This window comes from Hydra viridissima, unplaced genomic scaffold (assembly GCF_058129835.1).
Source record: "Hydra viridissima isolate aposymbiotic clone 2 unplaced genomic scaffold, HvirCarnegie_v1 scaffold_3, whole genome shotgun sequence".
Taxonomy (NCBI): Eukaryota; Metazoa; Cnidaria; class Hydrozoa; order Anthoathecata; family Hydridae; genus Hydra; species Hydra viridissima.
The window spans coordinates 20,361,341-20,463,074 of record NW_028324302.1 but is presented as its reverse complement, the minus strand read 5'-3'; the positions used below and the strand labels follow the sequence as shown (position 1 = coordinate 20,463,074).

The 101,734-nt window shown below is 30.2% G+C and overlaps 9 protein-coding genes, 2 long non-coding RNA genes and 1 pseudogene across 28 annotated transcripts; 3 read left to right on the top strand and 9 right to left on the bottom strand.

Moving 5' to 3' along the window:
* Positions 1–2,341: 2,341 nt before the first annotated feature.
* LOC149891381 (uncharacterized) lies at positions 2,342–9,868 on the bottom strand. Its single transcript, XM_090081706.1, has 8 exons — positions 6,402–9,868; positions 6,229–6,278; positions 6,099–6,129; positions 5,763–6,003; positions 5,270–5,678; positions 5,056–5,190; positions 3,119–3,150; positions 2,342–2,993 (listed from the first exon to the last, which is right to left on the bottom strand). The coding sequence occupies exons 1-8, from the start codon at positions 6,423–6,425 to the stop codon at positions 2,497–2,499; spliced, it is 1,419 nt and encodes a 472-aa protein (XP_089937832.1). The 5' UTR covers positions 6,426–9,868; the 3' UTR covers positions 2,342–2,496.
* On the bottom strand, positions 9,780–12,605 carry LOC145180678 (membrane-bound transcription factor site-2 protease-like). 3 transcript variants are annotated; one of them, XM_080055610.2, is made up of 6 exons: positions 12,145–12,605; positions 11,946–12,043; positions 11,492–11,761; positions 11,160–11,263; positions 10,759–11,005; positions 9,780–10,643 (listed from the first exon to the last, which is right to left on the bottom strand). In XM_080055610.2, the coding sequence occupies exons 2-6, from the start codon at positions 12,012–12,014 to the stop codon at positions 9,822–9,824; spliced, it is 1,512 nt and encodes a 503-aa protein (XP_079911736.2). In that variant the 5' UTR covers positions 12,015–12,043; positions 12,145–12,605; the 3' UTR covers positions 9,780–9,821. The 3 variants fall into 3 exon arrangements, with proteins under 3 accessions (XP_079911736.2, XP_089937830.1, XP_089937831.1); XM_090081704.1 differs by having other exon boundaries at positions 11,946–12,053; positions 12,145–12,273; XM_090081705.1 differs by lacking the exons at positions 11,946–12,043; positions 12,145–12,605 and having other exon boundaries at positions 11,160–11,350; positions 11,492–11,618.
* Positions 12,606–17,629: 5,024 nt separating this feature from the next.
* On the bottom strand, positions 17,630–19,215 carry LOC145180437 (uncharacterized). Its single transcript, XM_080055323.2, has one exon. It carries the CDS (start codon positions 18,908–18,910, stop codon positions 17,954–17,956), a length of 957 nt encoding a protein of 318 aa, XP_079911449.2. The 5' UTR covers positions 18,911–19,215; the 3' UTR covers positions 17,630–17,953.
* A 3,574-nt stretch (positions 19,216–22,789) lies between these two features.
* On the bottom strand, positions 22,790–23,981 carry LOC149891380 (histone-lysine N-methyltransferase SETMAR-like). Its single transcript, XM_090082087.1, has 2 exons — positions 23,033–23,981; positions 22,790–22,896 (listed from the first exon to the last, which is right to left on the bottom strand). The coding sequence occupies exons 1-2, from the start codon at positions 23,979–23,981 to the stop codon at positions 22,790–22,792; spliced, it is 1,056 nt and encodes a 351-aa protein (XP_089938213.1).
* Positions 23,982–25,110: 1,129 nt separating this feature from the next.
* Positions 25,111–27,160, bottom strand: LOC149891379 (uncharacterized). The gene has a single exon (XM_090081514.1). It carries the CDS (start codon positions 26,383–26,385, stop codon positions 25,150–25,152), a length of 1,236 nt encoding a protein of 411 aa, XP_089937640.1. The 5' UTR covers positions 26,386–27,160; the 3' UTR covers positions 25,111–25,149.
* Positions 27,161–28,510: 1,350 nt separating this feature from the next.
* LOC149891378 (low density lipoprotein receptor adapter protein 1-like) lies at positions 28,511–40,489 on the bottom strand. 5 transcript variants are annotated; one of them, XM_090081508.1, is made up of 11 exons: positions 40,263–40,489; positions 37,326–37,448; positions 35,582–35,646; positions 31,603–31,689; positions 31,405–31,485; positions 30,900–30,928; positions 29,813–29,927; positions 29,636–29,695; positions 29,384–29,560; positions 29,230–29,282; positions 28,511–29,086 (listed from the first exon to the last, which is right to left on the bottom strand). In XM_090081508.1, the coding sequence occupies exons 2-11, from the start codon at positions 37,411–37,413 to the stop codon at positions 28,855–28,857; spliced, it is 987 nt and encodes a 328-aa protein (XP_089937634.1). In that variant the 5' UTR covers positions 37,414–37,448; positions 40,263–40,489; the 3' UTR covers positions 28,511–28,854. The 5 variants fall into 5 exon arrangements, with proteins under 5 accessions (XP_089937634.1, XP_089937636.1, XP_089937635.1 ...); XM_090081510.1 differs by lacking the exon at positions 40,263–40,489 and adding an exon at positions 38,853–39,003; XM_090081509.1 differs by lacking the exon at positions 40,263–40,489 and adding an exon at positions 37,694–37,972.
* A 62-nt stretch (positions 40,490–40,551) lies between these two features.
* Positions 40,552–45,876, top strand: LOC149891377 (uncharacterized). Its single transcript, XR_016450645.1, has 2 exons — positions 40,552–40,663; positions 45,756–45,876. It is a non-coding gene; the product is annotated as an uncharacterized LOC149891377 (long non-coding RNA).
* An 852-nt stretch (positions 45,877–46,728) lies between these two features.
* Positions 46,729–69,953, top strand: LOC145202251 (uncharacterized). 8 transcript variants are annotated; one of them, XM_090082951.1, is made up of 19 exons: positions 47,452–47,542; positions 49,765–49,891; positions 51,462–51,503; positions 56,775–58,549; positions 60,096–60,173; positions 60,921–60,985; positions 63,792–63,921; positions 64,062–64,126; positions 64,248–64,397; positions 64,493–64,534; positions 64,620–64,713; positions 64,822–64,899; positions 65,020–65,083; positions 65,682–65,825; positions 66,011–66,131; positions 66,268–66,331; positions 66,617–66,722; positions 67,217–67,382; positions 67,489–69,953. In XM_090082951.1, the coding sequence occupies exons 4-19, from the start codon at positions 57,578–57,580 to the stop codon at positions 69,743–69,745; spliced, it is 4,596 nt and encodes a 1,531-aa protein (XP_089939077.1). In that variant the 5' UTR covers positions 47,452–47,542; positions 49,765–49,891; positions 51,462–51,503; positions 56,775–57,577; the 3' UTR covers positions 69,746–69,953. The 8 variants fall into 8 exon arrangements, with proteins under 8 accessions (XP_089939081.1, XP_089939082.1, XP_089939080.1 ...); XM_090082955.1 differs by lacking the exons at positions 47,452–47,542; positions 56,775–58,549 and adding an exon at positions 46,729–46,921; XM_090082956.1 differs by lacking the exons at positions 47,452–47,542; positions 56,775–58,549 and adding an exon at positions 46,953–47,006.
* On the bottom strand, positions 50,709–59,049 carry LOC149891376 (uncharacterized). The gene is made up of 3 exons (XR_016451075.1): positions 58,960–59,049; positions 50,963–51,090; positions 50,709–50,833 (listed from the first exon to the last, which is right to left on the bottom strand). It is a non-coding gene; the product is annotated as an uncharacterized LOC149891376 (long non-coding RNA).
* Positions 69,954–71,009: 1,056 nt separating the features above from the next.
* LOC145202381 (uncharacterized) lies at positions 71,010–79,522 on the bottom strand. The gene is made up of 8 exons (XM_090082959.1): positions 79,379–79,522; positions 78,294–78,401; positions 77,815–77,928; positions 74,404–74,552; positions 71,721–74,087; positions 71,453–71,578; positions 71,271–71,333; positions 71,010–71,180 (listed from the first exon to the last, which is right to left on the bottom strand). Exons 2-8 carry the CDS (start codon positions 78,317–78,319, stop codon positions 71,143–71,145), a joined length of 2,883 nt encoding a protein of 960 aa, XP_089939085.1. The 5' UTR covers positions 78,320–78,401; positions 79,379–79,522; the 3' UTR covers positions 71,010–71,142.
* Positions 79,523–89,742: 10,220 nt separating this feature from the next.
* On the bottom strand, positions 89,743–91,704 carry LOC149891375 (uncharacterized; annotated as a pseudogene). Its single transcript, XR_016450998.1, has 3 exons — positions 91,134–91,704; positions 90,656–90,940; positions 89,743–90,546 (listed from the first exon to the last, which is right to left on the bottom strand). The product of XR_016450998.1 is annotated as an uncharacterized LOC149891375 (transcript).
* Positions 91,705–92,544: 840 nt separating this feature from the next.
* On the top strand, positions 92,545–101,069 carry LOC145202250 (mitochondrial coenzyme A transporter SLC25A42-like). Of its 4 annotated transcripts, none has more exons than XM_090081763.1 (2): positions 92,545–92,615; positions 95,107–97,280. In XM_090081763.1, exon 2 carries the CDS (start codon positions 95,114–95,116, stop codon positions 96,548–96,550), a length of 1,437 nt encoding a protein of 478 aa, XP_089937889.1. In that variant the 5' UTR covers positions 92,545–92,615; positions 95,107–95,113; the 3' UTR covers positions 96,551–97,280. The 4 variants fall into 4 exon arrangements, with proteins under 4 accessions (XP_089937889.1, XP_089937888.1, XP_089937890.1 ...); XM_090081762.1 differs by having other exon boundaries at positions 92,574–92,684; XM_090081764.1 differs by having other exon boundaries at positions 92,577–92,631.
* The last annotated feature ends 665 nt before the right edge of the window (positions 101,070–101,734 follow it).

Here is a 101,734-nt window from a genome sequence, read left to right as displayed (position 1 = left end):
TATTAGTATCTGCCTTTTTCATTTTCTATAATCGTTATTTGCTTCTTTTGAAATAAAATATATTAACAATAACAGTTCAATTGAAAACTTAATTACAATTTCTTTAATTTGTTACGTAAATAATTTTGACGCTAAGGCCTTCCCTATTTCAGTTCTTGAGTAGAAGACAACATGTCGTTCAAGAAGAACTCTTCTAATACGGAGAAGAACAAGGAAGCCTGGACAAAGAACTTAGTCCAGTTTCAAGCCCAAACTAGAAGAGGCAACGTGGCAATTTATGAAGCACCCTTGAACGAACGAAGTTGTATGCCCCTGAAAAACCACGTCATTGGACGCTTCAAATTTCTTGAATCCACTGCCTAAGAACGGGGAGAGAGGATCGGTTTAATTGCTGTAGAGCTTAAAGACCTATGGAGCAAAACGTTGAACTTCCCGCATGTATCTGATCATACACTTTGATGGCAAACAAATTGAGGGCTTTAAATATCAGGCCGTGGTCCTCAAGAATGAATATAAAGAAATTAAGTTGACTGCGCTAGAATTGAAAGATGGGAAAGCTCAAACAATTGCAGAATTTGTTAGAGGAGTTCAAACTGTGGGGACTCCAGGATTTGTTAGAGGAGTTCAAACTGTGGGGATCAGTTGTGATGATTGTTGCCGACACAACAAACGTGAATACCGGCAAGAAGACAGGCGTTGTTGTTCGGCTGCAGCAAATGTTCGAAGAGAAAGCTCACCCCAAACCCAATTTCATCAGTTGCCAGCACCATGTGCTAGACCGCGTTGTCATGGACGATCGTTGTCATGGACGATGAGCTCTATGGGTTAACTAAATCACCAAACATCGAGTATTTCTTTGTGCAGGATTTGATGAGCAATTACGATAAATTGAAAGCAGCTTTCAGCAACGGTAAAGCTAAGACTAAAGAAACAGGCGGCTGGAGAGATGACATGAAGTTTCTCTACCACCTCACTCGTGTCTTCCGTCACTTAACTGAGAGGAATGAGATCCCCTTAGTGAATTTCAAACAGATCCCAAACATCAGCAATGCACGCTGGAACTCTCGTGCCATTCTAGCCCTTCTTGCGTTTGTTCTGATGCCAGAAACCGGATCAGGTTGCGTAAAATTTGTTCATTCATTTCTTACTCATGGGCTGACCTTTGGTTCAGCAATCAATTGTTCCACGTTGCAGATTTTGATTAACTATCTGAAGCTCAGAATAACTACCCAAAAGCTCTCAATTGCTTGAAAACCCAATGGAAAGCAGATGACTCTCCAATCAAAATTGTCTGAAGCAACCAGTGCTGCGAGCGCGCCATCAAAGTTATTCAAGAATTGCACAACTCCTGCCGCAATAAGGAAAACCTCCCACTGAGATTCATCCTCTCTAATGACATTATCGTGAATATTTGACTTCCTTGTGCATTTGATGATCCTATATGATGTTGTATGCATGTGACTCTACAGCTTGCGTTCAATTTTGTATCTGCTTACAGTGACTTCTAAAATTTGGCCAAAAAGCTAATAAATAAAGTTCTTAAAATCATTTTGTGCGTTAGGTTTTTTTTATCAAATTGCCTTGAATGTAATATTTTATTTAATCTTAAATGAAAGCTCATCAAACTATGATACAGGGAATCGAGTTTGTATAAAAGTCATCACCCTTATATATATATATATATATATATATATATATATATATATATATATATATATATACATATATATATATATATATATATATATATATATATATATATATATATATATATATATATATATATATATATATATATATATATGTATATATATATATATTCTTACTTGCCACAATACAGAAAATATTGTGGCAAGTAAGAAAAGTATAGTCTGATTACTCTTCCACCAATGCTTGTAGCTTTAAGCTACAACTGACAATGAGTGCATCTTTTCTCAGTTAAATAAAAGTGGGGAATTGTTGCAAGTTTGAAAGATTTACCTTCTTTTTCTTTTCTTTTTTTTTTTTACAATAGGCGATTTTTTATTAAAAGTTAAAAGCTTATTCTTTTCAATTTGGCAATTGAGACAATCACATGCATTGGATGTCTGTGCCTAAAACTTAACAAGAATTTTGATTTTGAGAAGTTTGTTTATTTTTAAAATTTAAATTGAAAGATTTCAAGAAACCAGTGTGTCCTTTAAAATCCTTTATCATGCCCCCTCTCATTCCAAAAAAGGGTTACTTCAGTGCACGCAGTTGATGTTAGCTGTGAATATTTACAGAGTATGCTGCGTAGGCACTTTCACTTTAGAGTATTTTAAATTTGATTGGTCAGATTTAACTCATTTCATAACCTAGGTTTTTATATATATATATGTCAGATTCAATTTAGGTTTCAATAAAATTTTACAAATTTTTGTAATATTCATTATCAGATTGAAGTTTTTGATCGAACATAAAAGTTATTCAAATTTTCTAAAGGTTCGAGAATTAACAAACGAGCTGCATCTCATGTTACACACATTCTTTAAGACATTCATTGGTGTGATCAAGAAAAATGGCCATCGTCGTAAAAGTTTCTTTACATTTACAACACCTCAATTCGTTTACGTCATTCTGACTATCATCAAAATTTCTTCGAGATGCGTTTTTATAACTTCCTGTGGTTTTTTTCTTCGATAGTACGCGTGTGTCGTCATGCAACGACGAGTTTTCTAACTGAGCAAAAAAATTTTCATTAGGAGATTTCAAGTCCTTTAACTTGATAGAAGACATCGTTGCTTTGGCGTCTTCTTTAGGGAAAACTTTTTCTTCAATCGAGATCTCTTTTGATGGTAAAACTGCGATCCCATTGGTAAATTTTTTAGGCTTTTTATGCTTACTATTGTCTTTCCATACATTTTCAGAGAGACATTTTCGCAAAACTTCATCTGGAATGGCGTTTACTTCTGGAACTCTAGGATCTAAGTCTGCGCAGGCCTTTATCCAATCATCTTGATTATAAGTACTATCTATAAACAAAAACTATTTTTATTTACTGAGATTGTTAATTGTATATTTTTTTGATTTAAAATTGGTACAAAAAAAAAATAAATGCAAAAATGAAACGTTTCGTTTCATGGTCTAGTATACTCACTTTGATTTGCTGTTTGAAACGAGGCTCGAGAACTGTAAACAGAAAATGAAAGTTTTCTTAGAGCATTGGGCACTAGTGCGCTAGATAATAACCAATGATATATTAACTATGTCTAACTTCACAAAAATTCCGTAAGAAAAAGTGAAGCAAGTTTTTAAAGTTTTTAAAGTTTTTAATGCCGGTAGCCGTTTTATTTAAACTAACAATAATACATTTTTGCTTTGCTTTGATTTATCATTGCGTCATTTCAGGCTGGCAAAACAAACCTGGGCTGGCAAAAAATTTGCTTCACTGTGGAAGTGCGAGTTAGTTAATATGTATCAATGATAATAACATTTAAAATCCATTCTACCGATGCATAGCATTTGGTACATTTGGTATGTTACTTGCAGACAAAAATTGTAAAAGTAAAAAGACACATGGTAACAAACCCCCGTCCTAAATTCTCTAGCTTAAAGTCGTATCGAATGAAACAAGAAAATCTATTTAATTTTAAAGAAGTTAGGCTTTCAGATCAAATTTTTAAAACTTGACAATTTATAACACTGGTCTGCGTTTCAAAACAATTTTTAAAAGGTCAATGTTTTATTTTTTAACAACATTTGGAGGAAAATACTGATAAAAATCCAAATCGTTTTAATCAAGCAGCGGTCGCATTCACATCCCAGCGTTAAGGCCTACGATAAGCTATCGATAAAGGAGATAAGTAAACAACAAGTTTTATCGCCACAAACAAAAAATTTTGTGATATTTCTCTGAAATTTCATCGAAAAAAAAAAACTCTTAAAGGTGACGACAAAAATTTAAGCCAGTGACTCAGTGCAAGCATCTTGACGAAGGATTCCTTTTTTTTTTTTTGATATCGAAATTAAATATTTCTTTGGCTCATCTACGAGTTTTCTTAAACTAAGGACATTGAAGTTAATTACATTAATTGGCATTTTTATTGCTAATTAAAAATATCCCATCTGATTTTGAGTTTAGGAACTTTAATTTTCCCCGCCATGCATTTGTCATGTTTTTTCTGTATTTTTTTCTGTAATTCTGCAACAAAAGATGATTCTTTGATATCGAAGAACTGGATTGATAAATTGTACTCATGCTTGCATAAAGAAACCATTAGAACACAAATGTGCAGGACTTTCAAGAGAATCTCAACTTTTAAGGGTTTAATGATTTGGGATTCAACACAAATTTTTTCATGAGTCATCTCCCAAGGAAATAATTTAAGCTTTAGTTGTCTTTTTAGTTCAGGTGTTGTTTTATAAATGTTGAGATAAATTTTTTTAAACCAAATTTTCGAATGTTTAAATTGGAGTTACATAAATTCAGTTTCGATGTCAAAAACACCACGAAAATAATCTTAAGCAAACGTTCACTTTCCGATCAAAATTATTGTTGTAGTGATATGGAGTATGAATAACCTTACAAAATTCAATTTTTAGCTATACGTCAGTTAACCAATTGTCGATGAAATTTTCGTTAGCGGTGCTCTCACAGTCAGTTAAAATTTTGCAGAGATGTGAATACGGCTACAAGACAACTTTTTATGCAAACTCTAGTTTCACATAGTCAGTTGAAGCGGCTATAAGTGAGTCTAAAATATCTGAGTATCTGAGTTAGTAAATAAAGGCCCACTTATTTATTAGCATTCTGTACCAATTGTCATTTTATAAACATGGTTACAAAAAATTGAGTTTCATTTTTAGAGTCGGCACCCCGAAATAATATAAAAACAGCTCGTAAACCATCGATTTTGAACTGAGACCAGTGTCATTTAGTGCTATTCAATGTTATTTATAGAATTTGACTGTTTCTTAAACTTGACCTTTTTATTTTTCCCGGTTTCAAAAGAAGTGGAGTTTAAGTCTTGGGAAGTCTAAGCTTTTTAATTTTTTTTGTTTTAGTTTAATCACGTATTTTTTCAATAATTGTACCTTTTTCTTGTGAGGACTGGACCCTGGCAGTTGAAAGCATGCCCATTGATGCTATTTTCGTCGAATAACATACGACACATGGGACATTCGATTTTTGGTGTAGACACAACTGGCTCTTCGTCATCTTCTATCTCTCTAAAAAAACATGCCTCGAACGGTAACACCGAAATATCAGTGTTAGCGTTAGAAAAAAAAGAAATAGAAATTTACTCACATGCTGTTGTTATGCGCAACTTTAGTTTTTTTCCCGGCCATGCAACTTGATATCGCTTTCACAAATCTCTTTCCCGTTTCAACTATTCCGTTAGTGCTTGATGTCAACGCATTATCCATCTTTCTCTTTTTTTCGAGGAGAGCACTACCTGTATCATCTAAACCGCGTTTATTTCCTTCGCAACTCCTCAAATCATTGTTTAGACTAAAATCAGTTTTCTTCGTGGTCAACGGAGCCGTATCGATGATACTTAACTTATTTTTCTTAATCTCAACATCTAATAAAGAGTTCTTGGTTTTGATGCCCCCCGCAGATTTTTCAGTCAAGAAAACTTCTTTTATTTTTCGTTGAATTCTTCTAAGATTTGGTCCGGATCCATTTGATGAGCTCTCCTTAAAAGCCCGGTTATCTAAACGAAATAAAAAATGATTTATTATTTTACACACTATTTTAAAAACCAATTCGAATGAGGATCAACACAAAGCGTTTTTACCGGTGTTGAATTCATCAAGATTTCCCTTTAGGTTTCTTTTTATTGTACCCTTGGTGAACAAATAAGAGACATCGTCAAATATTGTTATTGTAGGATCTTCAGGAATCGATTTGCTCCACTCGGAGGATGACCATAATGAAGATTCCTTCTGAAGCCGCACAGTCAGCTCGTCAGCTATTTGTTTAGCAGACTTGCGCAAAGGAACCTCGTTCTTATGCGGATGGTTCACAGTTAAGTTCTCCTGGAAAACAAAATTTCAAAAATAAGAAGAATAAAAGAAAAATAAACTATTATTCTTGTTGTTCTTGTTGTTGCTGCTGTAATATAATAGATTACCTTGCTACAAAACAACCAATCCACCGATCGCCTATAAAAGTTGTAATTGATCTTGAAATGACGCAGTAAATATAAAAAATTTGAATGATAGAAAACAGCGTAGATAAGAAATGATGTATTAGACACTTACTGTTCTTGCCGAATATGAATTGTTTTCTCGTTTTCATTAGAAGTTTCATTCTAATCAAAATATAATTTTAGAACTTTATTCATCTGTTGCGAATTTAAACTTTCTCAAGACTTTCATACTTTAGATTCGTTTTTTAAGTTCGAATAACCAATGAAAAAAATTCCAATAAATACCTTAAAATCACGAGAGTGTTCCATTCATTATTTTCTTTCGAGCTTGATAAATTGTCAATAAAACCTTTCTTTATGAGTGCTATCCAAATTTACAACCATAATGACAAAAAACAATTTTTCACATAGAAAATTATAAACTTTCTTTGTTTCTTCGCTTGATAAAGAAAAAATTACGTTAACTCATTGGGACAAAAACTAAAAGTAAATGTCAACTTCTGCTGATAAGGAAGATTAAAAGAAAGTAACATTTAATTCAGCACTAGATAATCGGTATCGTGTAGGTCTATACCAGAGAGGGATAGTTTCGTATGGTGTGGTATCGCTTAAGTACTAATGTCGATACCATCAGTATTGATTCAATATCACACGACACCGATAATAAAAAGAATCATAAGGATCAATGGTCTTGTTTGATATTGATAAGAAAAAAAAAAAAGAAAATATGAAATTGTAAATTTATTGTAAACAATATACAAGTAAGAGTTTCTCCTAATAATGTCGTTTTCACTTTCACTTTTTGGCTCCATGGGACCTTTTTTGACACAAATCTCAAGAGTGGAATAGTTTTACAGTATAAAAATATGTTTACCTATCTTTTCACTATCAAGATTGCATCTATGATCAGTGATAACAAGGCTAGTAGTAGATAATGCCCTTTCAGATGATGCAGAGATCGGTGGAGTTGCAAACTAGGATTTTGCAACAACTGCAATTAGGCAGCTCATTTGCATGCTGCTCCCGCCATACAGCCTTTGTCTAAGAATCTCTTATCTAAATCTGATAAGAAATCCTCCAAGAATTTCTCTACTGATTGGTTGCTTCCTTGAGTGAATTTTTTTTTTTCTTGATAAAATTGATAAGCGCGGTTTCCACATGTCGTGTCAATTTGGATCTCTGTGTCTGACAATGAAAAAAATGATAATTTTAAGAGCAGGAACTGTTCATCTGTATGTATAGTGTTCTTTCAAAGATTAACTTAATCACATAAGTAAATGAGTGCGATCTTCAGCTAAAGTATGGTGTTCAGCATGTCATAATGACTGTTCTATCTCATGGATACTGTGTAGGGTGTTATGAGTTAATCCACATTTAAGGTGGAACAAGTATTTTTCAACTGAAGATTTTCGATTTATGAAGCTTGGTGGTGAATGAGATGGCTTTATGAAAAGCCTCTTTCAGTTCCTGGATACCCAACTATCTTTTGCAGTGCAGTATTGAGTTTGTGATCACTGCATGTGACAGAGTCTTCTTCATTAAAAAAAAACTGTTGTCTAGAGCACATGCCATTTTTGATGCCTGATCAATAACACACAGGTTATTAGGCATTTTTCTTAACTATTCAGGGTTTGAGAGTGTGTTGTCAAGTGCTTTTGCAATGATGACACTAATGTGTTGATTTTTGAACAGGCACGCTTCTAAATTTTTTTAGGACAAAGTCTAACAAGATATGTCACAGACATGCATGATTCATTTGATCTTGTTGTCCAGTGGTTGGTGGCTAATGCAACCTGATTAAGATTCATCAGCTCTTTTTCCATAGTTTGGAGCATAGCTCCTTTTAATGTATTGTAGAGTAGAGGGAGCTTATTTTCAAGAAAGTTGTTGAATGTTTTTATTGTGGCGTTTGGTAATATTTTATTCAAAAACTCTTAAGATTTTTAGAACTTTTAGCAAAACTTAATGACACACACTCAGTAGCAATCAAAGCAATGATCCATTATAAAATATTAGCTGATACTGATGTTGAAGTGGTCACTTTTTTTAACTGCCTTCTTCCGGAGAGTAAGAGTTTCGAAGGTTACCTTCCTTGTGGATCCTAAAGAAACTTTCTTGATTAGGTCTAGGCTTCCTCTGCCTGTGATTTCTTTTTTGTTTTTAAGTTAAGAGTTGTTTCCAAAGTTAACTTTTAAACAACATAAATTTCCACTGCACCCTAAAGTATTTTTTAATCACTTAGACCTTTCTTGCAACTTAAAGTTATTTGAAAAGATAGACAGAAACAGGAACATCAACTCCTTTCTCATTTAAAATGCTAAACAAATAGAGTATTGCACTATTGCTGAGTTTATAAAGCAAACAGAAATATAACAGCTTTGTATGAAGGGATGAAAAATGACAATTAGATTCTTCTCTTCTTTCATGATATCCTCCTAAAGGAAATTCACCTGAAAAAAAAACAAAATTTTTTTTTTGCTTCTTTCTTTTAAAGCTTAATGAATATTTTCCTGTTGCATTGTAATGTACTTTCCCAGTAGTATTTGATTGCTTTGTGGCAAGTTTATTTTCAAATCTGTTTTTACAAGGAGAAGATTCTCCTGAAAATAAAATATACAATTTAATAAGAAATAAAAACAGTTATTACACGGTATTAATCAAGAGATAAGGTATTGGCGATTAATCAAGAGATAAGGTATTAGCTTGAGTTATAGAGGCAAATTAAGTTATTACATTTTAAAGGTTTGCTAATAACACAGGCTTTACAACACATTTTCAGTTATGAATACAAAAAAAAAATGCACCATACAACTCAACTGCACACAATTGCATGCCACAAGGAACTAAATGGATGAACAAGCAAATCAAATTATTATCAAGCTATTATTTCAATATATAAATGATACTTAGTAAGCAGTACTTATACTTTTGTTAAAATAATCCCAGATTAATGTTGTAAGAGGCATGATAAATGATGATTAGTTTAATTTAGTTGTTGAATGTTGAACACAGAATGAAAGACAATATCAGATGAGAATTACAATACCATGCAAGATTTAATAAAATGGTTATTTTTAACAAAATACTTACTAGATGAGAGATTAAATTACGGAAGCGATACCATATGAAACATTAAATGATATGATTCATATGATACCACATGAATAGTATGATTTCATATGATACCAACCGCTTCTTGAGAATTTCAGTTATATTATATGAGTAATTATATAACTCTTAGTTAACATATAAATTTACTATTTCAAATTTCCAATTATTTATAAAAATAAGTTACAAATCTTGTGAATAACCCAGTTGTGATATCAAATGATACCATTGATACCAAAACAATTCCGATATAACTGATACCAGTATGGTGTGATCTCGATATCAGTACAGTAAGGTATCATACTGATACCAGATGATAGCCAAGATTTGATACCAATTATTTAGTGCCTGCATTTGATGGCTATCACCAGCCTCGAATGTAATTTCAATTAATGTAAAGAATTTTCATCAAAAGCAAAAGTGTAAAAAAAACACAACAAAAGTTTCAAAATCTTGCAGCAAATAAAAGGATTTCTTGATAAGATTTGATCAGTTTTTGTTTCTGTTTCTTTGTGTGTGTAAGTCTTTATAAAAGGAATAGAGAAATACAAAATATTTACCATGAAAATGTTTAAATAAAATAAAATCACTTACAACCTACCTTTTTAAAAGAGTATAAAATCCCAATATTATATTTAAAAATAGTAAAATGCTACCAAACAATAAAAATACTGTTGTTAAGCAAGTCCGAACTGCCACATTAATTGGAAAAACTATTTCCATCAATGCACAAAGAGCTTGGTGGCCATCCAATAAATAACAAGGAACCATATTTAAAATAGCTAATGCGGATGAAACTGACACGATATACATGCATAATAAGTGAATGTGTTCTGGTAAGTTAATGAACGAGAATAAATATTTTGGAACATGGTCAGAAACTGTAACTGTTGATAGCAGCTCAGAAGGATTGCCTACAAAAAGAATGTCTTGCCCTCTTTCATAGTTGATGCGAACAAGTTTTGTTGAATTGTTTACTAGAGGCTTTAAACAAAAAGCATCCTGTTGTAACAAACTTCCACAAAATAAACTGTCTTGGCAAACTTGTTTTTGCTCTATTGTTAAACGAGCTGGTAAACATGCATACTCTTGATAACTCATTACAGACTCTCCTGCAACCAAAGATAATTCTCCAGATATTTTTAAGTCTTGCAACTTTTTATTATCAACTACTTTATCATAAAAAAAACAAAATCGATAAGAGCTTTCATCATTACAGCAGTCTCCATTGAGTGAATTCAATAAATTGGTTGTTGTGCTATGCATTGTAACAAAGGATTTTGAGTTACAAAATCCATCTGATGGAGAAACTTGAATTTTCTGAAGGCATTCCTGCCAATGTATTAAGGAATAGGCAGGGCAGTTGTTTAATGAACGAACTACATCACCCGGTTGAAGTTGAGATGCAATAGAGGAAGCCTGCATTTTAAAAATTTAAACTCTTATAATACTATAATTAAAATATTCTTTAACAAAGTAAATGAATTGTCTGAATGGAAATATAATCAGTAGTAAAAGAAAGAAATAAACCTACCTTATGGATCCAAGTTACAACTACACCATTGCCTACTATGTAAAAAAATGTTACTATATGTGGAAGTAATAATGAAAGAATCAACATAAACATAGCCAAAAGAAAATTATGCCACACTCCAGCACAGAAAATTCGTAGTTTGCGAAAAGGAGAAATTTCTTCCAGTTGCTCAGTATGCAATTCAACAAATGCACCAGGGTATACAAGAAATAAAAATAATCCAAAATTCTTTACACTGACATGTTCTCTAAAAAAAAAATAATAACCTGCAAAAATATTTCTGCATTATTAGTTCTTTTAATTCCAGAACATTTATAGAACATTTTTTTCAAATTGAAAAGCTTCTGTAAGTTACTAAATGTATCTAGTAACATTTAAACAACCTTAAATTTTTAACAAACCTTATAGCAGCAACAGCATGCCCCAATTCATGAAAAATTCCTGCAATGATGAGTGTTAGTATGTAATAGAGCATCTCATTCCAAGGTAAATTCATGCCAGGCATCTAAGTTGGGAACAACCATTTGTGAGTTTTTAAAAAAGAAAATTCATCTTGTTTCTTTTTCTGCGTGCTGATGATATTTTCATACACCTCATTTAGGGACATTATGATAGTATAAATACAATATAAAACTAAATTTAATCTACCACATTATGCAACTAGTGGATTGAAAAACCATATATAAAACCATAAATGTAACCTTAAGTTATTATACATTTTTTATAGATTTACCATTGGCTGCAATAGTTGGTCATGCTTTTTTTCTGAACGAAACGCAGCTAAAATCATCATTGTAAGTAGGGTTACAGATCCAAGCATACTGATTACCCCAAATAGAACACCGCAATCAAACCACATTTTTAAAAACATAGGCTGCATGCGTCCAATCTTCAATATAGCACGATTAAAGGCTGCAGTCTGCCACCGTAACTGACACATTGATAAATAGAGGCCATTTTTGTTCAAAAAATCAGTGTATTGAAGCCTGAATGTTTGTGAACTCTATAAATGATATATATATATATATATATATATATATATATATATATATATATATATATATATATATATATATATATATATATATATATATATATATATATATATATATATATATATATATATATATATATATATATATATATATATATATATAGCTAAATATATAGAACTCAAAATCTCTTACCTTTAAGAAACAATCTGAAACATAAACTATTGTCCAAAATAAAGCAAATAAACCAAAATATGCCAACATTCAAGCAACTAATATCATTACTGCACATCCTAAAAAAAGCTTTTAAATAAGGAATTTAAGAAACTAAAACATTTAAAAACAATCAAAAACAGGTATATATTTTAAACGTAACTATTAATTGTTGGCATACCTTTGTACGATAATATTCCGCTATAAAATTATTCCTTGGCAAGATAAGTACTCAGAACGTAGATAGATTTAGAGTACAAACAGCACTAATAAAAAGTAGGATATGTTTAAAAATATATTTCGATCAGAAAAGTTGTAGATTTATGTAATTTATCCAGTGAATGTGTGACGATTTCCTTTTTTTTTTAGTTCATTTCTTTTTTTTAGCTCATTCAATTCCCATTTTTTCCCGCATTAAATCAAAGCATGAATTTTTGTAAGCACCAGCATTTGGTTTTTCGGTTTTTAACAAATAGTATTACAAATAGTAACCAAATTTCTGAAGTTTTTTATAATAGAACTCATGCGTTTATAAAAGTTAAGTATTTAGTATGAGCAATTTGTTAAACTTGTTATTTAAAATTAGTTATACAAAAAAATTAATAGAATTTCGAACACCAATTCTGTCTTGAAGGGTTAAAACAAAATAACTTGAGGTACGCGAGGTATGGCTTCTTTTTTTTTTCTGGGATCTTTCAGATTTGTGTATCTTAGTATATAAATTATTTTAACTCGATTTGTTTCATATGACTTATATAAAAGTTTGTAAAAAGTGACTTTACTTATTTCGGCAACACACCCCGATGTTAGTGAACCACAGCTATTTTTTGATTTGCCGTGGTGTTTTTATTGTTTTGTTTTGGAATTGGGAAAGTTCAAATACCAAGTTCCAAGAAGTGAAGACCTAAATATTTTTTGAAAAGTTCTGTTTTTGAAAAAGGTGGACTTTTTCCAGGTTTTTATGTAAAGAGTGGTTCCAGTTACATTTTGTCCTTTTCAATAAGCAGAATTAAATATTAAAGACGGAAAAAGTATCATTAGTATCTCTAATTATAATCACATAACGTCGGCTTACTATCAAAACCTCTTAAGTCCGATTTTTTCATTTTTGAGGTTTTGACTTAAATTGGTTAGTTTTCTTAATGCGCAGCGCTATGCAAAATTTGTGTATTAATTATTAGTAATTACACTTATTAATGAAACTCAATTTAAAAAAATCATTTTGGTGGGTCTATTGTATTTATTATTAGTTTTTGTCTCCTGTAAGATTTGTAAAAAAGGACATAGAAGGTAAGCCGAGAATATATTTTTGTATTTTTCCGCTGCCTCCAAAATATAATTTGCTTCTTACGACGCGCAGCAGGAAAAACGTTTAATTTAACTCAAAAAAAGTCATCACTCGAATTTGAAAGGATGTAGAAATCTGAAATTTTATACGGGGGTTTTGAATTGACCCAAGACTAACTTGCCTATAACAATGCCTCTCCAAACATTATAAAGTTCTCTTTTTAGTTTTGACATGCTATTAAAAAATTAGAAATATTAAAAAATAAGTCAAAGTGGCAGGTCATTATTTACCAGTTTGTCAGTAAACTAGCTCCTCTAAATAACGCATTGAGGAATTTAAGGAAATTCTGCGGAACTCTCTTTTAAAAGTTTAAACTAAAGATTTAAAAAGTTTAACTAAAGATTTTAAAAGTTTAACTAAAGATTTTAAAAGTTTAACTAAAGATTTTAAAAGTTTAACTAAAGATTTTAAAAGTTTAACTAAAGATAAAAGTAATAATAATATACTGCACAAAAAAAGCAAAATGTAAGAGGAACAAGAAGAAGTTCGAAGAACTTAACAAACAAACAAATTTGTGGGTTTGATGATGTTTTTTTATATCCTAAGTTAAATGGCGACAAACAAGAAGGCCCAAGTTGCTCCAAAATAAACTGACTTTCTGACCCATTTTTGAGGAAAAGTTTGAGGGCGAGACATTCCGAAGTTGCTTCTCATGTTGATGCTAACAACAGTAAAAAAGCTGTGTTAGCAACGCAAGTTAGCTTATACAAAAAAAAGAGAGAAGCAAGATGCTTTAAAAATGTTAGCTGAGTTTGATTTAACTCTTTCCAGAGCGAATCAAATAAAAAAGCTCTTTTTTTATCTACCGAATGACCCGATTTCATACACGCTGAACGAAGCTTCGGCTTTATATGAGGATGGAAGATTTACAAAGGAATTTTATACTCTGATGCAGTTTGGTGTTAAGGTGTATCGTGCTAATATTTATCCGCTATATCCTTTCACAACAGTTATTTTTACAGAATTTAATCAATCATACTGTTTCAAGGTTGTTGGAAGTTTAAAAGGAGATACTGAATTAAACTAAACCTCACGAGTTAGTTATGATGTATTAGTGTGTATGTGATGGTAACAATGGTCATTCCACATATAAGCAAAAATCCAAAGAAAGTGAATTTAATACATCAGATGAAAATCTTTACGTGGTTTCTACTGTACCCTTGTTGCTCATAGGACGCAATAACATAATTTGGTTAAAATCCGCGACCTTTGTCAACCCGATTTTGTAGACCAACTGAAGGTTGTATTTAAAAAAGAATCTCAAGCTTTAATCAATGAAGAAGTTAGAAAAATTAGAGATCAGATCTCATCAGTTACACCAACTTAAGTTTGCTTGGAAAGAAATGTGATCAATGTACAACCCTAAACGAATACGGATTGTTTTTATTTCATGCTAGGATACAATGTTTCGAGTCTATTTTTGCGCCATGTAGTATTTAAATTAAAAAATGGCAGGTTTGCACTTTCACCGAGAAAACTATGTAACAAGCAAACAGAAAATATAATGGATATAAAATCAAAAACGGGCTTACTTGCTGACATTCCAAGGCCAATTAGCGGAACAACAAAAAATGGAAATACTGCAAGGCGATATTTTCAAAATTCAGCCTTAGCTTTATCGGTTACTGAAAATAAAAAATAAATGAAGATAAATGGAAGGTAAATGAAGATTTAATTAAAAGTTTTAGATTTACTTTGCGAACACTGGACCTGTGTTTGCGCTATTAATGTTGAAGTTTTTATAAGTAATGCATTAAACACAACAAAAATTTATATAGAGCTATACCCTTGGTACTATATATTGTCCAGTGTTGACAAGTAGTTAATTCAATTGTATGTATGTATGTATGTATGTATGTATGTATGTATGTATGTATGTATGTATGTATGTATGTATGTATGTATGTATGTATGTATGTATGTATGTATGTATGTATGTATGTATGTATGTATGTATGTATGTATGTATGTATGTATGAATTTAGAAAATCTTCAGAACACACCTTAAAAGAGGTTGTATCCATTTTATTAATATTGTAGATATATATTGGATCTTGGTACTTCCCTATAATCTCAAATATATGGCTTTATTAGCTAAATTAAACACCATCGATTTGGCTAGAGATGTTACCTTAGTTTATTGAAAAGAGAAACTACTAGCCATGCCACACTTTTCGCGTGCCGTTGAGTTTGACAACATCTCGATTTTTAAGATAATGTCGTAAAAGAAATGTTGAATTTCTAAAAAAACTTTTTGATGAACAAAACCTTGTGATAAGGAAATTTAAATATTTATTAAAATATTTTTTTAATGAAACTGGGAAAAAAAGTTGCACTTTTACAACATCGTATATTGCAGGATAAAAGCATTTTGAATTAGATTTTTCGGCGGTTTATGCTAACAATTTTATATCAATATTATACAGAGCTTTGCAAAAGTTTAGACCACCCAATCAAATAACTGCTTGTGTTGTTTGTTGACTTCCGATTTGGCGGGAATCAGTATTTTTGAAAAATTATCAATTAAGAAATTATTGCAGAGTAAGTTGAACTAAATTTATGCACTACAACAATATTCTATTGCCGCACCTTATTATTGCATACTTGCGATGTGTAAACCGCAAACGATGTACGGAACAATGGTCGTTTGCTTGTGTATTGGTTTAGCATGTGCTGTTTAGAACATTTTTATTATGCGTTTGTTACACACGTCAAACGATGAGTTTCCAACATTTTGAGCATTCTTTTTCTATAGCCGCACAGGAAGTGTTTGTTTAGTCAGCTAGATTTAAATGGCTAAATTCAATTAAATTTCTTCATTATGCCAAAATGAAGTATATTGGATGTAAAGGAGATAAGCGAAGTTTTGTAAAACTTGCTTCAAGCTCCCTTACATCACTGTCGATGATCAAGTCTGCACTGAACCTATTGCTTGGTAAGGAAACAGTTCGTAAGGCTTTACACACTAGTCCCAAAATTATTCGATCTAAAATGGCGAAGTCTCTAAATTTAACTCCAATGCACTAGGAGAGACCTTTGGAATTCGCAAAACTGAAAATGGCAATGGGATGCGATAAAATCTTGATCATTTTTTAAATATTGAGCAAATAGAATTGGTTGTGTTTTATTCAACACCTAACGAAATGTTTCTTTTCATCACTTCAATTAGTGGACGCTCACACAGTGGAGGCCCAGGGTGAAACCTCCCATTCCCTCTTTCTCCAAGGGTCTTTATCTAATAATAGTGATTAATAATTTACCGAAAATGATCATTTGGACATGATCAGGATTGATAGTTTTAAGAAGACAACTGAAGTTCATAAAAAAAGTAGGTTGACGTTTTTTGATTGGCACGTTCTATTATCAATGTGAGTCATATGAATACTTTCAAAGGGCTATGGCCCAGTAGAGACTCGGCCGAACATTTTGGTATAGTGATTAGAAGAAAAGTAATTAAGGGCACTTGGAAACGATGTTTTGAAGGAAACATTTGATAAGTAAATGAAAGAAAAAAAAATCCTTTCTGTGGTTTTTTGTTAAGAAACTAATAGAATAGCGTAAACCGTTTTCTAAGCAAATGTATATACGATAAGTTGTTGTGAGTAACTTTACCAGAAAAGGCGGAAACCTTTTGTTTTACTTTAGATGAGTGTAATGCGTCGTTTACACTTTGTTTTTTTCTTCTTGACATAATCATTTTATTTCATCATTTTTTTCAATCAAGGTTTTTCGTTTGAAACAATCAGTTTATTTATCAGTATCAGTGTCTCGCCTGGTTTTTCGTTTGAAACAATCAAATTCCTGTCACAAAGAAAAATGAAATGATTACTTAAATAGGAAAACACTGTTTCTACTTTTAAGCAACTCTAATCAAGTTTTGTAAACTTTTAAACGTCATTTTCTCCATTAGATGTCGAACCTGTTAACTAAAGGTGTTTTTCAAATACTTAGCGTAATACAAAAATTAGTTTCAAACCTAAATAAATCTCTCCTGAGATTTAAATTTGAAGCTTAGGAGACTGGAAGGGACACATAAACGTATTGTTTGATAGTATTCAATCCAATACTGATGAGGGTTATTTTGAAAAGGTGACTTGGAGATTCAACCAATCAAAGTGTCAGTGGATAACTTGGAGATTAACCAATCAATATGAGTACATGACATGAATAATAAGGTGTAAGAAAACATCTAACACGTTTTGACTTGTGTCTTTTTTGGTACTTAAGTGCATCCCAAATTAAAATCTTGTATCTTACGATGTTTTTAGAATAAAATATTGAAAATAACTTTACACACAGTGAGCTGTAAAAAGAAATCTTTTTATTTTGTTAGGAGGAAAATTTTTTAGCACTTGATAAAATTTAAGTCAACAACTTCAAAAAACAATAAATTAAAGCTAATTTACACTGATGCTGTTAAGTATCTACAACTAATATCTAATTGTGATACGATTGCTCAATTTTAATCATTTTGAACTACAAACACTTTATCAATTTCACACAACTCTTTTGTTTTCTTAGCTCCATTCCTTTCTTTTAAAGTTCAATAGTTTTTTAGATTTTTATACCAATAATACCATAGTTTTTCAGCAACAAACTAAAGTCATTTTAAATTCAAATTGTTTTATCAACTGAGTTTTTCTCAAAATCCAGATGAGGACATGCTATTAGATAACATGTTAACTCCAGAGGAATAATTACTGCCTTCATGAGATGCTCTAGCAATTTGCTGTTGCATTAGCATGTTTTGAATCATATCAGGAGTGGTTCCATTTGACATTCCATTTGTCATAATAAATAGTGGAGAAGAAGATTGCATATTACTCATAGAATGCATATTTAAGGTATTAGGCAAAAGTGAGTAACCTGAAAGAGATCTAGTATTATTCTTTTCGCTCATATTGGTGTTGGTATTTCCTGGTTGATTTATATGAGAGAAATTCTGAGGCAGACTAGAGGAAACAACTGGTGTAGATCGACCACTTGAGGTGATATCAGTCTTATTTGTTTCGATATTTGGGTTTGTTATAGAACTAACATTAGGACTAGTTGAAGATGGAGGATTAGAACTATTTTTAATTTGAGTGATCTGTCCATTAGTGGAGTTATTGTTTACTTGATTGTTTAATGCATTGTTCCGCAGTAGCTGTTGGTGCTGCATGTGTTGCTGCATTTGTTGATGCTGTTGTTGTTGCATTTGTTGCTGCTGAAAAGCATGCTGCTGGTAATGCTGCATTTGCTGGTGTTGATGGGCTTGTTGTTGTTGCTGCTGTTGTTGTTGTTGAGAAGACATTGATCCAGCAGGTTGTTGCAAATGCTGAGTTTGTTGGGGTTGTTGTACCTGTTGAGAATGCTGCAACAGTGGCGGTGGTTGCTGTTGCTGTTGTTGATTTATTGTAGAATCAGCAAGTGTTGCCAAAAATATTAGATTTCGATGAAGTATTTGTTGATATTGAACACACTCATGAGCATTACCTTGATTTTGAGATTCTATGATTGCATGAATAAGAGCTGTATTTTCATCTAACATTTTTTGAACAGAAGCTTGAGTGATTGGTTCTCTTCTATTACCATTTGAAGCAAATGCAGTTGATGACATTTTTATATATAGCTTCTGTATAGAAAGTAAGATTAACGTATATACATAAAACCAACAGATATATAAATATAACTGTACATATCCATTCCAACTACCATATAGTTGTTGGATTCAAAAACAAAAATTTAAAAACAATTTTTTTTTTTTTTTTCTTTTTTTTTTTTTGTAGAATACCAATTTAGTAACTAATTTTAGATAGTCTTATATAAGTTAGAAAATTTGTACTAAATTTATTTGAATGAATTACAAGCGCCATATTTCTTTAGTATGGATACTAAACCATATTTCCTAACATCTGCGGAGGAGCTTTTCAATTCGGATATTTGCGGAAGGTTGTGATTTTTTTATAACACAAATCATTCAATTATCCTTTGGACAAAATCGCTTAAAAAAATCATTAAAATATCTTTATTTCATATCTCTAACAGCTTTATATAATGTCAGATTTATGAGCAGAGGAATATATTATAAACATATGGCTTTTTTTTAAAATAAAAATCCGCATCAGGGGATTCCGCAACTTATCCTACTTGAATTTTAGCTTATGAATTTTCGTAGTTTGTAATTCAATTTACCCTTTGTAATGTGTAATAAGAATCGGCTCTATTTTTGCAGATGTTCATTGTTTTCTATGCAAATTGTAGATCGTGTTACGCTAGTCGTTTAACTACCGGTTGAGCAAGATGAAATTCAGCACCCTTTAATCGTTAATTTCACAAAAACTACTTAACACATTTTTCTAATTTTTTTTTTTCAGAAGGAAGCTAATGTGTTGTTGTTTGATTGGTGTTAAGTATTGCTTAAGATTGTTATAGCGTTAAAATGAGTAAATAAATATTAAATCGAGAAAAAGTTTTAGAAACCTTTGTTTAAAATCCTTTGTTGTCACAAGTTGATATTTCAAAATTGACTGGTATTGCTTGATCTGCAGTTGGATTTATTTTGCGGCGATATAAAGATAAAAAGCATGAAGACGATATAAGAAAAGATTTAAAAATAGATATAAAGCAAAATGAATCATTTGCTCTATAAAGCAAAATCCAAGTCATTCGCAGAGAGATCTTGCGAGAAAATTTAAATGCAGCCAAACTTTGATTTGAAAATTACTTAAACATTAAGTGTATAAAGCAAATCATAAAAAGAAAACTAAAGCAGTTCGTCGTTCAAAAAAGCTGTATAAACTTTTTAAGCCGAGAAAACACGTGCAAAATTGAAGACGATAAAATCTACTGGAAAAAGAGCTTTTCACAATTGCCAAGTCAGCGATATTTTTATCAATCGAAAGGTGGATATTTCGCCAAAAAAGTTCAAGTATATTCAAATTGAAAAATTTGCTTCCAAGTTCGTTGCATGGCAAGCAATCTGCTCCTGTGGTTTGAAAAGTGCATTATACATCACTCGTAAGATATTTGGCCTGATTTGGCTACGAATCGGTACCTAAGGAACTGTTCTGAGCAGCGAGTTATTGAAAGTTATTGGTCAATTGTAAAAAGAATCCAGTTGAAAAGCAAGGAATTAGCTTCAGATGAAGAAGATTTTAAGAAAAAGTGGATAGCAGCTTCAAAAAAAGTAGCTCAAAGCAAGATCCAGGAGATGATGTCAGGAGATGAGTACTCGCAAAAATATTTGGTTTCTATCTAAGCGTCTAGTAAAAAATCTAAAAATCATTGAAATAAATAAATAATTTAGTTAAATAAAATATTAGAAAAATGTGTTATGTTGTTTTTGAGTAACTAACGATTAAAGGTTGCTAAATTTCATCATGTTCAACCCAATGGTGACACGTTTAAAATTGTGGCTAAAGTAGCGTTTCAAATGTTTGAAGTTTTATTGTTTTCAAAAATAAAAGACTTTGGACAAATTTTGACAATTGGAATAAAACATAATTAAGTAACGGAAAATTTGTGGGTTCTTCGTGTTTGAGAATGTTAATTATTAAAACAAAAAACCCTTTATCTAAACTGCGATTAAGAAATAATTTAATCGCACAGCTGCTTTGATAAAAAGTCTTCTAGTGTTCAACAAAGTAAAACAAGAACGATCCTCAAATCTCCAAGATTTGTTAAAAAGCGCTATAATTTAATAAGTTAAAGTTCACCCAACTTCTGCAACAAAAATTGCAGCAAACGTCAAATGATAGGCCGGGTGAATAAAAAAGAGCAACTGCTTTTACTCAGTAATTGGTTAGCTTTACTTGAATAAAAACTTCAGCAGTTTTCTTCATATTTTTATTCGCGTAAAAGTAAGCAATTAACTCAGTAATTGTTCAATTTTACGTGAATAAAAACTTACGAAAAGTTTTTCAAGTTTTTATTCACGTAAAGTTGACCAATTACTGAGTAAATGCAATTGCTCCTTTTTATTCACCCTGCCTAATATCTCTGATCAAATATCAATTAAAAATTGAAAATAAATAATCATTACACGCAATCTCAGTAAGATCATTAAAGTTAAACGATATTTATGCTGAAAGTCATGCTATGGAAAAACGGAACAACGAGTTTTCAACAATTATATATTATATATACTAGATGTCTAACTTCGATCCGAAAAGTGAAGCCGTGGAAGCCATTTCTAATTCGGGCAAAAAGCTTATTTAACTATATGACATTTTAAAAGTTAACATTAATATAGTGAATTCATGAGCTGCGTATGGTTGTTCTAATAGATACATGAAAGGAAGTGACATTTTTTCACAGATTTCCAGTTCTTAACTAAGAATTTTGCAAAAAGTGGACAATCGAATTAAAATGTGAGAAGTTTACTACATTAAAGCACTCGGTTTTTTTGCAGCAATTATTTTTTACTTATTTAAGTCATTATTAAAACGAGTTTTCGAAGTATCTTTAATTTATTGAGAAATTTAGATGCTCTTAACATTCATTTTTACTTTTATTTCGCACGTCGGATACAGCTCTTGCCCTTATTAAAAATGGCGGATTAAATTTGTAAACAAAGAAAGCGGCTTCACTTTTGGTCCAATTAAAATCCCGCAAGTAAGACATCTAGTATATATAATATATCATTGGTCTTCAAAAATATCTTCGAAAAATATGCCCTGTGAAGTGCTGAAGTGAAAAAATTTAAAACGTAAATAAACTCAATCCTCAGCCATCGAAAGAGAATGGAATAATATCTTGACTGGAGTTACTAAGAAATTTGTCAATTTTGTTTTACAGCAACTGCTGACAGTTTGAGAAATTAACGGCGTCCAACAAAGAATTGAATATTTTTGTTGTTTTTAAGTGTATTTTTGATACTAAATTGAGCGCAAATCGCACACAAAGTTACGGTTTCCGATTATCTAATTTGCATGATATTGGCAACTTGCGAATGTCGTTGTGATGAACTATGATAACAAATTACAGTTGCCAGCTGGCAACTGTTAGACGTATTTTAAAGTAGATATTCAAATACTTAGAGTTTAATAGATAAATGAAAAACGCTAACATAATTGAAAAACAAAAACGTTTTTTTATTGTTCGTCAACAAAAATGAAAACAGAACAAAAAATTTCACATTAAAATCCTCAGTTTCTACTGAAACAAAGTGCTTTCTCAAAATGCACAATAAAAATATCGAATTAGTTTCAAACTTATTAATTTGAAATAAATTTTTTTCAACGGTAAGCACCAAAAGTAAAAATACTGTGTTCAAAAAAAACCTTGATTTTTTAAAAAACTCGATGGCTCAAAATTTTGTTGAAAAAAGCTCGATGGCTCAAAATTTTGTTGAAAAAAGCTTGAAGACAACATTTATTGAATTAAAACAAATAATGCTCGCGATCAATTTTAATAGTAAAACTTCTTATATTGTAAAAGATAATTTGACGTTTTTTGATTTTTTTTCATTTATTTTTTGGTTTTGATTTCATCTTTTCTAACGATAAGTTTTATTATCAAAAGCAAAAATCATTTCTAAAGTTATATAAAGTGTGATATAAAGTGTAATACTTAGGTCGTTAGAAAAGTTCGTAGAACTCCCCTCTAAAAAAAAAAAAGAAGAGTTTTTTTTAATTTTGTTTTATCAAATGTTCAAAATAATGTCCATCGTTATCTATACAAAGTTGCATCCTTTCAAGCCATTTGTCAAACGTTTTTTTATACTCTTCTTTGGGTATACTTTGAAGTAGCTTCGTTATGCGAGTTTTTTGACTTTCGACGTCAGTATCGTCATCAAGATTTTTTTTTATCAAGTCGAATAGCCAATAATCGGATGGAGCTAAGTCTGGTGAGTATGGTGGGTGACGAAGTATTGTGATTCCAGCTTGGTTTAGACAATTTGTGACGGTTTCAGTCACATGGGGTCGAGCGTTATCATGGAGAAATTTGAAATTTTGAGTGCCTGTTTTAGGTCTTTGCTTATTTATTTCGCATATAAGAGGTTTCAAACAATTTTTTATATAATATTCGCTAGTAATGGTGTCTCCCTTTTCAACATAACCCAAATGAACAACACCTGTTGTTTTGAAGAAGATGTAGAACATGTTTTTCGGCTGAAACCTGTCGCATCTTACTATAGTTCTTGGACTTTCACCTTCACCGACCCAACTAGCGTTAGCCGACTTGTGTCCAACTTGTCTCAAATAAAACCACGACTCATCCCCTGTAATAATATCACATAGTCTCCATGGACCGTATCTGAAAAGAGCTAAATTTTCCTTACATGCCTCAACTCTATTCTTGCGATTTTGATCGGTTAACTCGTGGGGTATCCAACGTGATGTTAATTTTCTTTTTTTAAGTGTGTTGTGAATGATTTCGTTGATTGTAAAGCGATTAATCGATGTCAGGGCTTCAATTATACCATGTGTTGCATGAGGATTTTCTTCAATAATGGCTCGCACACGTTCAATATTCTCAGCTGTATACGTGGTTTGAGGGTGCCCTGAGCGAGGATCATCTTCGAGACTCTCTCTACCATCTTTAAATAAAGTAGCCCACTTGGCAACTGTACTATATTTTGGAGCTTGGTCACCATGAACTAAAACCAACTCATCGGTTATGGCTTGTGCTGAAACTCCAAGTAGAGCACGGGTTTTAATATATGCTCGATATTCAAATTTATCCATTTTTAAATTTTTTCTTGAAAACGTTTATAGTAAAATTTAAATAACTTTTTTAATAGACATTCAAAATACTTCAACAAGTACTTAAAATGTTCATAATTAAACGCAGTTTAAAATGATATATAAATATTTAATTATTTCCTGTACGAACTTTCCTAACGACCTAAGTAGTATTGAATGAAACGTTGTAGAGATGAACATAAAATTAAAAATGAAAAAAATAGTTATAGAATATTGAAACTTTGTCTTTAAGGTTAAAGGTAGGCCACCGTTCAGATCTATGGAATCAAATAATATAAACGAACACTAGTAATATATCCCTAATTGAATGTTGTAAAATTAATTGACCAAAATATTAAAACAAAATATTAGCTAGAAACTTTACAAGATTGTTGAACTGTTTGAAAATTTGACTATATATATATATATACTAGATATCTAACAAGCCTGAAATGACGCAATTATAATTAAAAGCAAAACAAAAATGAAGTATTGTTAGTTTAAATAAAATGGCTACCGGCATTAAAAGCCTTAAAAACTTGCTTCACTTTCTCTTACAGAATTTTTGTGAAGTTAGACATCTAGTTAATATATATCATTGATATATATATATATATATATATGGCCACCGAGAAGGGGGTGGGGGGTGGACGGGGAAGATTCCCGGAGCCCTGTGTGTGTACAAATAATTTTTTAAAGATTTAAACAGTTTTGACTTTTAAAAGATTTAATTAACTTTCATTTTTAATTTTCATTGACCAGAGCACACTTTTATTGGTCCTGGGTATACACTTGATCGTAATGAGGGCCCCTTATGAAAACTTCCCCAGGGCCCGAAATTTCTCTCGGTGGTTATGTGTGTGTGTGTGTATATATATATATATATATATATATATATATATATATATATATATATATATATATATACATATATATATACATATATATATATATTTACATATATATTTATATATATATTTATAAATATATACATGTTATAATATGGTATGATATGAATTTAAAAAAACGAAAACTATAAACTTTTAATTCTGGATTCACGAAGTATGAGGAATAAAATTTTGAATGTTACTGGTGGGGGAGGAGTGGGAGAGTTTCATGTAAAAACGAGTTCTTGTTAGAATAAAAAAATTTAAGTGTTAAAATTTCATATTCAGATAAGTTCAGTTGTACTTTCAGTTCTTCTAACGGCTTCTTTTTTTGATATTTCAAGCTCTCCTATATCGTCATTCTTGCTAATCTTGAGGAATTTTGCGGTCATTTTCCGAACTTGAAGCCACCATACTTTATGATATATAAAATGTATAATCGGATTTACTGAAATATAGAATCCATATGGTATCATTGCAGAATATCCTAATACGTTGTATGCTTTACTCATTTGCTCTACATCTGAGTACAACCTATTAAAACGTTCTCCATCCAAGTACAACCTTATAAAACGTTCAGGTCCGACACACAAAACATAAACACTTAGCATCACAAGTAAGTGGTAAACTGATTTTTTATTATCGGGAGTTTGATTGGTGAAGCGGACTATGTTTGCCTGCCTTTTTATGACATATGCGACGTTAACGAGTATACACAGGGTAAACAGCAACGGTAAAACAAAGTAACCTATCAGCAAGAACCACGAGTATATTGGGTCACCATGAGGCAATTTCGTGTTGCACATGTTAGATGTCTTGTCAACGTGAGAAAATATGATTGTAGGAAAAGAAGAGGCTAGAGCTATTACTAAATTTCCAAATACAACCCACCACTGACTCACCAGATTTTTTTTCAACGGGTATTTTAAATGGGCATAGATATAGATAGTCAGATGTATTATGAAGTTCATTGTTACTAAAGAGCCCATATCTGACAACCAGCTAAGAAGTTTACACATAAAGCCTCCGTAAATCGATTGATTTGTCCAGAAGTACGGGATTATTTTTATCGATTGAATAATCGCCAAAAAAGCGTGGATCATGGACTGGTAATATAAAATAATGAACTTTTCACGATAACAGGATTTTATTTTGTTCTTAATCATAACAACAGCCATATTGCCAGCGAAACCAGTGATGGCAGAAAACATTAAAATAGTTGCATAAGCCTTCGAAAGACCAGAAAAGTAAAGTGTTTCTGGATCAGTTTTGTTATGTATCGAACACAAATCAGAAGAAGTCCCGTTAATTGTAAACAAGCTACAAGTGCAATTTTCAGGAGTTATGTGAAGGAAGTTACAGAACTCCTTTAATGATGTAAACACAGGGGGTTGTATTTCAGCTGTCATCAAACTGGTTCTGAAGTACTCATTTTCAGTTGCTTTTGTGGATCCTTGAATTTCTTGAGAGCAGTTAAACAAAATCAGTAAGAACAGTATAATCGAAGAGTATGAAATCATCTAAAAAATCGAAGAGTACGAAATCATCTAAAATATTTTAAGTCCAAAAACTATAAAGCCTCCGTAAAGTCAAATATTTCTGAACAAAAAATAAATTTATAAAAAAAATTGTTTAAAATAGTAGACTAAAATTAATATTTTTGCAGAAAAAACTTTTCCAAAACAAAAAAAAAAACCGTTCAAAGAATCTTTTGTAACTGATGTTTTTTTATTACACTTTTCGTTTGCAATCGGATATATATTTAACTAATTTTTTGATCAAATATTGTCAAAGCTTTCCACTCAATATTTTTTAAAAACGTCATTAAACGCTATTTACTACTTTCTCATTCCATTTCAGGATATTTTTTATTATTTCAGTAGAATTTCGTAATAAGTACATAAATGCGTAAGACGATTCTTAAAATTAAAATAAGATTTTTCACCTAACCATCGTTTTTCACTTGAACTTTACTAATCACCTATCGCCTTTTACATAACCATCACTTTTCACCTGACCACCGTTTTTCACATAACAATCTTTTTTCACTCTGTTGTTTTTCACTCAACCAAATCTTGTAATAAACGTTTATCCCGCTGCACATCTCTAAACAAGCTGCACCCAAAAACAAATTTTTTGATAAATTACGTATTTGTTTAAAACTTTAAAATTTACGTTTTCATGAAATGAAATATATTCATCGAGCATAAAAATACAAGAAAGAAAACGAGCTCAAATGTCTTAACGACGTCATTCAGGGGTCTGTACTTGCTGATTTTGGCAAACTCGTCAATGAATTTGAAAAAGATGGGCATAAAAATAAACATTTCACTTTAGGCTAAAATTTCTCTCTTGTTTGCATAAACAAAGCTAGTCAACGGGGGTAAAACTAAAAGAAAAAAAAAAGTGAATGATTTAGCAATTTTATTTCTTTTGAATTTAACGCTAAAACAAACAAAAAATCTTTAAAAAGTGTGGCGCCTTGTGGCATTCAAGAAAATTTTCTGCTCTATCTAAAAAATTATTTTAAAGAATTTATTTATTCCTTGGCAAAATTTAAAATTCTCATCCTAATAAAAAAAAATAAATTATTTTTAGAAAAAATCAACTTGAACTATCGAGACTAAATCAACTTGAACTATCGAGACTAAATCTAAATTTTTCTAAACTAAAATGGCAGTTTTATAGAAAAAATTATGATGGTGAAGATTCTCTATTCAGAATTAAATTTACTTGTTCCGAAAAAAAGAAACAAGTTTTCATCTTTTATAATTTCTTCTCAAAAATTTTGGTTTATACCATTGAGATGTTACGGTCATTTTATATAAATAAAAATTCATAAGGGAGGCATGTTGCTCAACAAACATCTTCCTGCATCAGATTCATTGGATGTAACTTAAAACTAAACATGCAACTAAAATTGAAAAAGTGAACATAAAGTGGGAATAACATTTCTCATCAAAAATAATTTTCATGTTGTACAAAGCGCACATGAAAATAACGAAAATCTTGAAAAGAAATTCCTTGATAAAAAAAAATTTCTTGAAGAAATAACGAAAATCTTCTAATTGAACGCATTCTTTTTAAAAATTCTACGTTTTTCTTTTTAACATTCATCAACAGTGAGTAAGATCTCAACTTAATATTCGTAATTATTTGAAACTAATAAGTTATGAAATAAAAGTCAACGAACTTTGACACCCAATTTCGGAAATAATTACAAAATTGGATTCTTCGTCTCCATTAGCACCACTAAATTGGTTTTAATTAGAAAAAGTCTATGAGAAAGATAACGAGGAAAAATAGTGACGATGACCTTGTAGAGATCACACATTTCTTAAGACTTTTTAAAATCTTTTAAGTTTTTTGTTGAAAATGTAATTTTGAGTATAAAATAAATCTTCATTCCATTTGTAGGCTGCTGTTCTGATTCTATCTCAGTGATGTACGAAGATAATTCGAATTTCATTTTTCGATTGCTAACTTTAAACATGTTACAAAACAAGAGCGAAACTAGATATAACGTGTTTTTTGTATAGCGTACAATAGAACAAAGTGGGACTTAATATTTAAACGTTGCCCAAAACAGAATCTATGTTGACAGTTGTTTCAATTTGAAGTGATGATAATCTAAAAAAATTTTCATAAACAAGCACAACAACCGTTCAACTTTTATTTAAACCTCAAAACCCAAATTCTGGAAGGTTTTTACAAAACTTCAACGCTTTTTATGTACAAATAAAAAGTTCGTGCTAACAGCGATGTTTTAGTGGATACTTTTATCTCATGACTTCAAAGTGACCAATTTCCATAAAACAAAGATGTTTACAAACTTGTTTTAAAACTAAGAAGTTAAATTTTTAAGTTTTTTTCACTTTTTGGCGAGATTTCCCAACTTTCTCTCCACATTTTAAAATTATCGCAAATGAAAAGACAACCTGTGAAAGATGTTGGCTATTATAAATGTCTAAGATATATATATGCTCGTTTCAAAATGTTATCAAGTCACCAACGTTAGATTTTGGCTCAGAAGCTGGGTGAGCTTTGGGAGAACCAAAAAAATCTTCATCTGTAGATATTGAAAAAAGGTCTTCTGTCGATGCTGCACGAGCAAGATCATGATACGTGTTGTTTACAGCAAGAAAATCTTTTAAGTCACCCTTGAACAGATCTTTTCGAACAAAGCCGGTGTCCAACTCTTTAGTTCTTGACTTGGCTAGCCTACACAAACCAACAAATAAAAGTTCTTGACTTGCCTACACAAGCCAACAAACAAAAGTTCTTGACTTGCCTACACAAGCCGACAAACAAAAGGAATTACATTTAAAACATTTGTTTTGAAAAAGTCCAAAAGAAATACTTACAATAGAAAGCCATCTTCTACATCGAAACAATCTTCTTGAACAGAATCAACAGTCTACAAGGAAACAGCAAGAGATTAAAATTGTGAACTCTAAAAAATGGATGACAATCTAAAATGAATTTCAGTGTTATATAAAAAAAGTATATTAAACTTGCCACTTCTGTACTCGAAAAACGAAAACTGTTACTGGTGTTTGAAGAATTTTTTTCTGTTTCTTCTGATATTTTGCTCTCATCATCAAACTCCTGTGTTTGACCAAGACTCTTATATATTTCATGAGCCTCTATATCCTGAGCTGTTTCAATCTCATTTTTACGCAATTTCATTTTTTCCTAAATTATTTAGGATAGTTGTAATACAGAAAATATTTAGGATTTTTAATTTGAAAAGAAAAGTAAAAAAATTACTTCCCACTCTTCAAATGCCATTGTGAAGCCTTGAGCCACAGTCAAAGAGATCGCTTCTGCCTGAAAAATAATTTTTTTTCATCTGACTTTGTACCTTTTACATTCCTAACACGCTTATTACACTTAATGCACAGACACACACACATACATATGTAAATGTAGACATGTATAACTTACCATAGACTTTCGATTAGTGAGAAAAGCATAGATGAGAAGTTCTTTCGAGGCTTTTTGTCTTGCAACCATAGCAAAAACTTTATGATATTTTGGATCTGCAGTACAATATGAAACTCTAACAAAAAAATTTAAAAAAAAATTAAACCTTAAAAAATTAATTTACAACCACTATATAATCTTTATAATAAATTTACAACCAATTAATTTTAATATTTGATTACAAATTTTTTATAAAGATTATATACCTAGCGGGCACACGACGTTGAAACAACGTCGAAATAACGTTGATCAATGTTGATCAACTTTATTTCAACATTGTTTCAACGTAGTGTGCCTACTGGGTAGTGGTTGTAAATTAATTATTATTATAATTTCCTGTTACAATCTTAATTTATAACTGAAGTTTTTGTAAATGGACATTTTTAACTAGAAACTAATTACTTGTTTTAAGTAACTTTAAGTTGACATTAAAGTGCTAATAAAAAATATATAACATTTAAATATAAATAACAACACTAATTTGAGTTACCATTTGTACCTCAACTTAAGTGTTATATGTATATGTGTATATATATATATATATATATATATATATATATATATATATATATATATATATATATATATATATATATATATATATATATATATATATATATATATATATATATATATATATATATAATGTCAACTTAAAGTTATCTTTAAGACCATCAAATTAAAATTGTTTCACTTAAATTTATTACAAGTTTCAAATAACAAATTTATGTTTTTTTCTGTTTTTTTCTGTTTTATGTGTAAAAGCATTTAAAAAATGCATAAAGAGCTTTATATTAATCAACTTTAGAAAAGTTGATTTATCTTAAAAGTTTCATATAGAAGTTGGCTATTATTTGTTATTATTTGTTAAAAACTGAAAAACCAAATGCTGATGCTTATCTAATGAAGTAATATCTATTAAAGTGAAAAAATATATAATGATAACTATAATGTAATACTAAAATTATGATAGTTGTAACAAATTATAAATAAATCTCATCATTTAAACTCAAAATTAATTAATTAATTTTGCAACTGATTGACCTACCGGTGAATCGGAAAATTTTCGATCATTTCCTAGAAAAAACAAAATAAACATTTTAAAAAATAGTTTATCTAATGATTTTAACTTTTCATCAGATTTTGTTTTTCCTCAGACATATTGAAGAACCTTAAATTAAACCATATTTATTTACTTATTTTGAGTTCACAAAGCCACAACAACTTTTTATGCAAAAAGCATCAGCATTTAAGTCAAATATTAAAATGTAATAAAATGCTTTAAAACATTCAAAGCAGATGAAACTCAGCTTTAGTAACTGCCAAATAATGTCTGATGCTGGTTCAAGTTGCATGATCAATCTGCTTCCTATGCTCTAGGCTATGCTCTTAATCCAGATTCATCAAAATTCCATGATTTAATCACTCGGAATCCTAAATCTGCTAGTTGATTTCAGTAGCTTTAAACCATCTGGTAATTATACATTCTTCTTCACCAAAAAGAGAAATTGTAATTTTTGTTGCAAAAAAAAAATAGAAGTAAGATAACTTACTTTTGTCAATATATCTCTTATGATAATATTTCTACTGTCCACAGTCATGGCCACTTTTCGCAACTTCTCACTCTTCTGATTCTAATGACAAGATTTTTTTCTTCAAACAAAATATTTTTTGGTTGTTCACACAAAAGCTACAATAATGAAGTCAGGTAACAAGAACTATTATCAGACAAGAAGAGATTTAAACTCTACCTGCTTATGTCTCTGAACAAGTTTTTCAACACCCTCATCTGTACATCCTTGACCTTGAGGATTATTTGTAGGAAGTTGTCCTAACAACTGCACAACAAAAGTAATGTTATACTGGTGCACACATGCAACAAAAATAAGATAATACTGATGCACACACACTCATACAAAAGTTTTGTACACATTTTTGGTGCCATAAGATGCTTTCAATCATCAATTTTTCAGGGCTACCCTACACATACAGAGTAAGCCAAACTAAAGAGACTTGTCAACAATTAAAAAGGAGTCAGTAAAATTAGGTCTTAAATTCAGCAAAAATTGACAATTGGTCATCAGTTTAAAAAAATGATTATTCAATACAGTAAACAACTAAAGACTCCTAAATATAAAAATTGAACAAAAATTATTAGCAAAGAAAACTTGTTAACCAGCTCTATGATACAAAATCACTTCTGGTCATTGATGACAATGACCAGAAGTGATTTTGTGCACAATGTGCACAAAGTGAACAATGCCTGGAAATTCTAGATAATATGCAGACATCAAAGAAACATACCCAGAAAGTGTAGATTAATGGGGATAGCTGTATCTTACCATGAGATATCCAAACCATTGTTTCATACTTTTAAGGCTGTAGCAATCAATACATCAATCTATATTAACGAATGCTTAGAAAAATGACTTCTTTTATTCATTTACTATTATCATAGTGACTTTAACTATTTATGTAACACAGATTTAGCAAGTTCTCATTACTTTAAAGATTCTCAAAATTGGAAGGATGAATATATGAATTGTGTTGATGAAGGATGAATGTATGAATTGTTGATAAAGAATGAATATATGAATTAAATTGATGAAGGACGAATGTATGAATCATGTTGATAAAGGATAAATGTATGAGTTATGTTGATAAGGAATCCAACCTACCAAAGGTGCCTCATTTGATTCAAAAGGTTTATGAGGGAGATTGGCAAGCTTCAACAGAACAATCTTCATTGATTGCATTAAGTTAAAAAGAAATTGATTTGAATTCACAGTTGCTTGTGAAAGGTGTCAAAACAATATTGAGATCTACTGCAGATGATGCTTTCATGAGTGAAAGTAATGAGTTTTATTCAAAAATAGAAAAACTTTATTTTAGAAAAAAAAATGTAATAGCTTTTTAACTATAAATGTTAAAGTTTTTACTTTGTCTGATAACTTATGAATCACCCATTAAATAACACTGGTCAACACAATTTTTGCTGACTTTAATGGTTGTTTTTTTTTACTAAATTCAATGTGCTAGTTCCAAATCTAGCTTCCTTTTTGTTTATTACATCAACTTTTTATTTTACAGCATATTCTTGTTTTATGGATAAAAGAAAAAAGAAAAATTTATTGACTTCTCAGGATACATTAACAAATGAAATAGGTTCAAAACATAAGTTACACAGTCAATTGAATTGAGATGAACAATGAAATACAGGATAGCATTACATTTTTTTACATAAAGACATATAAATGTGACATATTCATAGAACAAATTTCCGCTTGCATCTTGACTGTTACGTTCAAACACTCATTGAATACCCCAACAGTAGTCTGCCATCATGTGTGTGTCCCATTTTCCTTGATATCTATTCTCCATCACTTTCAAATCTTGATGAAAACCTTACCATACTAGTCATTTTCATCACCAAGATTAGCAGGAAGCTCATGAGATGGCTATTGATGGTTTGCATCTGATACACTTAGTTTACATCTTCCAGTGAAGGAAGTTCCTTGAAATTAGGCATTAGTATTTCATCTGACCTAAGCATTGGATGAATTGCTGAAGCCAGATTCAGATAACTTATATTTTGTCTCATTTTTTTCGTATAACCAGAAGTAAAAATCTTCTCCATAGTTTTTTGGCTCCTGCCATATCTTAAGGATGCCAAATGATTTTCTTTTTTTTTTGTGCCCTTTGTCTATTGACGTAAATTTTCAAAACACTTGGTTTACATACATTATGCAGGGCTCACAATTTAACCTGATCACCCAGTTTAATCTCAAAGTAAGCTAAGTAAGTAAGTCACTAATGTTTATTCTTTGAATTGGTACTATAAAACTCCCACAAATGTAACAAAAATTGTATTTCTTCATATTAATCCCATTATATTAAACTGAGTGCAGTAATGATAATTGTAATCCAATATGAGTAATAACTCCAATGTTTTTGGGATTGGTAGTGGAGGAGTACTCATAAGTGTTCTTTTGACTACTCAACCTAATGTCAGTTGAGATACGCTCTGATCTGTTGACTACTAAAATTCTGTTGGTGGGTTGAATTAGGCGCTATCTCAAACTTCTTGTAAACATGCCAAAAGGGCAGAAACATGTAACAACAGGTTGGGTATACATAGGTAAAAATTAAAATGCCCACAGATAAAATACTCAATGTGATAGAAAAAACTATTGACATATTTGAAAAAGTTTTTTTTTTGTTCACCAGTGTAAAATTTTTAATTTTTTTTTTAAAGATAATTTTTTTTTTTAATTCTTAATTTTTTATTAAAGAATTTTGAAAAATCTGATTAAACTATTATTTTTGAAAAAGAATGAATTAATTAAAAAACCTCTTTGCAATGGATATGGGGGCACAGAAAAGCCATTTGTGGTGCAGGCAGCCTTACAATTACATACAGCATGAATTCATGCACCCAATGTAAAAAAATTCATCCCAGATCATTTGTACAAACTTTCATTTGGAAGAACATTATGCTACCTGCTGAACCTGCTTCAAATAAACAACCAAAAGCTTTATATCACAATCACACATACCAGAAGCGTTTCATTCTATGATTTTTTATAAACTTAAATGTGTCATCATGGCAGCAAAATTGTGCAATTTTTACATTTCTCTTGAGTCAGGAATATATTTTGTGCCATAATGACTAATTGTTTCTTGAAACATGGTCAAAAAATCAGTAGAGAATTACTCTTATTAAGTTCAAGGAGTAACCTATATTGTCCCAAACATTTACTTGGTCATTTCAAGATGACATTTGGTTTTATTTTTAGGCTCCGAAATTTTAAAAAAAACTATTTTCACCCCTAGAACTGTGTTTTTAGAAAAATGTTGGAAATTTTTAAAAAATCTTTTATCTTAGTAGGGTGTTCCAAAATAACCACATTTCTAAAAATCATTTCAAAATCAATCAAAAAGTATCATTTTACATGGGTTATTAGTATTGTTAAGCTTACCTTGTAATAATCTCAGCTGCCAGAGTGCAAATTTTAGTGGTTTTCATACTGGGATTCTTCTTTCCATAAAAGTCTTTGTAGAATATGTGCAGCTTGATCTTTATTAGGCAACATCAGGGAGCCTGAAAAAGGGCAGTTCTTCAGAGGCTTTATTATGCATATCATGTTGAATCCGCTGTACAAATTCCTGTTTTAAAAATGTATAAACTGATTCAATATGTGGCTTGATATAATCTTGCTTTTTTGTAGGAGACATTTCAAAGAGCTTTCCACATTGTTTCGCAATTATTTTGTTTTGAAGTAAACAAAGTACAAGTGAACGCAATGTGTACTTCGTATTATTTAGTGTTCACTTTAAACTGCAAAAAATCATAATTTTATGAACTAAAATCGATATTTATGGTCCGATGTTCTATTTTTGAAGGTCTATACGGTAGTAAAGGGGTACTGAGAATTATCTAAACCATTTTCAAATCCCCCACCTTTCTTGTAAGAAGAAACACGGCAAATATTTGTAAAAATGCTCAAAATCCAACAAATTCAACAAACTTCAACCAATTTTAGGGAAGTTTAACAAACTTTCAAATAAACCAACTTTTGGATTTTTATCATCTTATTAAATGCTGGTAGCACATGCAGTGCGGAATATTAGGGATTTTTAGAAATGTGGTTTTTCTGGAACACTCATACATTTCAGGAATTTTGTGTGTATGGGGGGGGGGGGGGGCGTAAGAATATTAAAGCTGCATACCTTCATATTAAACGTAACTCCATTCAAAACGTTTTCTCGGTTAAGAATCCAGTCTTCATTTAATCCTGAATAAATTATTATACTTTACTGTTATCTTCTGTATTATGTAAAAAATTTGCTCTCATAGCAAAATAATATAACAGTATTTGGAAAAATAATGCAAAAAATATCTTCATGAGTTTATGTTTAACTTTTAAAAGGTGTAAGCAAGCATAAAAAATAATGTTTAGATCTTTAGACTCTTTCTTTTAAAGGAAAGAAGTGCATATTTAGCACAAAAAATAATATTATCATTGATAAATTTAGAAGCAAACTCTTAAAGTTCACAACTGCTTATTTTATCAGAAAAGGAGGTGAAGAGGGGAAGGAGGGGAAGGAGGGGAAGAGGTTGGTGTATTTTTTAAATTTCTTAGATAAATACAATTTTATATTTAAAGTTATAAGAAAACTAGTGGTGGAAGACTAAAAAAAGTTTTTTAAATAAAAATCATTAAAGATTAGGCAAGCATAAACAGAATCTAAATTTTGAGATAGTTATGTTCGTTTGAAAAAAGAAGGTAGGTTTATACATTAACACTGCTAAACTAAACATACAAATCCTTAAGAAAAAACGGTATGTGAACCATTGTTTTCGATTTAGTAAGACAATTAAATTGAATGAAAGAACAATAAAGTTAGCAAATCAGCTCTAACTTTGTTAAATGTTTGGCATTAAGTAGTTATGGCTAACTTTTTGACACCTATTTCTTTAAAATTTGTTCACATTTTATATGGCAAGCATTTGATTTAGCAGAACAGCAAAGTTTGTCAACAAAAACCCAAAGTCAAACCTAACTTAGAACTATGATAAAGAAATTTATCGAGCAGAATGTTTATGAAAGGATCAATAGCACTGAATGTTAAACTATAAGCATACAGTGTATGTACATACAACTTTTTATTATTTAGTAATTCTGTTTCCTTCGTTAAACAATTATTATAATTATAATTATATTTTAAATGTAAAGTTTTAGTCTAATTTTTTTTTTTTGCACGTTGCATGAAAAAAGAATAATTGCATTAAAGCCTAATTAATTTTAAATAGTTTGGCAATTTTTGTTTGTCTTAGAAATTTTGTCACTTTTATAAGACTGCAAGTAAATAAGAAAATAAAATTACTTGTGATTTTAGATTTCCTTAACAGTAAACAGCCTTAAGAAACTTAAGTCACGACCAATACTAACTAAGACATCACAGTCCCAATCACTACCCACACACTCACCCCTATCATATTAAAGCTGTAAAAGAGTGAAAATAAATTGTAACATTTAATGGACTCTCCGGTGTGCGGAGTTTACAAACGGACCAGTTAGATCACTAGGAACTTGCTCAAGGGGACTATCATGATTTTAAAAGTTTGCTTTTGTTTTTTTATTATAAGCAAATCTTTTCAAAACTTTAGTGATTAAAGTGACGTAATTTTATCATTCCCAACCATCTTAAAATGTTTTAACACAAATACGAAAATCAAAAAGTAATAATTTTGTTTTCGTACTTATTTGACTTTAAAATGGATTGATTTTAAAAACAACATTCCGATAATCTTTAACGTATGATTAGATTTTTTTATTAATATTTAGATAATAGCGCATATTCTACAAAATATTAAACGAAATATTTTTCAATTCTCTCGTATAAATGTAAACAAAACTGGTAAACAAAAATGGTGTACAGAAATTGTTTTTTTAAAGATTTGTAAACTTACGCTCTCGGTTTAAAGCATTATCTAGCTTCTTCCTCATCATTTGTGGACTCTTTTTTATTTTTTCTGCAGCCACTTTTAAGGAATCCATTCTTTCTTTCTGACAGCTACAAAAAGTAATGTTTCCTAAAATGTAATATAAATTTTTTTTTTTTTAATGTAATCAACCCAACAAAACCTTTTTTTTATTAAATTTTATCAAAGTCCTTTTTTCCATCGTTTCTTTCTAAACAGAAAAAGTCCAAATTTATTTTTAACAATTTGATTTATTAGCATAAAAAATGAACAAACGACTTATTGCGATTTTTGAAAAAAGTACAATAAACAAAGTTGTACATGTGATGAAATGCAAGCAATTTGCTTAAAACCACCTTTTAATAAATTGCAGCGATTTGGAACACATTTATTAGCTTCATTCTTCCTCAGGCTTTGTAATCGTAAACAAGCGATTACAAGGCGATTAATTTTGATTGTTCCCTTCTTTATTTTATGCGGCGTTAAATTTTCTTTACAAGAAGATAGGATTATACAAGAAAGTTTTAAAACTTCTATTTATTTTTTAACGTCGTTTAAACTTTACACGAAGTGGTTAAATTTCTTTAAAAGATTTTCTGCATCAATAAAAATGCATATAAAATGTTATCATCTTTCATTGTTTTTTTATTCAACGAGTTGTACATTAAAAGTTTAGAAATTAAAAATATTGCTAATGCCTTTATGCGTAAGTTCTCTATTATCATTGTAATCCTGGTATATACTTCAGATTTTAAAATTACAACTCTGTAAAACTTGTAAACTGACAGTATTTTGTTAGCCTGCTTTTTGGACGTTTAACTTTTGGGCGTTTAACTTTTGGGTGTCTAAACTTTAAGTGCTTAAACTTTCATATTTGATTTTTGAGACTAAAAATGAAGAAATTAAAGCAATTTTAAAAATAATCAAAATCGTTAAATGAAATCTGTTCTCTGCATTGTCAAACTCGCATACCGAAAATATCACAGAAATGATCGGAACTTATTTTTATCTTTGCTCAGTTAAGTGAATCTCTAGCTTCCTTTGTCTTTCCTTTTATGTCATAATAGACTCCGTTATTAGGAAATTTATAAATGTCACTCATTCTAAAGTTATGATTAACGTAATCAATAAAGTTAAAACAAATTACAAATAAATAATTTTAACTTTAATGATTACGACAAATTTTTACTTTCACATTTTATGTTTCTGATCCTAACCTAAAACCTTTATGTTTCTCATGCATCCTAAGTTTTATTTTAAAAGCGTAATGATTGTCAGAATCTTAGGGGCAGTTTGTCCTTCTTCGTACGTTGGAAGATGCTTGTTTATTCCTGTTCATCTATTTTTCATTTGCAAAAAATTGCATGCATCTGCTTTCCATTCTTTTTGTTAAACAAAAACACAAATTGAATATTCTGACAAATTGAAAATTGATAAATGCGGAAAGAACTCATTTAATAATGAACAGTTAATAATGAGTTTTAAAAAGAAAGTGAAAAATTTTTATTTTGTTACATTCTCATTTCTCTTCAAAAAGTATCTTCAACACTCTTCTGCCGTCAATGCTGAGTCAAGGTTGTGTTCTGTTTACATAATCGTATCAAAATCAAAAATAAGTAGTAAAAGATAAATGTGATAATCTGCCTTCAATAAATAAAGTCGACATGTAATAATCTAATGGTTTAATAAATATGAGTAGAAAGTTAATGTTATGTCAACAAATATTATTTACTTTCAAAAACTAACATTTCCTCCAGGAACACATCAGGGATCCTTTTTTTTTTAAAGATAAGAAGCAGGTGACCTGTTTTTTTATTATTAATACTATTTTAAGCAAATGAATGAAATGAGATTGTGATTCGCAAATTATACAATAAGCTGGTTGTAATTTTCATTGTGTTGTGCATTATTTGATATACACTTATTTTTCGATTATAAACCTTCAAGGCTATTAATCCACAGGACATTCCCAAACATTCGCAAATTTTTTAATGCAAGAAAAAAGTTATTTCACTATTTAACAACTTGAGTGTTATTCCAAAAATAAAACTTTTTCGTTAAATCGGACGTTCGAGGAAGCTCTTCTTTTGGTTCTTTTTGAACTATTATAAATTTTAGATCGTATTGAGATTACTTGTGTTTTTGCGTACAGTTTGATTTATCAGGATAATATAACACATTTTTGTCCTCCATCATGATTTTCTTTTGATCCTTCAGATCGAAATCTGATCAAACTAACGTTAAAGAGATCGTTCAAACAAAAAGCGCAATCAGTTGCAGATGTTATAATAAGTTTCAAAAGTTTTTAATGATACAGACTTACAAAAATCTACCAGGCAAATGTTATAAAAGCAAAACTTATTGGAATGATAATAAAAAATGAGAAAAAAAAAAAAAGAAGAATAGAAAAGAAATTTTCCAAAAGCAAAAAATTAAAAAATTATTGAAATTTTTTTTAATTTTATAACATTTATAATAAAAATTTGTTGCGTAATTATCATCTTGTGGAATTATTATCTAATGGAATGAGCTTAATTGAATTTAATTTCTTTCTTGAAGAAGAAAATTTTCTTATTTCCTAAAATAAAAATATCTACTTCAACATCTTGCCATCTGTAAAGAGCGTGCTTAACCATAGGACAAGGGTGCTGTCTTTTTTAAGGATGTGGTTCATATAAAACTAGTTCCGACCTGCATTTGCATACTCAGAGCATAAATATGAAAATAAAAAAATATAAATTAGTATTATTTCATCGAAGATTAACTAAACTTTATGACTTTCAATTTTGATGTTGACGCTATTTTACAGCATTCAGGGCTGTAAAACAATTTGATGTAAAGAGTTTTTGATTTAATCCTGGGAAAGGAATTTCCATAGAAATGTTAAACACATATATAATTACTAAAAAGTGCGTTTGCTCTTACCTACGGATAATCTCGATGTCCGCAATGGTATTTTTTTCACATCCACTTAGATTCTTATTTGTTTTGTACCCTTGAAAATCGTGTTTTTGAGCTTAGTAACTATTTAATGTTTCGCAAAAGAAAGGTGGTCGCACTTAAACTTTAAATGAATTTTTTTTTTTTTTTTTAAAAATAAGTTTAGCGATAAAAGCTTTTGTTTGTTTTTCTAAAGAAACCACGGAGGAATGAATTAAAAACAACGGTAGAACACGGAAAGATGAATAAATCTTTTAATTCGCTGTTTGCTACCCGTTCGCGATATTTTACACGCTCGTGCTGTTCAAGTGTATTTAACGTAAGTTACGACAAGGTTAAGAAATACGTCACACGTTTCAAAAAGGATCATGTTTTGAAATCTAGATGTAAATATAAATTTCCTATTCGTATTTAAAAATAAATAGATGATAATAAAATGTTTATTGGAAGGACCAATTACTGTAAATAACAGATAGAGATTGATTAAAAGAAAAAAAAAACCATTTCGATTTTTTTAAATAAACAAATACTCGAAATAAAATATAAATAAGAAGTATGATGTGAAAATGCTTGAGAGTTTTCCAACTTCAAATTTGTTGGTTTTTGCATTTTTTTTGTTGATTTTGCTCTGCAATCAGAAAACCTTCTGCAATCTATTAATTGCGCCATATCAGATAAAGATTGCAGCGCATCAACTAATTGCAACAGATTAATTTATTTGCTACAATCAGTTGATACGCCTCAATCATTTTCTGAAAATGTAATTTTCATCTCTATTATTTTCACATTCAATATGGAAAATCTTTGGATTTTAATTGAAGATGCTAATCTTTCATTGGTTTAAACGGATTAATGCACAATAATATACATATAGGGGAACCTGTTGTTCCTTTGACCACGTTGTACCTTTAGTCACTCTGTCATATTGGCCGACTATTATCATTTTGCAAAAAATTGAAGTGCCATTTGAAATATTAGTCCATGACGACTCTTTTTACCTTAAAATATCATGGTTGGGGAAGATTGTGTTGATCCACAAGAAATTATTAGTTTTAGCTCTTAAAAAGTAAATATTTATGTTTATCTTATTTTAATAACAAAACTGTCATAAATAGTTGTTTGGCTAATTTATGATATTACTTACATTAACCAACATCTTTTTTTTATTATGGAAAAGTTTAAATAATTATTTCTAACCCTAAATGGGGTTTGAGATGATAATTGTTGAAGAAACCCATCTCATGTACCTTTGACCAGCGTAGGACGTTGTACCTTTGACTGGTTTGTACTGCGCTTTAATTTTTTGCGAACTTAAAGAGGACACTTTTATGAAATTTTTCATCAAATTTATCAGACAGCTGTACTCTTGCATGTAAAAATCAGCGAAAAGCGTACTATTACTTTCTTGCTGGTATTTTGAAAGTTTTAAATATAATATAAGTGATAAAATAATATTAACAAATTATATTTTTATATATTTCTATATCTTATGCATTGTTTTATTTAATTTATTGATAAATAAGAGTAAATTTTACACTTGACACACAATCCATTATTGGAATGTATATTTTTATGTACTTATAATGCTTGATAATCAGTTTTAATAATTAAGTTAGTTGGCAGCTGTAGCAGCTTGATAATTAAGTTGATTATATAGTTGTACTTGATTTCTGTACAGCAATAAGGAAGTAAGAACAAATAAATATATAATCATTTCTGTTAATATGTTTTAATCTTAAAATGCCAAGGAGTAAGGTTGGTGTTTTTCGTAAGAAGATTTGCGAGAAGGATATGTTTGATGCAGTGAATTTTGTTCTTCAACAAAAAATGAGTCTAAGTAAAGCAGCAAGACATTGCAACATTAAAAAATCAACTTTGATATATCAGTTAAAGCAGTTTAAAAAATCTGGAAGAACCCAGTATTCATATTCACATAAGAAACCAAAAAAAGTATTCTCAACAAAAGAAGAATTAATTTTGGTAAAATACTTGGCAGATGCTGCAAATATGCATTATGGGCTTACATTAAAGCAAATCAGATTCTTTGCATATGAGTATGCTTTAGCAAACCATAAAAAAATTGAAACTTCATGGATAAAGAATAAATGTGCTGGTGAACAATGGCTACGAGATTTTCGGAAAAGATATAATGATAAGTTATCCCTACGTAAACCGCAGCCAACAAGTCTTGGTAGATCTTCTGCATTCAATAAAGAAACTGTAAGAATTGTGTTTAAAAATTATAGAAATGTTTTAGAACGTTATCATTTTGAGCCATCAAACATTTGGAATTGCGATGAAACAGGAATTACCACAGTTCATGTACCACCAAAAATCCTAGCCCCAAAGGGCAAAAAGCAAATAGGAAGTATGACTAGTGCAGAACGAGGCAATAATGTAACAATGATTGCAGCCATTAATGCTACTGGAAGTAGCATTCCACCATTACTTGTATTTCCGCGTGCAAAATTTAAGGACTACATGTTGAATGGTGCTCCTCCTGGAAGTGTAGGAGCAGCTAATAAGTCTGGATGGTCAAATGAAGTCATTTTTCTGCAGTTTCTTGAGCATTTTATTAGTAATGTACGACCTTCGGTAGAAAAACCAGTTCTTTTGTTAATGGATAACCATGAAAGTCATGTTAACATTTCTATTATTGAATTAGCTAAAAGATCGGGCATAATTTTAATGACATTTCATCCTCACACAACCCACAAAATGCAACCCCTTGATCGTGGTGTTTTTGGTCCATTTAAAATATTTTATAATAATGCCATGAATAATTGGATGATATCACCAGGAAATGCTGGTAAACCAGTTACAATTTATGATATATCTTACCTTGTTGGTCAAGCTTATCCTCATGCTTTTGTACCGATTAATATTGTTAACAGTTTTAAATGTACTGGGTTTTTTCCCTTTAATGAAAATATTTTTACTGATATTGACTTCTTAGCTGCAACTGTTACTGATAGGCCAATAGTGGATACTGAAACTTGCATTTCTAATGATAGCAATGAGGTTGAAACCACTCCTGGCAATTTACCATCAACATTGGAAATTGTTTCACCTGAAATAATACGACCTCACCCAAAAGCCAAATTAAGAAAGGCAGCTATTTCAAAAAGACGTAAGGGAAAATCACGCATTTTAACTGATACACCTGAAATGAAAGTTATTTTACATTCAAAATCTAATAATGAACAATGTCAAAAACCTTTTTCAAGACAAATAAAATCCATGGCAAAACAGATTATTTTTAATCAACATTCTGACACAAGTTTAACTAATGAAAGTTTTGATGAAATTGATTTTGGAATAAATATACTTGACAATGAATCAGAAAATAGTGAAATTGTTTCAGGAAGTTTCTTACTTGTCAAGTTAAGTGAAAAGAAATACTCTAGACATTATGTGGCAGAAGTTATTGAAGTTGTTGGTTTAGTTTACAAAGTTAAGTATCTTAAGAAATCAGGAGACAATAAATTTATACGAGAAGATGACAATGTTTATGATGTAGAACTTGAAGATATTATAATGAAAGTTCCATCACCAAGTGTTGGTCATGGATCATCTAGACGCCAGTATCTTATGTTTGATGTTGATCTGACATCTTTTACTGTACAGTAATGTTTTTTAATATAATATATTTTATTTTCATATTTTTCATTGTCTGCATTAAAAGATTTCCTCTAAAAAGCATTATGGTCAAATCTAAATGAATCTGACAACTAAAAATAGTTTTGGTTGGGTTTTAAGAGGTTTCTAAGTTAAAAACCTATTTAGGGGATATTAATCTACTTAGGGCCAGATTTTTTGTATGATCATATCATACAAATTACTTCCTATTGATATCGACATAATTACTTAAAATATAAAACTCCGCCAAGTAAAAGGGTTTTAAAATCGGTAAACTTAGGTACAATGAGTTCATTTCTAATTGCAAGTATAGCAAGTTATAGAAATATATTTTTGCTCTTAAATTATCTAAAAGAGAGTAACAACTTAATTAAAAACATTTTGTACAATTCAATCACATTTGAAGTTTCCAATCTTAACCCGAACCGTCCCATGTAAATAGCATCCAACTGAAAAAAATGTGACTAAATCGAAATAGTACTGATAATTGATGTCATTTTCTTTTATTTACTACAAAAAAACAAAAAAGCAAAATCATAAGGATTATGACCGTAGGTGTTACTTTAAAACACGGCCCTAAGTACAAGGACAATGAATGACCCTTTGTACAAGACTAGATACAAAACAAAATGTATCAAAAAATCCAAACTAAGGGAGACTTATGTAATGCTGCAGTTAGTAGTTATTTTTCAAAGCAAAATTAATAAATTGAATTACAACAAAACGTTTTACTTGAAATTGTAATATAAAAGTGACAAGAAACAAAATTTTACTTTAGACCATCAAAAAATGTTTTTTGGTTATAACTTGCTGCGGCTGTGTCTTTAATTTCTTACAAAATGGTTTTATATAAGCATTTATTGACATGTGGTTGGCTAGAAATTTCTTTATAACATATAGCAAAGCTGTAATATGTCATGATTACTTATTAAAAGTCCAAATAATTCATAAGAACTTATTAATAACATTACGGTCAAAGGAACAACACACCTCGGTCAAAGGTACAACGTACATGTTGTACCATTGACTATTTGAGTACTTTTTTAAAAACGCTCAAAAATGATACTTATTGGTTGAATGAGAAAAAAGTCAAAAGTATAATTTTTGCGCAAAATATAAGAGAATAACATTAACTTTGAATGGTATAAATTGATTCAACCGTCGAGCAAAAAAACGCCCGGAAACAAAAAGTGGTCAGAGGTACAACAGGTTCCCCTACAACTTAATACTGAAATATAGATTTTCAGCTTTAACATTAATTTTTTTACTAATAATAATGATGATGATGATGATGATGATGATGATGATGATGATGATGATGATGATGATGATGATGATGATGATGATGATGATGATGATGATGATGATGATGATGATGATGATGATGATGATGATGATGATGATAATGATGATGATGATGATGATGATGATGATGATGATGATGATGATGATACTAATAATAATAATAATAGTAATAGTAATAATAATAATAATAATAACAATAATAATAATAATAATGATAATAATGATAATAATAACAATAATAATAACAATAACAATAACAATAATAATAATAATAATAATAATAATAATAATAATAATAATAATAATAATAATAATAATAATAATAATAATAATAATAATAATAATAATAATAATAATAATAATAATTGAACTAAAGGACGTTTATGGAATTGAAGTAGCTTGATTTTTAAGAAAGGTGATTGCAAAAAAGATTTTCTGAGACGCCAAAAATTCGTTTAAACAAGTGTATTTGATTTAAAATGTATATTCGTTTAAAAAAAGTATATTCGCTTAAAAAAGTATATTGAATTTTAGCTTCTTCTTGTTCCACTGAAGCTCAGTGTTAGATGAAGATATGGCTGAATTTTGTCTTCTTTCGAATGCTTCAGAAGTTTTTTGGTTTAAAGAGCTACAGCGAAAAAGATCAGTTAATTTTTTAATTTCGATGCAGAATTTTAACACAAGATAAAAAAAAAATAATAAAGTTACAAGTAGGACCAAAAAAACAAGTTCCGTATACTGCAAGCCACATACCCCCGGTCATGAAAATTCCCATTTTTCGACGCGGTAGTTGAAAAGTGGAAAAGATGAGAGAAGTTCAGAATTTTTCAAAATCACATTAAATTCATATGGCGTTAATTTCATTAGGCAAGTTGCTATATAACTCAATAACTTATGTAAATATAACTAATTCTTTTCATAAGTTCTTTTTGCTTTAATAATTCGGTTTTTTAACTTAAGTTCTATTTTGTATAGGTTTGGTATTCTTCTCTGTGTCAAAATAGAGAAAAAGTTACGATTTATCGATTTTCGCTAAAAATCGATATATCGATTTTTTACTCATGAACTAAAATTTCAACAGAATTAATTTTCCTGAACAATAAAATAAGTTTATTTCAAAAAGTTTCATGAGTGTTAGAAGTTTCGAAATATAATTGTACTTTTGGTATGTAATACAATTTGTAATACAGCATGTAATATGTAAATATTTGTAAAAAATTGAAGGGGTCATAGGATTGAATGATTCAGCCATTTACCTATATACTTTTCAAACCATTAATTGTCTCTTCCTGAGAAAGTACCTAAACTAATTATGATAATGAATAATTAAGTTTTAATTGTGATGGGCTTACAATATTACTTTAATTGACATAATAAGCGAGGCGCAGGAAAAGTCCTTGAAATTTAATACTCCGGATTTAGTCTGAGAAGGCTAGGATTTGAAAAGACTTGAGCGGTTATCGGATCGCGTTAACTAAATTAATTTTATTGTCTTAAAACGCAAAGTTTACGTGTTCATCTAATTAGTAAAATACACACGAGGAGGTTAAAAGGATGTTCAATAGTTTTATTTTTTACATGTTAAGTTGACTAATTAGAGATGCGTGTTTATATTATGTTTAAAGTGTTGTGAAAAGGCTTTGCAAATTCTAATAACGATAATGTTGACCACTTATGTATCGGCTGCCGTTTAAAATTATGTAAGTTAAATGTTGATTCTTTGTTTATGAAAAATGGTAAACATCAAACCGAAACTCAATCTGCATTAATTCAGAAAATACGAAGGTAAAAAATGTTGTCAAAAAAATCTTAACGACAATTTTTATTGAATTGTTTCTAAAAAAATCTCACGTTCAGTTTAGCAAAAAAAGTTCATACAACATTAAAAATATATTGACATTTTTTGAATATGTGCATTTGTTTACAATTAAAGGCACGTAAACATACAATACATCAATAAGAACTCAAAAAGGATTTTATATCGAATAATTATTATTGTTAATTGAAGTTTGTTACTTGAGGTATAAAAACCAAGTTTTTCATTATTGATTTGGTGATAAAGATTTTCATGTAACTTTAGTACAAAAACGCAGAGTTTTTTGGGTGAAACGAGTTATACAAATACCGTGGTAGCATGTTTAATGATTGCGCAAATAGTTTTTGTAAATATTATGCGAAAGGGTTCGATTTAAGCCAACGATGCAGAAGTTTGTCAATCTTTTTGACACTCATTAACGTTTCACCTAAACTGTGTTTAAGATGAAGAAACCACGCGCATCTTTTAAGTACGAAGTATGAACTCACAAGTTTAAAAGTGACGGGTAAGACAAAGAAATTATAATCGCTTTATTTTACCTGAACCTTAATTAACAGATTTTGTTTTCTACTAAATAGTTTATTATGTACGGCCTCTAATGTCCATAAACATCCGGCTAGCCACAAGCACCCGCAAACATCCCGCTAATTAAGGCATGAAGGTAATCGTTTAAAGAGATTTCAAAGGGGAAATAGCAATTACTTTTCGAATTTAGAAGTGTTTATTTTTAAAAAATCAGTTTCTTTTAGAAAAAAAAAAAAAAAAATCGTAATATTTGGTTTCAGTTAGAAAATTGCAGGTTTCCGAGTGATTAATCAATACCTGCGTTTATCTGCAAAATTAAGTTAATTGGTGTGTGTTGTTATAGGTATTTTGTCATTAAATTTATACTTTGTAAATATACTTTTACAAAAAGTTTTGATTCTTAAACTCGAGCTTTTCTTTTCTTTTTTGGTGTAACAGAGGAATTAAACCAACGAAAGATTTCAGTCATATAAAACTGTTTGTTGCGTCATAAAAATAAAACTGCGTTTCTGTAGGATTTATATTTTTTAGGCCTAGAAATATTTGCGCTTAATGTTTTAATGCGGTTTTTCTATTAAAATAAGTTTGAATAAAAATGACATTTTGTTAGAATGCGTGTGTAAATAAACCTGCTGTTCCTCTTCCTTGTTGTTATAAAAAACTTACAAGCTTACGTGTTAAAAAAAAACTTACAAAATTTGTATTTAATTCATTTGCAAAGTTCTAAGTTTGACTGATAGTAAAAAAAGGGCTCCGCGTTAATGTTATGGGAGAATGTTGTCCGTTTTAGATTAAAGCAAAGGTTAATCCTATTGTAATCGCATAGATTGTAATCGCATAGATTACATGTACTCTGTTTGGTCTGAGCACGTGTAAATCAAGCGTTGTTGGCAAAGAAATAAAATATGCTTATTTATGCATTCCTTGATGCTTAGTTGCTCAACAAAACAAACGACCAAATGAGTCACCATAACTACAGTTGCAGCTACGCTATTTAAGTTGTTCTCATGCTCTTATAAATTATTTTTTCTGTGTAAGAGATTTTTTTCTACATAGATCTGCTTTTGTTTTAAGCTTCTTAAACACTAAATTATTTACTAAAATTTAAGAGAAATTTTAATGGAAATTAAAATGAAAATAAATTTTGAAAAATGAAGAAATCATGAAACTTTTACTTTAAATCAAATATCTTTTGCCAACAAACACATCCTCCTTCATTAGCAAATATTATCATTGTATTTTATTGTCGTAGTTTTAGTTCCGGTCTTTAAAATGCTTTATAATAAAATTCAAATAAGAACCAATTCTTTTAAAATGTAATTACTGTTTTTTTGTTTGCTGTTGTTGTTTGTTTTTTTGTTTTTTTTTGCTTTTGTTTTTAAATTATTGTGTTCCTGGCAGCGTCATTTGCGTTTAGCATGACTGCACTTGTGTTTCTCAATCTGTTTGTTTCCAATTTTTTTGGTCGCAGTTTTAAATTCCGCAAAGAAAACCACGGCCACGCGATTTTATAACGCGAATGGAATATAAAATCTTCGTATAAAGTTACTTTCAATAAATTTTCAAAAGTTTTATTCCGGATGAGAAATTTAAGTTATAAAAAAATCCGGTTTAAATTTTGAAAATAATATGAGCTTTATTTTAACCCATTTATTTTTTAAACTTTTTCTTTAAATGTAAATCAACTCAAGTTAACTTTGCCACAAAGTTTTTGTTTTGGCAAGTTTTGTCATTTGATATCAAGTTGATCTACACTTTGTTTCAATGTAATAGTTATCAGAATCGCTGTGCCAGCTTTTAAAAAAACGCATTTGATTGTTAGGAGATTTTTATTGATGATTTTTTAGTGGTGTAGAACAACCGCGTTAAATGGAGTTAATTACACTAAATTTATGCCAATAAATAAAATGCTAGTCGCTAAATAAATCAAACTTAAAAAAGATGAATTTATAATTTGCTAACATTTCTTAAAGAAATTGCAGGTGAGTAGTAAGTGATCCATAATAACAAGTAGACTATAAGTAATCCAGGATATTCTAAAGGGATATGCTAGCTAACTGATATGGTAACTGACCTTAATGAACAGCTTACAACCATTGTAGATTTATTAATAAAAAGCTTTAAAGAAACACTCTATTAATTTTTTCTTTTGTCACCCTCATAAAATATTTCATATAAACTTTAAATGTAATTTGCATTTAGTTTTTTCAAACTTACATAAAAAGAACGTGAAACTATAATTGATGCTTTCTACTGAAATCAACGCGAAATGAAACGAGATGGAAGTCTGAGTGGAAAACCAACGCTGGAAAAACTTGTTTTTATTAGAGTAAGTTTGACCATTTGAAAACATAAGGCTTTCTGGTATCTTTTTATGATACCTTCTTTAAGGTTTTATTTTTTTTATAATCTTATCCCCTTAAATAGAAAGTAAACTTTATGATGATGATGATGATGATGATGATGATGATGATGATGATGATGATGATGATGATGATGATGATGGCCATTAAATCTTCATGATCTTCATGATCTTCATAATAATAGTGATTATGATGATCCTAATGATTGTAATGATTGTCATGATCATCATGATGGTTATCATTATCATCAAATCATCCTAATCATCATAATCATCATAATGATTATCATTGTTAACACCAAAATCTTGATGATCCTGATCATCATGATGATGATCATTATCATGATGATAATTACCATGATCATCATAATCATCAATCTTCATCAATATTATTTATATTATCATTACTACTAATTTTTTTTTATCATTTATTATCAATTATATTATGATTTGTTATTAATGTAATTTTTCTTTTCTTTAATATTATTATAAACATAAAAGATTGTTAGAACATTTTAGCAATAAGCAAATTAAGATAATAATACAAGTGTAATAAATACCAATTAATCTAATAAATATCAAAATAAATATCAAAATAAATATCAAAATAAATATCAAAATAAATATCAAAATAAATATCAAAATAAATATCAAAATAAATATCAAAATAAATATCAAAATAAATATCAAAATAAATATCAAAATAAATATCAAAATAAATATCAAAATAAATATCAAAATAAATATCAAAATAAATATCAAAATAGTATTAAGTAAAAATATTCAGAACTGTTAAAACCTAAAGCAAAATAAAGTTTTTATCATAAAAATGGAAACAAGGAATCAAATAAGGTTGATGAAAACTGCAACTTCATCTTACGCTTGGGGCACCAATAGTAGAAAAGTGGCCTAAAAAAAAAATTAGTAATAAGGATCCGGATCTAAAAAATGATTCTGTGATACTTCGTCCAAAAAAAGATACGCGCACAGAAAAACAAACAAATAAAATAAGTTTATTTATAAAGAAAGTGAACTCACTATTTAATATTTGCATACGAAAATCAGCCTCTCAGTGGATTTTTGCGATTATACGTACAAATTTACTAGCTAAGAAAATCTTCCCCTTTGGTTTAATTCTTGGTTTTTGTTTAATATAATATAATTTTCTATGTAAAAGAAAGACGTAGAAGAGCAAAAGAGTTCATTTTTATCAAAATAAGTTTAACTGCTAAAAGAAAAAACAAAACAAAAATTTAAATAAGGAAAGTTTAAAAATGGCGAATCAAAGTCCTCGAATGCGATTGCTTATGCATATGAAAGAGGTATGCGTTTCTGAGTTTCTATCGCAGTAAAAAGCTTGCAATGGCTCTTCTGCAGGAATCTTGTTTCTTTCCAAATGCAATTGTCCTCTTTTTAAAAATATTGATGTTAATTTGATTGGTTTGTCAAACAAAGCATACTTTGGTTAACTAGAGAAATTGGGCTAAGAAATACTTAACAATCTGTAAAATATTAATCACCTGAAATTCTCTTATAGATAGCAGACCGAAGGTCTTTGGAATTGGGCTCAGAACAGCAGGTTAACAAAATTATATTTTTATCTTTTGTTAATTTATAAGTTCTATGATACATGATGATGCTATTGATAATGATGATATGATCAAGATCACGATGCTCATTTCCATCTCTTCACCCACTACCTTCATTATTATACTGTAATTATACTGTGAATGATTTTACAAGTTAAAAAATAATCATGCTCTTCATGTGAAATGATCACAAAAAGTGTTGTAAAAACAGTTTTATTAGAGTCCTTTAAGCCATATTTAAGTCTTAAAAAACATTTTATGATAGAAATCGCTTTCAATACAATTTCATAAGATAAGAAACGAAAAGAAAATAATGTTTTTGACATTATTTTCTTTTTATTTCTTATTTTAAGAGCACTGAAAACTTTTTTTAAAGAGTATTACGGATACTCTTTAGGTTGAAACCTTTTTTAATAACACGGTTTGATTGACTTAAATTTTAATGGGGGTAGTTACTATCTTTTAATTGTTTATTAGTATCAAGTGATTCTAGTAAACATTTTGTAGATATTAAAAAAATGACAAAAAATAAAAATAATAATTTAACTTTCTCCATTAAGTTAAGAAATCAATGGAAAAAAAATTTTTTTTTTAATTTCTTTAAATATACCGTTTTTTTCTTTAATGGAATTCCGCTAGGTTGTAAGAAATTCGCTTCTGCTTTGGCCGATAGGATTACGGTTTCTACGCTCTACAGCACGACGAACTGTTATTTTGGAACACGTTAGAATAAACGTTTTGTGATTTTAGGAATGCGCTTGATAAAAGCATCTGAAAATGTGTTGCGTTTGATACCAAAGAAAAACTTGTTTAACATAAAAGAATAAAAAAAAATATATAAGGGAATGAAAAAAAAGGGGAGAGGAAAAAAAAAGTCTCCCAGGACTTAAGTGTAAAGTCATAGTAATGACGTAGATTTCCTTAGGATGACGTACAGCCCTTGATTTCCGTAGAATTACATCCATAAAATGACGAGTATATTTTCTTCCTAATCCTTTTCATATCCTTTACTCCGGAACACAAATAGCGCAACATGCTGAGCGAGCAACTTGATTGTCTAAAGTTAACGTGCCAAGTTTAACTTCGCTAACAATGCTTTAGATAATAAAACAGCCAAACGTATTCACGAAACGTTTGAAAGATTTTTAATTAATTTTATTTAGTTTCAAAGAAATATTTCCAATTTTACTAAAGTATTTCAAATAAAGCCACAAAACTGCTGTTGTTAAACCAGCAAGGAGACTCAAATGATAATCTTATTATTTGATCCTAGGTGATGCATTCGGAAATAACCCGGATAAATTAAAAGGACAATGAGCATTTATTTTGACAATATTAATTTCTCAAGGGTTGCTCTGTTGCGATTAGTTCGATTTTTATTGGCACTTATAAGAATTTTGAATCCTTGAATATGGCAAACGTATTTTTTAGAGAGACTTTATCAAATTTCAGAGAATAAACGAATTTCAACAAACAATTTTATTGATTTTTTCTCGTCGCTTATATTAGCTCAATAGTCTTTACTAAACCATTACTGGATATAAACACATTATTTGCCACAATGGTGTCAAAAACATCGTTGACTTTATCTACAATGAGCCATTGTAGCCACTAAGCTAGTGCGCAAACATTCCGCATAAATTCGCGATCGGCAATTTACTTTAGTGGTTCGGTAGAGTTTAATATCTCAATTTAGCGCTGGAGCGAAATAAATGTACGCTTGATTCAGAGTTTTGCTTGAAATACACAAACAAAAGAATAGTTTTATGCTTTTTATTTTTGGCTTAGTTGCTCTTTTAAATCGTCTGAAAAGCAAAGTGGATGTCTGGTTTAAACTTAGGCTAAACACTAACATTTGGGAGCTTTTTCAGTAAAAAAGGATAAAACAATTGAAAAAAGTCAAATTTGTAATTTTAATGGTTTATAACTAACAATAATGTGGAGCAAACGTCGTTAAAAAAATGTCATGCAACGACGAAACCTTTGAAATTGACTGGAGTTTGTTTGATGCTAATCGTCGCAGAGTGATGGAAAAGCCTCGGAAGTTTAAGAAAAGAACCATTCGACCAACAAACTCATTTAATTCAACAAATAAATGTAACAGTGATAATGACGAAAATAAGGCGACGTTTCCAGAAAGGCATCGCAAGCGTTCCAACACAATAGATATCAGTGCATTACTTGCATTCAGATTTACGGTAAGTGGAAATTTTTTATAACTACCCCTAGCCTAGAATTACCCTTCGCGTTGAGCAAGGTCAACCCGTTTTGTAAGAGACTTCGGCTTCCTTAGATTGCTCAATTATCTTCTCATTTATATAAATTTAAATAAAAAAAAGAAAACAATTTTGAAAAACAGAAAAAAACCTGAATTTTCTTGTTTATTTAACTGTCGTGTTTAATTGTCGTGTTTAAACTGAAGTCCTCTAAAAGGATTTACAAAACAAAGACGCGTTTTTTTCTTTTTAAGTTTTTATACTGTTATTAAATTTTTCACCTCAAATTGCATTTTATTTGAGCAGATATCACATCAACTACTCTTTAGCTGGAGTTATATAGGCTAGTCATTAACCAATAGGATGTTAGAGATTAACTACAATCTAAAAGCGAGCACGTTTATTAGTCTTAAACTAAACGGTAAAAATAAATGCATTAAGATTTGTTCAATAAGATCCATAAACGTGCGCATGCAATACATTCAGATCCCCGTTTATTCTCGGCTGAATGCAACCATAAAATACAAATATATATCTATTTATCTATCTATCTATCTATCTATCTATCTATCTATCTATTTATCTATTTATCTATCTATCTATCTATTTATCTATCTATCTATCTATCTATCTATCTATCTATCTATCTATCTATATATATATATATATAAAATAAGAGATTTAGGAAATAATTTCGTCGTCGGATGTAAACACTGCCAAAGTTTATTCGGTAAACGTAAAAAACGCAAAATTTTACAAATTTGGGAACTAAAATCATCTAATTACCCATCCGAAGTATGATTCAATTTTCTTGCTAAATTTAAGGAAAAGTTATTGTTTACCTGTTCAGAAAAATATTTTCTTTGTCGTTGCTAAATAATGATTTTTAAAAATATTTAATGTTATTTGAATAACAATCGATCTTTTTCATTATTTTTTTATGTAAAAAGATTTACTACGCCGTTCGTCTGAGTCTTTCGAAAGTTCAAAATTTAGTGTCGTCAGAATTTTATTGAGATTTTATTGAAGATTAAGATTAACTATTAAGATTTCGCAATATTGTAAATTGACCTACGCGTTAAATAATTGGCCACCAGTTGGCTACGATAAAGAAACCGTGGAAAAAAAACTTTTCGCGACCCTACGCTCTTTGACATCCTTACAAAACGTCTTTTCAATTTTGAAGAAAAATTAATCCAACTCAAAAATTAATCCAACTCAGACAAAAATCTTTTTAAAAAAACTCTTTAATTTTTTTCGTGATTTTTTCACAATTTAAAAATTAGTTTTTTTGAAATATCAATTTAGATTTAAACTGCAAAAAATAAACACCAAGGTTTTAAATCTTGTACAATGATGTCAGCCAATGAAAAACTGTGCTTTATGAAAAATAGTGCAATCCATCTCAGTTTTTTACACATGCAACCGCCTAAAACGAAAAGTTAGTAATCATCGCTACAGGAAATTTATTGGGAAATAATCTCTTTTGCATTGCAAAAACGCAGGACTTTTTTTTTTTTTAAATGGTATGCAAGTTTTTATAAAAAACATTTTGACTCGAAAATTTTTAATGACATGTTTAACTCTGTTGGATTCAAAGAGCGATAGAAGAAAAAAATAGGGTTCCGAACAACTTTAATTGTACTGTCGTAACATAAATATGGACAGGCGGCAATTATTGAACTTAAGCATTTAAACCGTTTGTTTACTTCAGTGGATTTTAGTGTGAAGGTTGTTTAGCAGAAGTAGATCTCATCTGGTGACTGATGATTGTGTCATCTTTAATTGTAGTTTTTTTTCTGGAAAATTGCAAAGTCTTCTTTTGGGTTTCATTTTCTTTACATTTGAGAAAAAAAATTTTCTGAAAAAATTAAAATAGAACGTGAAGATTAAAATATTTTTCAATTTTTTATCTGTTAAATTTGTGTTTTTCAATTTTGGGTCGAAAATTTGTTCGGAGTAAACAAGTCAACAGTTTATCTAAAAAGTTGTGGTTTAATCGAATTTTTATGGGAGGATAAAGTTCAAAAACCTTGTAACTATAATAAGGTGTGAAGAAGCAGGTGATTAAACGTAATCACCTGAGGAGGTTTTAGGTTCTGATAGTTCAAAATTTCAACATCTCTTAAAGAGAGAAAAATTTAAGTGAAAGAGAGGTTAAAGGAAAACCGCACTTCTAACCAGCTTAACTTTTAATTGAAACTTATGAATTTTTAAAATTCATTTCGTTTTGTTTGAATAAAATAAAACTCCGTGACGTTCGAACAGAAAATTTGTATTGCAATTTTGTAGATTATGGTGAACGATTAAATGACTGAAAGTTAAATGACGGTCATAAGCAGTTTTTGAATTCTTTGGGCGGACTAAGTGTTTTTTTACAAATAGATAAAATTCATAGAAAAAGTATTATGGCTTTATTTACGGTTCACCATGAAATTTTTCTACAAACTAAATTTCTTTAGAGAATGATGTTCATACGATCATAGTTTTTTAACGCGACCAATCCAGTAAACAAGAAAGCAAAGATTAGTTATTGATTATTTCTCTGAAAAAGAGTAGTTGAAAAGTTTTTGCAGCCACAACGCGAGCAAAAAGTATTGCTATTGAGTTTGAACGAGCAAATGCTTGCAATGTTTCTGTCATAGGTTCTTTATCAAACAAGAGCAATGCATTTGGACCTTGAACTCGGATAATTTTACTGATAGTGAAACTCGGCCTTAAAAAAAATCAAATTCTTGTAAACAAAGAAAACTAATAGGCGTTAAATTGTCTTTAATAATCCTTCATTGAAAAATTCTTTTAGAAAAGAAAATGGCGTCTTAGCTAATTATTATTCCAAATTTAATAATTTCTTCTAAACATTGCATCAATCTTTTCTTGAATCAGATTTCGGATGATCTGAGGTTTTTCATCATAATATTTTGCTTTTCCAATTGAACTAAAAAAATGTTTTAATTGGTTTGTTGATATAAACAATCATTTTTTGATAAATCTACCCCTCGAACGTCATACCGATCACTCACAAGAACTGTTATCTTAATTTAGCTAATCGTGTTTGCTCGACGCTTAACAACAGCCATTGTTTTTAATCAAGAAGTACAAATTGACAGATAACCATACTTTAACTCAAAACAATGCGGTTAGCTTCACTTCTTTACTTTCCCAACGCATGCTTACAAAGCTCTGCAAGCTAAACTATAGTCTTATGAAGTGCGCGACCTTGAGCGTTAGATGCCAACTCTAATTTGTAAGAAAATTTGTGAAAAAAACACAAAAACTAATATTGACTGATCGATGACTCAATATAATATTTTTGTCATGGATTGTTTCAAAGTCTAAATAAAACAAATTTGTTTATAAAAAAAAAAAGTTTCGCGCTTCTCAAAAAAAATTTTATTGCGCTGAAAATTGTTTCGAGCCATAATCATTAAACAAACATTTTTAAAAAAGGTTTTTAAACGATCGGTTTGTGGTAAACGTCTCTCCGATTCTTCGCGAGTCAATATAATTTATGACACATGAAATCTGTAAACGGGAGACTGGGTTAAAAAAAGGGGATTAAAAAGTATATGTTCAAACTAACAAAAAGTGAATTCTTCAAAATATAGAACGATTATACAAAAAAGATAACTTTGAACATGTCATGTTGTAATCTACAGATAATCTAAATATACACAGCAAGGCAAACAAATGACTGCAAATAATTCGAGATATTTTTGAGCGCAATACTCAACAAAGTTTTGTAGCTGAATGTTAAAACGCGTGAACTCGTTGAAAACCGTACAGGTATTTTTTTAAATGAAATTCCTACGTTTCGTGAATTTTCAAGTTATAAAATTACAAGGAAAATGACGAAACTATCCAGCTCTTTAGTAACTATAGTTGGTAAAGAGGATCATCACGATCCTGACATTTGCTGCGATAGCAGCAGTGTTACCGAGGAAACGAGTGGAAATTCAGAAAGTACATCTACTTATGCTACCAATTCAGAATGTACATCTACAAATGCTCGCTGTCCTAGAAAAATTTCTCCTTCAGTAGAGGAAAAACGTAAAAGTGTTCGCCTTTGGCTAGACGCTGATGCCGCGAGCAAGGATAGTGATCGAAATACAGTTGTTGTTCAAAGAGGACAGGTCGAAACCTTTCAAGCGGAGGAAATTTCTAGCAACGATTTATACATCTGTGAAGACACGCTTTCAGTAACATCATCACGTCCCGCGAGTCCTGATAGATTCAGCAAATTGAGAGAACAACAGCCTATGTCAATTTCTGATGCCAATTTCGATTTTGATCCTCGTTTTAAGGTCATCAAATCGGAAGTTATGAGAGAAATAGAAACAAAAGATGACCCTAGAATGTATAAAACCCATTCTTTAATACAATACTGGAAGCGACAAGAGGAAGGGCTTTCGATGGCTGAAGAAGTTAGTAACATAGAAAAAGTGGTCGAGGTCGATGAAAACCTCAATGTCAAAAAAAGAATAGCTTTCCGAAAAACAAAACAAAATTCAACGCGAAAAACATTAAAACTGCGAAACAAATCTGAAGATGAAAGTAAAGACCTGCAAACTAAGAGAAAAAAAAGCTTTTTCAACAAAGAAAAGCAAAAAGTCTTAACAAAAAACCACAGCGTTGGAAACTATTTGTTACCGAAGACACCAATCGAACGAAAAAACTCATGGGGAAGTATTAAAGAAGCGCTCTCAGGGATAACCAGTCCAATAATGAGACGAAAAGCTCCATATGAGGAAATCTTTAACGGTATTGAAATTGGGAACTCTCCAATCGAGAAAAATGTGTTGCACGGGGATAGCCCAAAGGTATTAACTTATTATTCACTGGTTGCTTGGGCATTGTTGTAATTCATTTTCTGATCATTACAAGTTGTTTCTGTCATAATTACAAGATCACAACTTGTTCTAGAAAAAAATGCATTGAGACAAATATGTTGAGATATTGAATAAGATTGATAAATAAGGCAATAGCATTTCACTTATAAAAAAATTTTTTTTGAAGTTTTCAAACATCAATTTACAAAGCGGTTTTAAAACAAGACATGCTCAAAGTAGTTTTAGGTTTTTCCTTTAAAAAAAACTCAAAACGTTCTTAATTCTGTTTGCGTGTCGGTGTTATTTCGTATCACTTTTTTTAACATTCGCCACATAAGAATCGTACAAACTTAAAAACCGCACGAACGTACTTTTAATCAAAATATAATACAGCATGTTACCTTCCGATGCTTTCTTTGCTAAAAGAATACCATTCATAGCCGCAGTAAAACATTTCATTTTTGTCACCGCTACCACCCACGACATCTTCGAAAAGATTTTCATTTTAGAAAGCTGGTTTTTTTTGAGAAAAGATTAATGTTTTTTTTTTTTTGAGAGATGTTTTAATTTAATAACGTTGAAATTCTTTATTAAATAAAAATTCCTTTACAACGTTCAAAAAAAACATCAAATTTAATTAAACATTTAAACAATCAAATTTTAATAAAGAAATTTACAACAAAATGCTTATTTTTTTTTTTTTTTTCTGTTGGTAAGAAATGCTCTTAAATAAATATGGTTTGCGACCTCTTGATTCTGTGCAACGATATTTTTCTCTTTTGTTGTTTCTGTTGGACGCGCGTAACTTAACATGTTGACTGCCAACAATGAGATAACTCGTAGATTGCAGTCTTTTCTAGGACGCCAACTACGAGTTATCTCGTCCTATGTTTACTTGCCATTTTTATGCAGCTACGATTAAACTCGAAATATCAGTGCTAATATTGATAGATGGCCTTTTTTTTTTTTAAAAAAAAAAGAAAAAACATTTTTATGCTTTTTGATTTTCAACTGGGCACTAGAATTTGAGTTTTTAACAATATAATGTGATAAAATCAAATTGTCATATTTGGCCAGATTTCTGAAAATTGAATTTTTAAAAAAGTTATTTGTTGTTACTTTATCAATAAAAGACCTTTTTCTTTCAAAAATTATTCCTCTCGTTTTACTTCCTCTTGAGATTCCTTGAGTTCGATTTGTACCAAAACTTATTTAAAGGACAAATATTTTAAAAGACAGAAAAACGTGAACTACTGTTTTCCAAAGTGTTAATGACACTTCTGAAAATACGTTAATGCTTAGTTAAAGCAGGCATTTTAGCTTCTTAAACAACTTTCTCCGTCAGAAAAACAGGTTTAAAACGATAGAGGAGTAAAGATTACTATCACAGTTTTTTTAAAGTTTTAGTTATTTTAAAAGAAATCATATTTTTAAAACGTCAACACCCGAAACTTTTTATCTTACTTCATATGTTAACAATTTGTACCAACAAAAACATAAAAAATTCTAGTAACAAAAAATGTTTATTTTTTGACAGTATAAAATTAGTGAAGTTCAAGAAAAATTTCCAAACGATCGCCTCGATCTTGATCTTTCATTGGATGAGCAAGATTCCGTAAGTTTTTTTTTTTAACTGGTTTTATGTTAAAATTTTATGTATCTAGAAAGAAAGAACTTTTCTTATATGTGTTGCTGCGTTTATGTTCCAATAATTTAAACTTGCATTCTTTCCAGAATTTGTTTGGGTTTTTTAACTGTCGCCTTTATTCTCATTATCATCCATTGTTTTCTTTTTGTTTTTTGTTTTCTTTGTTTTGTTTTTTTTTTGTTTTTTTTTTGCGTTTCGCTTTTCCCTGGTATTTTCGGAACCGAGATTTTAGTTGAAGACAATAAGAGAAGTTGGAGGTATCTAGTTCAGAAATATAAAACCGGTGCTCATCACGGTCCAAATCAACCGTCTAATCATAAAAAAACCATCATTGTAAAATTTTTTACAAAGAAACTATGCTTTTTCTTAAAAACAAAAATTTTACTCTGTAATGCGTTGGTTGCAAAGAGGGTAAAAATTCTTGTTAAAAAAAAGTAAAAAAAAAAAAAGTTTTAAATCGTAACATAAAAAAAATCTCTCAACCATGAAAATTGTTGTAAATATCAGTTGTTGAAAAAGCAATTTTTATAAATATTTTCACCTTCATCTTGACATTCTGTGTATCAATAGAGGATAATAATGATTTACTTTTCCATCCCCATTTTAATCAATGCTTTGAATATGTTTTGAAAAATATATTGACTCGTTGCAATCAGCTGTAGTATTTTTTTAGAAAAAATTCTTTTCTGACCCGGACTTTGAATTTTAATTTAGAAATCATCCCGACGCTTTCATCATGTTCTTAGCAACTCACCGCGTCTCTACAAAAGATTTAACTCGTAAGTGTCTCATATTATTTTTTGTTGCGATAAATTTGCTTTACTAAATCGGTACTGCTTTAAACTACCTTTAGAATTTTAAACCAACAAAAATGATTTTTTTTTTTTTCAAAAATAATTCTTTTAAAATATTTTTTTAAAGATGTTACAAGCCAGTTTTATTCAAACATTTAGCAATATAACTAGAACAAGGTCACAAACATCTGAAATCGTCTTAAAAAACAAATCTCGGTCTGTTAGGGGTTTTCATATCCACATTAACGAATGAAAACGACACGTTAACGAATAAAAACGTTACATTAACGAATTTTATCAAGATATATTATGACCTAAAAAATGAGAGCTGCTTGGGAATAAAAAATGAGAGCTGCTTGCGAATAAACGCCTTAAAAATGTTGTTTTACAAAAAATAGAAAACTCGGATTTTTATTTTTATATTAATTAAATGTTGCAAGAAAGAAATTTTTCTTTTTAAATATAAAATCAATTATATTGCATCCATATCAGTTCAGACCACTTTCTTACGTCAAACTTATAAATGACAAATTGTTTGTACGAATATAGATTCCATTGAACACTCGTTTTAATTTATGACTTCAGAGTAAGAACTCAACACTTGATGTTTTCGGACGATATAGTAAAGTTTCCTGAGGACGTTTTTTTAATTCAGTTTAAGGTTTATGTTTTTCGGTAAATAAGTGCAACAATGTCGTAGAATTAATAAAACTTGTGCGTAGTGGTTTACATTTTGTCAGACAATTTTCGCTGTTTTAGTTTTTGACAACGAATGCAGTCAAAAATTGCAACTTTCTTACTGCATTGTTTAGTAATTAGCTTCGTTTAAACGTTTTTTAGTAAATTTTAGTAAAATATAAATCCTATTTCTGGTTGAAGTACAGTCATTACATTGGAATAATCTTCAACAATTAAGAACAAAAGTTTTTCTTTAATCGGCACTCTGTTCGTAATAACTTAAACCAATTTGATGTTTGAACAACCTTTTTTCTTCAATAAGGTCGAATTATCTCTCCTCAACGGAATCCCGATGAAAACACTATGCCGATTATGACTCAATGAACTTTATCGTTATTAAGTAAAAATACGATCAGATAAAAACACTTGCAGAATAGCGCTTTTAAAACTTAATTAAGATATACCGCTGTGTAAAGCAGTTCGGAAAAGAATATTGGATATTTTTTCGTTTTCCAACAGTGTCAGCTTTGCAGCTGTTTTCTGGCATCCGATAGATTTTTTTCAGAATGTTTTCGTTTTAAGAGTTTACTGTGAATCTCGATCTTGAAGGAAAAGTTAACGAAGACTTTTTTTTTATTTCAAAGTTATATTTTTTATCATTGCTATATTTATTATGTTTGTTGCTGCTACCGCTGCTCGCTACTAGATTGATTCGCAAACTGTTATTGCATAAAAGAACGTTGGTTACATAAAAGAACGTTGGTTACATAAAAGAACCTTGGTTACATAAATAAAAGAACCCAAATTAAAAATGAACTCGACGAACAGTCTCGAACTTCCAATTTTCGAACTACCAGTAATTAATACATTTGCTATTATTGGAACAGGAACTTATATGGCCGAAAAAAAAATTCGCCCCCTCAGTCTTACAAGCGTAAAAGAATTGCGTTTTGTGGAACAAGAGAAAATACCGGATCACAGCAAAACAAACGATCAAGGCAAAGATGATGATAAGAAAAAAGTCCGATCTTTGCTTCTCGCAACTACAGCATTAGCAAAGTTTAGGTCACATGCAAAGCGAAAAGATAGACGCATAGGATCAGTTAAATCACCAGGTGCCTCACCGCAGATGAGAAGAAAAAGCGTTTCAGCGTTTTTTAAAGACGAAACATTTGACGGTGATTGGTGTAGAAGGTAAAATATAAAAACTTCAACTTCCACTTTATGACATAAAACCAGCATAAAACCGTTTTTTAAATTTGAAATGCTTCTTTTCAATTTAAAACTCTTCTTTTATAATCATCTCATTGTTTACTATTTTTTAAAATCAAACCTTTTAGTGTTCTGGCTATGAATTCAAAAAATTTCTTTGTAAAGAAATATATTTTGAAATTAGCTCGTATTTTGGTTTAGTATCACTAATTGGCGGCGTCATTTGTTTATTATAAAAAGAACGTTGGAAATCTTTTGTAAACCCTACATTTATATGATGAAGTATTTTTGTTTGCGTCAGAAATAATGCAATCTAATTATTTTGCTTTATTTACCGTAGAGCTAGGACTGTTACATTAAGGTTGAATGAAGTCATGAGAGCGCAGATCAAGAAACTCTCAGAAAAACAGGAACACGAGATATTTTCCGTTTCCCTTACATTTTAAAGTTTTAGTGCGTCAACACAAGAAGAATGTAAAAATACCAGAAATCTATAAGAAGATAGAAATCAAAAATATGTCAAAGTGGCAGTGAAATTAGGGGAATGCAGAAGTGAAAAAAAAAGCCTATCGTCTTTAAAAAATTGTTATTCGTTTCTTGAAATTGGTAAATGGTGTCATATCCGTTGATGGCATCAAAATCTGTAGATGGAAAACAACTTAAAATATTTCTCCACAAAAATCGTTTCCATTAAATAAATTTTAAGAGATAAAATTTATAGCGATGCTTATTAAGCTATATGCATAAGGTGTCCAATGTAAAAACAAATGTAATAAAAAAAAAAAAAAAACATTTGTAAACTTCTCTTTCGGGTTTGCGTTTAGAACTCTTTTATCAAATTTTTTAAAATTTTTTTCCTATCTCTTGTTGTTCTTGTTCACTTTATAAAACTTAAATTTAGGAACCTTGCTTCAGATATTGAGTCTTCGCAAAAACATTCAAACGATGATCTTAATCACAGCGGAAGCAATTCGCCAAGCACTCCGATGCGACGTCTTTATGTACAAGAGGGACACGTTAAGCTTACTTATGTAAACGCGAACTTTGCGAACTGTTTATTTTGTTTATTTTGTTTATTTTGGCTTTAAAAAGTGAATTTTACTAGGACGAAAAAAAACGTATGGGGGACTGCGACAGTATGTTTCTTAAAGAAAATTCCTCTTACTTTTAGATGGGGTCCACAAATGAGCGATTTATGTTTTTATTTAACGACTTGCTTCTTGTTGCAAAACCAAAGTAAGTTCTCTCATATTACTTAAATAATTCTTACTTTTCACGTTTGATTTTTTCGTAACAACAATGGTTACCGCAAGGTTGAGAAAATACAATATTGAATTAATGCAGTTGTTTTTTAAAGGTCTGCTTCTACATTTAAACTAAAAGAAAAAGTTCGAGTGAGCGAAATATGGTTGTCTACAACAATAGACGATGTCGCTGAGACTACTCTACCGCCAGAAAAATGTTTTACAATCGGATGGCCGACAGTCAACTACGTTGCAGGATTTAAGTACGCAATTAACTATTCTCTATTACACTTCATTTTGATAGGTTTAGTTCTTTTCTTTCTTAATTTTATTAAATGCTTTTTCGATGAATTTTTAGCACTCCTGAGGAAAAAGATCTGTGGTATAAAACCTTGCAAAAGTAAGTTCTTTAAAATTTTGCGACGATGAAAAATGTTTTTGTACTATAGCACATCAATCATTGTTATAAAAGACACTTTTTTTAGATGTCGTGATGAGCAACAAGAACGCCTTGAGTTGAAGGAGGTGACGGTCAATGTCATAAACAAGATCAATCAAGAAGACAGCTACTCTATTCAGGTTGTACTTAAAAGTAGATTTTTTAAATTCGCAATTGTTTTGCTACCCGTTCCAAACAAATCATAAGAATATGCTGTAAATATAAAACGAATTCTGACATTTTTTTAGAGTGCAACTTTGACTGTTACTGTTAAGCATGATGCAAAAGCAGTCGTCAAAATGGCTCAAGAACAGTTTCAAATCCAGGTGTGTGGTAAATATTGTCAAATCATAAGCATTTAGATGTAGAAATATTATACAGAAAGTTCATTATTATTTTATTTTTAAATGACTTTTAGTCAATAATTTGGTTTTGAAAATCTTTAGCCTGACGAACATAGTTTATATCAGCTATGGCTCGCTTCAAAAGAAATTCCTTGTCCGCTTTTAGGTATTCAATTTGTTTTACTTCAATTTGTTTTACTTCAATTTGTTTTACTTCAATTTGTTTTACTTATTTTTTCAATTTGTTTTACTTATTTTTTCAATTTGTTTTACTTTATTTTTTTCAAATCTGTTTACTTTTGCCCAGTAGATTTTCTTTTGCTTCAAAAAATATTTCAATATTTTCCAATTCCATTTAAAATTTATCTGTATATTATTATTATCTACCTAAGAAAATCTACTTATTAAAAACGAAGTGTCTTCGTAGGGCGCAATGCGCTCTACATAGCCATAAGCTGCTCAGAGCGCAATATTGTACACGCATGCGCAATTATTTTATTATAACAGTGCGATTTATATTTCACAATAAAGCTGGTTAGATAGGCGGTTAGGGTTAGGGTTAGGGATAGGGATAGGGATTAGGATTGGGATAGGGATGGGGACAGGGTTAACATCAAGAAGATTTAAAAATATATATATATATATTTAGTGTATGAGTACACTATTGCACTCCGAGTAGCATATGGCTGCATAGAGCGCATTGCGCTTCAAATAGCAACGGCCTATTAAAAATATCTATCGATATCACTAATCTTAACTTTTAGGCCATGAGATTCCATACTCAATTAAAGTCTACCACAGTCGAATGCGTGATTCTCTTCGAGATGAAAGCGACGGCATTGATTTTGATACATCATGTCAATTTTATTTACGAAAAAGTAAACAGACAGGAAACCGAATGAGCTTGGGTATTTCCACATTTCTTTTTTTTTTTTTTTTTTTTTTTAAACCAGCTGTGGCATTAATTTTACTTGCAAACTTTCTTTTTACGTCAAGTTGTTTGCTCATTTAAAAATTTGTTGTTGTTGTTGTTGAAGTTGTTTGCTGATCAACATTTAACATTTTCACATTTATTTTTTCAACATTTTCTTAGATTTAATTAATAATCAAAAGAAGTGGAAAAATCCTATGAAAAAGTCTCCTATCTACAACTGGGCCATGAATAAAAAAACATCTAAATATAGCTCTTCTCAATACCCTCATGGATCTGGAAAGTAAGTACTTTTAGATCAGGAGTCTGGGAAGTAAGTACTTTAGAAGAAATTTTTTAAACATAAAGCAAATTAAAAAACAAAAAAATCTCGAGTTGAATGAAAATTGGGATTGTTTACAAATTTGTGATTGTTTTAGACTCTTCGGACTGCCACTTACATCTCTATCAAATGAAGAAGAGCTTATTCCGAAACCTATTCAGGTAACGGAAGTGGATTGTAGATTACTCTTTTTTGTTCTCTTCAGAACAACGTTTTTTATGTTTTTGTAAGAGCTTTAAAAAATGAAGTAAAAATACTGCTTATACAAAAATATCATCCGTTAAAATATAAACTTGACTTTAATTCTGTTTTTTTTTTTTTTTTTTTTTTTTTTTTGTATCTTTTTTAGCGATTCCAAAAAGTAAAAACCGTTATGTTTTTATAGTGAGGTTTAATCGAAAATTTAATTAAATTGTGTTCCACTCAATCTATCAATCTTTCTCTAGAGCATTTTGGTGCAATTATTTCGCAGAGGACCTGGGACAACCGGAATTTTTAGAAAATCTGCACTGCAAAGAACAGCTAAGGAAATCAGACAAAACCTTGATACCGGTACTAAAATTAAAAGTTTTTAGAATGAATATGTAAAAACAGTTTTTTTGACTGGTGCATGCAAAAGATTTTGCTCTCAGCGAGTACAGAGAGTTTCGATGTTGTAGTGTGTGTTTTTCAGAAGCATCTAAGCGCTTGATCGTTAAGTCACGTAAGAGTTTTTGTAGAGCGAATTACAGAGTTTTTCGTGTCACCTAAAAGTTAAAACTGAACAAATTGCCAAAACAAGTTGTACCTCAAGTAATCACGTTTATTAAAAAGACACGATTACAAACGTTCAAGCTTGCAAACAAGTGGTTTACAACTTGTATACATACTTGTAAACAATTAAATAACAATTTGTTTACCTACTCAAAATACTGCGCATCTAAAACTTCCATTTTTTCGAAAGTAATATTTTTTTATGTTAAGTCTTGTATTGAAGGTTCGAAACCTGTTTGAAGCTGAATTCTTTTTCAGTTGGCTGTAACAAACCAGTCGTTTGTTTTCCATAGGTAGAGATGAAAATATGGATGGGACGAGCGTCATTGTGCTGGCTGCAGTTCTTAAAGACTTTTTTAGATCAATGCCTGACAGTCTTATTCCATCCACGCTATATGAAAATTTAGTCGGAACCAAATCGACTACAAATGTTGAAACGCGTGCAGATGAAATAAAGAAGTATTTTTTTTTTCTTTTTATGTGTGTGCATTTTATTTTTTTAACACATGATGTCATTTTAATTAAAATTGTTTGTTGTACTTTTTTTTTAATTTTATTCTTTTAGAATTCTACTACTTTTACCGAAAGAAAATTACGAGTTGACAATGAAATTTATATGTGTGTTGCATCACATACAGAGATTTTCAGACCGAAATAACATGAACTCGTATAATTTATCAATATGCGTTTCTCAAAGTATTATGTGGCCACCATCAACCAGCAGAATGGAAGCAACGGAACAAACCAGTCGAACAAGCGATTTTATTTGCTTCCTGATAGATAATTTTGTCACAATTTTCGGGCCTGAAAATGAATATATTCTTGGGAACGAGGTAGAAATTCAGTTTACAGATGGTCCAGGTGAAGATTCTGATTCTGGGACAGATCAGCCAATATACAGATTGCGGCAAGATGAGACAGATTGGGAAAAATACGACTCAGAGAAAGAAATAGAACTACCTAACACTCCCATAGACTCAGTATTTACGCCCACAAAAAGTAATTTAGATTCTCCTTTTGCTCTGAGTGATTCAAGTATTTGTACAATAGACTCAGATGATGTAAAGCGAAATTCTGTAAGTCTTGCTGCTGGATCAGCAATCAAACCAACGTTACATGCTAATATTAAACGCGAATCTGATGAAAATGGTCGCGGGGATGCTTCTGACCATGAAAATACTGATTTTAATGAAATATTCCAAAGGAACTTGTTAAGACATCCAAAACATAAGCGCGTGTTAAGCAGCACAACAACAAGCGCTGAGCTCATTGAACATAAAAGAAATTTAAAAAATGAAGATCACGATTCAGAACGCAAAACTGAACCTGCCTCTATAGATTCTATCAAACAGAACTCAGAAATCGTTCCAAAAAAGTATATCATTTCGCATCCGGTAATTAAACATTTTTCGACAGAATATTCCGCAACACCTAATACAGTATTTCACTCCGTTGACCGACGACGACAACCTGCAGCTCCTTCTTACGAGGAGCATATACAAAGAACTCAAGCAAAACATCGTATAATAAAACCGGAAGTCCGGAAAAAATCCATCCCTCCACAACAAGTTCAACAGTTAAATGTTGAAAATTATGTCCCCCCCACACCACAAAATAATAAAACATGCAGTATGAACCATGAAATAATAATTTCTAAAGACGATAATAAAAATCTCTCTAATCCAGTAAATAACTCCGGTCATTCCGAAATCTCTCCTTTAAAGTCTGCTAATTTAACATTTACTAGTATAGACCCTGATTCAACACATGTTAGACCTGTAGGAATCGAATCATTAATTGCAACCTTCCAACAATATTCTTCGACAGCTGAAACTTCTGCTTTTTCTAAAAAGTTTTCGCGGCAAGCAAATATCGATCGACCTACTGAAGCATCGAAATCTTCACAGCACGATAAATACGACGAAAAAATAACTGAAAATGTTGATTTTGAAAACAGTCACCTAACAGAGTCACAAAGAATTACGAAAACTTGTGAGGAGGATCCTCAATCTTCAGAAAGTTTTAACTCACATTCCAAAGAAGAAAAAATTATTTCCACCGTTTTACCCACACCAAAACTTATAACATTGCCAAAAAAAAACTACTTAACGTCCGAACAAAACTACTTAACATCCGAACAAAACTATATCGGTTCGAATGACCGATCAACAAATGGAGTACATTCAGAAGAGATTGATCTCATTAGCTCAGAGAAGAGTAATAAAAACAGAACAATTAACGATACGAAAAAAGACAATGAAAATATAGCACTTAGCAGTAGCCAAATTTCAAAGAACGGCAAAATAAGGCTCAGTAGTGTTGAAAGTTTCGAAAAACCTTCTCCGTTAATCATCAACGACAGTCTATACCAACAGCCGTCTCAGTTTAACAACCCATTTTCTTTAAAATTGAAATCGGAATATAAACAAAGCCTCCCAAACACAAACGACGTTCGTAGCCAATCGTTACAAGTCAAAAAAACTTGCTTAACGCAAGCACCTAAAAAAATTGATCAATTAACTAATTGTAATGTGATAAAGGAAAACCAAAATAAAATAATTACTGCCAGGGAATTGAGGAGAACCAACAGACGCTTAAAAAAAGAAATAAGAAACGCGTTTAACGAAGGAAATTTTGTTTATAAATACTCTAATGATGGGCATAAACCATCATCGGAAGTATCTAACGGATTATGTTGCTACAAGCACCCTCATTGGAAAAGTGACAATGAAATGTTTAACGTGTTTAGTTGTGGCGACAATAATAACAGAATACTAAATTCCCATACTGGGCCTTTACCTCAGGATGAATCCTGTGTTTAGCGATACACAATATATGTATGTATGTATGTATGTATGTATGTATGTATGTATGTATGTATGTATGTATGTATGTATGTATGTATGTGTGTGTGTGTTTGTATCTATGTATTTATGTATATAAAATCTATTTTCATGTCCTTCAATTCATACCGGAGATAATTTAATCATATTTTATGATGAAGCACTAAATAAAATAATTTCAATTTTATTTGTCTTTTTTTTTTAGTATGAAAAGTAAATAAATGTAAAAAACTTAAAATCTTAAATAATAAAGAAATTTTTAAGCTACGAAAAATTTCTAAAATACTTCATCTTAACAACGTTGTCTAAAGAACATCCATGAGATTGACTGTTGATTGGGTCGTAATATTCTTGGTCACGTGTCAAGTATTTATCTTTCTGTTGTAATTATAACTGCTAAGATAAAATAAAAATCCTTTCGTTTATGATTTTACCAAAACGATTACTGTGTTGGTGGGTGAACGATTACTGTGTTGGTAGAAACGCACAACACCGTATTTGAAGAAACATGGGGATTTAAACTTTAACTGTAGTCAGGAAATTAAGAATACATTTCAATTTTAATGATTTCTTAACAGGTTCCTCATTTGTTATAACATTGGTTAGGGTTGGTTACTGACCTAAAACTGAACTTCAAAAATTTTTTCAACCGTAACATGACATTATCGCCTTTTTTAAAAAAGGAATTAAAATGTTAACAGCTGAAGGTTTCTTGGTGAAACATAAAATGTGTATTTTTTTAAAGTAAGCTGTTAATTTTATTTTGTTGTTTTCTTACTTTTAGTCTTGAACGAAACAGTAAGGACCAGTTCTAGTCTAAAATTAAAATTCAATTTATCTTGAGGATCCTCTTAACGCCTGATTAAAAAAATTTATGAACTCATGATATGAAGAGTCTCAGTCAGTGTGTAAATAATTTCAATATCTAGTATTATTAGGTATTTATACTTAACAAGAAATTATATAGGCACACACAATGGCTATATAAATAGAAGCTATAGCAATATTTATTTGCATATTTTAAAAACGTTATTCATGAATATCATCGATTTATTTTATATATAATCTAATAACTGAATATATTATCGATATATGTATATAAACAGGTAGCTAATGCAATAAATAGTGAGTTCTAAACAATATCACACCGATTTTTGAAACGCGAAAGAACACTGAATCTTTAAAGAAGATGGCCGAAAAAGATATTTTAGGAAAAGTTTAGTAAACCAATTAAAAAGAGTAATTTGTGGGCGAGATTTCTCCGAGAAATATTGATATCTAAATTGCTAAAAGCCATTAAAAAATTTAAGTCTCGTGATTTGTTCCAAAGATAAACTCAGCGAATTTGTGAGCTTACATGATCGTTTTTGAAACGTTCATCGGGGTTTACGCAGAACGATTTGTCTTTCTTTTTCTGAAGAAAAAAAAAAGAAAAATTATTGTAATTTTTTTCTAATCTACTTTGGAAAAACTCTTTCATGAGAATTGTAAATTCTAGCCAAACCTTGTAACTCCTTATTAATACGATCCAACGATGCCATAACGCGTCGTTCTTCGAAAGATAAATCTAACAAAGAAACATGCTAGATATTTAACGATGCAAAGTAATAAATGATAGCGTATGAGGTTAAAAAAAAGCATATAAAAACGAAAGTCATAATTTCAAAAATAATAAAGATGACTTACCAACGTTATTGGTTTTTTTCTTAAATTGAACGGATGGATGAAAAAACACGTCAGTCTGTTTGGGAGACAATGATTCATGTGCGCATAGCTCTTCAAGTGCTAAAAATGACGCAGTGCTCGACAACGCTAAATCAATAAACTGCTTTTCAAGTTATGTATGTTATTACATAATAATTGGAAATAAAACATAAACATATAGTAATTACAATTGTAAAATTATGATAACAATAATATTCAGAATATAATTACAGAATTGTAGATTTTATACCATGATTTCGTTGAGCCCAATCAGCATCGTTGTGATTTAAGTCAAGTTTACTTGTTATCTTTGGGTTTTTTATCATTCGAAGACCTCGTTGAGGAAGCAGTGTCTGTCTGTTGCTTACACTAGCGTTCGTATTTTTACTTTGATAGAATGCACTATGCTGTTTTTTGGGAATAGAATTTTCTAGCGAATTGTATCTACGATATGAAGATGCAGAGAAGGAGCGATAAATTTGACCATGATTGGAATTTCTTGGAGACTGATTTGATACTTGAGTAACTGCAACAATATCTGAATGAGCTTGTCTACCTGATGATTCAGCAGACAAACATTGACGTACGTTTTCCCACAGATTATTGATCTCATCGTCAGTAGGCGTTTTGTTGAGTGCAACTGGAAAACCTTTCTTTTTGCTCTGCTGGGTCTCTAAACATTTACCAGTTGTCTGATAGGGCAAAGAGCTATCAAAATTATTCTTCAGGTCTTTTAAAAATGTGACGTGTAGTTTTTGAGCAAGTTCAATATTTTCAGTAGGTCCAAAAATCTGTTGATCTGTTGATGAAAAAGATCTGACATGTTTTACAGATGAATTGTTAACACTTGCCAGATTGTAACTGTTTAAACGACTGAATTGTGTTGTATTTAATGTGTCATTTGAATCAAACCTAACAATAGGATTACTATTGTTTTGAAAGTCTTGTCTAGAGTCCTTTGCAGACTTAGGTTTTAATGGCGGATGTGGTGTAAAATCTGTTTTTAGTCTTTTTTTTGAATCAGCACTAACTATGAGACGCGCTTGCCTTCCAGTGTTTGAATTGCTTTGCAGAGTGAGGGCAGGATGATTTATATATTTATCAAAACCAGCATCAACATTCTTACATGAAAAGCTTGAATTCACTTCTAAGCGGTCATTTACTTTTGAATCTTTATTAAAGTTGTTTAAGAAGTTCTCATCAGCTTTTAATTTCATTTTTTCAAATGTTAAACCAGCAAAATCTTGTTGCGCTTGTCTGTAAACTTTGTCAGTAATGGTTTCTGTGTTATTTTTTTCACTTTTATCCAATATATTTGGGTTACCTGAAGAATGGTTAACAGGTTGATTATATTGGGAAAAATGAAATGGTATAGACTTTTTTTCGTTTTCCATATTTATATCACTGGAAAAATGTTTATTTGGTTCAGCAGATTGATTCTCCATTTTCACTCTCAATGGATTTGCATCAAAAAATTGAACTCCAGCATTTGTAGTTGGGTAAACAACATTTCCGCAAATGTTAGACACACTAGATGGTTTTGAACTAAATTTAATATTTGATATCACAGAAGAATATTTAGAGCTTTGAGATGAACTAGCTATTGAGGAATTTATTTCCTTAGAGTATGTGGTAGTAACATGATTGGAACTTGAAGAAAGATAAGTTGGCTTTACGTTTTCAGATGAGTTCAAATATGATGTAAAACTGCTTGCTGAGGTTGACAAAGACTTGGAGGATTCAATCTTCTCTGGATAAGGTTGTTTATGGAATACTTGCTGATTTAACGTTTTGATGGTTGCACTGCCAGTTATAAAAGAACTATATTTATTTTCTGTATTACGTTTAAAGGCATCTTGACCTATATTTAGAGAACTGTTTACTACATCTAGACTATCTTTTAAACTTAAAGCTATCATTGAATTGGTGTGATATTTAATATTATCTTTATTATCTCCCATAATTTTTTCATCATTTAACACTCGAGGGGAGACTACAGCAACCTTATTTACTCTAGGTGATAAAGCTACCATACTATTGAATGATTGGGAGCCTTCTCCAGTAGTTTCGTTTATTGTAGATAAGTTTTTTTGCATTTGTTCAAGTAACTGCTCAGTAGTATAAGCTGCAATATCACCAGATGCTTCATTACTGATTAAAGTTGATTGACAACCCCCACGAGTATGTTCTGAAAAAGTAACTTTGGTTGCAGAGGAACCTTTCAAATCATTGCTTATCTTATTTAAACTGTCACTGCTACATACACTATCTGATGAAGAATGATGAGCTTTAAATGGTTGCATTTGATTGTTGCTGATTGTTTTTTGATTGGTAACTGGCAAATTATACATTTTTGGGTTGAAGTTAAAATTGTTAACATTATTGTTTATATTATATTCAGAATTTTGGTTACTATCAGCTAGAAGAACTGTTCTGTTGTTTAAGGGAGCTAAACTATCAGGCAGATTCAATATACTGGTATGGTTAGACAGTCTTGCTTTTCTTTTTATTGGGTTAGCAGGCTTGGTTAAAGCAGAGTTTACTCGAACACCATTTTGAATATCAATTATATAACCTGCAACATTGTATCTACCATCTTTTAAAGTACCAGCTGAAGCTGTAAATAGATAAGGCTGATATAATAACAAAAGTAATATTTTAGCTGTTGTTTGTGACTTATGAAACTGTGGACAAAAATAAAAGCTGGATGGGTGTATTACTATAGAGGCGTATTGAGGTGTCACTAAGGGTATTAAAAACAAAATTAAGATTTTGAATGTGATGTCTTCAGTGCTACAACTGATGAAGATAATAAAACTTTTAATAACATCTTTTCATAATACTAAATGGTCTACACTGCATATCCAAACCTCTTTTTTTTCATAAAAATCATGACATGGGTTACTAAGGTCTAATTCATAATAAAAACATACCAGAACGAACATGTTTGGACCTAGTTGGTTCAGTAGCTCGCTGAAATTTCTCAGTGGCAATTTGCTGCTTCAAGCGGCGATTCTCTAATATGCTTTTTCTTCGTTCTTCTTCTTTTTCCTCTTTTGATCGTTTTTTTCTATCAAGTTTCCTGGAAAAAAAGAAGAAGCTGGTTTTCAGTAAAACTAATCACACCTTGAATACCAAAAAAAGTCTCAAATAAAAGTAAAGCAATAATTTTTCTATATGTCACATGCAGCTCACATCTTCATAACCACTTCCTAAATCTCTCTTTAAAAATATTCTATGTAAATTCCTAATCTTGACCTAATGAAGCCAACGCAAATGACACGACTAAAAGGTTGGTTTTTATTAGAGATGGTCAAACTTTGAACTTTTATGCTCAAAAATTTTTAAAATATTGATTAACATCCCAATTTTAAAACTAAAGATTAGAAAATGATTTACAAAAAACATTTTAGAGAAAATTTTAAAAATTTAGTGGAGCTTAAATATTTAATGCCCAACAGTTAGGAAGATGGTAGAAGCATTGTGTTTTACCAGAAACTTTTTTTTTAAAAACAAAAAACATTTCAAGTTGTTTCATTTCATAAGGTTTTAAATTATTTAAAAAAACAAAACAACAAATAAAACTTCATTACAAAAATAACAAAATCCAATCCAAGCAAAAAACAATACTTAAATTAAAAAGCAATGATAATAAATTATCATTAACAATCAACATAAACTGATATTTAAAAGTTTAGAAAAACTTGTTAAAAAGATTCATTTCATTACTGATGACTACCAACAAAATTTATGGTTTAAATGTTTGTTCATCGGCAACTTAAACAATCAATTGAAAATTCAATGGATAAAATGGCTTATGACTAAAAGAGAATAAACTTTAATGCTTAAATTAAATCATCGTTTGTCAATGAAGTGGAAAAATTTATTTGTTTTTTAACAAAATAAATATTTTTAGTGCTTGCTTTAAATTTAATGCAACCTTGATAAACCTCCTTCAAAAGTTTCATCTGTAAGTGTAATTCAATATTGCTGACAAATTTCAATAAAAAAAATGAAAATTATTTTGCTAAAAATGCAAAAAGATTACTTTTTTAACTAAAGGAGCATGAAATAGGGACGACAGTTACAATAAAAACAGCAAAAGATTTTGTTAGAGAATTCAAGGAATGAGAAATAACAAGGTGATTCTGTGCTTATATATTACTTGTGCTTAAATAATTGCAGAGTATAAATTATACAAAAAAAGTTAAGTAAAGGTACAATAGATGTTATGGTAAAGTCACTTTACTTGAAATATCACCTTGCTTAAATAAACAAGATATTTTTCTATTAAAATATAGAAAAATAGAAATATTTAAAAAATTACACAGTTACAAGGGTTGCATAAATTCACATGATCAAAAAATGGCAGATTACAAACAAACAAAAAACTTAGTTAAAACAACAATTAACATGTTTTCTGCATCAAATCTTGGTTGTACTCCTTAAGAGACATTTTTAGGCATTTTTTGTGCTCGCTTCTTCAGCTTGGTTAAAATTCAAAGATTTAGAAACAAGAAGAAAGATAAAAATTTAAAATGTAACAAAAAAACAGACAAATAAGTATCAATAAATATTTACAAATTTTTAATCATGTTGAAAAAGAAAAAAAAAAATTTTTAATCTAAATATAATTTCCAAAGAACAATTTTAACCTATAATTACCTTAGTGTGACCTAACAAAGTCCCATGCTGTAAGAAAATGAAAATGATTAATTTTATATTGTATCATAAATATTTGAGGAAAATGATTTTTTTATTTTAACTAGATATCTAGTTATTATTTAAAAGTTATAAAGTACAAGTAAATCTTTATCTTACAATATACAAAATTTATCATTTGTTACATTAGGACTTTCTTACAGCATAGCATTTTTTTAGGTCACACCACAGTAGTAACAAAATATTTTTAAAAATCTCCTTTTGTGTAGTAAATTTCAAAACATTCAACATGTAAACCCTTTTCTAATGGACAGACATTTTGCCAACACATACAGTCTTTGCCCATTTCCCATTTATTTGAACAGATAACTCTAGCATAATATAGCCTGGTAACTTTTAACAGGTGTTTCTAATTATCTGCAGGCTGTTTACTACTGGAAAGTACCTAAATTCAATATGTTTATGGTATCATCTGGCATCAAGGTTTTATTTAGTAATAATAGCAAAATTTGCACAATTGTGCTATGCATGCAGTCTAGAAAGTCAAAAGTATTTTATTGGTAATAGTTTACATAAGCATTATGTGCATTCAGAATACTTTGAAAGAATAGTTTATGTTATAAGCTGCAATAATAACTAAGGATATCATTTAAAAAAATTTCTTAGAGTTTGCAAACTGCTGACCAACACAGTCAAACTACCCATATGACTGTATTGATGACAATATTTGTTTTGAATGCTTTTTCCATATAGAGTATTGAAAGTTTCAATAAATAGCTTAAGGCAAGTTGTTAGGATATAAAATTTTTTTTGCTGACCAGACACTTTATCTTTCAATGTGCAGCACTTACATGCAATTTAACAAGAGTCCTTATTGACATAAACAGCTTCTCAGCACTGCAACACTTCTGTGGAAATTTCCTTAGAATAAGTGCATCAGTTCGATTTAACTACTTCCTGAACACAATAAGTGTTAGGACTTGTAGAGAAAGGCTTAAATGTTTTACAGCATCATTATTATGTTTTTAATGTGTTCAGACAAACCTGTAGTCCTAATCACTAACTTTCTTGGGGCTTCTTAAACAGAAGAGATCATACTGAGCTAGCAAAACTTGTATTTTCTTATGCACGCTTTGTCCCAAACAATATATTACATGAGGATTAAAATTGCTTTATTCCTCTAGGATGAAAAACCAAGACAAGAGCTTTTCTTAGCAATCGATATAAGAGAAAAGAGATCAGAAAAAAAAAACTATATACAAGCAATTGAAATTTTAATGAAAATTAAATGTGTTATTAAACAATAACATTTCATACTGCTTTATTCTTTACTAAATAACTTTTTAAAGTTCTAATTTCTTAAGGAGTACAGATTATTACTAAAAATACTGATGTTATTTCAAACATTCAAAAAACAGTTATTATTGTAGAAACCACCTTAGAAAACAGTTTTTTTTATTGACATGTGATTTCTCAGTCATTATGGCATTGAAATTAACAAGACTACCTGGATACCTGGATATAAAAGATATAAAAAAAACTTTGGGTGTAGCAAAATATTGAAAATCTTTTGACATAAATCATCCAAAACTAATCACATGTAGCAATTTGCAGATCTATAATGTCATTGTTGACATTACATGCACTGCATGAGAACAAATTTAGTCTTAAAAAAATCAAACCTTCTTATTTCATTTGTTTGACGAGATAAAACTTTAATCTTTCCTTTGTCATCATCTTGGTTGTGCTCTTTAAGTTGAGCCAGACTTTCTTGTGCTTGCTGCTGATATTTCTTTCTGCAAGTTGATTTAAATTAAGGATTGAGGATAAAGAAGAAGGATAAATTTTTAAAATTTAACAAAAAACAGAAAAACAAATATCAGTAAATATTTATAACTTCTCAGTTATATTAAAAAACAAAGTTAATTTTTGGCATAAATTGAATATTTTTTGTGGAAAAGTTTGTCTTGTATTCTTGTAAACTGTTTTAGTTGAACTTGGATTTTTTTTTTATTTATTTAAAATCCATTTTAGGTTCATTAGAACTATTATCAGAAAAAAAAAAAAAAACTAAACAGAAATTGGAAAGTAATTAGTAAAAGTATTATTGATACTTTCATAACATAATTATCCTATGAAAAATAAAATTAAGAAAAGATACGAATATCCACCATGCAATGAAACCATAGTGCTATGCAGTAGTAATGTGTAAAAACTGGCTACTTTTTGTCAACATGCTTCACCATAGCTGTGCCAAAACAATTTTTTACTGAAACAAATAGATTGTATTAAATATCAATAGAATATAAATATTTATATCAGCTATAATCATTAGTAATTTATAAAGCTCTAATTAATTATTTAACAATAACCCTAATACTTCAGATTGATGCTCCCACTCAAATAAAAGAATATATGCATTTATAATATACATAGACTTATATAATTTTGTGTAATGTAACAAATGTATAAGAAATAAGGTTAAACACACACATTTACATTAAACTTCAACCATATACAATTAATTTTTTTTGAAACTTTTTTAATTTTAGATTTTCAACATTCATTTTCATGTTTGAAATTTTTGCTATGCAATTATCGATAAAAATATACCTATGGTATATTTATAAAATAACACAAATGCATCATTTGCATATTTCTCTTTAAATGCCTAAAATGTTGATAATTAAACAATTCTTGATATTTCATACAAACATACAAACATACATACATACATACATACATACATACATACATACATACATACATACATACATACATACATACATACATCTAAAACTTGGAGTATAAAAAAACAAAAACAATCTTATTTTAAGTGTCTAAAGTATAAAAACTCATGTTTTTGAAAAAGGAACTTTTTAGCTATGCACAAAAAGTAAAAATCCTAAAAACCTGAGAAGCACTTCTTTATATTTAAAAAGATTTAATTTTTAAATTAAAAAACTTGCAATTTATATTTTTATAACAAATATAGTTAATCTAAACTGAACCTTTTATAATTACATTTTGTCAAACTTTATAACATTAACAAGTTCACACTTTATCACTGAAAACAAATCTTTGTAGAACAAAGCCAGTCCTAAACATTTTTCAGACAGTTACTAGATATGATTGGCTTGATTTAATGGAAATACCCTTTAAAGATGGCTGAAAGCTAAGTGCAAACTTTTTAAGCACAAGAATTTAAATACTGATGATAACCTAATGTAAATATGAAGGACAGACCTGCGTTGAAGCTACTTGTATGCAACATGTTTTCACTTTGCTTGCAATAACCCAAACTTTCAATGCAGTAAAAACTTTAGCTTGAGTAGTTGAAGAAAGCTTGTTTGCAACAAATGAGATATGTTTAACCCTAAAACTAAGACAAGATGTCTGTTTATAATCTGAATACTCATCAAAACAGAAAGAATCTTGCAGACCTGATGGGTACAAGCAGGACTTGTAAGAAAACAGTTTCAACAAAATTCCTGTTTAGGGTTTTATCAACAAACTAGACTTTGACATTTGTAAACTTCATCAATAGATTGGATTATGTTAATTTGTAAGCTTGGCAAAATCTTAACTTTAAAATTTCTTTTTAAGTTAAAGTGAACACACATGTCCAAAGTATTTCTAAACCTACTAAAAATTAGTTTCATACAAATAGCTAAGTAGAAGCGATTTAGTAATGTACATACTTCAAAACTAATTTAATAACATACACAGAGCAAATATTTTTTTGAAACAAGTAATTTTCAAAGCACTTAACTTTTTCAGTATATTTTTTAAGACAGTTAAAATATTTTCTTAACTATTTTATAAGAAATATACTACCAAGGATTTGAAGAAGTTCTAGAATGGTATCTCTAAGTATCAAATTAGTCAGAAGATTTTTAATTCCAAAAATTTATTTAGCTAGTAAAAAAAACTTTTTTACATATTTGTAAATAATCCCCAATACGAATATATATATATATATATATATATATATATATATATATATATATATATATATATATATATATATATATATATATATATATATATATATATATATATATATATATATATATAGAGTAATTGAAATAGTACATAAACTTCATGTTTTAAAGTTTACACAGGTCCATATCAGTTTAGATGTTTTTACATCTAATTAAAAAACGTAAACGCCCCTCTGCTCTTTAGAAGTATAAAAATATAAGTTAAAACGCAAAATGCGAAAGTTTTAACTTCATAAGAGTTGAGCTAGAAGTTTTCTTAAAAGTATCTACGGCTGGTTGCATCAACAAAAAAAATCTTCTTCTCTTTATCATCTACATTAATGATCTTAATCTTTTAATTAAGCATTCAAATATGAATTATTTGGTTGATAATATTAATCTTTAATTAGTAACAAACTCTCTCAAAAAGTTATTTGATTAAGTGATCAGAATGTGGCCGATTTTATTTATCACCAGCGTTGGTGATAGAAATGATATTCAAACTTACTTTTAACGCAAAACTTAATTATAACAGTAGCCGCGGATATGGCTACGACAATTCGTCCATTTTGACTGGTTTTAAAAGTAGGTGTTGTTAAGAAATGTAAGGATTTATTTATTGATAATGTTTTAAATAACATTATCAATAAAAAAAATTTGATTAAAACTTCTGATGTAACAGGAGAACTAAAAATCCTTTTAAGCTATTCATCAAATCATCTTCATATGAAGCATCTTTACTAAAAAAAAAATCAACAAAAATCTTCCAAAAAACTTGAACTACTTTAATACTAAGATAACGGTCGGGCATCAGTTGTGGGTCCAGAGATATTTTTGGGGATCTCAATTTAGACGACTTGTCTTCTCTGCAGCAAATTTATTTGCTTCATCAGCGCATTAAACGATGCGCATTAAACGATGATTGTTGAGAAGGAGAAATCGCTCAAAGCTCTACTCTGCCATTGTTGTACTTGTAAAGTAGCCAATATGTTTTTTAACGGTGAAAAAAGACGTACTGCTTCAGCTGTAATACAACCTATTGTGCCTATAATCTGAAAAAGTTTGTGGATGGTCAGAAATGAGATCCAATTGGCGCTTAGAAAGCTTAATGGCCATTATAAGTCTTAGAACTCTCATTGCTTGACACATGTTTCCTTCCATATTAAAAATACTCCTTTCCAGTCTGATTCCTCACCATGAAGAACGGGTGCATATTGAGAATCGTAATGTTAGAATGTTTATATAATAAAAATACACCAGAAATTTTTTTGCATTTCTGTTAAAGCTCAAATTTCGGGTGACCTGATCTCGAAACTCCGACCTTTCACCCGACGCTGGTGGGCATGACCTGAAATTAGTCATTTTTTTACAACCTAGTTGTTCCACTAAATGCAAGCTTTAAAAAACAACTTAAATCAATTTTAAACTTTCATAATTTTCATAATTTTCATAACTTTTATAATTTTCATAATTTTCATAATTTTCATAATTTTCATAATTTTCATAATTTTCATAATTTTCATAATTTTCATAATTTTCATAATTTTCATAACTTTCATAATTTTCATAAGTTTTGTAATTTGTTTGAAGAGCTGTTATAAGTCTAAGTCTTCTATTTGGTAGCACACGCCATACGACTTGCCTATCAGTGTCATCACAAAAAAGGATTTCTATCTTAATAAATAGGCCTTTCTTTAGTTTAAAAACTTCAGTTTTCAACCACTATTTTCTTTTTCAACATTCAGATAAATGTGTACCAGAGGAATACCTAGTCTTTATATTTTCGATAATTACCACAATTCTAGATTTTGTTTCATTTTATTTTCACCGTAAAATAGAAGTCATTGTGAAAATAAAATGAAACAAAATATATAGGAGAAACTAAAAAAAAGAAAGCAGCCCACGTGTGAGCGACTAAGTGAAGAATTTCAAAAACTATGTGCATTATTTATTGTACTTGTTGAGTTTTACAGCTGTTCAATGTTCAAAAATTAAAGTTTTTTTTGATTTTTCGTAATTTTTAAAGTTGAACCTTATATAAAAAATGTTTTTTTGTTTTTGTTTTTTTTTTATATTCAAAGATGCGAATCAAATATTACTTAACAAAACACAAACCATATTTAATTCGTTTTAAGCATAGCATTCACAAATTATTACCGATTTAACTATCAAATAGCAAGACAAAACAAACTTTGTTATTTGAATCCCAAGTGAGTATAGGGTAAAACACCCAGTGTTCGCCATGCGACCTTGTCTTCGCCACTCGGTCACTAAAAAACATTCAGAGCAAAAACTAATTGCTGGTAAGTTCAGAAATTTTATCTAAAAAAAGCGTTGATGTTCTTTTTATAACTGACGAAAATTTGACTATTGAGACTTTAATAATAAAGACACAGAATCTTTTTTAGAAAAAAACTGTCCTAAAAAATCCTTAATGCTCAATGACAAATTTTAGAAAAGCTTTTGGATAATCACTCAAAAAATTATGTCGTTTAAAATCTAATTTTTTTTTTATCTTTTATAGTGTGTTATTAGGATGCAGGAACATCTTATAAACAAAGAATTATTGAATGAATTTGAAAGGGTGGGTGTGGGGTGGTGGTGACGAACACTGGAAGCAATATAGCTCACTTGCTAGTAATCACCATCAAAATTTTTTTTAAAAAAATTGACTTTTTTTGTCCTTGTCATAAAATATAAACTGTGATACATAATTCAACACGCGTATGGCTCAATTTTATTTCAAAATAGCCACGTAATAAGCAGTTAAATCTTTGCCTGTCTTCGTCACACCAACTTGTTAGCAGTCGCCACCGTTAATAATTGCCATTTTAATTTTTTTTAAAATCATTGCACAACACCGTTTCTTTGTTTTAAGATTAGTTAAAGAAAAAATTAGAGTATATAATTGAGTAGTTATGATATATTTTTAAATTAAAGCATTAAATAGTAGTCGTTGTATAGAAGTAAATTTTTTATTTTTTGAATTATAATATTACACATGTTTATTTTCTATTTACAGACTTTTTTCATAGGTTTTAATCAATTTTAAAACCAATTTTACATTTAACACTCGGGAGATTTGACACTTGGGAGACTTGACACTCGGGAGCTACTAAACTTAAACATGCAACTACTATTCAAATTTCAAATATTTTATTTAAATAATCAAATTATAGATGAATAATATTATATTATTAACCTTTCACTATCTAATAACCTTTGCTATAAGTTCTTACTGCCGAGGTAGTTACATTATTTATTAGTTTTTAGCAGTCGAAGAAGTGCAGCTGGTGCATCAAAGCATTATAGCATTCCTAGAACAACCTTGAGAGACAAGATTTGTGGAAACGCCCCTATGGTATAAAGAATGGGCCCCTACACTTTTTTGACCGAAGCAAGTGTTGGTTATCTATATAATCAATGAATAAAGGAGAGCTCATCATGTTACTTGTGTCCAATCTATTGCTAGATGAACGTTTGATGGGAAAAATAAATAGAAATAGACCTTTTCAATTTGGTAGATCAGGGTTATTAAAACCTAGAGATAAATGGTTACGTGTCACATTAAATGATTAAACAGTTGTTTTACGGACACTAGAAGCTACTGCGCGGAGACTAGATATCCTATATGAAGCCAAGCGCAATTTTAACTTCGATGTGTCCGAGTTTCAATTATCACCAAAAGCTGGAAAAGTCTTGACTGAAAGAGGATCAAAAAATGTTCCTCATACCTCGGTAGCTAAAGATAAAGAAAGAATTACAGTTTTTCGTATGTAAATTTATATCAAACTTATTGCTTATCTTTCTGTAATTTCTTTAATGCTTTTATTATTCATAATACAGAATTATAAATTGCTTTTAATTTTACATATCTTAGAGCATGATAGCTTAGCATGATAGCTTAGCATGAGAGCTTGATAGCTTAGCCTACTAGTTTTTCTTTACAATTTTTTTTACACTTTTATTACAGCAAATGTTAGTGCTGACGCATCTCTTCCTCCTCCTTTTATATGCTATATATGCTAACCAGAGAATCCCAATAACTATATACCAGCCATTGCCTCCGAATTTAGTAGCTGTTGGTAAATCTGCTAAGGGTTATATAAATCATAAAGTTCTCTATGAATATTTATGCAACGCTTTTGACCAGTGGTTGACAGATAATAATACTCAAAGACCAGTAATTGTTTGGACCGACAAACATGAAAGTCGGATACAATTTCATTTAGTGAAGAATTTAAAAGATTAAAAAGATTTACAAATAATTTTAAGCCTAATTCTACCTAATACCGCCCATTTCATGCAGCCACTTGACGTGGGACTATTTGGTCCAATGAAGAGTGCCTGGACGAAGGTTGTGGACGCTTTCCGCCTCGCCAATCCTAATGAGTATGAAAATTCAAAAGAAAATTTCGCACGCCAACCAATGGTGGCAAAGAAGAAGCTAGTCTCATAAGCTAAAACTAAGAATAAGCTTAAAAAGAAAGAGCCAGTCATGCAATACACTTCTGATTCTTGTGAGAGCATCTTTAAGTCAACTAAAAGTCTAACTGCCTATCTGGTCTTTTGTAACGTAACATAAAAATATCTAAAGCTTTAGACCCAGGCCTATCAATTCAATTTTACTATAGATATAAAATGTGTTAATTAAATATATATTTATTTTTCAGGTGATACGATGTCATTGAGCAGGTGAATGGTCGCCGAAAGGGGGGTGGGGTAGGCGAGGAAGAATCCCGGGGCCCCGTGTGTGTACAAATAATTTTTTAAAATAATTTTTAAAAGATTTAAATAGTTTTGACTTTTAAAAGGTTTAATTAACTTTGATTAACTTCATGAATAAAGATCAAAAACAAGTTTTTAGTCGTAAAAATCATACAGATGTATGATTTTTACGATTAAGCATACAAATGTATAATTTTTTTTTTTTTAATATCATTCTTTTATTTTTCTTTATAAATTTTAAACCCATTCAAGTCAAAAAACGACTGAAAGAATATACATTTTTAAAAAGAAACATATAAGCGAACACTGGGAGAAGTTTAAAAACGTGGGAACACGCCAGTGGTTGCCGTTTTTGATTTTCGGGAACTATGGCTCCCTTATATATTATTGGAGGTCATTCGTTCTGAGGGCATCGTGAAGAGCAATCTTTTCTCTATACGATCAAACTTCGAGATCGATAATTTATCAGAAAGCTACTGAGAAAATAATTTTTTATGGTGAACACTGTTTATTAAACCTATTATGTACTATAGCTGATTTATGATTGCCAATAATCGGACTTTCGGAGCAGTTGAGCATTGAATATTTTAAATATTAGATATTGAAGATAAGCTTTTGTTGCAATAATTTCAGCTCAAAACAAGTTTTTACATTCATTTCAAAATAATAAGAGTAGAGGAAGGGTAATCATAGCTGTGTCAACAGTCCTAATTAGATGTGGTTTAAAAATTAAGATATTATTTCAATATTGGCTATAGGGAAATTGATGAACTTGGTCCACAGCAAAAATTGACAATTGTAAATTAACATTTAAGGATATTGCGAATTTCTGCAGTAAACATTTTAGTTTCATCTCATATTTTGAAATTAGTGAATGTCATTTCTTTTATAATAGTTTTAAAAATTATAATGGACAATTTAATAGAAAACAAAGGAGAGTCACAAAAAATGAAAGTTTCAAGTGCAAATAAAAGTAAGAAACTATTAAAAAGTGGCAATGAAAAGCGAAATATAAAAACGAAAAAAAACAAACATTTTATTATTGAGAAAGTGAAACCAGCAGTACCAAGTAACGAATTTGTTTCGAGCTTTTTTTAATTTTAAATATCTAGTTTAGGATATAAGATTATAGTTTATAATGTGAAATCTTATGACTATAAGATTTCACGTTGTCCAAGAGCAAACTTAACCTGAATATTTTTGTTATAAACTTTAGTTGATCAACTGCCAACTAGATTAGATATTTTACAACAAATAGCTTTTAATTAGTCGACGCTTTCTAAAACATCAAAAAAGTCAATGATAATTGCATGCTCGGTAAAAAAAGACAGAAAATACGAGAAATGTGTTGAACTGCATTGTAGGTGTATTCTAAGCAAAATCAAGGGTCCTTGGTTTAAAGCTGGATTCCCTCTTCAATTAGATAATAACTTGATACAAAAGCTGAATAAGTTGAACAAAAAATATTTGAATTTGAAAAAAAACATTCACAGGAGGTCGCCTTTAGAATTAAGAAAGCAACAAGACTTTAGAAAGGAGCTGGGAAAAATCCTTTGGGCAGGAATAGCTGACTTACAAAACTGGATAAAGAAGGACAAGAATAGATCAGACCTAGATAGGAAAGAGGACCTAGATTTTTTATATGATCAAGAACACAACAGAAAGTTATTTCTAGGACCTGAAGACAAAAAAATATAGAGGGAAGGTATTATATATTATAATATAAATTGATATTATAAACCTTTTTTCTGAATTTAAAAACTCTCCTATCATTGCTCACTCTTCTCCAATTTTTCATTGGTTTTTATTTTGGGTACATTAATTTTTATTTTATAATGTATGCTGTTTAGACTTCGGAGAATACAAGAAAGAGAAATCCATCTGTAAAAAATGCTGCTAAATCAGTAGAAATAAGTTCAGAGTTAGAATTTGGTACGGACACCAGCGAAGATTCACCTTTTGATTCCAATTTTGAACCAGGATATTGGCGTTCTATAGAGTCAGGTAGTCTTGTAAAAGCTGAGATCCCAAAAGATATTATTTCTGGTAATGTTGCTCTAATTGCCACAATTACTGATATTTCTCCAAACATATTGACAAAAGTTATTGCTGCAATCCTTGATATTTCTGAGGTTGATCTTACAAATATAAATTGCAGTAGGTCAACAGCATCTAGAAAGATGAAACAAACAGCTCATGAAATGGCAGTTATTGCTAAAGAAGATGTCGAACTTAGCATCCAAGCTTCTCCCTACCCATGCATTATACATTTTGACGGAAAGACACTTTTTGAAATCAATAATGGAAAAAAATTCTTCATCTGGAGAAGATCAGTACAATGGTGTAATGAAAGTCCTAAAAGAGTACAATCTCGAATCAAAGATTGGATTACTTTGTTTTGATACCACATCAAGCAATACAAGAATACATAAAGGATCTTTAGTAAGAATATCTACTGAGTTAAATAAATATCTAATTCTTTTAGCTTGCAGTCATCATGTTTCTGAGTTGAGAATCACATACTTTTGTGAGGCTATAACAAATGAAAAAACTAAGGCCCCCGATAACCCTTTGTTTAAACATTTCAAAAACTTGTTTGAGCAACCTAATTTTGAGTACAACCCATCTATGTTAGTAAAATTTTGTTGGGAAGAAATTAAAGGAACTGTTGTTGAAAAAGCTGCTACAGAATCTCTTGCGTATTGTAGATCTTACTTATTGAGAAATAATATTGTAAGGGAAGATAGATAAGAACTTGCGGTGCTAGTGGTTCATCATGCAAGATTTCTTGGAAAATCTACATATTATTTAAAAATGCAAAATCTTTCAACTCAAATTGATTTTATTCAAAAAAATAGAGAACATATTAAGGTAATAACTGAACTTATGGCTTGCTTTTATGCAAAGTGGTACCTGCATTCAAATGATACAACCAAAGCTCCTTTTATGGATGTAACTGCTACTCATCAAATGCATCAGTATAAAGCAGTATGTGCAGAACCATTTGCTGTTGATGCTGTATTGAATTCTATATTTAAAAATACATGGTATCTGGAGAAAACTCTAATTCCTTTAGCCTTGCCGGATGATGGTGTTGCACTCGAAGAAAAGAAAAAAGTTGCTGCTGCAATGTTATCATTTCCAAAACCTAAGTCATGTTACTTTAAAACTGAAAATAAGCAAAAAAAAGATATAGAAAAATTGTTGAAAATTGAACTTAACATTCATCAGCAAATTCCTAGCTTAGCTTCTTTGGTTGGTGAGTTCTCCTGGTTAATGTTTGATATGATCGGAATAAAAGATCAACGAATTGATGATTGGCTGACCTTGCCACCTCAGTATTGACACACGCAATCAACATATAAATTATTTTTAAACTTTTCAAAAAGTATTGTTTGTGTAAACGACCACGCTGAAAGGGCAATTGGAATGATGCAACAATTTGTTCACCGCTACAGAGACGAGGAAGGAAAACAAAATAGGCTTATTGCTGTGGACAAAGTTCGCTCAATTTTTAAGGCATCAGGCAGTGAATCTTTATTAACCAAGAAACAAAATAAAAAAGTTATAAGCAAGAAAAGAATCGCAAAGTGACAACTAAACTTACGCTCCAAAATTCAGAAGATAGCTTGAACTTAAGTATTTATGTTAAAAAATTATTTTTTAAAGATACAAGTTGCACGTAATTTAAGTTTGTATCATTCAATCAACCTATAAAAAAATGTTTTTCTAAAAAGCTAAATACAAATAAAATGAAAACCAAACAATTTGAATATAAACAAATAAAGTAAGTACGAATTATTGCGCATTCTTTTGTTAAATGCACATATTTTCGTTTTTTTGCATAAAATTCTTTTCAAATTAAAGAACTATTAAGAAAAATCACGGATACACATCAATTTAAAAAAAAATATGGGTTATTATGAGCACATTAAAAAAAAAAAAAGATTAAAAATATTAAGATCTACCTTGTGCTCAAAGCCTTGCTACGAGGGTACTATGTGGGGCATTTTTAGGGGGGTTTTGACGCTTGAGCACAAGGTAGATCTCAATATTTTTTATTTTTTTTTTTTTGGTAATTGTATTTTTTTTATATTTGCCCCAAATTTAACTTGTTGTGTATTCCCGTTTTCGAATTTTTATTTTTTTGAACACTCCTAATATAGATACAATACTATTTCGGGACTTACCACGAAGCCATTAAAGCTTTTTGTTGAAACAAGCTGTGTGCAAAAGATTTCGTAAAAAAAAAAAAAAAAATGACAGTAAGTTGTATTCTTGGCTATTGGTAATTATGCAGATATTATGTAATTTATTCAAAACCAACAAGCTGCTATTTATGAGTAGTACCGTCAGTATCATGAAGAAGAGAGTCGAACACCAAAACCGTATTTTATCATTTTCTATGGCTACTAGGGTGTCCCAAAAAAAAAAAAAAAAAAGCTCTCTACTGTTTCCCATTCTATGTGACCTAAATAGCGTCCCATAGAATGGGAATCCCATAAAATGGCGTCCCATGCTGAGAAGCAAAGCATTTCCAATATTCTTACTAACTTTTCTCACTGCATAGGCTGTCTGGATAGCTTTCAAATCATTGTAGGGAGCCAGAAATCCTAAAAAACATTTTAAAAACCATGGAACATAGCAAATTGCAATGAACAAACTTGCATCCTTCAACTGCAGCACTTCTTTTTCTGTCAAGATATTACTGATATCTTTAGTCATATAAAGAGTCAGGATGTAGATCGCATCTGCTAAAAACCTTGGCTCATGGCAGGCGCCAGGTTGATGGAACTTAAAATCTTGTACTTCCACTCCGAGGAAGAAGGAGGCAAGCTTACAAACTATACTATAATCATTCCTTGAAAACACTATATCAGTAGTTGCATTAGTCAAAAATGTCTTAGCTTCCTCTGCAACAGTGCGAAGAACAGAGCCAATCTTCAGATCATCTCTTTGCCAGTCCAATTTACATAAATTTTTCACTTCATTCACTTTCTCACAGATTTCAGGCCACTTGTTCTTTAGCTTGACATAAAGAGCTCTTCTTGGACCTTTAGTTTTCTCACCAGTAAGGGCAACCATATAGTGAGATACATGTACTTCATATATGTGTCTCCTACACATTATCCACAAAATTGGTAATTTCAAAATATCTGTAAGAATTTGGACTGCTCCATTTACTCCGCCTGTATTGCTTGCAGTTGTATCACAGCATATACCAATGATCTGCTCTGTACATCCGTAATATTCTAAAAGATTGTGAACTTGTTCTGCTTGGTCAACTCCCTTTGAAGAGGGACATTGAACAACACCTAAAAGATGGTCTTCCATGGTATCGTCATCCGGGGAACTCACTGAGACTGCAAGTCGCTCAATTTTTTGGATAATGTTAAGCCCAGTGGTAATTTGTTCCAACAGTTTGGTATCAAAATGAAGAATAAGCCGTCGGCCTTTAAGATGATTAGATATTGAAATCCACTCCGAGTCCCTTCAAGTTCTACATATTTGAACTTTTTTCTATGAAGTATGCTTCTTGAAAGCGGTATATCATTAATTTCTATACCTCCAGCTTTAAATACTTCACTTAAAATTGCCAGATGAGGTCGTACACCAACGTTGAACCTTGTTGCTGGAACAGCAGTACATTCAATGAGCTTTTCAACATTCCATGCTAGATTTATCGTATCTCCAGAATTGTACCTAGGTATCATTTTATAATATTTTTCTACCTATTTATAATTATATACTTTTCAATAAAACAGCTTTAGCTTGTAAAAATTACAACTATGTTATTAAAATAATACTATACCTGCGTTTCCGACCGTTACCCAGGAAATCATCTTCCTCGCTGATTTCACAGTCCTCGTTTGACTTTTCTTCCTCACTGCTGAATTGAATCTCTTCTGTCATGGAGTCATGTGACAACAAAACATCATTGATATCTTTTAAGTTTTTCTGTCTCTCTAATTCTTTCTCTCTCAACTTATCTAGCTTGTTCTTTCTCCTGTTTGCATCCAGTACTCTTCTACTGTAGTCTTCATCGACTTTTGTTTCCATATATCCTTTCCTATGTAACTTCTGGTCTTCATAAAAACTAAGAAATATTTAAATCTATTAAGCCATTTATAAATAAATTAATAATTGTTCTAGTTTTTCTTGGAAGATGACCAAACCATGTAAAGAGTTAAACGTAAATATTTTAAAGGAAATAATATGCTATTACTTAAGTTACTTTTAATTGGAAAAAAAATCTCACTACTAAAAAAAGTGTTATTTAATGAACTTACTTTATATCTTCCAGCTTGGCATCATCTGTTCTCAATCTATCAGCAAGAATATCTTTTTTAAAATTATTAGTCGAGATGTCAAAAAGCTGATAGGATTCTGTGAGAAAATCTTTCTCTAACTTTGATTGCTTATCAAGACTGCTGTTCCAGTTTAGAGAAGACAATTTAATCAATTTCTTGTATTTTAAATTAAGTTTAATGATTTTAGTCTTTATATTGTACCCACAAATCACAAATTTCTTGCCAAACCCAGCATTATCCCAAATTTTTTTAATCCTAGATACCAAGCAAGAGCTATCAGGATCTGTACAAACACCATTTTCACAAACAAGATCCTTGGATTTCGATTTCAATTTGCAACCAACATTAGTAGAAGTGGGTTTGTATTTAACTTGTGACTCGCGAAGGATAAATTGATAGTATCTAAGAATATCACCATTAGATGGAAGCTGTCTCTGAGGTAACTCCCTCAGTGGGTACTTCAATAGGTAAATATACCTCAACCTTTCTGTATTTTTCCGTTTTATCTTATTTTGTCCTATCATCTTCTTTTTTTAGCTGTTCTACCCATTTTTATATGAATTTCGAAATAATCAGTTTTTTAACTAAATTTATACTAAATGTTACACTTGCATCAAAAATCTATGAAGTCGTTATTCCCTCTTGTATAATATTTTATCTAAGTTTACCGTTACGGCTTTTATAACCGTTTACACGAGAATTTCTTCGTGTACAAATTAGAATTCCTTCGTGCACAAATAATTCCATTTAGAAATTTTTTCCTTCAAAAAAAATTTCTAAATGGAGTTATTTGTGAACCAATCCATGGGAATTATACGAACTAATAATATTGTCCAGAGGGAAAAATATCAATCTCTAACAATGTTCATAGGGAATGATCCTATTCTTTAACAATATTCTATGGGAATTATTTGTGTACTAATTATTACATCATATTAAAACATATTGAAATACTAGATAACGCTGTTTTTTAGTAAATACACATAAGTGTACAAAACCGTAAAACTCAGAATTTACATCTATCACTTCTAGTCATTAAAAAATTAAAAAAAAGATTTTGGTAGCTATTTAGGACCTATAGAATGGGGATCAGTTGAGAGCACATTGAAATTTTTAAAAAAGTGTGTTTTTGGGACACCCTAATGGCTACGTCTAGGCATTAAAAGCTTTGGTCATTCGTGAACATTTTAAAATATTCCGATTTTACTAGTTAAAAAAAACAAGTTTCAAGCGTTGAAATTTTTTAGTTTTCAAACTGCCACTTTTGATACAACTTTTTAGATTAGTTACCTCACTAAAAGTGAAGCTGATCATGCTAGCTCCTTTGGCGAATGTTGTAAAATAAGGTTTGTTTCTATTCGGTAGTGTTTACATCACTTAAGCTTCTTGTTGTTTCTGAACTTGTTTTCAGTAGATTCTGTTCCATTCATTGCGGCGGGAAATACAGTTTTGTGCAGCTAAGTAAAATAATATTTGTGTAAGAAATATATACTTGCAGTAATATTTTATGCATCATAATAAAATTGCAAAGTAAATTATGATTTGTATTTTTTAGTTTTTTAGCTTGGAATTCTATAAATTCGAAAGTATTCCTATTATATTCTTATTTTCCGTTAGGGTTATAAGTATAAAATTAATAACCATAAAGTTGTGAAATTTTTATTTATTTACAATTCCTTAGTTATCTCTTTTAAAATCCAATACAAATGTGTAGTATGCACTAATCTGGGAGATTTCAGTGTCTATTTTCCAAACTTTAAAGGGTAAAAGTTCAGTGAAAATTGGAACCCTTTTTTAAAAATAAAAATTAGACTCTGCCCTTAGTTTCTAGGTATCTTGCATATCCTGCAAGTTAAATTTGTAATTAACAGTAATTTTACAGAATTTTATAAGCAAGCAATAGTTTTTTTACAAAAAATAAATGAAAAAGGTTTCGTACATATAGATTTACTTATTAGTTTATATCTAAGTTTGTTATCATTGTTTTTTAAATAAAGCTCTCTAAATTTTATGATATACACTACCGTGCAAAAGTCTCCGCTCATTTGTAATATTTCAATAAAGTAACAAAAGTTTGCAAGAAAATTGCGTTTATTTTTAATTGTTTATTAAACAATGAATTAGACAGTAAATACAATACATTTTAGGATGATTTTAAATATATAAAATCAAGAAAATGTTAATATAAAAAGTTGTAAATGTTAAATTTTATTTTCATCAATTTGAGACCCCTTGGAGCGTATAACAGCAGCACATAATCTTGGCATTCGGGCTAATAATTTATTCATGGTTCCGCTGTTATCTCATTCCAAGCTTTTTGCAAACGTTCCCATAGCATTTGCTGATTAATAAAAGATGTTTCACCTGCTTCTCTGATCTTCCGATCCAGTTCATCCCACAACTTTTCGATGGGTGATAGATCTGGTGATTGAGGAGGCCAAGTCATAATTTTGCAAACTTTTCCCCTTTCTTTTAGTTTCAAATAATTTTTGCATAATCCAGATGCATGTTTTGGATCGTTGTCCTGCTGCATGATGAATCCTTTCCCAATTATACGAATACCAGATGGAATCGCGTGCTTAACCAAAATATTATGGTACATATGTTTATCCATGGTAGATGTGATTTTAACTAAATCTCCAGTTAACCCATTGCCAAAACATCCCCAAAGCATAATATTACCACCTCCATGTTTTACAGTACTTTGTATACATTGAGGAAGCACTCTTTCATTAGGTAAACGCCTAACATGCACGCGACGTCGGGTACCAAAAAGTTCGAACCTACTCTCGTCTGTCCATAGAACTTTCTTCCAATCTTCTAATCCCCAATTTTTATGCATTTTTGCCCATTCCAATCTTTTCTTCTTATTTACTGCCCTCAACAAAGGTTTACGTGCAGCAATGCGTCCAATTAAGTTGACTGATCTTAGTCTTCTTTTTACAGTATCAGTTGATACTGGCTTTACCCTTGTTTTGTTGAGTTCTGCTGTTAAAATTGTGGCTGGAATTTTTCTATTTCTTTTGCTGGACACAACAATAAACGTATCTTCTTGCCGTGATGTAACTCTTGGTCTTCCAGAACGTGATCTGTCACTGTTGGAACCAATATCATGCAATCGTTGTAGAGCATATCTCAAACCTGATTCGGATATTTTTAACCTGGAAGCAATTTTTCTATATGAATAACCTTCTTCACGTAAAATACATATTTTGCCACAAAGTTCTTCACAATATTCTTTCTTTACTTTCACCATTTCTCAAATTCTTTATTAAATTCAAGACATTAAATGCGCACACTAATGCCATTTTCAAGTATAAATATAAACATAAGTCTATTAAAAGCAACCAATTAAAATTACTGAAAACATCCTTACCATGCCGGAAAGTATCATGCTACTGTCAAACCTAAGCTTACAAAAAATATTTTGGTTAAAACTTTTGTGCAGTTTTAAATTTAATAAAGAATACTGAAGAACTTTATATGTATTTTACGTGAAAAAGGTTATTCATATAGAGAAATTTCTGCCATGTTTTTAGCAGCAGAACTCAACAAAACAAAGGTAAACAAAATTATTTGAAACAAAAAGAAAAGGAAAAAGTATGCAAAATTATGATTTGGCCTCATCAACTTTTTATATTAACATTTTTTTCTTTTTATATATTTAAAATCATCCTAAAATGTATTGCATTTACTGTTCCTTGCAAATATTACACATGAGCGGAGACTTTTGCACGGTAGTGTATATAAATCTGTAATTACTATATAATAGAATGCTTTTAAATATATTATGTTTTTATTTTTCTTATTACAAATGATTTAAAAGCAGTAACTGGTCTTTCAAGTGTGAATTCTGTTTTAAATGTTTGAATCATTTTTTTTAAAAAATTTTAAAATCATCTAAATTCTGTTTAATCAAAAGTTCTTAGTAAAGCTTTTTTATTAATTTTAGTTCTAAAATGTCTTCTGAAGTTCAGAAATCAAAAAGAAAGCTCCCAAATAATGATAATTTGAACAATGGGGATGTTAAAAAAAAGCTGAAATGTGAAGATGCTGTCTCTGGTGTACTGTTGTTTTCTGGACTGACTGATTATGAATTAAGAAATGATAAAGATCTTATGAAAAATGATGCTTTAAAGTGGTCTCCACATAGGTATGAAACATTAGACGGAATAAAAATACGTACTGTCTCTTCAGGATCTGTATCGTATTTCTTTTATGCAGTTAGTGATGAAGGTAGGGTGTATTCATGTGGTTTGAATGCAAAAGGTCAGCTTGGTCTTGATGATTTAAACAATCGTAGAAATCCATGTTTAATTGAATCATTAAAGGAACATAATATTGTAAGTGTTGCTACTGGAAGGCAGCATGGGCTGTTTTTAACTGAAGAAGGTTTAGTTTTTTCATGTGGTGATAATAAAAATGGACAATGTGGTATTGGTAATAAAAAAGAATTTGTGTCAGTTCCAACCCCTATTAACTACTCTGGCCCTCCAATTGTTCAAATAGCATGTGGAGGAGAGTTCAGTTTATTACTTAATGAAGATGGTGCAATCTTTTCGTTTGGACTTCCTGAGTATGGACAATTGGGTCTTGGATCTGAAAATAAGGAAATAAGCGCCCGAAAAGAGGTTTTTCGTTGTGAATATTCTCCTGTTCCATTGACCTCTTTTGTAGAAATTGATGCAGATGAAGGAGGAACTGTTTATCTCGGAACACCAAAAATAACTAAGATTGCATGTGGTGTAAATCATAGTTGTGCTATTGATGATAAGCAACGTTTATTTACTTGGGGTTTTGGAGGATATGGGAGATTAGGGCATAATGATACCAGAAATGAATTGGTTCCAAGGCTCATGAAATGCTGGTACCGCATCACTGGAAGAGCTGATGGTGGAATTACAAATGTTTTTTGCGGCCAACAGTTTACAATAGTTCAAACTATTGTCCCAAAGTGTTCACTTCTTTTTGGTCAGCAAGCCATGAACAAAGAAGCAAACATGTACCCCAAATTCATAGATGACCTTAATGGATGGGATGTTAAACACATATCTTGCAATCAATCTGGTTATATAGTTTGTGCAGATGATAAAGTTATTGCATCACAACCTAGTCCATGTTATGGGACCCTGGCCATGGGACCTACAATTAAATCATCTGCAGCCCCAAAGATTATTACCACATTGAAAGATGTTTCATGTTTTCAAACTGGTGTTGGATATATGCACTCTTTATACTTGGTTAGGAGCGAAAAAGAAAGCGATGTAAAAGCTATTGCAAACTTTCCTCTTGTAAAATTCGAAGATTCAAAGAAAGAGAAAGATTCGCTTGATGAGGAAAAAACAAAACCAGCAAAGAAAAAACCTGTTGCTAGAGTAAAGAAAGGCAAAAAATAAGACTTTTTATTTTTGTCGATCCTTTCTATTTTGTATTTATAAAAGTTTAGGTTTAGATAAATTTATTAAACCTTTTATTAGTCGAAAAGAATGTCTTAAAAATATGGTTTGTAGTCAGGAATTAAAAATCATTAAGCGTTAGCAATCATGAAACCAAACATTTGATTTTACAAACACAAGTATTAGAAACATCATTGTGTATGATGAACCTCCTTACTATCATAACGAAACCCTGACATATCCAGGTTTGTATTCTCATATATGTTGTTAACATGTTGCAAAAATACCGTAGCGCCAAAAAAACTGAAATGACAAAGTTGAGTTTCCCAAAGCAGAGCTTAGACGAGAAAAGTCGACATGTGGGATGTAAGGAGACGCAAGTCCTATTGAGACGTTCACAAAGAAAAGATTTACTTTCAAAAGACTTTTTTTTTTACTGTAGTTGTGTAGAATAACTACAATATCGTTAGATAACTTCATTCAGATGTTTAAACATTAATGCATTGCAAAGTTTTAGATGCTTCGCAATAATGGATCGTACACCTTGTCTTTATAAAAATATCGAATATAAAACTGTTGTCCAGATTAGAAAATGATTTCTAAAACTGAAAAAAAAAGTTTATGTAATTAAACTATTCAACTGTTACATTAAATAAGCGTCAACGAAGGTAGTTTAGTGACGAAGTTAGTCTTGTAAAAAAATTCAGTTTAATAACAATCGTTGTTCTTTTGTGACTTTTCATACATCGACTTAATATATTTCTCTCTCTCCTAGTTTGCAATTAAAATTATGTCGAAGAAGAAAACTAAATCACTTACATTGAATGCAGACCAAAAAAAAAAAAAATAATTAAAGAACTAAATATTTACATTCTTTTATTCAACACATCGGTGAAGATCACTATTAATGCAAAACATCTACATTTAAATCAACTAAAATTTTCACTGATAGTAAAAACCAAGGGCATAGCAAGGAAAAAAAGAGTGTTTCAATATATAAGCGTAGGATAGTTTTTTTAATGGGTACTCTAAGTTTCTCCTAAGAACCGTGGGAAGGTACGAATCTTTAATACTTGCTCGTAATCTTGACATACTAAAAAGTAAAGTTCTTTGTGACAGGCAAAGTATTTATTACATAGATAATTTGTTTTTCTATGAAATAATCACTAAAAGTTATTAATGCAATTATAAATTAACATTTTTGTTTCCTTCTTTTGCTCAGTGACGGCTCTTATTAAATTTAGCTTTTAATACAATTTTCATTCCTTTTTTTTTGAAGATTTGCATTAAAATTCAAGTGTAAGGTAGTTCTTTTCGATCAAAACAACTTTACCTGTGATTTACTTTTTTGCTATGTCCTTTCGCAACTCCCAAACATTCTCTACCACATTGAATTCCAGGTATTTTTCAGGCCAGCTTCACAAAAAAACATATCCGCTTGCCGGGGAAAGATTTTCTGATCAAGGACATTTTTATACTGCACTTGGTTCATCATTCCTTCAATAACCCACAATCTATTAATCCGTTTTTCACAAATGACAGACCAAATCATTGCAGGTGTTGGAAGTTTAACTGTTTGAATGGCTTCTCACATATTGAGATTTGTTTGAACTTGAGAAATACTTTTATCACCAAAGCGTACCTGAAAAGTTAAAATGGCAGCTTCATTTCATTAGTTATTTGGAAGTTGAATAAAAATCTTTTACAAAAGTAATTCTGATTTCCAATCATCTTCGTTTATATTTACTGTGTTTTTCCATTATAACCTTTTTTTCATCATTTTTCTTTTCTTTTTTTTCTCTCGATTTTACTTAATTTTTTGCTGATTTTGGTAAATTATAACCAAAATCATAAAAACGAAATTGAAAAGTTCGCTTTGGCATCTTGATAGACTTCATACTACTCAAGTTTGTAGCTAATTGCATCATTGGATGCTTGTCGGTTTTTGAAATTTGTCTAGTATTCATTAACCAAGCGGTGTTTTTTTTTTTTACCACGTCGCCTAATTCTTTTCAGTGCTCCCATATAATCTAATTTTTATCTTAATATTTTAGACAGATATCTGAAAAACGTCACATGTTTTAGCAATATCTCTTTAAGAATAACTAGTATTAGTTAACAGAGATAAAATTTCAAAACAACATTTTTTTTTATGTTGAGAATTTTTTTTTCTACTTTTTATCTACAAATGAAGAACTCTTCGTTGATTGTTTGTTATTTATTTCATAAAATTAACTCTTAAAATCTACAAAAAATTTAGTTTACATTAATGTTACTTTATTTAAGCAATTAAACGATCAATACAGAAGCTTACGACATTACGACAGTCGTATTGTTGACACATTACGACATAAGAATCAGAAGTTTCATTGTTGAAATAGAACTGCTCTAAATGCAAACAGAAATTTCGAAATCAAATGTATTTATCAATTTTCACTGATACAAATTGTTCTCTGAGATCGCTTTTGCATGCCTATAAGACAATACAAGACTCAAAAAATCCTATAAAACAATGTTTTTGTATTTGTTTACTTGATTTTTATATCTGTCATTTAAACACTACGAAATCTGTGGGTGTAAAACCATAGATGTATATAACAAACATATAATTTAGCCAACGTCTAGGTTTTAGTGTCCAAAAAATGTGGGTTTTACAGGGGCTAATCGAACTGCACAAAAAAAATATTGCCGAGCTAATACTAATGTTCTCTTCTTTATTAGTATTCTTAAATTTATAATTTTAGCAAAATCCTAAACAAATCTTCGAGCGCACAAAATAACATTTTTATTCTACAATACGTCATGTTTTAATATTAAAAGATAATAGCCTGCGCACGGGGAGTCGCTTTTGAACTCCGTCAGCGTTTATTTTTTTGAAAGATTTTCTCCTTGGATGCCGAAACTCTTTCCGTGGCATAAGACAACTCGAAATTTAGTACAAATAGTTTTACTACTACAATTAAACGCATTTTTATGTCAAACAAATGCAATCAAAACTTCTACTAAAATCCAGTTTTAAAAAGTCCTACATTTACAGGTCTCTTTTAAAATTTTAAATGGTGTTTTTCTCATAAAAAGTTGTCAACTGGATTCCGGTCGCGCCCCTCTTGTATAATTTTTTATAAGCTTAACTATTTTTTGATGGTTTTCGCATGATGAAAAATTTTGTAAAAGAAAAAAAAGTCATTCAAAAATCTATAAAATATTTAAAAATGAGCTTAGATTTAAAGAAATACTAAGCATAGAAATTATTCAACTGACACATTTTCGATTGCAAGTTCATAAATGAAATATTGAGCAGTCAGATTCGAAAGAAACTTTTTCCTGTACTTTGTACGAAATTCCGGATATGCTAGCGAATTGATGGAATGACAGTTGTTTCTACACAGTCCAAAAACCGCATTTATTTTAACTTCTGGTAATCTTTTTTCCTGATATACTTAAATCAAAAAGTTTTAAAATTATGATTTCAAACACTAAGAATTCTACTGATCTTGTTTACAATCATTCTCCTTCACCTCTCCTCTCCACTGCTGCTACTGCTGTTATTGGTGCTGGTGGTTGTGGTGATGTGTCTAAATCAGTTGTTGAAAACACAAATACTGACGAAAATAGGACGTTTTTGAAACGAGATGTTATCATCTCATTGCTTGCTGGGGGTTGCGCTGGAGCTCTTGCCAAAACTGTTATAGCTCCATTAGATAGGACAAAAATAATGTTTCAAGTTTCAAAAACTCCATTTTCTTATGCAAAAGCTATTGAAAATCTTTCCAAGAGTTATGTTGCATATGGTCTGCGTAGTTGGTGGAGAGGTAACAGTGCAACAATGGCTCGGATTATTCCCTACGCAGCTATTCAGTTCACTGCACATGAACAAATAAAAAAATTACTAGGTAGTGTCAAAAATGAAGCTCTACCTCCATTCAAAAGACTACTTGCAGGATCACTAGCTGGGTGTACGGCTGTAATCTTAACATATCCTCTAGATATGGTTCGTGCAAGAATGGCTGTGTCTGGTATTACAAAATATAAGAGCCTTAGACATACATTTTTAACAGTTTACAAAGAGGAAGGAATAAGAACATTTTATAATGGTTTTATACCAACTATTGTTGGTATTATGCCTTATGCCGGGGTTTCGTTTTTTATTTACGAATCTCTAAAGAAACATTATTATAACAAAAATAATAACCAAGAACTTCTTATTCACTATAGACTATTTTGTGGTGCTATTGCTGGAGCATGTGGCCAGACATTTACTTACCCAATGGACATAGTAAGGAGAAGAATGCAAACTGATGGAATTGATGGAAAAGGTTACATATACAGAAATCTCTTTTGGACACTGTCTTATGTGTTCAAAACGGAAGGTTTTTTTAAAGGTTTCTTTAAAGGTTTGAGCATTAATTGGATAAAGGGACCAATTGCAGTTGGTATTAGCTTTGCTACTTATGACACAGCGAAATCAGTTATGAATATTTTACTGGATCAAGCAGATGAAACAAAAAAGTGTTTATAATTTGTAAATGAATTATTTAAACTTTTTTAATGAAGAAAATTAAGTAGTGCATTTTAAACATTAGCTAAAGTTTAATTTAAATGCTCAGTTAATTGAGTTATTTGTTGCATGATTGTTTATGTAAGGACTGACTATATTTGATGAAATTCTCCTCTTTTATTGTTTATAAATTCTGTTTTAGTTTTAAATATTTTTAACTATAACTTTTTTTATTTTTCAAGAAAACTTTTTTAAAAAAGTGAATATATATTTTTAAAAAATCCTTAGCCAGCCTTTAATAAACTATTGTGTTAAAAAAATCCTTAATATTAGCAGCTGAATTATATGCTGTAGGAGTTCACTCATTATATTTTAATTAACAATCCTGTCATCATCATCATCATCATCATCATCATCATCATCATCATCATCATCATCATCATCATCATCATCATATCATTATTGTTAGTATAATTGTTTTTTATTATTGTTATTGTTTTTTTGTTATTATTATTATTATTATTATTATTATTATTATTATTATTATTATTATTATTATTATTATTAAAATATTTCTTACTCACAAAAAAGACGTTTAACTTTTAAGAATCAACTAAAAAAACTTTTTAAATATTTGATATTGTATAGTTATACAATATCAGAGTACCGTAGTTTTGGAGTGCTTA

Excerpts from the sequence above, each read along its gene's own strand:
- LOC145202381 (XM_090082959.1), bottom strand. The coding sequence starts at position 78,319 with ATGGTTTCATTGCATGGTGGATATTC. Across the intron at positions 74,553-77,814 it reads CAAACAAATGAAATAAGAAG|GAAACTTGATAGAAAAAAAC; the intron begins GTTTGATTTTTT and ends CTTTTTTTCCAG. Across the intron at positions 71,181-71,270 it reads TATTAATAAGGAGTTACAAG|AAAAAGAAAGACAAATCGTT; the intron begins GTTTGGCTAGAA and ends TTTTTTCTTCAG.
- LOC149891380 (XM_090082087.1), bottom strand. The coding sequence starts at position 23,981 with ATGGATAAATTTGAATATCGAGCATATATTAAAACCCGTGCTCTACTT. Across the intron at positions 22,897-23,032 it reads CATAACGAAGCTACTTCAAA|AGGGGAGTTCTACGAACTTT; the intron begins GTATACCCAAAG and ends TTTTTTTTTTAG.
- LOC145180678 (XM_080055610.2), bottom strand. The coding sequence starts at position 12,014 with ATGTTGGCATATTTTGGTTTATTTGCTTTATTTTGGACAATAGTTTAT. Across the intron at positions 11,762-11,945 it reads TTTCAGATTGTTTCTTAAAG|AGTTCACAAACATTCAGGCT; the intron begins GTAAGAGATTTT and ends TATCATTTATAG. Across the intron at positions 11,006-11,159 it reads CATGCTGTTGCTGCTATAAG|AGAACATGTCAGTGTAAAGA; the intron begins GTTTGTTAAAAA and ends TTTTTTTTTTAG.
- LOC145180437 (XM_080055323.2), bottom strand. The coding sequence starts at position 18,910 with ATGTCATCAACTGCATTTGCTTCAAATGGTAATAGAAGAGAACCAATC.
- LOC145202250 (XM_090081762.1), top strand. The coding sequence starts at position 92,662 with ATGCATCATAATAAAATTGCAAA. Across the intron at positions 92,685-95,106 it reads CATCATAATAAAATTGCAAA|TTCTAAAATGTCTTCTGAAG; the intron begins GTAAATTATGAT and ends TATTAATTTTAG.
- LOC149891379 (XM_090081514.1), bottom strand. The coding sequence starts at position 26,385 with ATGATTTCATACTCTTCGATTATACTGTTCTTACTGATTTTGTTTAAC.
- LOC145202251 (XM_090082951.1), top strand. The coding sequence starts at position 57,578 with ATGACGAAACTATCCAGCTCTTTAGTAACTATAGTTGGTAAAGAGGAT. Across the intron at positions 64,900-65,019 it reads AAGAACAGTTTCAAATCCAG|CCTGACGAACATAGTTTATA; the intron begins GTGTGTGGTAAA and ends GAAAATCTTTAG. Across the intron at positions 66,723-67,216 it reads CAGACAAAACCTTGATACCG|GTAGAGATGAAAATATGGAT; the intron begins GTACTAAAATTA and ends TGTTTTCCATAG.
- LOC149891381 (XM_090081706.1), bottom strand. The coding sequence starts at position 6,425 with ATGGAACACTCTCGTGATTTTAAG. Across the intron at positions 5,679-5,762 it reads TCTTGATGAATTCAACACCG|ATAACCGGGCTTTTAAGGAG; the intron begins GTAAAAACGCTT and ends TATTTCGTTTAG. Across the intron at positions 3,151-5,055 it reads CCAGTCCTCACAAGAAAAAG|TTCTCGAGCCTCGTTTCAAA; the intron begins GTACAATTATTG and ends TTCTGTTTACAG.
- LOC149891378 (XM_090081508.1), bottom strand. The coding sequence starts at position 37,413 with ATGGATTCCTTAAAAGTGGCTGCAGAAAAAATAAAAAAGAGTCCACAA. Across the intron at positions 29,928-30,899 it reads GAAAATTTTCCGATTCACCG|AGTTTCATATTGTACTGCAG; the intron begins GTAGGTCAATCA and ends TTTTTTTGTTAG. Across the intron at positions 29,696-29,812 it reads TCACTAATCGAAAGTCTATG|GCAGAAGCGATCTCTTTGAC; the intron begins GTAAGTTATACA and ends ATTATTTTTCAG.